The sequence below is a fragment of the Coregonus clupeaformis genome, chromosome 15, assembly GCF_020615455.1.
Source record: "Coregonus clupeaformis isolate EN_2021a chromosome 15, ASM2061545v1, whole genome shotgun sequence".
Lineage (NCBI taxonomy): Eukaryota > Metazoa > Chordata > Actinopteri > Salmoniformes > Salmonidae > Coregonus > Coregonus clupeaformis.
In genome coordinates this window covers 52,889,455-53,033,633 of record NC_059206.1, presented here as the reverse complement: position 1 = coordinate 53,033,633, position 144,179 = coordinate 52,889,455, and the positions used below count along the sequence as shown (strand labels likewise).

Sequence of the window (144,179 nt, the reverse complement as noted above, 5' to 3'; positions counted from 1 at the left end):
GGAGATACTGTATAACCTTCCCTTGGGGTAGACAGCTCCAGGAACCAGGTTGATGGCACAATCATATGGTCGGTGGGGGGGAGTGACAGAGCCTTCTGCTTACTGAAAACTTCCCCCAAATCGTGATATGTCTCGGGAACCAGGGACAAATCTGGAGGTTTAGCCTCAATCACCTGACTGGTAACCGAATGAGGGCAGGCAGTCTTGAGACAGTTAGCATGACAATCCAGGCTCCAACTCGTTACCTTGCCCGTCACCCAATCGAACGTGGGATTGTGTTCCTTCAGCCAGGGGTATCCAAGGACCAGAGGAACATGGGAAGACGGCAGAATGAAAAATGAAATCATCTCAGAATGATTCCTGACAACCGCATCTTAACCGGTTCAGTCCTCATCGTGATACGTGCCAGACTACTGCCGTTCAGAGTGGTCGCTTCAATGGCTTCCGGCAATTGCTCCTTGGAAAGCCCCAGCTGTTCCACCAACTCGGCATCAAGAAAGCTTCCATCGGCACCTGAATCGATAAAAGCGTTAAGCGCTAAGCTCTGATTCCTGTTCACAAGGGTAGCCGGAAGCGGGGGTCTGACAGAGGTACTGAGAGGTTGAAACTGGCTCGCTAAAAGTCCTCCCAACTTTAGCGAGCCGGGCAGTTTGACGACCGCAGGGAGCAAGTGGAGATGTAATGTCCGGAGCGACCACAGTAGAGGCAGCAGTTGGTCCTACGTCTATGTTGACGCTCCTCCTTGGTTAACCCGTGCCGCCCCACTTGCATGGGTTCAGAATCGGAGAGAGGACCTCTCCACTAATCCTTTGTGGAGGAGAATGATCGACGTGTTCTGGACCACCACCCGACCCGACTGGGAACTGAGAAGCTGATCGATTGGATGGACCCCATTGCTTCTCCCTCCTTCGCTCACGGACTCGATTATCCACCCGAATAGACAAGGCTACCAAGCTGTCCAGGTCACTAGGCTCCGGATAGGAGATCAACTCATCCTTGAGCTGCTCCGACAGACCCTGGTAAAAGGCCGCTTGCAGAGACTCCTCGTTCCACCCACTCTCCACAGCCAACGTCTTGAACTCGATCACGAAGTCGGCCACGCTGCGAGTACCTTGGTGAAGCGAAAACAGGCGCCTAGCTGCGTCCCTCCCTCGGACGGAATGGTCGAAGAGCTTCCTCAACTCGGCCGTGAACCCCTGGTATGAAGCCATGCAGGGGTCTTGTCGTTCCCAAACGGCTGAAGCCCACTCCAGCGCTCGACCACGCAGCAACGCAATCACAAAGGCTATCCTAGCCTTGTCTGTGGCATAAGAGTAGGGCTGTAGATCGAACACTAATCCACACTGCATAAGGAAGGAACGGCATCTTCCCAGCTCCCCCTCATATCTATCCGGCGTCGGAACCTCGGGCTCACGGAAGGACACAGCTCCAGAAGCGGCAGGGGGGATGGGTGAAACCGGTAGTGGATCCTCCACCGGAAACTTGCGCTGGTCCTGGACCTCCGTCAGACCGGTAGAGAGGTTCCGAACTGCCAACGCGATCTCCTGTAGTACCGTGCTATGATGGCCCAACATCTTCTCCTGCTGGGTGATGGCATGGCGAACGGAGTCCAGGTCCGCTGGGTTCATAATTGGCCGGATCGTTCTGTCACAGTTCCCTCAGCCAGAACCCAAAAGCAGACCAGGACAAGGAGAGTTGAACGAAAGTGAGGGTTTATTCGGATACAAACAAAAGGTGCAGAATATTCCAGGGACAGAGCGGGCGGCGTGGATGAGTAGTTGGGGGTGCAGTGCAAGGTCCAGTGATGGCTCGGCAGCCGCCGACCATCAGGCAGAGGTGGGGTGAAGGTTCCGGACGTGTGACTGCAGGTGAAACAAAAACGGAGGTAAGGACACAAAAACTCAACAAAGTACAAAACAACAAAAACTCACGCTAGATACTCTAACTGATACGCAGATACACCTACTGTTCATGGCTAACGATCCGGCAGGAACTGGATGTTGGGCCAGAGCCTAAGAAAGGTGCTGATTAGGCCCAGGTGTGCAGATTGCTAATGGGAAGCAGGTGCGGAAACCAGAGCGCTCCCCGGAGCGTTCCCGAACCCTCGGGAAACTGGAGATTACGACCAGGACCCGACTCAGACAGCCGGGATCGTTACATATACGCTACATCGGCAGGATAGAACGGCTGACTCCGGTAAGACAAGGGGTGGCGGTCTGTGTATATTTGTAAACAACAGCTGGTGCACAAAATCAAATACTAAGGAAGTCTCGAGGTTTTGCTCGCCTGAGGTAGAGTATCTTATGATAAGCTGTAGATCACACTATTTACCAAGAGAGTTTTCTTCTATAGTTTTTGTAGCTGTCTATATACCACCACAAACCAATGCTGGCACTAAGACTGTACTCAATGATCTGTATAAGGCCATAAGTAAACAGGAAAACGCTCATCCAGATGCAGCGCTCCTAGTGGCCGGGGACTTTAATGCAGGGAAACTTAAATCCGTTCTACCTCATTTCTACCAGCATGTTAAATGTGCAAACAGAGGAAAAACAACTCTAGACCACCTTTACTCCACACACAGAGACGCATACAAAGCTCTCTCTCGCCCTCCATTTGGCAAATCTGACCATAACTCTATCCTCCTGATTCCTGTTTATAAGCAAAAACTAAAGCAGGAAGCACCAGTGACTCGGTTAATAAAAAAGTGGTCAGATGACGCAGATGCTAAGCTACAGGACTGTTTTGCTAGCACAGACTGGAACATGTTCCGGGATTCTTCAGATAGCATTGAGGAGTACACCACATCAGTCACTGGCTTCATCAATAAGTGCATCGATGATGTCGTCCCCACAGTGACCGTACGTACATACCCCAACTAGAAGCCATGGATTACAGGAAACATCCGCACTGAGCTAAAGGGTAGAGCTGCCGCTTTCAAGGAGCGGGACTCTAACCCGGACGCTTATAAGAAATCCCGCTATGCCCTCCGACGAACCATCAAACAGGCAAAGAGTCAATACAGGACTAAGATTGAATCGTACTACACTGGCTCTGACACTCGTCGGATGTGGCAGGGCTTGAAAACTATTACAGACCACAAAGGGAAGCACAGCCGCGAGCTGCCCAGTGACACAAGACTTCCAGACGAGCTAAACCACTTCTAAGCTTGCTTCGAGGCAAGCAACACTGAAGCATGCATGAGAGCACCAGCTGTTCCGGATGACTATGTGATCACGCTCTCCATAGCCGATGTGAGTAAGACTTTTAAGCAGGTCAACATTCACAAGGCCGCAGGGTCAGACGGATTACCAGGACATGTACTCCGAGCATGTGCTGACCAACTGGCAAGTGTCTTCACTGACATTTTCAACATGTCCCTGACTGAGTCTGTAATACCAACATGTTTCAAGCAGACCACCATAGTCCCCGTGCCAAAGGACTCTAAGATAACCTGCCTAAATGACTACCGACCCGTAGCACTGACGTCTGTAGCCATGAAGTGCTTTGAAAGGCTGGTCATGGCTCACATCAACACCATTATCCCAGAAACCCTAGACCCACTCCAATTTGCATACCGCCCCAACAGATCCACAGATGATGCAAACTCTATTGCACTCCACATTGCCCATTCCCACCTGGACAAGAGGAACACCTACGTGAGAATGCTATTCATTGACTACAGCTCAGCATTCAACACCATAGTGCCCTCAACGCTCATCACTAAGCTAAGGATCCTGGGACTAAACACCTCCCTCTGCAACTGGATCCTGGACTTCCTGACGGGCCGCCCCCAGGTGGTAAGGGTAGGTAACAACACATCTGCCACACTGATCCTCAACACGGGGGCCCCTCAGGGGTGCGTGCTCAGTCCCCTCCTGTACTCCCTGTTCACCCATGACTGCATGGCCAGGCACGACTCCAACACCATCATTAAGTTTGCAGACGACACAACAGTGGTAGGCCTGATCACCGACAACGATGAGACAGCCTATAGGGAGGAGGTCAGAGACCTGGCCGTGTGGTGCCAGGATAACAACCTCTCCCTCAACGTGACCAAGACAAATAAGATTATTGTGGACTACAGGAAAAAAAAGAGGACTGAGCACGCCCCCATTCTCATCGACGGGGCTGTAGTGGAACAGGTTGAGAGCTTCAAGTTCCTTGGTGTCCACATCACCAACGAACTATCATGGTCCAAACACACCAAGACAGTCGTGAAGAGGGCACGACAAAGCCTATTCCCCCTCAGGAGACTGAAAAGATTTGGCATGGGTTCTCAGATCCTCAAAAAATTCTACAGCTGCACCATCGAGAGCATCCTGACTGGTTGCATCACCGCCTGGTATGGCAACTGCTTGGCCTCCGACCGCAAGGCACTACAGAGGGTAGTGCGTACGGCCCAGTACATCACTGGGGCCAAGCTTCCTGCCATCCAGGACCTCTATACCAGGCGGTGTCAGAGGAAGGCCCTCAAAATTGTCAAAGACTCCAGCCACCCTAGTCATAGACTGTTCTCTCTGCTACCGCACGGCAAGCGGTACCGGAGTGCCAAGTCTAGGTCCAAAAGACTTCTCAACAGCTTCTACCCCCAAGCCATAAGACTCCTGAACAGCTAATCATGGTTACCCGGACTATTTGCACTGCCCCCCCCACCCCATCCTTTTACGCTGCTGCTACTCTGTTAATTATTTATGCATAGTCACTTTAACTCTACCCACATGTACATATTACTTCAACTACCTCAACTAGCCGGTGCCCGCACATTGACTCTGCACCGGTACCCCCCTGTATATATAGCCTCTCTACTGTTATTTTATTTTACTTCTGCTCTTTTTTCTCAACACTTTTTTTGTTGTTGTTTCATTTTTACTTTTTTGTTAAAAATAAATGCACTGTTGGTTAAGGGCTGTAAGTCAACATTTCACTGTAATGTCTGCACCTGTTGTATTCGGCGCATGTGGCCAATACATTTTGATTTGATTTGATTTGATATGTGAGCTGGAGATGGAGGTGTACGGCTGTAGAGTTGCCGTGCCTACATTGGTGGTTGAAGGCCAGAGTGATGACCTCATCTTGGGCAGCAATCTCCTAAAGCACTTGATTCGCCACCTGAAGACTAATGGAGATCTCTGGAAGAGGGTTTATACTCCTGTGTGTGATGGGGGTGAGGAGAGCAAGCTAATCAACATGATGGCTAATGTGGAGAGATGGAGAGACAGTGAAGTACCTGACAAAGTTGGAACTGTTAGATTAAAAGGGGCTGTGAATCTAGAGCCTATGCAGGAGCACTTAGTCTGGGGCAGACTACGAAACACTCAGAATCTATCAGCGGGCAGTGCTGTTCTCATTGAGCCCAGCAGTCCAAGGTCAATCCTGGTAGGGAGGACAGTAGCTCTATTGCGGGGGGATGGGTGGCTCCCTGTTAGAGTGATAATCCCTTCTCAGAAGACAGTGACATTGAGACGAAACGCCACTCTATCCGGTGTCTTTCCTTGCATGGCTCTAGAGGACTTTGACTGTTCGTGTGTGAATGATGATTCATCAGCAGCTTTTCAGCAGCAAGTGCAGAGAACGGCTGATATACTCACTGACTGCCAAGATGACTTGACACTGACTGATGACGGTTCCAGCCAACTTCACGATAATGACGGACCTGACAGTTCAAGCAGTCCTGAGGTCTTACGTGACTTAGGTTTGACTGATATTGATGTCGACTCCTGTCAAGTGTCTCCTGGTGGTAAGAAGAAACTCATCCAGCTCATAGCTGAGTACCAGTCAATTTTTTCCAGGCACAAGTTGGATTGTGGAAAAGCTTCTGGATGTCTTCACCGCATTCAACTGAGTGATGAGAAACCCTTTCGGATGCCCTACTGACGCCATTCACCAAAACATTATGAGAAGCTCAAGCAAGCATTGAATGAGATGGAAGAACGTGAAATCATAAGGAAGTCTAGTAGTGAGTTCGCCTCTCCCCTTGTCCTTGTATGGAAGAAATCTGGAGACCTTAGACTCTGTACTGATTTTCGTTTGCTCAATGCTCACACCATCAAGAACGCACACACACTCCCTCACCAGGCTGATGCGCTGGCTGCTTTAGGTGGAAATGCCTTTTTCTCAACAATGGACCTTACCTCTGGCTACTATAATGTGGAAGTGCATGAGGATGACCAGAGATTCACAGCTTTACGTCGCCATTTGGATTGTACGAATACAATCGTATGCCACAGGGGTTATGTAATAGTCCTGCAACCTTTATGAGGATAATGCTAAACATCTTTGGGGATCAGAACTTTCTTAGCCTGCTGTGTTACCTTGACGATGTCTTGGTCTATGCATCCACTGAAGATCTGGCTATACAGCGCCTGGAAATGGTTTTTGAGCGTCTCAAGGCTCACAACCTGAAGTTGGCGCCTAAAAATTGTAACTTTCTGCAGAGGTCTGTGAAGTTTCTGGGGCATATCATTAGTGTGGATGGTGTAGCTACAGCCCTGAGAAGGTGAGGGCCATTACAGGAGTAACAGAAGCTGATCTGATGGAAGATGGCACTGACATTCCATCTCAGAAGAAATTGAGGTCATTCCTTGGGATGGTGGTGTATTATCAACAATTCATTGAAGGTTGCTCGACCATCGCAAAGCCTCTCTTTGGATTGACTACTGGACACAAGGCTCCACGCTGGAAAAAGAAGCGACGCTCATCTGTCAGGAAGTTGACGGCTGCCGACTGGACAAGAGAATGCAGACAGGCCTTATTCCAGCTAAAGCAAGCCTTAATGGACCAGGTTTTGTTGGCCCACCCCAACTTCGACAAACCCTTTCTACTCTCGGTGGATGCGTCCAGCAACGGTTTAGGTGCTGTGCTGTCCCAGGTGCAGGAACAGGGAGCTACAGCGAGACCTATAGCCTTCGCGAGCAAGTCCCTCAGTTATGCGCAGTCGAGGTATCCTGCGCACCGGCTCGAGTTCTTTGCCATGAAATGGGCTATCTGTGACAAGTTCCACCACTGGCTACGGGGACAGCAGTTCACGGTATGGACGAATAATAATCCCTTGACATACATTCTGACCAAAGCAAAGCTTGATGCTTGTGAACAGAGATGGGTCGCCAAGCTGGCACCGTACGAGTTTGACATCAAGTACATCCCTGGAAAAATAAATGTTGTTGCAGATGCTTTGAGCAGAGAGCCCTTCGTATGACCCAGTGCATTCCATCGCCTGACAAGGGTCCCGTACAAGACCTTACTAGCTGAAGCTAACGCTGTGCGCACAGACAGAGTGCAAGATGTGTTTCGCTGGTCCAGCCACCATTTTGACAAAGCCTCTGACTCCAACGAAGTGGTCATTAACTGTCAGGCTACTGTTGACCCCCCATCTGGTGCTTTATCAAGACATGAAGTTGCAGCTGTTCTTCATTCACACAGGTGCTGGGTGGGTGAAGTGGGCTCACATGCACTACTGTTACCACAGCTTCCACAGGCTGTTATGCCATCAGAGCAGACCGATGTCGATGTTCTGCCACACGACCTACTGATGAGTAAGCAGCGTGATGACAACGTGATCAGCAGAGTGATCTTCTTTGTGGAGAGGGGGAGAAGACCATCCCGGAGAGAGCGTGCCCATGAGAGTGTTGAGGTTTTGTGTCTTCTCAGAAGTTGGGACAAGTTGACCATGAAGATGGGTGTACTGTATCGTGTTTCGAAGAATGTGGTTACAAAGAGGAAGATGTATCTGTATGTGGTTCCAGCCTCCATGAAGCAATGGTGTTGAAGGGTGTCCATGATGAAGCTGGCCACCAGGGCCAACAGAGATCAGTCTACCTGACAAGACAGAGGTTCTTCTGGCATGGCCTGAAGAGGGAGGTAAAAGCATATGTGAAGTGCTGCAGGAGATGCGTCGTGAGCAAGACGCCTGATCCGGAAGCAAGAGCTCCTCTTGAGAGCATAATAACAACTGAGCCTCTTGAACTAGTGTGCATAGACTTTTGGTCTGCAGAAGATTCTTCAAACAAGTCCTTGGATGTGCTCGTTGTTACTGACCACTTTACCAAATTGTCTCATGCCTTCTTGTGCCCGAACCAGTCTGCTAAGTCAGTAGCTTATCAGTTGTGGAACAACTATTTATGTGTCTACGGGATGCCTCGCCGTATACACTCAGACCAGGGAGCCAACTTTGAGAGCGCTTTAATAGCCGAACTGTTGAGTGTTGTAGGTGTTCAGAAGTCTCACACGACGCCGTACCATCCGATGGGGAACAGGTCCTGTGAAAGGATGAATAGGACGTTGGGAAACATGATCCGGGCCCTGCCGACGAGAGCAAAGCACAGATGGCCTCAGGCGCTGAAGTCCCTCACGTTTGCGTACAATTGTACCATCCACGAGACCACAGGCTTTGCCCCTTTCCTGCTAATGTTTGGGAGGACGCCAAGACTGCCTGTTGACATAGTCTTTGGCTCTGTCATAGAGAACCCAGAAGTTGTCGACTTTGATCAATTCGTTCAGTCTTTGAGGAGAGATCTGAAAGAAGCCATGAATACAGCACAGGCATCTGCAGTGAAGCAGTTGAAGAGGCACGCTGACCTTTATGACAGAAGAGTCAGAGGAGCACCAGTGGAGATTGGGGATCGAGTGTTGCTGGCTAACAAGGGGGAGCGAGGAAAGCGGAAGCTCGCTGACCGTTGGGAGGATGCTGTCTACCTTGTCACTGGATTGAATGCTGACAGTCACACTTTTAAGATTCAGAACAGCTCCACTGGACAGGAGAAGATGGTACATCGCAACCTGATAATGCCAGTCAACTTTCTTCCTCTTCCCCATGCTGCTGTTGATGAGGGAACAGACATGTCTGGATTAACAGAGTCTGAGGACATGAATGACAGCTTTGTGGTCTCGGCTGCCATGGACACTGCAGTGGATGATGATGCTGAGTACAGAACAACAGTGTGGGTGTCAGAGTTTCCTTCTGAAGGAATAGGTGTCACAAGCCTGGAGGGTGATGTGCGATCCTTGGAAGCTCAGGATATTCCACCTTTGGATTCTGTGGAAGATATACTGCAGCTGGAAGGTCTGCCTCCATCAGAGAGTCTTCAAGAATCTGACCGAGACCGTAACAGTGTAGTGAGTGAGATAATTGACCAGTCTGCTTACGATATCCGTACTAACCTACCAAACTCGGACCATTCCTTACCTGATCAGTTACGCACTGACTGTGTTGACAGACCCACTATTGCAACAGTACACAACACTGTTACCCCTTATGCAGTTGAAGGTACTCAGGGTCGTATTAGGTCAAGGGCAGGAATAATATTTAAACCAGTGTCTAGACTGATTGAGATTATGAATCAGCAGAAAGTTAGCTCTTGAAGGTTAGTATGTGAATGGTATTGACATCTTTTACAGCTGACCGGTGCTGGACCAATAATTTGTTTGTAAATGTTATTCGAACATCACACATAAGATGCAGTGTTTTTTGTTGAATATTTGTTGTGCATTTTGTTGTAGAGAATTCTAGCTAATACTAGCTAGCAACTTACTGTGTCTGGTGGGGGGTTTGTATATTTTGTACAGTGCGTGTATTAATTTGGTAACTACATGCCCAGTGAACAAGCACCAAACCAGCGTGCATGAGTGCAGAGTTGGATGGTGAGCCGTGCATTGCATAACTTTGTGCTGTTCCTATCAGAATAAAGCTCCATGACTGGTGTTACAAGATGGAGTTTGTGTTGATGATTGATTGTACACAACGCAAGAAGAGTACTGTTATACAAACAAAGCGGCCGCTTTTAAAAAAGGTAAGCCAAGTTCTCGGTCTCAGCCGCAGAATACCAAGTAGGTCTCTCCAAATTTAAGAACCAGAAAATTAGAGACTGGGAGCTTTTGGATTTAAGAATACATGTCGATGTCCCTCTGTTGTTCGTCTGAACCGTCTGTTCAATTCATTTGATTCATTTGATTCATCCTGCTGATCGCTTTGTCTGGGTTGCTTTGGCACGGGCGGCTGTCCATCTGTTTGAACGATCAGATAATAAATTGGTCAAAGCCCTACAGATACCGCTCTAAACGTGTCGAGGAAGTGTATCGTTTAGAGGGCTGCTTAGATAGGCAAAAATCCTGTGCAATACCGCTTTTTTCTGTGTCGAGGAAGTGTCTCAGAAAAAAGGGCTGAATTTACAGGTCGCTTAGGAAAGCGTAAGATAGAAGTCCAGTAAGGGTGTGTCGAGGAAGTGAATCACCTAGAGGGCTATATAGGTAGATAGAAATCCTGTATAAAATCGTATTTCTTGTGTCGGGGAAGTGAATCAGAAAGGGTCGATCAGGTAAAAAGATAGGTCATCCGGAGTAGGTGACATAAATTGGAGTTAACACCGCTCATCCTGAGTAGGTGAACGGGTTAAACAGCCACTAAGGCTTCAAAATATAGAGAAAGTGTTAGAGTAGGTCTGATCATCTCATGTGGATGAGTGGTTTGCTTGGGCTACTGTGAGTCATTCAACTGTCTGATTCATTTGGGCACAAGTGGCTGCTCATTTGTGTGAGTGAGAATAATAAGAAATCCTGCAAGTAATAGCCTTTTCTGTAAGGAAAGGAACTGTATTTGAGGTCATTTGAAGCTTCTGCCTGGTGGAGAAAGGGCATGCCCAATCTCGCATTAGGAAAGAGAATAATTAATGTTATGTGGATATACATTTATCAACTGAGTGGAAAATTCACATTACTAGGAGGGGTATGAGAAATCCTGTTGGAGGAACAGGTCACGTGTACCGGTGTGATCATATGACGTCTATGCATTGTATTTTGGTCAATCTTTCAGGGTGTGTTTCTGACATTATATTTGGAAACTTTAGAGGTGATGTAGGATTATGATAAATTGACTACAGTTAAAAATAACTGGAATAGGGTTAAAATTCCAAATTTGGGCCCTTTGATAGAATAAAATATTCCTGTAGGTTATACAAATAGTAATTAAGCGCGTTTGAGAACAACATTGTATGAATGTGGAATGAGAGTGGTATAATGGTGTAAATGAGTCGCACTCTGAAGTTTGAATGATGAGATATAGAGGTGTGTATGATAATTATATATACGTTTGAATAATAAGCTTTTCATGTAAATGATATCTTGGAGTTTCGTACAACAATGCCTGTCATAGAATTTTGTAAGATCAGTGAATAGTGACCAGCCTATACGATTCTGGGAGGATTCTATGACTGAGGGGAAGGATTTGGGTAATTTGTTGTCCGTTCTGCTGAGACTAGATTGTGATTAACTGATTTGTGGCAATAAAGAATCATTAGAAACATGAATGGTTTGGTAGATGTGAATATATTAGAATATAATGAATTTTATGTGAGTGTAATTTCCTACGAGGGATTGGATAAAATAATAGGTGCTGACTTGCACACCCAAAAACGTAGATGTACGTGAGGGGTGGGAGAAAGTACACAGATCATTTGATAGAAATAAGAGTAGGCATTATGATAACTATCTATCATTTTGAAGCAGAGGTGAGATAGTAAAGGAATTTTAGTATAATAGGGGGAAAGAACATAATCCATTTGATTGAATTCATTAGATCTGTTTCCAAATTAATGAATGTAGATTTGACTTGTTGACTGCTAAAGCTTCTAGCTTGTGAAATCTTAGTCCTGTAAAGCAATTTTCTGATAAAGTGTGGTATGTGCTAAATACAAAAACTACTGCCCATTATCATTGGAATAAAGGAGGATTTACTTGTAATTTCAATAAAGCTGTCAAGGCGTGCTGTAGGTGCAGTGGCGGAATCAAACGCAGGACGCAGACGGATAATCCAACAGACTTGTATTAAGCCGAAACACGGCAAACGGACAACACTTGCCCGAAGGCGAAATACGCACAAAGGCGAAAAAGAAACAAAACGGCGCACAAACAGGTGCGTAAACTCCAGCGCAGTGGAGAGAAGCTCAACCGAGCGAAAACACGTCTGACACAATCAATAATACACAACACCTGACAAACACAACGGGAACTAAATAGGACACTAATGACACTAAATGAAAACAGGTGTGACAACACTCAGACAAAAGCAAACGAACATGAAACATACAACGGTGGCAGCTAGTATTCCGGAGACAACGAACGCCGAAGCCTGCCCGAACAAGGGAGAGAGGCAGCCTCGGCCGAAACCGTGACAGTACCCCCCCCTTGACGCGCGGCTCCAGACGTGCGCTGACTCGGCCTCGGGGACGACCCGGAGGACGCGGAGCCGGGCGCGTCGGGTGCCCACGATGGAATTCCGTCAGGAGAGACGGGTCCAAAATGTCTCTCCTCGGCACCCAGCACCGCTCCTCCGGACCGTACCCCTCCCACTCCACTAGATACTGGAGACCCCCATCCGACGTCTCGAATCCAAGATGGACCTCACGGAGTACGCCGGTGCCCCCTCGATGTCCAATGGGGGCGGAGGAGTCTCCCTGATCTCACTGTCTTGGAGTGGGCCAGCTACCACCGGCCTGAGAAGGGACACATGGAACGAGGGGTTAATACTCTTATATTCAACAGGTAGCTGTAATTTATAACACACCTCGTTCAACCTTCCCAGGACTTTAAATGGCCCTACAAACCGCCCGACCCAGTTTCCGACAGGGCAGGCGGAGGGGCAGGTTCCTGGTAGAGAGCCAGACTCGATCACCAGGTGCGTACACCGGTCCCTCACTGCGGTGGAGATCAGCGCTCGCCTTATGACGTCGGAGGGCCCGCTGCAGGTGGACGTGTGCAGCGTTCCATGTCTCCTCCGAGCGCCTCGCCCCACTCATCCACCGCAGGAGCCTCGATCTGGCTCTGCTGCCAGGGTGCCAGAACCGGCTGGTAACCTAACACACATTGGAAAGGGGTTAGGTTAGTGGAGGAATGGCGTAGGGAATTCTGGGCCATTTCGGCCCAGGGAACGTACCTGCCCACTCCTCCGGCCGGTCCTGGCAGTATGTTCTAAGAAACCTGCCCACATCCTGGTTTACACGTTCCACCTGCCCATTACTCTCCGGGTGGTAACCCGAGGTGAGGCTCACCGAGACCCCCAACCGCTCCATAAAGGCCCTCCAGACTCTGGAGGTAAATTGGGGACCCCGATCAGACACAATATCCTCGGGTACCCCGTAGTGCCGGAACACATGGGTGAATAGGGCTTCGGCAGTTTGCAGGGCGGTAGGGAAGGCCCGGCATGGGGAGCAAACGACAGGCCTTAGAAAACCGGTCCACAACGACCAGTATAGTGGTATTCCCCTGTGAAGGAGGAAGGTCAGTAAGGAAATCCACCGAGAGGTGGGACCATGGTCGTTGTGGCACGGGCAGGGGTAGTAACTTACCCCTAGGCAGATGTCTAGGCGCCTTACACTGGGCGCACACCGAGCAGGAGGAAACATAAACCCTCACATCCCTTGCCAACGTGGGCCACCAGTACTTGGCACTAAGACAGTGCACTGTCCGGCCGATACCCGGATGTCCAGAGGAGGGTGACGTGTGAGCCCAATAGATCAATCGATCCCGAACCTCGAGCGGAACGTACTTCCGACCCTCCGGGCACTGTGGTGGACTAGGGTCGGTGCGTGCGCCCGCCTCGAGTTCAGCATCGACCTCCCACACTACCGGTGCCACCAGACACGACTCCGGCAGTATGGGAGTGGGCTCCACGGACCTCTCCTCCGTGTCATACCGCCGAGACAGCGCATCTGCCTTACCATTCTGTGACCCAGGGATGTACGTGATCTTAAAAGTAAACCTGGTCAAGAACATATTCCATCTTGCCTGGCGAGGGTTCAACCTCCTCGCTGCCCGGATGTACTCCAGGTTACGGTGGTCCGTCAAAATGAGGAAAGGGTGTTGAGCCCCCTCAAGCCAGTGCCTCCACACCTTTAGGGCCTGTACCACGGCTAACAGCTCCCCTGTCCCCTACGTCATAGTTCCGCTCCGCCGGACTGAGCTTCTTAGAATAAAAGGCACAGGGGCGGAGTTTAGGTGGCGCGCCAGACCGTTGTGAAAGCACGGCTCCTAGACCGGCCTCTGACGCGTCCACCTCTACCTGGAACGGCAAAGAGGGATCCGGATGCGCCAGCACCGGGCCGAGGTAAACAGGTCCTTCAGCCTCCCAAACGCCCTGTCCGCCTCGGCCGACCACTGCAGACGCACCGGACCCCCTTCAAAAGAGACGTGATGGGAGCTGCCACCTGTCCAAAACCCCGGATAAACCTCCGGTAGTAATTCGCAAACCCCAAAAACTGCTGCACCTCCTTCACAGTGGTTGGTGTTTGCCAATTACGCACGGCCGACACCCGGTCTACCTCCATCTTCACCCCTGACGCAGACAACTGATACCCCAAAAAGGAGACCGACTCCTGGAAAAACAGACACTTCTCTGCCTTCACATACAGGTCGTGCTCCACCAGCCTCCACAACACTCTACGCACCAGGGCCACATGCTCGACACGGGTAGGCGAGTACACGAGAATGTCATCAATGTACACAACCACCCCCTGCCCCTGCATGTCCCTGAAGATCTCATCCACGAATGATTGGAAAACTGACGGAGCGTTCATCAACCCGTATGGCATGACCAGATACTCGTAATGGCCCGAGGTGGTACTAAAGGCTGTCTTCCATTCATCGCCCTCCCTGATGCGCACCAAGTTGTACGCGCTCCTGAGATCTAATTTAGTGAAGAAACGCGCCCCATGCAACGACTCAGTCATGGTCGCAATCAGCGGGAGTGGATAACTGTACTTCACCGTAATCTGATTGAGACCACGGTAATCGATGCACAGGCGCAAACCACCATCCTTTTTCTTCACAAAAAGAAACTCGAGGACGCAGGGGAAGTGGAAGGCCGTATGTATCCTTGTCTCAGAGATTCTTCTATGTAAGTCTCCATAGCTTTCTTCTCCTCTTGAGACAGAGGATACACATGGCTCCGTGGGAGCGCAGCTCCTGCCTGGAGGTCTATCGCACAATCTCCCCTGCCTATGGGGCGGCAACTGCGTCGCCCTCGCCTTACTAAACGCAATAGCCAAATCCCCATACTCAGGGGGAACGTGCAATGCGGGCACCTGGTTTGGACTCTCCACCGAGGTAGCCCCTACGGAAACGCCCAAACATCTACCCACACACTGAGCAGACCACTCCATCAGAGCCCTCTCCTGCCACGAAATGGATGGGTTATGGGTACTCAACCAGGGCATGCCCAGCACCACCGGATACGCAGGAGAGTCAATCAGAAATAGCTGAATCATCTCCTGATGACCCCCCTGCGCACACATCCTAAGTGGCGCCGTGACCTCCCTGATCAAGCCCGTACCCAACGGACGGCTATCTAGGGCATGAACGGGGAAAGGAACATCAACAGGAAGAAGGGGAATCCCTAACGCTAAACAAAACTTTTTATCAATAAAATTCCCAGCCGCGCCTGAATCTACCAGCGCCTTATGCTGGGAATGAGGTGCCACCTGTGGAAAACGCACAGGCATACAAAAATGTGCAACAGAGAGCTCTGGGTGAGTGGGGCGCCTACTCACCTGGAGGGAATCCCCAGTGCGGGACCTGTCGTCCTCTCCCCCTAGGAGGCCATCCCCAGCACCTAGCCGCGGTGTGTCCTCCCCGACCACAGTTGGTGCAAGGGATGGACCCCCTAGTAAGCCGACCCCCTCCTCTCTCTAGCGCCAGCGCCCCGGCTCCATGGGGCACGGCTCGGAAGCGCTGGAGGGTGAAATGGCGGACCCCTCGGAACGCCCGCGGGTAGCTAGCAGGTTATCCAGCCTGATGGACATGTCGACCAACTGGTCGAACGTGAGGCTGGTGTCCCTACAGGCCAGCTCCCGACGGACGTCCTCTCGTAGACTACACCTGTAGTGATCGACGAGGGCCCGATCATTCCACCCTGCATCTGCCGCTAGAGTACGGAATTCGAGGGCGAACTCCTGAGTACTCCTCCTCCCCTGCCGGAGGAAGACCAGATGCTCCCCCGCCGCTTTCCCCTCCGGGGGATGGTCAAACACCGCCTTGAAGCGGCGGGAGAACTCGTTGTACGTTATGGTGTCCGCGTCGATCCTCCTCCACTCCGCGTTGGCCCATTCCAACGCCTTCCCGGACAGGCAGGAGATCAGGCGGACACGCTCTCATGTCCCGAGGGCGCCGGATGCACGGTGGCCAGGTACAGCTCCACCTGGAGAAGGAAACCCTGGCACCCGGCCGCGGTCCCATCGTAAGCCCTCGGGAGCGAGAGTCGGACTCCTCGGGGGTTCTGGTGCGGGAATAGGCTGACTGGCCGATGGTGCTGGCACGGAGGGTGGCGGTGGAGGCGTCCCCCAGCCTCGGATGGTGGTGATCACCTCCTGCAGTGCGGTCCCCATCTGCAGGATCTGGTCCCCTTGCTCCCGGACCCTGTCCTCCAGAGTCGCCTGGGCTGCTGCGGCTCCTGCTGATTCCATTGAGGTGTATTATTCTGTCAAGGCGTGCTGTAGGTGCAGTGGCGGAATCAAACGCAGGACGCAGACGGATAATCCAACAGACTTGTATTAAGCCGAAACACGGCAAACGGACAACACTTGCCCGAAGGCGAAATACGCACAAAGGCGAAAAAGAAACAAAACGGCGCACAAACAGGTGCGTAAACTCCAGCGCAGTGGAGAGAAGCTCAACCGAGCGAAAACACGTCTGACACAATCAATAATACACAACACCTGACAAACACAACGGGAACTAAATAGGACACTAATGACACTAAATGAAAACAGGTGTGACAACACTCAGACAAAAGCAAACGAACATGAAACATACAACGGTGGCAGCTAGTATTCCGGAGACAACGAACGCCGAAGCCTGCCCGAACAAGGGAGAGAGGCAGCCTCGGCCGAAACCGTGACAAAAGCATAGATTCTACATCGCTGATTAGAATCTAGGTTTTCTAAGTATAGTTCAACTATGGTTGTGGGTTGTTTAGATTGACGGAACAGTCAGGATAAGACTGGACGATTTAGCAGCCTGCGTCTTTTCAGACTGAAGGACTCACTTATTCAATGGGAAAGAGGGAGGAGTGACTATAGTCTAATCAGAACGGACAGTTACATACATTTGAATAGCGGACTGGCAATTGCGATAGAGTTGTGGCCATGATTTGAATTGTTTAGGTAGACTGGAATAAAAGTAACGTCTTTTAATAATATGAATACAAATATACTATTAGTTATTGTTGGGTTGTGAATAGACTTTAATAATGCCATGTTTTAGTTCTCGGGTAAAAGAGAGTCGTACTTGCTTGACTGTATCGAGCTGAAAGAGATATTTGAAGCAAGTCTGAATAGTTGGATGGAAAACATTTATTTGACAAATTCTAATTGTTATTACTTTATTCTATAGTTTGCGTGACACCAGTGATGTATGCAAATAGTTAATTAATTCTAAAATGATAATTTGTTTTCGCTACGTGGACCAGTGGAGTGTAGGTAGTTTTAACTATTATGCTGATGGAATAGTACGGACTTAATGTAGGTTCTAGACTTGTTCAACAACAAGTTTGTATTTTAAACTAAATTAATGCAATATGCACAATCTAATACGAAACAGTTATTACATAAGTCATTAATCCAGTAATTATACAAAACTAGAAGGATAACAATAGAGGGAGAGTGACCCAAAAAAGGCTGGCTTAATTACACCACCACCATACACAGAAGGGGGGCAGTATTCTCAGGTTACGGGTCTAGTCTCAATAACAGGGAATGTAGAGATGGAAGCAGAAAAAAGGAAGCAGGAGGTTTTCACACCAGGAAGAGGAGAACAATCACAGTTAGATATAGACTGTTATGGAGGACTGAGGGGTATGGTAACGAAACTGTTAACATATGGGATGGATGAACAAGAGTATGATAGGAAAAAGGATGTGTAGAAGACAAGTAATGAGGAGGATGAAGAACTTGAACAGTATGCTAACTCTGAACAAGTAAAAAAAAAAAAAAAAAAAAAGAGATCCAGAGGGGGATCCACTGATGACAACACTGTTCAGGACATCATTGATGGAAGCAATGACAACGCCTGTCAGAAGCCAACTAGAAGATGTGGTGGGACTAACAGCAGAATCCCGCAAGGAATTCTGCAACCATATTATCCACGCAATGGAGAAATACAGGAGGGATGAACGGAAATTGGCGGAGCAATGGAGAGAGATTCTGAGAAAACTGGGACAATTGCAGCTGGAAGAGGTGACAAGAAAGGACAAAAAGAAAACACAAGCTACACCTGTTGTCCAGGAAGGTCAACAACCACTGCCTCAGCAGCAAGGCCAAAGAGCTCCTACCTTACCAGTAGTGAATGTGTACACACAACAATCCCTTGGACAGTGGCAAAACCAGAATGGTGGACCAAGAAGACCAGGGGGATTGTCTTACCAAGCCGTGGTGGCCTAGGCAACCACAACAGGGTAATTGGCAAGGGAATGGGCCCAGCTTGGCTGAATGGCAGCAGTCTTAGAACTTGTGGGAAGGACCAAATCAGGATAGCTAGAGAAGCATTTATTTTGGACTAGAGGACAGGAGACAGCACTAACTTCTTGTGGGTTCTGGATTGGTTACACAACAATTTATATTTTTACTAAAAACAATGCAACAGGTTGAAATTATTAGATTACTGGAAAGTGGTTATGGGTTTGTTATGTTATAGGTGTATATTCCACTTAATGAAACATGATAAATGTCTGATGTGTCTTGGTTGGGAGTCTTTTCTGGGATTGATGGAAATCCCCTACAGAATGAATGATGAAGGAGATGTAGGAGACCCACGTCTCAAACAACATTTTAATAGATACTTGGGATCAAATATCACTGATTCCTTACATGGAGAAATTGACTGTATTTGTGGTTACGGAAAAGCTTCGGGGTTTAAATCTTATGGGACTTTATGTTGTTTTATGTGCACTGGATTGTGGAATTCATTGGGGAAGGGAGCAGTCACAAGTGATGTTCTTGAGGGTTTTCTGAGTAGGAGAATTAGGAGATGTGGGAATAGAGAGTGAGAATTTCGAATTTAGATTGTTTGGACTGGTTAGGAGGTATCAAAATGTAAAGTAACTAAATGTGTACATTTTCTTCCAGGAAAAAGGGGGGAGTGATTTTCTATTTTCTTTGAAAAACTTTCCGAGACTATAAATAGGGCCTGGCCATTTTTTGTTTGTTTATTGTTTTACTATATGGTGTTTAAATAACCACAAACAACCCACTTAGTATGAAATGTTAGCTGTATAGGATTTTTTTTGTATTTTAGTTTTTTTCACGGGACAGAAGTGAAATATCTTAAAGGGGCAAACACATGTAATTTGGGTTTTTATTTACTGAGGGATAAGTAATTACGTGTGATTTATTTTGAAAAGAGCTGTACTAAGGACTTACTGTACACTCGGGATACAACATTTATGAAATGTTTTGATGGTTGTTAATGAGTAGTATACTATTGGATGGAACAATTCATTGAATGATTTCAATGACCTCTGAAATCTGTCCTGGCTTTATAGTGTGACCTAATCACCCGCACTGTAAATCCTAGAGGCATGCTGAATTGGGGGTTAGATATAATAAGGATAATTGTGAAGAAGTTTATAATATAAAATAAATATAAAAATCCTATATATTAGTCCAAACAGGACAAGGATGAAGTGAGAGAGCTAGTCCTGAAGGAGAGGTATTCCTTGAATATTGTTATGGGATATAGTTAAGTAAAGATATGCTCAAGGGTTGTCATTTTAAGTTTAGTTATTATTTTTTGGTTTGATAGGCAATACTGTTGTTGTTTTGTTTTTTGAACACATAAATCACGATGTGATGCATGTGTCTAAGGGGGGAAGTTGGGCTTACAGAGGTTTTAATGTTTTATAATGGTTTTGTGGGGAAATATGCAAGGTGTATTAAGGATATGAGCAGTAGTAATAATGTGTTATGGGTTAGGTTAAATCTTTTTTGTTTTTGTGATAGGAGGCAGGGTGTAGAGGGGGTCTGTCTATGAAATGAGTGGACTACAACAAGCTGGAAGTAGGTGCGCTTCATAATCTCAAGGCTTCTCTTGACGGATGAGAGCACATAAGTAGCATACTGTGTCTCACCTAACCTAACAATGTTCTTAACATTTTTGTTTCATGGGTGAAGATAACTCTGCCCAATTGAGTAGGAGAATCTGAGTATTTTCTGCGCCCTGGAGACTATGTGATGGCAAAGACTACAGAAGAAAGAGCTGGAAAGACCTTATGTGGAGGGGCCCATACCAGGTGTTGTTGGCTACCTCAATGATGGTAAAAGTGGGAGAGACCGATACTTAGATCCATGTTTCCCACTATAGGAGTGTTCCAACCCCAGGAGAGGAAGACGGCCCCCCATTGGGTAGCATTGTTGTCTTTTGTGTTTGTCTGTGCTTGTGTGTCTTTGCAGCAGTAACTCCGAGCTTTCCTATGGGTAGGATGGTAGAAGGACACTCTTCGCAGACCGATGTCGATAGATTGAGAGGGACTCTGGCTGATCCGGAGACCCTAGTGACGGAAGAAGGTTAACAGCTAAAGTGACCATACATCGTCGTCCAGGTTACACCAACGGCGGTACAGATAGAGGGGAGCGTGACCTGGTATCATCTAAACCATTGTACCAGAGTGAGGGAACCGATGACTGAGAGATGAGAGAGCTGAGGATGCTGGCGAGAATCAGATGGGTCAGGATGGCAATTACTGATGAGCTACGTGTTCTTGCTGATTCCCTCAGTGGAGGGGCAGATCTTCAAGACCTTCTAGATCTTCGAGATATTCCAGACATTCAAGATGCACCAGATATCCCCATCATTGATTTCTCTGAACTTGACTAGTTCCCTGATAATAAGGGGAATGGGGTACTGATAATAGTAAAGAGCAGAAGAACAAGACATAGAAGGGATATAGACAGGATTAAAATGTATATTCTTGCACAGGCAGGAAGGGATCACTAAAATGCAGGAAGGGATCACTATTAAAATACAAGGGTTAAATTATTATTGGTGTGGGAGGAACCAGCACAAAGAGTATGGGGAAGTCACATGGGGTAGTGTGACCTTAAGATAGTGAAAGAAAGAGACAGGTGAATCATAGACATAAGGAGAACAGCCCAAGACTTAGATAAACAATTTGATGTAGTATTTAGTGTTAGATTTCCAGGGTGAAGTGTTATTGGAGTAGTTATTCCTTGGGAAAGTGCACTAAACCCTGTACATGTTAGAGCCATACCAAATAGAGAAGAAAGGGAATTGAAGGTGCCGTTAAACAATGATTGGTATAGATGAGTACAATATATTACATTAAAATTAAATAAAGAAAATAGTCTAATATGCACCACATCTCCGTTTTAGATCATTAACAGTAGTTCAACATCTCCACAGTTACTAGGACTGTGCTATGATTCAACCACAACTTTTGTCATATAAGGAACTCGGAAAGACCATATTGGCCAGCAGAATGTTTGTAATATTTAGGAAATCCTAAATATAAACAATTTTATAATCAACCAGGATGGGGAGAGAAGGGTAAGCAATTAGTGGTTAGAATAGGAACAAGGAAAAGGAAAATGCCAGATTAATGTCAAATAGACTATGAGCAAATATATAGGAGTGGTACAATAAAATAATTGGGTTATAGAATTTAGAAGAATACAAGGGAGAATGTGAAATATGTGGCATTTATACAGATAACCTTTGGAATACAGGGACCTCTCAAGGAAAAATGTATCAGGCAGCATGATCAAGTATTAGAAATTGGTATTAAGAATGATTGGTGAAACATAATAACTTGTCATATAGTCAATGCTTATAGGGATGTTTTGGATTGGAAATTAACTCAACTAAATTGTTTTGATTTGTCCTTTCTCGAGGTTGCGACGGATGGTGTCTTGATGCATAGCAGATATAATTCGGTCCAGAACGGTGTGAACCTCAATAAAATAAATTAAAAAACTCTACCTGGCTGAAGAGGAGGAACAAAGGCGTTGAATATGTTCCTGTTCAGCATCACCTCTACCAGGAGACCTGAATCAGAACCAGCATCCAATCGAAGCAATCAACTGCCTTTTCTTTTCTCTTATGCCTTTTCTCTCAAGAGTGTGACAGGAGTCCATTTGGAGTGGGCATGAATAGAGATGTATTCAAATATAACATCTCTGATGGTGCTGGTATACTGGTTGGCAAATGGACAAAACAGAATGGGGGTAGAGGTGAGGTGGTTCATTTACATTTAGCAGACGCTCTTATCCAGAGCGACTTACAGTTAGTGAATACATTTTTTTATACTGGCCCCCGGTGGGAAACGAACCCACAACCCTGGCGTTGCAAACACCATGCTCTATCAACTGAGCTACATCCCTGCCGGCCATTCCCTCCCCTACCCTGGGCCAATTGTGCGCCGCCCATGAGTCTCCCGGTCACAGCCTGCTGCGACAGAGCCTGGATTCGAACCAGGATCTCTAGTGGCACAGTTAGCACTGCGATGCAGTGCCTTAGACCACTGCGCCACTCAGTTGGTTCAGGTGTGACATTGGAATTGGGATATTGCCATGGGCAATCCAAGATGAACTATGAAGCTATCTGAAGAACATAATGAAGACACCAGAAGATTGAGTGCCGGTAGAGGAAGGGAGTGTTAGTTAAGGTAGTATGTTGATTAAGGAGGTATTATACACTGCTACATTTATAGTAATTTGGACTAGGAATGAATTAAGATACTGATCTGTTGTACTTCTTGTTATGAGGAAGTTAATGCTAGAATTATGATAATATAAATATACATTCTGCCAGTGTCAATATGTGCCAAGGTGAGAGTTTTAACTTTGAATGAAGGAACCAAGGTGACTAACTAAGTATTGTCATTCTAAAGTTGTTTTGGGTAATTAATTTGATTATGATTATAAATTATAAGTGGACTGATTGATCTGAATAAGTTATTAATATTAATGCCTAATGATGTTGACATTGCAATTAATGGATTAGATATTGATATTGATTATTTTGATTGTTATAATACTTGTGATATGGGTGAAAAAAGGTTATATAGGCTAAAGATGTTGACACCATTCTTAACGTGTCCTAGATATTATTGTTAAGACAAAGTTGCATATTTTGATGTGTTAGGATACTAACACATATATGGGAAATGCTATAACTAAACAAAAGTGGGGAGCAATGTTTACAAAGAAATATATCCAGTTCAGGGAGCTCCAGGACAGTATGTTAATAAATATGGGAAACCTTGTAATGTTAAAGGAGGACCAATGGACTGTCCATTCGGGAATCCTGAATGTCTGTATGGGGTTGTTCCTGGGGGTGGATGGGCCTGCCATGGTTACAAAGGTCAACAGAAAAATGTGGAGGTTAATTTAGAGGAAAACCTTTTAGACTTGTATCCAATACCTGACTGGGCTCTGGGTCCTCATCAGGATGGGTCTAACAATGAGGAAGATATATTGGTTTAAAATATACATGTAAAGGTAACCACATGTGGCAAGGCTAAGAATAAGTAAATGCACAGGCTTACATTCATTTTGTACTGTTGGGACTTTGTTGGAAGTCCCAAAGGGGGGAATATATATAAATATTTTATGTATCATTAAGGCAAACTGTTGGGAAATGTCAAAGGTAAAATATAGTAAACATGATTGACATATTATAATCCAGATGCATGCCTAAATAAGGAATATAATCAATGCAGTGTGTAACCGTGCTTTAATGAATGTATGTATATTATTTTTTAAGAAAGTGTCTGAGCCACGCCACCAATATAATGAGATAAGGGAAAGAGGCCTCATATGGAAAAGCGCCCATGGCCTTTTGGAGTAAACCACATGTGACATCTGGACGTTGAAAGATAAGGGTAGAGTGGCACTAAAATAAGTTAATCATTTGCCCTAAGGGGAGTAACTGTATATGCTATGTAAGCATGATTGTGCACTTGTATTTGTATAAAAGGAGATCTTTGAGCCAAGGAGAGCCAGGTGTTCCATGGAGCAGCTCGGCTTTGTTACGCAATAATAAAGTCTAATTTTTGGATTCACAAGCTCCAGTTTCTTGAGAGATATTTTTGAGTTGACTACTTTCGAGTCAAATATTTCTACGACAACACCTTTTGCTAGTGCCCTGCTCAGAAAGTCAAAGCTTTCCACTTCATACTCCCATAATTTCCCCAGCCGCAATGCACTTTCCTTTTGTTTTTATGATACACAATACATCAACACCATACCACTCCAGGTAACTCTGGCCGACTCCACCTTTCCCAATGCGTCATCCACCATCTGCGCAACAGCAATTGGGTCTCCCAAAAATGCATCCTTGTCCATGAATCGAACTCGAACAAGGAATGAGGCAACATACCACCGGGCACAGATGTCATTTCAACATTTAGTTTTGATTTACATTTGGTTGAGTTGTCAGCTAAAGTGAATTCAACGTGAAAAAAAAAATGTACCACGGTACTGGATTTAGGTTAAAAGTTGGGTGAAAATAAGACTAAATTCCCTTACGTTGAGGAATTTTTGCAAATCCAATCAGTTTGAACTTTTTTGTTCAAATGACGTGGAGACAACATTGATGCAACCAGTTCTTTGCCAGTGGGATTGGACCGAGGCTCATCTTAATTTGCAACTTTATCCATTTTTTCTCAATTTTCCAGTCACAGTCTTTAACTCACTTCCATCAACTTTACTGAACGTGCCAAAAGACTCAAACATCAGCTCTGCTTCCGCCATTAGCTCCCATCAGAGGCTGTCTGCCACCATTACACTTTTGATTTGATTAGATTTTTGCCTTTTCAGCTCTAACCATAAACAAACCTGACTTTGCATAAAAAGACGAGTAAGCATACGTCAACTGGTGATGCGAGTGTGACGGTGCACGAGATCTGGGATTTTTTTCTCTCATTATTCCATCCATCCATTCATCCATTCATTTATTGGTAGCAGTGCATCACAGAAGCAGATCATCATCATCGGTGCATCGATCATCATCATCAGTGCATCGATCATCATTTCCGGTTGAGGAACGACTGCTTGTTGTTTGTTCTCTGTTCGTGACTTTGATTTTAAGCTGATTTAAAGGTGCTATTTTCTCTGAAGTTTTAAAGCCATTCTAGTTTTATTATTTCACTATCTTATATCAGTTTATAAACTTTTAAACTTTTAGGCTACGCTACCCTCGTTCCTGTATCCTGATCTACATGTGAACGCCTTACGCACCTCCCAAATAGACCTACCAGTAGGCTACAGGTTATGGCCCTATTTACCCAGCTAACAATTCTAGGGAGAGAGAATGTTTTTGTAATGTTAACCGTAGTGTTCACCAGATGTTTGAGAGTCCAGTTTTCCGTTAGTTAGGGGAACATCCTATGTAAGTTAGCAAAAACCTCCTGAGAACCTATTTAGCATGTTTTATATATAGTTAAGGTTTATTTTGAATTGTACACATTTCCAGCTAAAAGCTAAATTGCAGCATACAAAGGCCTATGTAAGTAAGTAAATAAAGAAATGTCTGAGGTAGACATTTTTTATTTTTGGGGGGTGTTAGATATAGGAGAACATTCCCTGAATTTCAAACAGAACTTACCCAGAACGTGTTTGCCATGTTCTCAGAATATCCAATATTAACGTTCTAGACACATTTCATTGGAACGTTGCAAGAACATTCCTGTGTCCAGTTTTCTGAGTCTTAGGAGAATATTTCATCCACACGATTACATTGTGCATGTTCATAGTAATTATTATTCAGCATGTCCTCACCTGGGATTTGAACTCACAATCTCTCGGTTCACAGCATTCCTATCTTTCTACAATGCTACCATATCTGTGCCAGTTATCAGTTAATCTGACTGTTCTCTCATTCTTGATTTGATTTACTTATTTCAGCAATTTTAGGGCTTTCTGTATAGTGGTCTAATGTTGGTTCAGCATTTTACCCTGTTTTAATTTTACTCCTGAATCACTATGTTCAATAAAATAGTTTTTCTTGAGTGTACTTTTAACAGAGCTGAGACTTACTTCAAAGTGCATTTCAAGAAGACGATGGAAAGATGCTCAGCTTTATAGAATTAATAAATACTGATCATTATTGAGAGGTACTGGAAATGTGGTCATAATTTGTGCTCAAGCGGTAATCCTACAGATTCCCATCTTTCAATGAGAAACATATTAGACCAGTTATATCATTCAACATTCTGTATTCAGTCAGTACCCTGTGTAACCAGGGCCATAGCTACATATGAGGACACTGAGGTCTGGACCTCGGTAATCTTTTTAAATAATAAAAAAATATATACAGTACCAGTCAAAAGTTTGGACTCACCTACTCATTCAAGGGTTTTTCTATATTTTTACTATTTTCTACATTGTAAAATAATAGTGAAGAAATCAAAACTATGAAATAACACATTTGGAATCATTTAGTAACCCAAAAAGTTTTTAAAAGTAGCCACCCTTTGCCTTGATGACAGCTTTACACACTCTTGGCATTCTCTCAACCAGCTTCATGAGGAATGCTTTTCCAACAGTCTTGAAGGAGATCCCACATATGCTGAGCACTTGTTGGCTGCTTTTCCTTCACTCTGTGGTCCAACTCATCCCAAACCATCTCAATTGGGTTGAGGTCGGGTGATTGTGGAATCCAGGTCATCTGATGCAACAATCCATCACTCTTCTTCTTGGTCAAATAGCCTGGAGGTGTGTTTTGGGTCATTGTCCTGTTGAAAAACAAATGATAGTCCCACTAAGCGCAAACCAGATGGGATGGCATATCGCTGCACAATGCTGTGGTAGCCATGCTGGTTAAGTGTGCCTTGAATTCTAAATAAATCACCGACAGTGTCACCAGCAAAGCACCCCCACACCATCACACCTCCTCCTCCATGCTTCATGGTGGGAACCAAACATGTGGAGATCATCCGTTCACCTACTCTGCGTCTCACAAAGACACGGCGGTTGTAACCAAAAATCTCAAATTTGGACTCATCAGACCAAAGGACAGATTTCCACTGGTCTAACCAAAACAAATCAAAACAATGTTTGCCACATGCGCCAAATACAACAGGTGTAGACATTACAGTGAAATGCTTACTTACAAGCCCTTAACAAACAATGCAAAGTAAAACAAATAAAAAAAGTGTTAAGCAAACAAAATTAACGCAGATAACTAAAGAGCAGCAGTAAAATAAAATAACAGTAGGGAGGCTATATACAGGGGGGTACCGGTGCAGAGTCAATGTGCAGGGGCACCGGCTAGTCGAGGTAATTGAAGTAATATGTACATGTGGGGAGAGTTAAAGTGACTATGCATAAATAATAAACAGAGTAAAAAGCAGAGTAAAAAAGGGGGACGGGGTGGAGGTGGGGGGGCAGTGCAAATTGTCCGGTTAGCCATGATTAGCTGTTCAGGAGTCTTATGGCTTGGGGGTAGAAGCTGTTGAGAAGCCTTTTGGACCTAGACTTGGTGCTCTGGTACCGCTTGCCGTGCGGTAGCAGAGAGAACAGTCTATGACTAGGGTGGCTGGAGTCTTTTACAATTTTGAGGGCCTTCCTTTGACACCGCCTGGTATAGAGGTCCTGGATGGCAGGAAGTTTGGCCCCAGTGATGTACTGGGCCGTATGCACTAACCTCTGTAGTGCCTTGCAGTCGGAGGCCGAGCAGTTGCCATACCAGGCGGTGATGCAACAAGTCAGGATGCTCACGATGGTGCAGCTGTATAACTTTTAGAGGATCTGAGGACCCATGCCAAATGTTTTCAGTCTCCTGAGGGGGAATAGGCTTTGTCGTGCCCTCTTCACGACTGTCTTGGTGTGTTTGGACCATGATAGTTCGTTGGTGATGTGGACATCAAGGAACTTGAAGCTCTCAACCTATTCCACTACAGCGCCGTCGATGAGAATGGGGGCGTGCACAGTCCTCTTTTTTTCCTGTAGTCCACAATCATCTCCTTTGTCTTGATCACGTTGAGGGAGAGGTTGTTATCCTGGCACCACACGGCCAGGTCTCTGACCTCCTCCCTATAGGCTGTCTCATCGTTGTCGGTGATCAGGCCTACCACTGTTGTGTCGTCGGCAAACTTAATGAAGGTGTTGGAGTCATGCCTGGCCATGCAGTCATGGGTGAACAGGGAGTACAGGAGGGGACTGAGCACGCACCCCTGAGGTTCCCCCGTGTTGAGGATCAGCGTGGCAGATGTGTTGTTACCTACCCTTACCACCTGGGGGCGGCCCGTCAGGAAGTCCAGGATCCAGTTGCAGAGGGAGGTGTTTAGTCCCAGGATCGTTAGCTTAGTGATGAGCTTTGAGGGCACTATGGTGTTGAATGCTGAGCTGTAGTCAATGAATAGCATTCTCACGTAGGTCTTCCACTTGTCCAGGTGGGAAAGGGCAGTGTGGAGTGCAATAGAGATTGCATCATCTGTGGATCTGTTGGGGCGGTATGCAAATTGGAGTGGGTCTAGGGTTTCTGGGATAATGGTGTTGATGTAAGCCATGACCAGCCTTTCAAAGCACTTTATGGCTACAGACGCGAGTGCTACTGGTCGGTAGTCATTTAGGCAGGTTATCTTAATGTCCTTGGCCACGGGGACTATGGTGGTCTGCTTGAAACATGTTGGTATTACAGACTCAGTCAGGGACATGTTGGTCAGCACATGCTCGGAGTACACGTCCTGGTAATCCGTCTGGCCCTGCGGCCTTGTGAATATTGACCTGCTTAAAAGTCTTACTCACATCGGCTATGGAGAGCGTGATCACATAGTCATCCGGATCAGCTGGTGCTCTCATGCATGCTTCAGTGTTGCTTGCCTCGAAGTGAGCATAGAAGTGATTTAGCTCGTCTGGTAGGCTTATGTCACTGGGCAGCTCGCGGCTGTGCTTCCTTTTGTAGTCTGTAATACTTTTCAAGCCCTGCCACATCCGACGAGAGTCAGAGCTGGTGTAGTACGATTCAATCTTAGTCCTGTATAGACTCTTTGCCTATTTGATGGTTTGTCGGAGGGCATAACGGGATTTCTTATAAGCGTCCGGTTTAGAGTCCCGCTCCTTGAAAGCGGCAGCTCTAGCCTTTAGCTCAGTGTGGATGTTGCCTGTAATCCATGGCTTCTGGTTGGGGTATGTACGTACGGTCACTGTGGGGACCACGTCATCGATGCACTTATTGATGAAGCCAGTGATTGATGTGGCGTACTCCTCAATGCTATCTGAAGAATCCCGGAACATATTCCAGTCTGTGCTAGCAAAACAGTGCTGTAGCTTAGCATCTGCGTCATCTGACCACTTTTTTATTAACCGAGTCACTGGTGCTTCCTGCTTTAGTTTTTGCTTGTAAGCAGGAATCAGGAGGATAGAGTTACAGTCAGATTTGCCAAATGGAGGGCGAGGGAGAGCTTTGTACGCGTCTCTGTGTGTGGAGTAAAGGTGGTCTAGAGTTTTTTTTCCTCTGGTTGCACATTTAACATGCTGGTAGAAATGAGGTAGAACGGATATAAGTTTCCCTGCATTAAAGTCCCCGGCCACTAGGAGCGCTGCCTCTGGATGAGCGTTTTCCTGTTTACTTATGGCCTTATACAGATCATTGAGTACAGTCTTAGTGCCAGCATTGGTTTGTGGTGGTATATAGACAGCTACAAAAACTATAGAAGAAAACTCTCTTGGTAAATAGTGTGGTCTACAGCTTATCATGAGATACTCTACCTCAGGCGAGCAAAACATTAACATTTACATTTACATCATTTAGCAGACGCTCTTATCCAGAGCAACTTACAAATTGGTGCATTCAACTTATGGGACAACCACTTTTTTTCTTCTTTTTTCATGGGGGGGGTGGGGGAGGGGGGGGGTAGAAGGATTACTTTATACTATTCCAGGTATTCCTTAAAGAGGTAGGGTTTCAAGTGTCTCCGGAAGGTGGTCAGTGACTCCGCTGTCCTGGCGTCGTGGGGGAGCTTGTTCCACCATTGGGGTGCCAGAGCAGCAAATAGCTTTGACTGGGCTGAGCGGGAGCTGTGCTTCTGTAGAGGTAAGGGAGCTAGCAGGCCAGAGGTGGATGAACGTAGTGCCCTCGTCTGAGTGTAGGGTCTGATCAGAGCCTGAAGGTAAGGAGGTGCCGTTCCCCTCACAGCTCCGTAGGCAAGCACCATGGTCTTGTAGTAGATGCGAGCCTCAACTGGAAGCCAGTGGAGTGTGCGGAGGAGCGGGGTGACATGAGAGAACTTGGGAAGGTCGAACACCAGACGGGCTGCGGCATTCTGGATAAGTTGTAGGGGTTTAATGGCACAGGCAGGGAGCCCAGCCAACAGCGAGTTGCAGTAATCCAGACGGGAGATGACAAGTTTCTGGATTAGGACCTGTGCCGCTTTCTGTGTAAGGTAGGGTCGTACTCTGCGAATGTTGTAGAGCATGAACCTGCAGGATCGGGTCACCACTTTGATGTTAGCAGAGAACGACAGGGTGTTGTCAAGGGTCACGCCAAGGCTCTTTGCACTCTGGGAGGAGGACACAATGGAGTTGTCAACCGTGATGGCGAGATCATGGAGCGGGCAGTCCTTCCCAGGGAGGAAGAGCAGCTCCTTCAGCTTGAGGTGGTGATCCGACATCCACACTGATATGTCTGCCAGACATGCAGAGATGCGATTCGCCACCTGGTTATCAGAAGGGGGAAAGGAGAAAATTAATTGTGAACCTTGAGACTTCCTTAGTATTAGATTTTTTGCACCAGCTGTTGTTTACAAATATACACAGACCGCCACCCCTTGTCTTACCGGAGTCACCCGTTCTATCCTGACGATGTAGCATATATCCCGCCAGCTGTATGTTATGAATGTCGTCATTCAGACACGACTCGGTGAAACATAAGATATTACAGTTTTTAATGTCCCGTTGGTAGGATAACCATAATGTTAGGTCGTCTACCTTATTGTCAAATGATTGAACATTGGCTAATAGGATTGATGGAAGAGGCAGTTTACTCGATCGCCGTCGGATCCTTACAAGGCACCTCGACCTACGTCCACGATATCTCCGTCTCTTTCTCATATGAATGACGGGGATTTGGGCCTCGTCGGGTGTCTGTTGGATATCCTTCGCGTCCGACTCGTTGAAGAAAAAATCTTCGTCCAATACGAGGTGAGTAATCGCTGTCCTGATATCCAGAAGCTATTTTTGGTCATAACAGACGGTGGCAGAAACATTATGTACAGAATAAATTACAAATAACGCCAAAAAACACACATAATAGCAGAATTGGTTAGAGGGCTGTAAAACGGCAGCCATCTTCTCCGGCACCATTGCTCGTGTTTCTTGGCCCAAACAGGTCTCTTCTTCTTATTGGTGTCCTTTAGTAGCGGATACAGCGTCTCCATGCTCTGTTGAGTCAGTTATGAGTTCTATTTGACATACCGGTAATGTATTTCTTCAATTATGTTCTCACCTGTAACAATGGGTCTATTTCTCTTATTATTGTTAGCTGTGGTCATGTCCAGGGCAAGATACATTACACAAGGCAAAGGAAAGGTCAGATTTTGCTGAAGAAATACACACATCAATATCTCAGCCTGCTTTTATTTCACAATGGAAATGAGGTGTATTTCTTTTAATTTAAGATGCACTCCAGGATCTTTAGCACAACAAATTCGTAACATATAAGAATAGCAAAAAAACTGAATATACAGTACCAGTCAAAAGTTTTGACACACCTACTCATTCAAGGGTTTTTCTATATTTTTACTATTTTTTACATTGTGGAATAATAGTGAAGACATCAAAACTATGAAATAACACATATGTAATCATGTGTTAAACAAATCAAAATATATTTTATATTTGAGATTCTTCAAATAGCCACCCTTTGCCTTGATGACAGCTTTGCACACTGTTGGCATTCTCTCAACCAGCTTCACCTGGAATGCTTTTCCAGCAATCTTGAAGGGGGTTCCCACATTTGCTGAGCACTTGTTGGCTGCTTTTCCTTCACTCTGCCATCCGACTCATCCCAAACCATCTCAATTGTGTTGAAGTCGGGGGATTTTGGAGGCCAGGTCATCTGATGCAGCACTCCATCACTCTAATTCTTGGTCAAATAGCCATTACACAGCCTGGAGGTGTGTTGGGTCATTGTCCTGTTGAAAAACAAATGATAGTCCCACTAAGCGCAAACCAGATGGGATGGCGTATCGCTGCAGAATACTGTGGTAGCCATGCTGGTTAAGTGTGCCTTGAATTCTAAATAAATCACAGACAGTGTCACTAGCAAAGCACCCCCACACCATCTCCTCCATGCTTTACGGTGGGAACTACACATGCAGATATTTTTTACTTTTTTTATATTTAACCTTTTTTTAACCTCAGCAAACCAGTTAAGAACAAATTCTTATTTACAATGACAGCCTACCCCAGCCAAACCCGGACAACGCTGGGCCAATTGTGCGCCGCCTTATGGGACTCCCAATCACGGCCAGATTGTGATACAGCCTGGAATCTAAACAGGGTCTGTAGTGACGCCTCTAGCACTGAGATGCAGTGCCTTAGACCACTGCGCCACTCAGGAGCCCAGATCATGCATTCACCCACACCGCGTCTCACAAAGACACGGCGGTTGGAACCAAAAATCTCAAATTTGGACTCCAGACCAAAGGACAAATTTCCACCTGTGTTTAGATTTGTTTAACACCTTTTTAGTTACTACATGATTCCACATGTGTTATTTCATAGTTTTGATGTGCTCACTATTTTTCTACAATGTAGAAAATAGTAAAAATTAAGAAAAACAATTGAATGAGTAGGTGTGTCCAAACTTTTGACTGGTACTGTATATTTTTAGAACTCAGTTGGGGTCTCAATTTACTGTTGAGAATTACAATAGTAGAATACACAATATGCAATTTCAAAACATGGATGTGCATCAGCAGATTCCTCTTGTTATATGTCAGTTATTAACCAGATTTCTATCCAACCTTTCTATGCTAGTAAAGTACATGTCGAATAGAAAAAATATAATGACAGGCCTGATGGAAACAGCAAATGTGTCGGTAAACGTTCCAAATGTTGACAAAACAAAATATGCTAGACCAGGTGGGATCTTCTTGTTTCGGTAAAATGAATTATGCGAAAAACGGCAGTGGAAACGCCTTTATCCACAAATATTGATATAATAACCATCATATTGAGGTAAACTTGGAGTCACGCGATGAATTTGTGGTCCTCCCACTACTACTTGCGAAAGCAAGGTTTATTAGGCTACAGATGATATACTGTAAATTATGATTAATTTCACAGGGTGGTGAAAGTGCACATGATGAGCTTGATGCTCCCCACTGGGCACAGACGTCAGTTCAACGTATAGTTTATTTAAATTTGGTTGACTTGTCAACTAATGTGAATTAAATGTGAAATCAACAAAAAATGTCATTGGATTTAGATCAAAAGTTGAGTGAAAAAAAATAAGACAATTCCCTTACGTTGATTACTTTTTGCAAATACAATCATTTTCCACGTTGATTCAAAGTCATCACATTGCATTTTTTGGTTGAAATGATGTGGAAACAAGGTTGATTTAACCCGTTTTTGCCTAGTGGGTCTTTTCCAATAAATATTGAGGGTCTTATTCTGGTGACATGATGATCGATGCATGGCTGCCGTTTGACAAATAAAAATAATCTTGCTCTTTTGTCCATAATAATCTCAGCATGTAGGTAGCCTACCTGAACTGTATCTGCAAACTGTTGGCTAGAGCGGACGTGCCAAGACCAGAGTGGGTACATTCGCTATATAACGCAAATTTTTTTTGTGACAAAACGATCAGTAGAGTTGATTATGCGATGGAAACCCATTTTACTTATATTACTTATTTGGTACATGAGAATTTAACTGCAAACGTTATTTTTATGTACACTACCTCATCACGCACAGTATTTAATCCGCAAGTCAATTTGATGGAAACACCTCTCTGGTGGGAAAATTAGCATATTGTTTTTATGCAGATTTGAGAATATTCGCATGAAGATCTGTCGCCAATTGTATGGAAACCTAGCTATTGACAGTCATTCAACATTTTAGACTGGTAAATTAGTCTAGTTAGTCTAGCCAGCTAGGATAACTCAATTTGATAGAACCAACATCTTTGCTTTCATTACCAAAAGAAACATGTGCTTGTGCTCAAAGGTCTTACATTGCTATACTACGTGCCTCACCAACACATCATATGGACAACAGGTAAACTAGTAGTAATCATGACCGAATTACAGACCAGGCACACAGGCCCCATTGATTTTGTTAATCACTCTCACTCAGATATCATAGTAACATGTCATAAGTCAAAATGTGTAGAATTGCAGGAAATGTGCTTTTAAAACTGCAAAAATGTCTCCCCACCCCATGGAAAAATGTGTGGAATTGCAAGAAATTAGCTGTAAAACTGCAGCAAAAACAAGTTCTGTAAAGCAAACGTGATAGGGTGAACGCACCAATTGGTGAGTCGCTCTGGATAAGAGCGTCTGCTAAATGACGTAAATGTGCCCTTGAGCAAGGCACTTAACCCTAATTGCTCCTGTAAGTCGCTCTGGATAAGAGCGTCTGCTAAATGACTAAAATGTAAATGTAAATGTACACTACATGACCAAAAGTATGTGGACACCTGCTCATCGAACATCTAATTCCAAAATCATGGCATTCATATGGAATTGGTCCCCCCTTCGCTGCATCTAGCCTCAACTCTTCTGGGAAGGCTTTCCACTAGATGTTGGAACATTGCTGCGAGGACTTGCTTCCATTCAGCCACAAGAGCATTAGTGAGGTAAGGCACTGATGTTGGGTGATTAGGCCTGGCTTGCAGTTGGCATTCCAATTCATCCCAAAGGTGTTCGATGGGGATGAGGTCAGGGCTCTGTGCAAGCCAGTCAAGTTCTTCCACACCAATCTCAACAAACCATTTCTGTATGGAGCTCGCTTTGTGCACGGGGGCATTGTCATGCTGAAACAGGAAAGGGCCTTCCCCAAACTGTTGCCACAAAGTTGGAAGCACAGAATCGTCTAAAGCGTTAAGATTTCCCTTCACTGGAACTAAGGGGCCTAGCCCGAACCATGAAAAACAGCCCCAGACCATTATTCCTCCTCCACCAAACTTTACAGTTGGCACAATGCATTCGGGCAGGTAGCGTTCACCTAGCATCCACCAAACCCAGATTTGTCCATCAGGCTGCCAGATGGTGAAGCGTGATTCATTACTCCAGAGAACAGTTTCCACTCCAGCCGACGCTTGGCATTGCGCATGGTAATCTTAGGCTTGTGTGCGGCTGCTCAGCCATGGAAACCCATTTCATGAAGCTCCCGATGAACAGTTCTTGTGCTGACGTTGCTTCCAGAGGCAGTTTGGAACTCGGTAATGAGTGTTGCAACCGAGCACAGATTATTTTTACGCGCTACATGCTTCAGCACTCGGCGGTCCCGTTCTGTGAGCTTGTGTGGCCTACCACTTCATGGCTGAGCCGTTGTTGCTCCTAGATGTTTCCACTTCACAATAACAGCACTTACTGTTGACCGGGGCAGCTCTAGCAGGGCAGAAATTTGACGAACTGACTAGTTGGAAAGGTGGCATCCTATGACGGTGCCACGTTGAAAGTCACTGAGCTCTTCAGTAAGGCCATTCTACTTCAAATGTTTGTCTATGGAGATTGCATGTCTGTGTGCTCGATTTTGTACACCTGTCAGCAACAGGTGTGGCTGAAATAGCCAAATCCACTAATTTGAAGTGGTGTCCACATACTACTTTATTTATTATTTGTTATTGTATTTTTTTGTATTTTACCCCCCCCCCCCCTTTTTTTCTCCCCAATTTCATCATATCCAATTATGATCTTGTCTCATTATTGCAACTCCCCAACGGGTTCGGGAGAGGCGAAAGTCGAGTCATGCGTCCTCCGAAAGATGACCCCCCAAACCGCGCTCCTTAACACCCACCCGCTTAACCCGGAAGCCAGCCACACTAATGTGTCGGAGGAAACACCGTTCAACTGACGACCGAAGTCAACCTGCAGGCGCCCGGCCCGCCACAAGGGGTCACTAGAGCGCGATGAGCCAAGTAAAGCCCCCCCGGCCAAACCCTCCCCTAACCCGGACGACGCTGGGCCAATTGTGCGCCACCCTATGGGACTCCCAGTCACGGCCGGTTGTGACACAGCCTTGGATCGAACCCGTGTCTGTAGTCACGCCTCAAGCACTGCGCCACTCAGGAGGCCCTGTCCACATACTTTTGTATATATGGTGTATTTGTTTACCTTTTGTTAATAAAAGAAAATACAGATTTACATTTTTGTCATTTAGCAGACGCTCTTATCCAGAGCGACTTACAGTTGGTGAGTGCATACATTTTCATACTGGCCCCCCGTGGGAAACGAACCCACAACCCTGGTGTTGCAAGTGCCATGCTCTACCAACTGAGCCACAGGGGATCCACAGGAGTAGATCCCCCGCACCCAAATTTTACTAACAGTGATAATATGTTGGAGCTCAATGCCCTTGGCCTGCAGCTGCTGCGCTCTCTCTCTCTCTCTCTCTCTCTCTCTCTCTCTCTCTCTCTCTCTCTCTCTCTCTCACACACACACACACACTCTCTCTCTAAGTCCCTATCTCCACTCCCCTCATTCTCTCTGGTCCAGTCATTGGAGAGCAGTGCCTTCACACATCAGGCATTCCTTCTACTCCTGTGAGAGAGCTCTAGTCTAGCTGCCTGCCATGACTGCTCAGTCTTTCTGTCTCTAGGGGTTGTGAGTCTGCCATTGGCCCCTCAGAAGTGGTGAGCTTCAGAGATTACTACTCCTGATCCCACGTCTTGAATATATTTTTTAAAGATGATGTTAAAACTGTGAAATAAAGCGCTTCCAAAATAGGCATTAGGAAATACTGACCTGAGAGTAAGACTGAGAGTAAGATTTTGACTTGGATGTACTAAGACAAGAGAGACCCAACTCTAAATGAGTAACTCACTGACAGGCTACTGTCTTTTAACACTACAATACAAACATATGATATTATAAAATGTAATATTCTAATATTATTTTTACATAGGCCTACATTACCCCACTGTTTCTGTGTCACAAGTGTGTATCCTGTACATGACTGGCAGTCGAGCATTCCTCTGGGTTTGTGGTTTGGATCAGTTGAACTCAGTTCCCAGTTCCACAGAGTTGATGACCGAGATGTTAGTGGATAAGTGAGAGAAGCCACCTAGCTAACAAGTCTAGGGAGAGGGAACATTTTTGTAATGTTAGCCATAATGTTCCCCTAATGTTTGAATGTCCAGTTTTCCGTTAGTTAGGGGAACATTAATCTATGTTAGCAAAAGCTTTCTCAGAACCTTTTTTGCATGTTTTGGCATTAGAGATAGGAGAACATTCCCTTAATGTCAAACAAAACTTACCCAGAACGTGGTTACCATGTTCTCAGAATATACAATATTAATGTTCTAGACACATTTCATGGAACGTTGCAAGAACATTCATGTGTCCAGTTTTCTGAAGGTTAGGAGAATATTCCATCAACATCCCACCAAACATACACAGAACATGGTTCTATGTTCTCAGAATATAAGATATTAATGTTCTAGACACGTTTCATGGAAACATTGCAAGAACATTCCTGTGTCTAATTTTCTGAGGGTTAGGAGAATATCCCATTAATGTCCCACCAAACATACATAGAACATGTCAGTTATCAGTCAATTTGACTGTTCTCTCATCATTGATATAATTAACTTATTTCAGCAATTTAAGGGCTTTCTGCATAGTTGCCTAATGTTGATGGGGAATATTAACCTGTTTTAATGATACTCCTGAATGACTATAATCAACAAAAGTATTTTTTGTGTGTACTTTTAACAGAGCTGAGATTTACTTTGAAGTGCATTCACCCTATTGCTTACAGCCTTACACCTATCAGATCTACAAAATAAAATTGTATTTGTCACGCTTCGTAAACAACAGGTGTAGACTAACAGTGAAATGCTTACTTCCCAACAATGCAGAGAAAAAAAAACGAGAAAAAAAGGAAAATAATAACACTAGGTATAAATGAGTAACGATAACTTGGCTATATAGACGGGGAACCAGTACTGAGCTGACGTGCAGGGGTACGAGGTAAGTGAGGTAGGTATGTACAAGTTGAAATCGGAAGTTTACATACACTTAGGTTGGAGTCATTAAAACTCGTTTTTCAACCACTCCACAAATTTCTTGTTAACAAACTATAGTTTTGGCAAGTCGGTTAGGACATCTACTTTTTGCATGACACAAGTCATTTTTCCAACAATTGTTTACAGACAGATTATTTCACTTATAATTCACTGTATCACAATTCCAGTGGGTCAGAAGTTTACATACACTAAATTGACTGTGCCTTTAAACAGCTTGGAAAATTCCAGAAAATTATGTCATGGCTTTAGAAGCTTCTGATAGGCTAATTTACATCATTTGAGTCAATTGGAGGTGTACCTGTGGATGTATTTCAAGGCCTACCTTCAAACTCAGTGCCTTAAATTCATATCTTAAATTCTGAGAACATGGTAACCACGTTCTGGGTAAGTTCTATTTGACATTAAGGGAATGGTCTCTTGGAAACATTCCTTGCACATCACGGTAACATTCTTATGAAAACGTCAGTTAATGACCTAATGAGAATCTTATGGGAACGTTTTCTAAAGTTGTGGGAACGTGTTGTTAGCTGGGCAGGTACTGGGTGGAAGGGTGGAACATAGAAGTGCGGACCACTGGGATGTCTCCTCACTCCGTAGCTATTTCCTGTGGACAAGCTGTTGTGACTATTATGGGCTGCTGTGAGGACTCTATCTCTCTGTGGCAACCATCCAACAGGACCACCTGTATAGAGGATGGTAAAATTAATAAGTTGTAGAGCAGAACATACGTTGTCAACTTGGGGTAGGGACTGGCATTGGCATGGTATTTCATCTAAAGGGTTCGTAAAAACTCCTATGATATCTTTATAAAAGATCTTCACTCATATCGAGACTTCACTCTTATATCGACTATCACTGTCAGATTTGATTAGGTCACGTCAGTATAATCTTTGACACTGAAAGTAAACCATAGCTGTTTTAACCAAACAGACATCCTACGAGGTAGTTCTAGAACTACCCTGCCCTAGAACAGCTCATCTGTCACGATTCCCTCCGAAGCTGCCACCTCTCCTTTTTCGGGCAAGCTTCGGCGTTCGTCGTCACCGGCCTTCTAGCCACTGCCGCTCCTAATTTCATCATTCCATTGGTTTTGTCTTGTTCATTACACACACCTGGTTCATATCCCCTCATCAGTACCTGTATAAGTGTTCCCTCTGCCCCCTTGTCTTTGTGTGTGATTGTTTATTGTGAGGATAGTGAAGCTCGGCGGAGCCCCTTGTATTTTGTATCGCCGGGTTATTTTCTGTATACCTGTTGGTTCCAGTGCGCAAAACAGCTGACTGTTTTGACGCATTACTGCATAACTCTGTTTTCCAGAATAAATCCTATTATTCTGTGATTTACCCTCCTGCGCCTGACTCCTTCAACTCACCCATCACAGAATCACACACCCGCCATGGAGTCAGCAGGAGAGGAGCACATGCCTGGAGTCGTGGCACGGGTCCGGGAGCATTCAACGATGCTAACATGCTTGGGAGAAGTGATGGATCGGGTTCTCCAGGTCGTCCAACGCCTGGAGAGGAGAGGAACCGATCTTTCGGGACCAGCTGGCAGACCGGATCCAGCCACCCACACCCCAGCACCCAGAGGGATCCATATATCCCGACCACGGGATTTCGACAGGACAGCTGCTCTCTGCCAGGGATTCCTCCTACAACTGGATTTGTACTATTGGAACATCAGCCCGGCTCCATCGGAGCGGGAGAAGGTGTCCGCCCTCGTCTGTTGCCTCTCAGGGAAAGCCCAGGAGTGGGCCAACTACAGGGATTTCGCTCGCCTCTTTCGGGCTGTCTTCGATCACCCGCCCGAAGGTAGAGAGGCGGGCGAGCGGCTGGTCCACCTGAGGCAGGGGACGAGGACCGCAGGACTTTGCCCTGGAGTTTCGGCCTCTAGCGGCTAGGTCCGGGTGGACCGAGCGGGCCCTCATCGACCACTTCCGGTGCCATCTACAAGAGGACGTCCGAAGGGAGCTAGCCTGCCGGGACACCACGTTGTCCTTCAATCAACCGGTGGACATGGCCATCCATAGTGATTGTCCTGGAGGGGGCCTGCCCGTTCCAGTCCCCCCCCCCCCAACCCGGATCATGAGCTGATGGAGCTGGATGGAGTGGCGATCCGGGAGAGCAGAGGATGACAGCGCCAGTGTCACTCTAGTGGCACGAGAGGATATTCTCCTGCATGCTGTTGACTGCATTCTTTTGGGTCTGGAGGCGGCAGGCAGGGCACTCTCGTGTCACTCCAGGTATCGAACACCCACACTCGTTCAGAGCCCTCTGCTGCGCACTGTACCCTACACATCCACTTTCCTGATTACACAGTAGTTCCCAAGTGTAAGGCGCTGGTTGATTCAGGCGCAGCTGGGAACTTTATGGACAGGTCATTTGCACATAGTCTAGGCATTACATTGGTTCCCCTATCCATTCCACTCCCCATCAGAGCACTTGACAGTCGACCACTAGGGTCCGGGTTCGTTAGGGAAGTTACAGCACCAGTCACTATGGTTACGCACGAGACCCATAGAGCAAGTCACCTTTTTTATTATCTAGTCTCCTGATTTCCCTGTTGTGTTAGGTCTTCCCTGGTTAGCACTACACAACCCCACCTTTTCATGGCCGCAGAGGGTTCTCACGGGGTGGTCGCGAGAGTGTCAGGGTAGGTATCTAGGTGTTTCCGTTGGTGCAACCACGGTGGAAAGTCCAGACAATACCTCCACCGTGCGCATTCTCCCCGATTACCTCGATTTGGCGCACGCGTTTTCCAAAATGCAGGCGACCAAATTACCACCTCATCGGGCGGGGGATTGCGCGATAAATCTCCGGGTAGACGCTGTGCCTCCCAGGAGTCATGTGTATCCCCTGTCGCAGGCTGAAACGGTCTCCGAGTCCCTACGGTCTCCGAGTCCCTGCGTCAGGGGTTCATACGTCCCTCCACTTCGCCCGACTCCTCTAGTTAATTTTTTGTGAAAAAGAAAGACGGAGGTCTGCGCCCTTGCATTGATTACCGAGCACTGAACAAGGGGACAATTCGTTATAGTTATCCTCTATCCCTCATTCCATCTGTGATCGAGTCAATGCATGGGGCACGCTTCTTCACAAAATTAGATCTCCGGAGTGCGTACAACCTGGTGCGTGTCCGAGAGGGGGACGAGTGGAAGACAGCATTCAGCACAACCACGGGGCATTCCGAATACCTGGTGATGCCGTACGGTTTGATGAATGCTCCATCAGTCTTCCAGTCCTTTGTGAATGAGGTGTTTCGGGACATGCTTGGTCGCGGTGTAGTGGTCTACATCGATGACATTCTGGTGTATTCCGCTATGCGCGCCGAGCATGTGTCCCTGGTTCGCAAAGTGCTGGCCCGACTGTTGGAACATGACCTATATGCCAAGGCAGAAAAGTGTCTGTTTTACCAACAGTCCGTCTCCTTCCTCGGATACCACATTACCACCTCAGGTGTGGAGATGGAGGGAGATCGAATTTCAGCCGTGTGTAATTGGCCGACTCCAACCACGGTTAAGGAGGTGCAGCGCTTTATTGGCTTTGCCAAATACTATCGGAGGTTTATCTGGGGCTTTGGCAAGGTTGCAGCTCCCATAAATCTGTTGAAGGGTGGGCTGTCCTGGCTCAGCTGGTCTGCTGAGGCTGACAGGGCCTTCAGTAACCTGAGGGTTCTGTTCACCTTAGCCCCGGTACTGGCCCATCCCGATCCATCACTACCGTTCGTAGTGCAGGTGGATGCGTCCCAGGTAGGGATAGGGATAGGCGCTGTCCTATCTCAACACTCGTGCACGCCACCCAAGCTCTGCCCCTGTGCTTTCTTCTCGAAGAAGCTCAGCCCAGCAGAGCAAATCAAATCAAATCAAATTTTATTTGCCACATGCGCCGAATACAACAGGATTAGACATTACAGTGAAATGCTTACTTATAGAACTACGACGTTGGTGATCGGGAGCTGTTGGCTGTTGTCCGAGCCCTGACCGTGTGGAGGCACTGGCTCGAGGGGGCGAAACACCCTTTCCTCGTCTGGACGGACCACCGTAACCTGGAGTACATCCGGGCAGCGAGGAGGCTGAACCCTCGCCAGGCCAGGTGGGCCCTATTCTTCACCCGGTTTGATTTTACTCTTTCATACATCCCGGGTACGAAGAACATGAAGGCAGACGCATTGTCATGGCTGTACGACACAGAGGAGAGGCCCATAGACAACACCCCCATACTCCCGGCCTCCTGTATTGTGGAGCCGGTAGTATGGGCGATGGACGCGGACATAGAGCGGGCGTTACGCACAGAGCCATCTCCACCTCAGTGTCCAGCTGGACTGCAGTACGTGTCGTCTCTTGTCCGTGACCATCTGATCTATTTGGCACACACGTTCCCCTCCTCTGGTCACCCAGGTATCAGTCGTACAGTGCGCTGCCTGACCGGAAAGTACTGGTGGCCTACCTTGGCTAAGGACGTGAGGGTGCATGTCTCCTCCTGCTCGGTGTGCGCCCAGAGTAAGGCACCTAGGCACCTCCCAGCGGGTAAGTTACAGCCCTTACCAGTTCCACAATGGCCATGGTCCCACCTGTGTATTGACTTTCTCACTGATCTCCTTCCTCTGCCCGGTCTCCCCATGGCCCTGCAGACTGCGGAGGCCCTGTTTACTCACGTCTTCCGGCACTACGGGGTGCCAGAGGACATAGTGTCTGACCGGGGTCGCCAGTTTACATCCAGGGTCTGGAAGGCGTTCATGGAACATTTGGGGGTCTCGGTCAGTCTGACCTCTGGATTTCATCCCGAGAGTAATAGGCAGGTGGAACAGGTGAATCAGGATGTGGGTAGGTCCCTGCGGTCCTACTTCCAGGACCGGCCGGGGGAGTGGTCAGTGTTCTTGCCATGGGCAGAATATGCCCAGAACTCTCTTTGCCACTCCTCCACTAACCTATCGCCCTTTCAATGTGTTTTAGGTTATCAGCCGGTTCTGCCACCGTGGCATCAGAGCCAGACCGAAGCTCCTGCGGTGGATTACTTATTTCGGCGCGCGGAGGAGACGTGGAACTCTGTTCACGTCCACCTCCAGCACGCCGTGCATTGCCAGAAGGCCAACGCTGACCGCCACCGCAGTGAGGCCCCGGTATTGGTACCGGGTGATCGGGTGTGGTTCTCAACACGGAATATGCCCCTCCGCCTGCCCTTCCGGAAGCTGAGCCCGCGGTTTGTGGGGCCGTTCAGAGTCCTGAGGAGGATAAACGAGGTTACATATAGGTTACTACTCCCTCCTGATTACCGTATTAACACCTCGTTCCATGTCTCTCCTCAGGCCGGTGGTGGCTGGTCCGCTTCAGGAGTCTGAGGTGCGGGAGGTTCCTCCGTCCTCTTTGGACATCGAGGGGGCCCCGGCGTACTCTGAGGTGTCGGGTGGGGGGCCTTCAGTACTTTGTAGAGTGGGAGGGGTACGGTCTGGAGGAGCGGTGCTGGGTTCCGGTGAGCAATATCCTCGATCCCTCCCTATTGCGGGATTTCCACCGTCGCCATCCGGCTCACCCTGCTCCACGTCCCCCTGGACGTCCCAGAGGCCGGTGTCGGCGTGCTGCTGGAGCTGCGCGTCAAGGGGGGGGTACTGTCACGACTTTCTCCGAAGCTGCCACCTCTTCTTGTTCGGGCAGGCTTCAGCGTTCGTCGTCACCGGCCTTCTAGCCACTGCCGCTCCTAATTTCATCATTCCATTGGTTTTGTCTTGTTCATTACACACACCTGGTTCATATCCCCTCATCAGTACCTGTATAAGTGTTCCCTCTGCCCCCTTGTCTTTGTGTGTGATTGTTTATTGTGAAGATAGTGAAGCTCTGTGGAGCTCCTTGTATTTTGTATCGCCAGGTTATTTTCCCCGTGCGCCTTGTTGGTTCCAGTGCGCCTGTTTTGATGCATTACTGCGTAACTGTTTTCCGGAATAAATACTGTTATTCTGTGATTTACCCTCCTGCGCCTGACTCCTTCAACTCACCCATCACATCATCTCTCTGGTAGCTACAGTACTGACAGTTGTCTTTGTCCTTTTTCTCTTCTCAGACCTATGGACAGATGAGGAGGGAGTCCAAGCCGTGAATATAGCCTGACTTTGTCCGTTGGTTTCACAGCCTAAACGAATGTCTGTCACATTATTGTATCTGTGACTGACATGAGAGACAAAGGTTATGTAAAAATAGTGCACTACATAGTGTAGGGATGCTACCTCACTATGGCTTCTCCTTTGAAATGTATCTTTGTCCTCTGCCACCAAGGGATGGGTGCATCACTCCACTAACAGACAATTGAAGATGCATAAAGACATTTGATCTAACAGAAGATTGCCACCGTCTATGACAGACACATTCAAACAAGCCGCATTGTAGGACCACAACTGCAGCAAGCAAACATATTTGATATTTACAGTGGGGAAAAAAAGTATTTAGTCAGCCACCAATTGTGCAAGTTCTCCCACTTAAAAAGATGAGAGAGGCCTGTAATTTTCATCATAGGTACACGTCAACTATGACAGACAAAATGAGAAAAAAAATCAAGAAAATCACATTGTAGGATATTTAATGAATTTATTTGCAAATTATGGTGGAAAATAAGTATTTGGTCAATAACAAAAGTTTCTCAATACTTTGTTATATACACTTTGTTGGCAATGACACCCGTCAAACATTTTCTGTAAGTCTTCACAAAGTTTTCACACACTGTTGCTGGTATTTTGGCCCATTCCTCCATGCAGATCTCCTCTAGAGCAGTGATGTTTTGGGGCTGTCGCTGGGCAACACGGACTTTCAACTCCCTCCAAAGATTTTCTATGGGGTTGAGATCTGGAGACTGGCTAGGCCACTCCAGGACCTTGAAATGCTTCTTACGAAGCTACTCCTTCGTTGCCCGGGCGGTGTGTTTGGGATCATTGTCATGCTGAAAGACCCAGCCACGTTTCATCTTCAATGCCCTTGCTGATGGAAGGAGGTTTTCACTCAAAATCTCACGATACATGGCCCCATTCATTCTTTCCTTTACACGGATCAGTTGTCCTGGTCCCTTTGCAGAAAAAACAGCCCCAAAGCATGATGTTTCCACCCCCATGCTTCACAGTAGGTATGGTGTTCTTTGGATGCAACTCAGCATTCTTTGTCCTCCAATCACGACGAGTTGAGTTTTTACCAAAAAAGTTATATTTTGGTTTCATCTGACCATATGACATTCTCCCAATCCTCTTCTGGATCATCCAAATGCACTCTAGCAAACTTCAGACGGGCCTGGACATGTACTGGCTTAAGCAGGGGGACACGTCTGGCACTGCAGGATTTGAGTCCCTGGCGGCGTAGTGTGTTACTGATGGTAGGCTTTGTTACTTTGGTCCCAGCTCTCTGCAGGTCATTCACTAGGTCCCCCCGTGTGGTTCTGGAATTTTACTCACCGTTCTTGTGATCATTTTGACCCCACGGGTGAGATCTTGCGTGGAGCCCCAGATCGAGGGAGATTATCAGTGGTCTTGTATGTCTTCCATTTCCTAATAATTGCTCCCACAGTTGATTTCTTCAAACCAAGCTGCTTACCTATTGCAGATTCAGTCTTCCCAGCCTGGTGCAGGTCTACAATTTTGTTTCTGGTGTCCTTTGACAGCTCTTTGGTCTTGGCCATAGTGGAATTTGGAGTGTGACTGTTTGAGGTTGTGGACAGGTGTCTTTTATACTGATAACAAGTTCAAACAGGTGCCATTAATAAATCAAATCAAATCAAATCAAATTTTAGTGGTCACATGCGCCGAATACAACAGGTGCAGACATTACAGTGAAATGCTTACTTACAGCCCTTAACCAACAGTGCATTTATTTTAAACAAAAAAGTAAGAATAAAACAACAACAAAAAAGTGTTGAGAAAAAAGAGCAGAAGTAAAATAAAGTGACAGTAGGGAGGCTATATATACAGTAAAATAAAGTGACAGTAGGGAGGCTATATATACAGGGGGGTACCGTTGCAGAGTCAATGTGCGGGGAACCCGCTAGTTGAGGTAGTTGAGGTAATATGTACATGTGGGTAGAGTTAAAGTGACTATGCATAAATACTTAACAGAGTAGCAGCAGCGTAAAAAGGATGGGGTGGGGGGCAGTGCAAATAGTCCGGGTAGCCATGATTAGCTGTTCAGGAGTCTTATGGCTTGGGGGTAGAAGCTGTTGAGAAGTCTTTTGGACCTAGACTTGGCACTCGGTACCGCTTGCCGTGCTGGTAGCAGAGAGAACAGTCTATGACTAGGGTGGCTGGAGTCTTTGACAATTTTGAGGGCCTTCCTCTGACACCGCCTGGTATAGAGGTCCTGAATGGCAGGGAGCTTTGCCCCAGTGATGTACTGGGCCGTACGCACTACCCTCTGTAGTGCCTTGCGGTCAGAGGCCAATCAGTTGCCATACCAGGCGGTGATGCAACCAGTCAGGATGCTCTCAATGGTGCAGCTGTAGAATTTTTTTGAGGATCTGAGGACCCATGCCAAATCTTTTTAGTCTCCTGAGGGGGAATAGGCTTTGTCGTGCCCTCTTCACGACTGTCTTGGTGTGTTTGGACCATGATAGTTCGTTGGTGATGTGGACACCAAGGAACTTGAAGCTCTCAACCTGTTCCACTACAGCCCCGTCGATGAGAATGGGGCGTGCTCAGTCCTCTTTTTTTTCCTGTAGTCCACAATCATCTCCTTTGTCTTGGTCACGTTGAGGGGAGAGGTTGTTGTCCTGGCACCACACGGCCAGATCTCTGACCTCCTCCCTATAGGCTGTCTCATCGTTGTCGGTGATCAGGCCTACCACTGTTGTGTCTTCGGCAAACTTAATGATGGTGTTGGAGTCGTGCCTGGCCATGCAGTCATGGGTGAACAGAGAGTACAGGAGGGGACTGAGCACGCACCCCTGAGGGGCCCCCGTGTTGAGGATCAGTGTGGCAGATGTGTTGTTACCTACCCTTACCACCTGGGGGCGGCCCGTCAGGAAGTCCAGGATCCAGTTGCAGAGGGAGGTGTTTAGTCCCAGGATCCTTAGCTTAGTGATGAGCTTAGAGGGCACTATGGTGTTGAATGCTGAGCTGTAGTCAATGAATAGCATTCTCACGTAGGTGTTCCTCTTGTCCAGGTGGGAAAGGGCAGTGTGGAGTGCGATAGAGATTGCATCATCTGTGGATCTGTTGGGGCGGTATGCAAATTGGAGTGGGTCTAGGGTTTCTGGGATTATGCTGTTGATGTGAGCCATGACCAGTCTTTCAAAGCACTTCATGGCTACAGACGTCAGTGCTACGGGTCGGTAGTCATTTAGGCAGGTTATCTTAGAGTTCTTGGGCACGGGGACTATGGTGGTCTGCTTGAAACATGTTGGTATTACAGACTCAGTCAGGGACATGTTGAAAATGTCAGTGAAGACACTTGCCAGTTGGTCAGCACATGCTCGGAGTACACGTCCTGGTAATCCGTCTGGCCCTGCGGCCTTGTGAATGTTGACCTGCTTAAAAGTCTTACTCACATCGGCTACGGAGAGCGTGATCACATAGTCATCCGGAACAGCTGGTGCTCTCATGCATGCTTCAGTTTTGCTTGCCTCGAAGCGAGCATAGAAGTGGTTTAGCTCGTCTGGTAGGCTTGTGTCACTGGGCAGCTCGCGGCTGTGCTTCCCTTTGTAGTCTGTAATAGTTTTCAAGCCCTGCCACATCCGACGAGCGTCAGAGCCAGTGTAGTATGATTCAATCTTAGACCTGTATTGACTCTTTGCCTGTTTGATGGTTCGTCGGAGGTCATAGCGGGGATTTCTTATAGCGTCCGGGTTAGAGTCCCGTTCCTTGAAAGCGGCAGCTCTACCCTTTAGCTCAGTGCGGATGTTTCCTGTAATCCATGGCTTCTGGTTGGGGGTATGTACGTACGGTCACTGTGGGGACGACATCATCGATGCACTTATTGATGAAGCCAGTGACTGATGTGGTGTACTCCTCAATGCTGTCTGAAGAATCCCGGAACATGTTCCAGTCTGTGCTAGCAAAACAGTCCTGTAGCTTAGCATCTGCGTCATCTGACCACTTTTTTATTAACCGAATCACTGGTGCTTCCTGCTTCAGTTTTTGCTTATAAGCAGCAATCAGGAGGATAGAGTTATGGTCAGATTTGCCAAATGGAGGGCGAGGGAGAGCTTTGTATGCGTCTCTGTGTGTGGAGTAAAGGTGGTCTAGAGTTTTTTTCCCTCTGGTTGCACATTTAACATGCTGGTAGAAATTAGGTAGAACGGATTTAAGTTTCCCTGCATTAAAGTCCCCGGCCACTAGGAGCGCTGCATCTGGATGAGCGTTTTCCTGTTGATTAATGGCCTTGTACAACTCATTCAGAGCAATCTTAATGCCAGCATTGGTTTGTGGTGGTAAATAGACAGCTATGAAAAATATAGATGAAAACTCTCTTGGTAAATAGTGTGGTCTACAGCTTATCATAAGATACTCTACCTCAGGCGAGCAAAACCTCGAGACTTCCTTAGTATTTGATTTTGTGCACCAGCTGTTGTTTACAAATATACACAGACCGCCGCTCCTTGTCTTACCAGAGTCAGACGTTCTGTCCTGCCGATGTAGCGTATAGCCTGCTAGCTGAATGTTATCATTGTTGTCGTTCAGCCACGACTCCGTGAAACATAAGATATTACAGTTTTTAATGTCCCGTTGGTAGGATAACCGTAATCTTAACTCGTCCATTTTATTCTCAAAAGATTGAACGTTGGCTAGTAGGATTGATGGGAGAGGCAGTTTACTCAGCTCGCCGTCGGATCGCCACAAGGCACCGGATCTGCGTCCGCGATATCTCCGTCTCTTCCTCACGCGAATGACGGGGATCTGGGCCTTGTCGGGTGTCTGTAGGATATCCTTCGCGACCGCCTCGTTGAAGAAAAAATCTTCGTCCAATGCGAGGTGAGTAATCGCTGTCCTGATATCCAGAAGCTCTTTTTGGTTATAAGAGACGATGGCAGAAACATTATGTACAAAATAAATTACAAATAACGCGGAAAAACACACATAATAATACAGGTAACGAGTGGAGGACAGAGGAGCCTCTTAAAGAAGAAGTTACAGGTCTGTGAGAGCCAGAAATCTTGCTCGTTTGTAGGTGACCAAATACTTATTTTCCACCATAATTTGCAAATAAATTCATTTAAAATCCTACAATGTGATTTTCTAGATTTTTTTCTTCTCAATTTGTCTGTCATAGTACCTATGATGAAAATTACAGGCCTCTCTCATCTTTTTAAGTGGGAGAACTTGCACAATTGGTGGCTGACTAAATACATTTTTTCCCCACTGTATCTATTTCTCATTCTGTGGAATCATCCAAAATAATAATTATTAGCGACCATGAGGAATGGGATGAGTAATAAATAATACATAAATAATTAATGATCCATTTTTTTACTTAATGACTGGCATAGCAGTGATTGTGAAACGCTTTTGTATTATTTTATCTTTGAGAATTTCATCCATTATGTCCTTGAAAGCAAGCATTAATGTTTGTAATCTGCTTTCCTGGGAGCTTGCTTACCTTCGAGCTTTACGATTCATGACATCTATTGGGATAGGCATACTAATAGATATGGCCTGTACAAATAATTGTTTTTTGAGTGTCAGTAACCTGAAACAATGGTTTAGTTTAGTTTATTAGGATCCCCATTAGCTACTGCACATGCAGAAGCTACTCTTCCTGGGGTCCACATAAAACATACAAATACATGACAAAGTACAGAACAGTTATAGACAAGAACAACATAAAATATTACATTAAATTCAAAATAAAAAATATTATGCGGATTGACCTGCGATTTCTGGGAATTTGTGACAATGGAGAATGCACTGATCCTGTGGTATCAGAGACACATAAACAGATATATCTGATTGGAAACAACAGACAAACAAAGCGCAACTATGATCCCTGACAACAACAACTCTAGAGTACCGTTATCTGATAACTTTATTAACAAGTTAAAAAAAGACAATGAATTACAATATTTACAGAATATCCAGAGATAAAATGGAATACAATTGTAAACAATCATTCTAGGTAATATCACAACCCACCATCAGGAATCATTTTCACAGGAGAAAGGCAAGATGGAGAATCTAAAGTAGTCAAACAATAGAGAACAGTCTGAAGAGAAGAGGAGAGAAACATAAAGGAAACAAACTAAATTTATACATACAAGTATCCAGTGTGTTATGACGAGCAGGGGTTAAATTGGGAGGTGGGAGGAAGGGGTGAGACCAACAACCAACAGAGTCCCACCACCTTAGGGTACAGTGGACACTGTATACAGTGAGTATTTAATAGACTTCTATTAAAAATGGACCATGGAAATGCAACCAATTTGGGGGACAGAGAGACAGGACAGTTCCAACCACCTTACAAAATCCCAAATTAACCCCACTTCAAAAGCTTATTTCTTCAAACAAACATTTCTCTAATGGGTTAATGTTTAAAAAGCTAAGCTAGTCCTTTTAAAGGATAGGAGGAGGAGGGGTAAAAGATTCAGCACCAAATCACCCCCACGTTGTTGTTTTTAAAGGTAAAAAGAAAAGAAGACATATTTCTTATCAACCAGACGTTGTACAACAGCTTATTATAACATTTGGATTTGGGAGTCTGAAAAACAGCTCACTCCAAAGGTTTTTATGTTTTTACTTGATATTTTTTTGTTTGTTTGTTTAATATGAGACCAACACCTAAAGGAAAAAGGTAAACATTTCCTTTCTGAAACACCACAGTTTCAAACACTTGACAAGTAGTTTGTTTTTCTATACACAGCTGCATATCACATATGTACATGCATGACTCTCAGAATGCACCCTATAGGGGACTAGGATTCTACCAGAGCCATATATACATGTATTTATGTCTCTGGGTTCCAACCCCCTTTGCAACAATGGTTCGTTACTCAGGAAAGAAGCCGTCTAAATAGCCAGCTAAATATTTTGGTACCAAGAGCACGTTTCCATTTTTTGCGTTTCTCCTTTGATGGCTCAAAGGAGTTATATTACAGATACACTGTCAATCACTTTGTATTGGTTTGTTTGTAATGGTTCCAACCAACCAGTGTTGGAAAGAAAGCATTTCTATTGATGAAGCTTGAAATAATTGCTAATAAGGCTTTGGGGTATTTGAGCAGCAACTTCCAACATATACAATCTCTGCCTTATTTGTCAAAACAGCGTAGTCTAAAAGGAAGCATACAGAAGAACAGACTCTTCAGAATCAGCTCCATACACAATGATAGAATCATAGAATACAGCATTTTATACTGCAGAATGTAAGTTAAACACCCAAGTGTTCTACTTTCACATTGCTGGTCAGTCACATTTATAATCCTTTTCTCTAGCATACTTACAAGTTCTCTTACAAATGCTGTCACAATTATCTGTTGATGAGGTGAATTAGCTGCTTACATCATGCCATTTTCCTCACATTAATGTCAGAAAGAAAACTACAGCTTCTGGATGTACAGTATTCCCTCTATTTTCTTCTGACATTGATGACATGTACTGTATCACAGACTACAGTGTAGGTTTAAAACAACATCCAACTTGTTATCGATAGACAAAAATAGCAAGGAAATCAATGCCACAATAATAAACATAATTGATTCAAGCTGCTGGTTATCATGTTGTGGGGACACTTGTGTCAGTTCACTTTCAAATTTACAACTGTCAGAAGATGGACAATAGACAATAAAAGCAGTATTAAAGAGTGGAAGTGCTGGGAATGCCTAAGGCTGAAGGCATATTTATCATATTCAAGGGTACTACTGTATATAACAATTTGCTATATATAAACTTTGGGGCAAAAGTCAAGTCAATATTCAAAAAATGTAACAAATCAAAGTTTGGAATATACTATAGATAAATAAGGTGCAACTATTCCTCAAGGAATTATTCTACTTGATTAATAACACAAGGCTAAAAATAAAACATAAACTAATGTAAAGTTATCATCCGGGTCAAATCACAGAAACCGTTATACTGTATGTTTTACAGCTAGTATGAATGGGGTGGAGAGTGACAGCTGATCTAGGATCAGGTCCCCCCTGTCCATATAATCTAAAAGGCTAAACTGATCCTAGATCAGCTCTCCTACTCTGAGATGTTTTATGAATATGGGCCCAGGTCATGATGAGTCTCTCAACATTACAACACTAGATGATGGGATTATAAGGATATTAGGATCTAGTTGGTAGCAGTGAGGTTAAAAGCGGTCAGTGAACTAAATGCGGTAGCTCATACAGTAGGTTATCTATCTTTAATGAACCCCTCGTTTGGAACTTCCAAGGGGTCAGTAGGCCTACGTATATCTAAAAAGAATATTCCCCCAATTTCAACATTATTTCCCCAACATTCCTTCCCCCAATTTAGAACATGATTTTGGGAAATGTGACCCACTCTTTCTTTCTCCAAAATATCGTAGTTAGTAGACATGAACTTTAAACTGTAGAAACTGCAGATTTGACCTTAATGTGTGCTTTACAGTACCATTCACTATTGGTTACCAATATATTAACATCTGTCCTACGGGACTAGTGACTCATTTTAAGGTTTAGCCATTTAAAAAATGTAGGATGTAACACAACCTATAGTTTCCAATATGTAACACTTAAAATCTAACAATGCTCCAAAAGGTGACAATGCTTTTTTGTTTCCATAATTTTATTTTATTTCTTTAGCAGCCTATTTTGGATACCCAACCCAATATCAATATCAATCCAACCAAATGTACGGTCTCTAGCAAAGTGACTACAATGTTAGGCCAGAGTACTCTTCTCTTCCATCTTCATTTTTTGGTCTCAAGCATTTCTTTGTTGTCTTCCTCATTCAGATTGTTACTACTCTGTGATAGGTCGGAGGCATATTCTCTCTCCACCTCCATGCCGTTGCTAGATAGGTCCACTCGTCTGTCCGTCATCGTCACAATGGTCGACAAGCCAATAGGAGGCAGAGCTGAGGCTGATGCGTCTATTGCTGGGGTAGTGCTAGTGTCAGTTCTGCTGTTGGTAACAGTCCTGTATTGCGATGAGAGGGAGAAAGGTCAATGTCCATCACCACAGGAACATATTGGGGGAAAACAGGCAGAAGAAAGAGGAAGGGAGGAAGAGGGGTAAGGAGAGAGAGAGAGGGAGAGGTAGGGAGGGAGATCGGGAGGGAGAGAGAAAGTATGTGTGTGAGGCAGAGATCTAGGAAGATATGGAGGGAGAGAGGGAACGGGAGATGGAGAAAGAAGGAGAGATGGAGGTAGGAAGAGAGAGAGAGAAAGAGACTTACATGCCGTGTCGGAGGACGTGTCGTTCCCACTCTATGCTGTTAGTGAAGCAGCGACCACAGAACTCACAGGGGAAGCGCTTCTCAATGGAGGCAGTCACACTGCTGCTGCTGGGGGAAACTACTGGGTTATCTGGGGAACAGACAGAGATCAGCATGATGAGAGGGGCACATGATACGACATCAGCCCAGACAGATACAGCAGAGACCCAGTCATGTCAGATTACAAGGTTGGAGTGAATACCATTTAAATTCAGGAAGTAACTGAATCGGAATTTCAGTTTACTCTCTGAATTGACTGCATTAAAATGGGACTGACCCCAACCCTGTCGGTAACAGCCGACAGAGATTGATTTGGCATTGTTAGTCATATTGTTAGTAGTAAGTAAGTAGCCTTGCACGAGCCTTGGCTTTTGCGAACCGGAATGGCTCATAGGGCAGGAACCTGTCTCCTGTTTCTGTAGCGTGAGGCAGCTTTATGTACAAGTACACCGCCTGGACAGGACGCTAGTCTATCGCAGGGCCTTACCCCCAATCTATCTCCTTAATGCTGAGTTCCAAACGGAGACGCATCAGGTCCCATTTCTACAGTCTTTGGTATGACTCGGCCAGGGATTGAACTCACAACCATCCAATCTCAGGGCGGACACTAACCACAAGGCCACTGAGTTGTTAGTCATATCAATAATGATGATGAAGATCCTTGTTTACCTTTTGGAGCTGGCTTTTCTGCCTCTTCCTCTTCAATCCTTTTCTCCTCCTCCTTCTTCTGCTCTAGCTCTTCATCTCTACTCTCCTCCATCTCCACTTCATCCTCCACAATCTCTTCCTCCATCGCTCCTAATCCATCCTCCTCTCGCTCCTCTTCCTCCTCGGCACTACTGTTCCTCTCCTTTATAGCATCCAGCTGATCCAGGTTGACCCGCCCCATCAACTCAAAGTTACGGATCACCTGATCAACAAAAAAAGAGAGGTATGATTGATTGATTAATTAATTAATTGATTTATCAGTATGAGCAGTGTTGCAGTGGAGGGTAAACGCAGTTTACGTGCCTTTTTTTATTTTGCGCAAGGGTTTTCCCACATTTTGAGTAAAAATGCATTGAAAGTATAGGAAGAGTTACTTTATTCACTGTGAATGGCGATTTCTTTTCCCACTACATCACTGAGTATGATTAAATACACTAAGACCAATTGAAGCCATTGTTTTACAATCAAGGTATCCAAGCCTTTTGGGTTTTCATCTCTGAGGGTAAGGTGTGCCAAAACGGAACTGTATACAAGTTGATACGATCTCATGATTGTCTCAGGATGACATCCTTAGAAAACTGCCTGCTTTAAACAGTAAGTAGGTAATGTTGGATAATTTTATTTTAAAGCCGACCCATCCTACCAAATGTAAGCTCTCCGGGCAATTGTATTAAAACAGCTGACCGTAGGGGGTTATGTATCCCAGAGTAAAAACAGGGTTATGATATATCAACACATGTTTATGGACAGGAAGAGGACAGGGGGAGCATATGTGCCAGACAGGGTGCATGCTAGGACTTGTAGTTCTGAGTCTGACCTACCTTGTGCTCGTCTCGGAGATGTGTTTCCAGCTGGTGGCGCTGCCTGCTGTCATAGTAGCACAGCTGGCACTGGTAGGGTTTCATCTCATTGTGCTTGGTGATATGCAGCTGCAGGCTCTGGTCGCTGGAGCAGGTGAAGGTACACTTGTGGCAGTGGAACACCACGCCGGCCAGGTGGCGAGACAGCTTGTAGCGAGACACTTCCAGGGGCACCACACGCTCCTCTGGGGGAAGGAAGGAGAGGGTAGAGGGAGGGAGGGAGGGGGGGAGAGAGAAAGATATTACTATTGTGTCAACAGCATCACAGCACCTCCAACTGTGAAGTTGTAACTTAGTAAGTATAGCTAATCACTTTGGTGTGCGACAATACGGTGTGATCTCTAGCACTGCAAGACTAGTACAGCTTTGACTTTTAGGAGGACTCAATGAGATCCTCCCGCCTGGCACTAACAGTTATTTCCCTCTGAATTGTCTTAACAAAATTTGAGCACATAAAACAAGTAATCACAGGTTTTGGCTTGGCTTACCCCTGTGCAGGACAATGTGGTCGATCATATTGCTCTTGTATTTGGTGTGGTAGAGACAGAGGGGACAGCGTAGGTCTTTGGGACCCTCCTCAGGAACCACGGTGTGTCCTGCTTCCACGTGCATGGTGAATGTCGACCTGAGAAGAACAGAATAGATGTAGTGAGGCCGAATGGACATAAGAAGAAACAACAACCCAACCGTCATCGAAATAAGAAAAGGAAGATATAGGCTATTTCTCAATTTGTCTTTCCTTGATTTCTCACGTCCACTCTCCTCTCCACTTTCTCAAAATGTTTTGGAGGAGAAGGTCCGAAACGACGAACCTTGGATCCTCTCCTCCAATGCGGTTTGAGAAGGAAGAAAGAGTACGTGATTGAAATTGAAAAAGATGTTGTCACAGTAACATTAATTTCCTTACTTGGAACAGGTGAAGAAGGAGCAGTCTTTGCACTTGAACAGCTTCTTGCCTCCATGTCGGTCTCTGTAGTGGCGTCTCAGGCTCTGCATATATCCCGAGCTGAACTCACAGAACTCACAGGTCAGGATGCCGTCCGGCCGGGTGTCAGAGGTCGCAGCCTGGGGCCGGGCGGTGGGGCTGGAGGATGTCACATGACTACGAGACGCCACCTGGTAGTGACTGAGCTGCTGCCTCACGTCCGCCGTCTCATGCAGGTACCCAGCGTCTGAGAGAGAGAAGTGTGTCACTGTCAATATTGACAGTTCTGTAAGTCGCTTTGGATAAAAGGGTCTGGTAAATACTCATATCATATATTACAGAGAAGGGCTAAATGTAGACACGGTGAATGATAATCATGAGGAAATATTAGCATTAACCAGGATACAGTAACTTCCTAACACACTTCCAGGAACAGAATCTGAGAAGTGTGAGGATCTGAAGTGTGTTGGGTTTTGCTTCTAGAATTCCAGAGGAATGGAATTCAAACCCCACCACAGCTCTACTGTATCATCCCAGAACTGTGCCTGTGATTGTCAATGAGCAACCTCATCTACTTGTCCTACTTCCAGAGTACACCACATCAATAAATAAAACCAAGTGCCGGTAATAGGATGTCTGCATGTGAAAAATACTTCATTCAGCACAGTGGCAAGATGAAGCGAGCACAGAAAGACTGTTGTATGACTTTTTAAAATGCATTTCTTACTTTCTTACTTTGGAAAGAAAATTGGGTCCCGCTTTAAATTACGTTCAGCTTATAAAGGTTTCATAAAGCCTTCGTAAGCACTACGTAAATGTGTTACAAAGCATCTATAACCGTATGTCATGCTTTATAAAGGGTTCATAAATGTATCATTACTGTGTGACATAATCACCAATGTCAAATGTGACATAACCCTCGATGTCGAATATGATATAAACATGTGCTTTATAAAGGGTGACATGTTGTGCTGAAGGATGGCACACTCTCTAAAGTGAAGTCATGTTAGTCACATTACACCTAATCCCGTTTCCAGACCCTTCCGCCCAAATGCGTGGAAGGTCTGGTGGACCAACGCATCAAACTTGGCCTTCATTAGTTAAGGTTAAGTTTTAAATTCCATTTTAAGAAAAGAAATTGTGGCCATAATTATTACTTTGTGGCTGTGTTAAATAAAGACGACCAGCGGAAATTATGACAAATACTTTACTCAGTAAGGTCACTCCCATAGTGGGCGTGACCATAGAATTCTAAGGCCAACATTGACAACAAAGAAACAGCCATATCTCAGACTGGCGAATAAAAAGAAAAGATTAAGATGGGCAAAAGAACACAAACACTGGACTTTTTCTTTGCAACTCTTCCTAGGGCAGGGGGGGAATAGACGCAGCGTTGGTTCACTATGAGGATTTCACTGCCAAATATACATTCAATTCTCTGGCAACAGCTCTGGTGGACATTTCTGCAGTCAGCATGCCAATTGCACGCTCCCTTAAATATTTTGACATCTGTGGCATTGTGCTGTGTGACACAACTGCACATTTTAGAGTGGCCTTTTATTGTCCCCAGCACAAGGTGCACCTGTGTGATGATCATGCTGTTTAATCAGCTCATTGATATGCCACACCTGTCAGGTGGATGGATTATATTGGCAAAGGAGAAATACTCACTAACAGGGATGTAAACACATTTTTGCACCAAATTTGAGAGAAATAAGCTTTTTGTGCGTATGGAAAATTTCTGGGATCTTTTATTTCAGCTCATGAAACATGGGACATACACTTCTTAAGTATATAAAGTCAGACACTTTTTGTCATTCATAACGCATACATAAAGGCTTAATGATGTAAACACAAATGTATTAACACTTAGGGAATTATCACTAACAGCTAAAACAAATAAACATTAAAGACATGTTTAAACCATACATTTCCTTTTATTTTTAAAACAATACACATACATTTCCAAAAGTCCAGCAATGTAATTTCATTGAACATCACACAGGGCTGTGAACAGTGTAGCTTGTTCCTGAGCTGGCGGACGAATGGTTCTTGACACTGCATGCTGGAGGTAGCTACAGCATGTTGGTTCCAATCTTAGAAAGTTAGTAGGTCTGTTAGGAAATGCCTTTGTCACACCATATGGATAAGGACATTTCTGTGCTGCGCCAGAAATACTCTAAAAGGTGAGATGGGAAACTCCATTCGATTCATGTTATTATATTCCTCTTCATTTACAGATTCCATGACATGACTATGAGACATGGCTGAGTCTAGGGGGATTTACAGTAGCTGAGCCTGCTAGATACATTTCGTTAGCTAGCTATTTAGCGATTGTCACGACTTCCGCCGAAGTTGGTGCCTCTCCTTGTTCGGGGGGCGTTCGGCGGTCGTCGTCACCGGCTTTCTAGCTGCCACCGATCTACGTTTCTTTTTCCATTTGTTTTGTCTTGATTGTACACACCTGGTTCCCATTACATTATATAATTTCCCTATTTAACCCTCTGGTTCCCACATGGTTTTGTGCATGTTTAGTCTTTGTTTTGTGTCTGAGACTTATGTGAGCTGGTGTGTTTTCCCTGCGTGGAAATTAGTGTTGTTTATTTGTTCGAGTAAAGTACGTTGTTTACTCAGTTCTGTGTCCTGCGCCTGACTCCGTCCTACCGCTGCACATTGACACTTGATAGAAACACGCACCACATATGGAGTCAGCAGGTGCATCCAGTCCTCCGGTACCAGTGGAGGAGCGCGTCCAGCAGCACGCGACAATGCTCCAGAATCTTGGCACAGCCATGGATCGCATGTTGCAGACCATGGAGCGATGGGAGAGAGGGGGTGTTCCCACAACCCCATCAACTTCAGATCAACCCACACCGATGTCCACCCCTCCGTCACCTGGACCCAGTGGGATTCGGCTCTTGCTCCCGAGGGCATATGATGGGACGGCTGCTGGGTGCCAGGGGTTCCTGCTCCAGGTGGAGCTCTACCTGGCGACCATCCACCCGGCTCCGTCGGGATACGAGAGCGTGTCCGCCCTGGGAGAGCGCTTGAGTGGGCCAACGCCGAATGGGGAGGAATAGACTCAGCGTTGGTTCGCTATGAGGATTTCACCCGCCGCTTCCGGGCAGTCTTCGATCATCCACCTGAGGGGAGAGCAGCGGGAGAATGCTTGTTCCACCTCAGACAGGGGAAGAGGAGCGCACAGGACTTCGCACTGGACTTCAGGACCTTGGCTGCCAGCGCGGATGGAATGAGAGGGCCCTGATCGACCATTACCGGTGTAGTCTACGTGAGGACGTTCGTCGGGAGCTGGCATGCAGGGACACCACCCTTACCCTCGACCAGCTGGTGGATTTATCTATACAGCTGGATAACCTGTTGGCCAACCGCGGACGTCCGGGTCAGGGTCCGTCCATTCCATCCCCCAGCACCTCGGACCCTACCCCTATGGCGCTCTGAGGTGCTGCTCTAAGGGTGACCGGAGGGGGGTCGTTTCCTGCACCAACTGTGGCCGCAGAGGGCACACTGCTGGTCGGTGCTGGGGAGGTTCGCCAGGGAGTCGAGGCAGCAGGCAGGGCACTGGTGGATCATCCCAGGTGAGTAGGCACCCGACTCACCCAGAGCTCCCTGTTGCGCACATGTGTGTATGCATAGAATTTTCCCCGCATTCCCAGCATAAGGCGCTAGTAGATTCAGGCGCAGCTGGGAACTTTATTGACCATTCATTTGCACGTAGATTAGGGATCCCTATTTTTCCTGTTGATGTGCCCTTCCCTGTACATGCCTTAGATAGTCGTCCTTTAGGGTCGGGCCTGATTAGGGAGGTCACAGCTCCACTATGTATGAAAACGCAGGAGGGTCATGAGGAGAGAATTAGTCTCTTCCTGATCGATTCTCCTGCGTTTCGTGTGGTGTTGGGGCTTCCCTGGTTGGCCTCTCATGACCCCACTATTTCGTGGCAACAGAGGGCTCTCAAGGGATAGTCACGTCAGTGCTCAGGGAGGTGTGTAGGTGTTTCCATAGGTGCAACTATGGTGGAGAGTCCAAACCAGGTCTCCACTATGCACATTCCCCCCGAATATGCCGATTTGGCTCTCGCCTTCTGTAAAAAGAAGGCGACTCAACTACCACCCCATCGACAGGAGGATTGTGTGATAAATCTCCAGGTAGGTGCAGCACTTCCCAGGAGTCACGTGTATCCTCTGTCTCAAACATATGTCTCCGAATCTCTGGGACAGGGATACATTCGGCCTTCCACTTCACCTGCCTCCTTGAGTTTCTTTTTTGTGAAGAAGAAGGATGGAGCTTTACGCCTGTGCATTGACTATCAAGGTCTAAATCAGATCACTGTGAAGTACAGTTACCCACTGCCTCTCATAGCCAGTGTGACAGAGTCATTGCACGGGGCGCGCAACTTCACCAAATTGGATCTCAGGTGCGCTTACAACCTGGTGTGTATCCGGGAGGGGGATGAGTGGAAGACGGCATTTAGTACCACCTCTGGGAACTATGAGTACCTCGTCATGCCGTACGGGTTGATGAATGCTCCATCAGTCTTCCAATCCTTCGTAGACGCGATTTTCAGGGACCTGCACGGGCAGGGTGTAGTGGTGTATATGCATGACATTCTAATATACTCCGCTACACACGCCAAGCATGTGTCCCTGGTGTGCAAGGTGCTTGGTCGACTGTTGGAGAAATGTCTGTTCTTCCAACAGTCCGTCTCCTTCCTAGGGTACCGCCTGTCCGCGTCAGGGGTGGCGATGGCGAATGACCGCATTTCAGCCATGCGTAATTGGCCATCTACAACCACGGTAAAGGAGGTGCAGCGGTTCTTAGGGTTTGCCAACTACTACCAGAGGTTTACCCGGGGCTTTGTTCAGGTAGCGGCTCCCATTACCTCCTTGCTGAAGGGGGGACCGGTGCGACTGCAGTGGTCAGCTGGGGTGGACAGGGCTTTTGGTCACCTGAAGGCTCTGTTTACCTCGGCTCCCGTGCTGGCTCATACTGAACCCTCCTTTGCATTCATAGTAGAGGTGGACGCGTCCGAGGCTGGGATAGGAGCTGTGCTGTCTCAGCGCTCGGGTACGCCACCAAAGCTCCGCCCCTGTATTTTCTTTTCGAAGAAGCTCAGCCCGGCGGAGCGAAACTATGATGTGGGGGACCGGGAGCTGTTAGCTGTTGTCAGGGCTCTGAAGGCGTGGAGGCATTGGCTTGAGGGGGCTAAACACCCTTTCCTCATTTGGACTGACCACCGCAATCTGGAGTACATCCGGGCGGCGAGGAGACTGAACCCTTGCCAGGCAAGGTGGGCCATGTTTTTCACCCGTTTTGTTTTCACCCTATCCTACAGACCAAGTTCCCAGAACGCTAAGGCAGACGCACTGTCTCGGATGTATGACACAGAGGAGCGGTCCACGGATCCCACTCCCATACTTCCGGCTTCTTGCCTGGTGGCAACGGTGGTATGGGAGGTTGACGCGGACATCGATTGATCTGTTGGGCCAACACGTCACCCTCCTCTGGTCATCCTGGCATCGGTCGGACAGTGCGCTGTCTTGGTGGGAAGTACTGGTGGCCCACTTTAGCTAAGGACGTGAGGGTTTATGTTTCCTCCTGCTCGGTGTGCGCCCAGTGCAAGGCACCTAGACACCTGCCCAGAGGGAAATTACAACCCCTACCCGTTCCACAACGGCCGTGGTCACACCTAACATGGACTTCGTGACGGATCTTCCTCCGTCACAAGGTAACACCACGATCCTGGTCGTTGTGGATCGGTTTTTGAAGGCCTGCCGTCTCCTTCCTTTGCCCGGAATCCCAACGGCCCTACAGACTGCGGAGGCCCTGTTTATCCACGTCTTCCGGCACTACGGGGTGCCTGAGATTATAGTGTCTGATCGGGGTCCCCAGTTCACATCAAGGGTCTGGAGGGCGTTCATGGAACGTCTGGGGGTCTCGGTCAGCCTGACCTCAGGTTTTCACCCCGAGAGTAATGGGCAGGTGGAGAGAGTTAAACAGGATGTGGGTAGGTTTCTGCGGTCCTATTGCCAGGACCGGCCGGGGGAGTGGGCGGCTTTCATTGCTGTGAAGTCACCAAAATGATTTGAAATAACGATTGAGGTAGCTATGTAATCTAACTCAACACTTAACTACTACAAACTAATTTAAATTACAATAAATAAAGGTACATTTACTAGTTTTTCACAGTCCAGTGGCACCACAAGTGGACATTTGATTTGCAAACTCATCACATGTGTGCTTACTGCACTACAGAAACACCGCTAACCACACAACAGTGCAGGGCATGAGCACTGAATTAAAGGGCAACTAGACTCAAAAATTGAAGTTTCTTAGATTTTTCCCAGACCTCAAAAGTCGTCCCCAATTTGGTTGTTTTTCTATTTAAAAAAGTGTGAAAAGAAAGTGTGGGAAAACCAGAATTTTGGGGGGGAAATCCGAAACCTGGCACGATAGCTCGTCATCTTAAAAATCAATTTACACTAGTATCACTACGATCACATACAGTCAAGCAACAGACAAGATCGTTCATAGCTTAAAACTCTACACCTAATTAAAAGGTTAGCAAGCAATCCACCAGCTTTACCATGTTACCAAGCCACAAAGATTAAGAGAGTGAGAGAGAGAGAGATATTTGATATGCTCTGGTCCTCCTCAATGCTTCATTTGTCTGCTGTAGCCAACGGTGACATGGCGGTTGCATTCCATAATGCTTCTCTGCTCTGCTCTTAATGTGTTCCATGTTCTGTGTTCCACTTCCACCTAGAGGGAAAATTCCATTGTGCCAGCAGCAGATGACAGCTGCCAAGAACATTCTAGAACAGAGCGGACGGTCGGTTGGACACATGGAGAGTCAGGCACCTGACACGCTAGTTTAGCACCTTCTGCGAACCAGTCATGGGTACAATCAGAAAGATAGATGCTGTTTGATCAGGTCTAACAACGTGAATCCTGTGATTTCAGAGGAAGACCATGCTTTTACTCCTATCACAATATTTCCGAAAGCGGTGAAATGGGCTGCCCTGCTGAGTTCTGATGCTCTCCAGCCTTCAAACGAACAAGCCTTGTACTGGTAGTAATTGAAAATGTGTATTTGTGTCAACAGCTCCTAAACTGCATATCAGCGAATAAATGATAAATTAGGGCTCATTTGAAAAATAGATGTCAATCTCAATGTGACTTTCCTGGTAAATAAATAATAAATAAATAATAAATCAATCAAACCAAAAACTCTAAGATCAATAAAAGTCCCCCAATCTGTTAAATGCTACAGATGGAGCTCTTACCGTCAAGGTCAGAGGTCAGGGGTGTCTGGTGAGGATCTGAGCCCAGCCTGAAGGGCCTGATCTGGGGGTCGTGGCCGGCCTGTGGAACCTGGGTGTGGGTGGTAGCGCCAGCACGCAGCTTGGGGAGGGTCAGGGCCTGCCCATGGTCCCTCAGAGAGTGCTCCTTCAGCTGGCTGATAGTCATTGAGGAGAAGGGGCAGGACAAGCACTTATACGTGTTCTCGCCTGTAAAATAATAATAATAGAAGGGTTTTATAAAGCGCTTTTTAAGGACCTAAAGACGCCTGTGTGTGTCAAGAGTAAACAGGAATGAAATCAATATTTCATGAATCTCGCAGTTCTATTATGACCCCCTCGGGCATTAATAATTATCGCCCGATGTCTAAACTGTCTTGCCTGGCAAAATTCTTTGAATCTTTAATCAACACTCAGAACTTTGAATACATTTTGAAGCTAGAAAATATCTAAGTGTCCATCAGTCTGGTTTCAGGCCAGGTCATACCACTATGTATATCTGCTGCTTCTTTGGTAATAAATGACATTGTAAATAGCATTGACAAAAGGCGGCATTGTGCTGCCCTTTTTATAGACCTGTCGAAGGCTTTCGACACTGTTGACCGTCCATTATTCATTCTTAGACTGTCTGAAATTGGCCTGGGTCAGGCAGCCTGCAATTGGTTTGAGAATTACCTGATAGACAGGACACAATGGGTTTCTTCTGATGGTGTTAAGTCAGGTTTCCTTGACATTACGAAAGGTGTTCCGCAGGGGTCGATTTGAGGTCTTGTACTTTTTACTGTCTATGTAAACAATATTTGTCTTTCTGCATTTTTTTTTTACATACACCTGTATGCAGATGACACCAGTCTCAACGTCAACAGTGAAGAGGCGACTCCGGGATGCTGACCTTCTAGGCAGAGTTGCAAAGAAAAAGCCAAATCTCAGACTGCCCATCTAGGCGTCTGTTTCTCAAACTAGACACTCTAATGTATTTGTCCTCTTGCTCAGTTGTGCACCGGGGCCTCCCACTCCTCTTTCTATTTTGGTTAGAGACAGTTTGTGCTGTTCTGTGAAGGGAGTAGTACACAGAATTGTACGAGATCTTCAGTTTCTTGGCAATTTCTTGCATGGAATAGCCTTCATTTCTCAGAACAAGTATAGACTGACGAGTTTTAGAAGAAAGTTATTTGTTTCTGGCCATTTTGAGCCTGTAATCGAACCCACAATTGCTGAGTTTTCAGCTGTGCTAACATAATTGCAAAAGGGTTTTGATCAATTAGCCTTTTAAAATGATAAACTTGGATTAGCAAACACAACGTGCCATTGGAACACAGAACTAACGGTTGCTGATAATGGGCCTCTGTACGCCTACGTAGATATTCCATAAAAAATCAGCCGTTTCCAGCTACAATAGCCATTTACAACATTAACAATGTCTACACTGTATTTCTGATCAATTTGATGTTATTTTAATGGACAAAAAAATTGCTTTTCTTTCAAAAACAAGGACATTTCTAAGTGACCCCAAACTTTTGAACGGTAGCGTACGTGTCACCAGACCCAATCGCAGGGATGGCTAACTCTAGAGGTTCCGTTGATCACTACAGAATTAGGTCAATCTTTCTGCACTTTGATGCTCTGGTGCATCTAGGGCAGTTCAAGTTGTTAATGAATGTTGTACATTTTATGAATTGTGCTCATGCAGGGCTTGGTCTCAATGGGACTCCTTGCTAAAATAAAGGCAAAAAATATATATATATATGTTATGAGCACTTAATATAATTTCATTAAAGCCCAAGTCACAGTTCAAACCAACTAAAAAGAAAAGACTGATAGTGCAAAAGAAAGGACTATCTCTCTTTGGCAAAGGATCAGAAACTGTCACGAGTTACAAAGCCAGAACCCAGAAGCAGACCAGGACAAGGTAAGTTGAAACGAAGGTGAGTGTTTATTTACAAATTCAAGAGTGATGCTGAATAATCCAGGGAACAGAGCGGGCGGCGTTGATTAGTTGTTGGGGGTGCAGTGGTTGATCCAATCATGGCTCGGCAGCCGCCGACCACCAGGCAGAGGTTGGATGAAGGTTCCGGACGAGTGATGTTCATGGCTAACGATCCGGCAGGGAATGGATGTTAGGCCAGAGCCTAAGAAGGGTGATGATCAGGACCAGGTGTGCAGATTGCTGATGGGATGCAGGTGCGGAAATCAAGAGAGCTCCCCGGAGCGTTCCAGAACCCTCGGGAAACTGGAGATCACGAGCAGAAAAACTAGTCCACAGACAGGACCCGACTCAGACTGCCGGGATTGTTACAGTACCCCCCCTCCGACCGAACGCCACCGGGCGGACTCCCGGAGCGCCAGGATGGAGGCGGTAGAAGTCACGGATGAGGTCAGCATCTAGGATCTGTCGCCGCGGAATCCAACTCCTCTCTTCAGGACCATACCCTCCCAGTCCACGAGATACTGGAAACCCCGGCCCCGCCGTCTGGAATCCATGATGCGTCGCACCGTGTAGGCAGGACCACCTCCGATCATCCGAGGAGGAGGAGGAGGAGGCGGAGGAGGCAACAGAGGACTGAGGAAAACAGGCTTGAGGCAGGAGACATGAAAGGTGGGATGGACTCTGAGCGTCCTCGGGAGTTTGAGTCGAACTGCCACCGGATTGATCACCTTCTCCACCACAAACGGACCAATGAACTTCGGTAACAACTTCCTAGACTCAGTCCGTAAAGGAAGATCCCGTGTGGCCAACCAGACCCTATCTCCGATGGTATAGGTGGGAGCGGGGATCCGGCGACGATTCGCCTGGAGCTGATACCGGTCCGAAACTCTAAGGAGTGCCTTTCTGGCCCGATGCCAGGTCCGGTGGCAACGACGAATATGGGCCTGAACAGAAGGCACTGAGAGCTCCTTCTCCTGAGAAGGGAACAAGGGAGGTTGGTAGCCATACAGGCACTGGAAGGGAGACATCCCAGTGGCAGATGTAGGGAGAGTATTGTGGGCATACTCAACCCAAGGCAACTGAGAGACCCAGGAGGTGGGGTTGGAAGAAGCCAGGCAGCGTAGCGTGGATTCCATCTTCTGGTTGGCTCTCTCCGCCTGACCATTAGATTGGGGGTGAAAACCAGATGTGAGACTGACTGTAGCTCCAATGGCCAAACAGAAGGACTTCCAGACAGCAGAGGTAAACTGAGGGCCACGGTCGGAAACGATATCACTGGGCAAACCGTGGACCCTGAAAACCTCCCTAACCAGGATCTCGGACGTCTCCGAGGCAGAGGGAAGCTTGGCAATTGGCACAAAGTGGGCGAACTTGCTGAATCTGTCCACGATAGTCAGAACGACCGTGTTCCCCTCAGAAGCGGGCAACCCAGTGACAAAGTCCAGGGCCAGATGCGACCATGGTCGCCGGGGAATAGGAAGGGGGTGAAGTAGTCCAGAGCTGGGCCGATTGGTACTCTTATTCTGCGCACACACTGGACAGGCAGCAACATAACCCCGAGTATCTCGGCCATGGCAGGCCACCAAAAACGTCTGCGAAGAAACGCCATCGTCCGAGCCACGCCAGGGTGACAAGCCATCTTGCTGGCGTGGGACCATTTGAGGACCGCAGGACGAACCGACTCAGGCACAAACAACCGACCGGGTGGACCGTTACCGGGACCGGGCTGCGTCCGAAGGGCCGCCATCACCTCCTCCTCAATCTTCCACCTAACAGCTCCCACGACGCAGTTCCGGGGGAGAATTGTCTCGGTCTTGGACCCACTCTCCTCCGTCTTGGAGAACATCCGAGACAAGGCGTCCGCCTTGCCGTTCTTAGATCCAGGTCGGAACGTCAGGGAAAAAATTGAATCGTCCGAAAAACAACGACCACCTGGCCTGACGGGAGTTGAGACGTCTAGCCGATTGCACGTAAGCAAGATTCTTGTGGTCAGTCCAGACAATAAACGGTTGCTCCGCCCCCTCCAACCAGTGGCGCCACTCCTCCAAGGCAAGTTTCACCGCGAGAAGCTCCCGGTTACCCACATCGTAATTCCTCTCCGCAGGCGAAAGGCGACGAGAGTAGTAGGCGCAGGGATGGAGTTTACTGTCCGTGGAGCATCGCTGCGACAGGATGGCGCCAACTCCCACATCAGACGCGTCCCACTTCAACGACGAACTGACGGGCCGTGTCCGGTTGAGAGAGAATCGGTGCGTTGGTGAATCGCCTCTTCAAATCCAGAAACGCTCGATCCGCCTCCGGATTCCACTTGAAGCTCCTGATACTGGAAGTCAAGGCAGTTAACGGAGCGGCCACACGGCTGTAATCCCGGATGAATCTGCGGTAGAAATTTGCAAACCCCAAAAATCTCTGGAGCTGCAATCTCGTACCGGGCTGGGCCCATTCCAGAACCGCTCTAACCTTCTCCTGGTCCATCCTAATCTCTCCCCCTGGAGATGATGTACCCGAGAAAGGATGTCGTGTGGGCGTGAAACTCGCACTTCTCGGCCTTCACGAACAGGCGATTCTCCAACAATCGCTGCAGAACCTGCCGGACATGCTGGACGTGGTCGGAAGGTTCCTTCGAGAAGATCAGAATGTCATCCAGATAAACAAACACAAAGAGACCGATCATATCTCTCAGGACGTCGTTCACCATACTCTGGAATACCGCTGGAGCATTGGTCAGTCCAAACGGCATCACCTGATACTCGAAGCGACCCATCGGTGTATTGAAACCCGTCAACCACTCGTCTCCCTCTCTGATCCGGACCATGTGATACGCATTGCGTAGGTCTAGCTTGGTGAACACCGTAGCACCCTGTAAGGAGTCGAAGGCAGAACTCATCAAGGGCAGGGGATACTTGTTCTTGACCGTGATGTCATTCAACCCCCCGATAATCAATACACGGTCGAAGAGAGCCATCCTTCTTACCCACAAAGAAGAATCCTGCCCCCAGGGGTGATGACGAGGGACGAACGAGACCAGCAGCTAGGGACTCCTTGATGTAGGTCTCCAAAGCCTCACGTTCAGGGCGGGAGATACTGTATAACCTTCCCTTGGGGTAGACAGCTCCAGGGAACAGGTTGATGGCACAATCATATGGTCGGTGGGGAGGGAGTGACAGAGCCTTCTGCTTACTGAACACTTCCCCCAAATCGTGATATGTCTCGGGAACCAGGGACAAATCTGGGGTTTAGCCTCAATCACCTGACTGGGAACCGAATGGGGACAGGCAGTCTTGAGACAGTTAGCATGACAATCAAGGCTCCAACTCGTTACCTTGCCCGTCACCCAATCGAACGTGGGATTGTGTTCCTTCAGCCAGGGGTATCCAAGGACCAGAGGAACATGGGAAGACGGCAGAATGAAGAATGAAATCATCTCCGAATGATTCCCGACAACAGCATCTTAACCGGTTCAGTCCTCATCGTGATACGTGCCAGACTACTGCCGTTCAGAGTGGTCGCTTCAATGGCTTCCGGCAATTGCTCCTTGGAAAGCCCCAGCTGTTCCACCAACTCGGCATCAAGAAAGCTTCCATCGGCACCTGAATCGATAAAAGCGTTAATCGCTAAGCTCTGATTCCTGTTCACAAGGGTAGCCGGGAAACGGGGTCTGACAGAGGTATTGAGAGAGTCGAAACTGGCTCGCTAAAAGTCCTCCCAACTTTAGCGAGCCGCGCAGTTTGACGACCGCCGGGAACAGGTGGCGAGGTAATGTCCCGAACCACCACAGTAGAGGCAACAGTTAGTCCTACGTCTGAGTTGGCGTTCCTCCTTGGTTAACCCGTGCCGCCCTACTTGCATTGGTTCCGAATCGGGAGACAGGACCTCTCCACTAATCCTGTGTGGTGGACGATGATCGACGTATTCTGGTCCAATCCCCGACCCGACTGGAACCTGAGAAGCTGATCGATTGGACGGACCCCATTGCTTCTCCCTCCTTCGCTCTCGGACTCGATTATCCACCCGAATAGACAAGGCTACCAAGCTGTCCAGGTCACTAGGCTCCGGATAGGAGATCAACTCATCCTTGAGCTGCTCCGACAGACCCTGGTAAAAGGCCGCTTGCAGAGACTCCTCATTCCACCCACTCTCCACAGCCAACGTCTTGAACTCGATCACGAAGTCGGCCACGCTGCGAGTTCCTTGGTGAAGCGAAAACAGGCGCCTAGCTGCGTCCCTCCCTCGGACGGAATGGTCGAAAAGCTTCCTCATCTCGGCCGTGAACCCCTGGTATGAAGCCATGCAGGGGTCTTGTCGTTCCCAAACGGCTGAAGCCCACTCCAGCGCTCGACCACGCAGCAACTCAATCACAAAGGCTATCCTAGCCTTGTCTGTGGCATAAGAGTAGGGCTGTAGATCGAACACTAACCCACACTGCATAAGGAAAGAACGGCATCTTCCCAGCTCCCCTCATATTTATCCGGCGTCGGAACCTTGGGCTCACGGAAGGACACCGCTCCAGACGCGGCAGGCGAGATGGGTGAAACCGGTAGTGGATCCTCCACCGGAAACTTGCGCTGGTTCTGGACCTCCGTCAGACCGGTAGAAAGGTTCCGAACTGCCAACGCGATCTCCTGTAGCTCCGTGCTATGATGGCCCAACATCTTCTCCTGATGGGTAATGGCATGGCGAACAGAGTCCAGGTCCGCTGGGTTCATTACTGGCCGGATCGTTCTGTCACGAGTTACAAAGCCAGAACCCAGAAGCAGACCAGGACAAGGTAAGTTGAAACGAAGGTGAGTGTTTATTTACAAATTCAAGAGTGATGCTGAATAATCCAGGGAACAGAGCGGGCGGCGTTGATTAGTTGTTGGGGGTGCAGTGGTTGATCCAATCATGGCTCGGCAGCCGCCGACCACCAGGCAGAGGTTGGATGAAGGTTCCGGACGAGTGATGTTCATGGCTAACGATCCGGCAGGGAATGGATGTTAGGCCAGAGCCTAAGAAGGGTGATGATCAGGACCAGGTGTGCAGATTGCTGATGGGATGCAGGTGCGGAAATCAAGAGAGCTCCCCGGAGCGTTCCAGAACCCTCGGGAAACTGGAGATCACGAGCAGAAAAACTAGTCCACAGACAGGACCCGACTCAGACTGCCGGGATTGTTACAGAAACTTTGGTCAGAAAGAAACTCTTTTGAGAGTTGCTTTATCCAACTTAGTATAGAGTTGAGCATGTCAGTCAGTGTTCAGACTTTGAGTAGCACAAGACACAAAAATCTGCCTCTGTCCCCAATTTTCAATTTTTTACACTTTTTATGATGACCACCCCGAGTCCATTCAAGGGCAAATCGATTGGCTTGATACTATATTGTAAGGCCAAAAGCTTTCAGCCAGATAGACAGAGCCAGTGCCTGCCGACAGATCTGAAAAGAGGGGTGTTTACACTAATTTTCTGCTAATCTACCCTTGAATGACTTTTGCACCTTATCGAGAGAACCAATCACATGCCACAAGCTACCCACTGGGCACACCACGTCATTTCAACGTGGACATTTTGGTAATATTTGGTTGAGATGTTGATCAATGAGATTTCAACCTTTATTCACCCACTCAAAAGGACAGCAAGTAGTTTGTTGAATTCCCAATGTGTTATCCCTATGCTTTCAACCATCTAAAAGAACAACCAAATTCCAATAAAAAAAACAATGTTTGATTTTTGGTTTAGTTGTCTTAAACGTGTTATTACTGCGCTTTCAACCATTTAAAAGCACAACAAAGGCCTAGATCAGATTAAGCATAGCTGGTGCTTTGGCGGTGTCTGAGGTAGAGCTGTCATATCAGAGCGGCTGCTCGTGTGGTCATTATCACGAAGCCACACCTGTCCCACTTGTGTTAGAAGTTTAGAACGAGAAAGTGTAGGCTATATAGAAATAATGACATTCAAATTTAAAATCATTAAACAATATAATGAGGATTTCTATCAGCCTAATCGAGGTGTAGATTACATCTCAAATTCCAGTGTTTGAACTTCCAGTGATTTCTCTTAATGCGACTTCGTGCAGCCAATGCCAATGTCCGCTTTAGGTATAATGCCGAAAGCCCTTGTAGATTTGACAGGTCTAACGCAGGTCCACCTCAGACACCGCCAAAATAACCGATATGCGGGTGTCGGCTAGCACGGATCTGATAGATTCTGGCCCAAGGTTCAAATGGGAATACAGTGTCAGATATTCTGTATTTATACATCTTCACTGTACTTCTTTCAATAGCACAACCAAAATGACCTGGATTGTATTTGAGAATGTGAAGATCTCCACAGACCTGCGACTTTAGCATGCTATCTTGAACATGCACGCTTTCTATGATTGCATAAGCAGACATTTATAGTTACTGTAACCTCAAAATGTGGCCATTGATGTGTTACTTGTTTTAAGGTTTAATAAATAAAGAGTTTAATTCCAAAACGCTGTATATCCATTTTTAGAAATGATGGTAAATTACCATTTACTGTTTAAATAAATAATTGGTGTGTTTTTTCACTATCTAATGTATTTCTTTAAAATCTATCACTTGATGGTTTCATTTCAGAGAGACAAATAATCATGGTTTTTTTCAAAATGCTATACATCTGCCTCACTCTCAGAGAACTAAGTAGTACTGCTAGGTTTTACACAGTCAAATGTAACAAATAACTACATTTTTTATAAAAAACTGTACAAATGATACATTTGTTACATAATAATTCTCATGATAGCACATTGGTAGTAGTCAATTAAAAATATCAAAGCTAAGCTGGACTTGGTTTAAACCCTGGATGGGAGACTAAATGAATAGCTGTAGATAGATCAACTCTCCAGTAGGAGGTGCGGCCCAGCTTATTGTCTTTTTCTTTCTGATAGTGGATATAACATTGAAAATCTGACGTTGTTTCAAAGGTACAAATTCAACATATTTTATACAAGGTTCATCTATGTTGAAAATTGGTTACCATGATGACATAATCCTGTGGTTGAAATTTTACACTCAAAACAACAGTTTTTATGATTTTTTGCAAATCCAATGTATTTTCCACATAGATTCCACGTCACAATGAGTTGACAAATTACGTTGAAACAACGTTGATTCAACCAGTTTGTGCCCAGTGTGTATGGATTCCACAGCATATACATGATACATTACCAAGGCAGCAATCAAAACCCACAGGCAAATAAGTGGCTGGCTGATTGTGAGATTGATACAATATACAACAGAAGCAGAAAACATGGTGTTTCGACACCACCACCAACAGACCATGTCAGAACACTTTCGAAATGTAATCAAATTCTAAATGGCTCTGGTTCGGAGTCGATAATCTGAATCAACTGTTGATTGTTGTTGACTCATCTTTCTGTGTTATGTTCCTATCATAACTGAGACAACATTCATGACTAGTCTTTCTACTCTCATTGTCATTTGTGATGATTGACTATCTATTCCTCTACTCTGGCGTTGGTTCACTGGCTGCATCTGTGGAATCAATTTCTGTAGACTATAGAATCCTTTGAGAAAATACAAAATATCTAATGAAAGAAACATAACATCGAACACAGAGCAAATATACAGGCTGCGTCTGCAATGGCACCCTTTACCCTATATAGTGCACTACTTTTGACCATTTTGGACTCAACCAAAGATATTCAATGCACTCAATGACAGACTCAGTTTAAGATATTCCCATAGGGGACATCCTAAGGGAATTATGATATTAGTGTTGATTTAAGATCCTCAAACAGCTGTGGTAAAGCCAGACATTCAGACTAACCCACAGCCCAATACACAGCTGTGGACAATAACCCACTAGTCTGTTTCCAGATCAGTTTGTGCTGTTTAGCCAACTCGTATTTGGTCATGTTTGGCAGCATGAACAGATCTTGGACCAGCAGGCTAATAACCCACCCTGTTAAAGTACAAAGGATGAATCGTAACTTCCCCTTAAATCGATTTTGACTTAGTCTCCCATTGACATCAATGCATGACCAAGTAAAAATTATACTTACAGTGCCTTCAGAAAGTATTCACACCCCTTGACTTTTTCCACATTTTGTTGTGTTACAAGGTGGGATTAAAAGGATTTAATTATACTTTTTTGTCAACGATCTACACAAAATGCTCTGTAATGTCAAAGTGGAAGAACATTTAGAAATTTTTAAAAACATTTATGAAAAATAAATACAGTGCTATGAAAAAGTATTTGCCCCCTTTCTAATTTTCTCTACTTTGCATATTTGTGATACTGAATGTTATCAGATCTTCAACTAAAACCTAATATTAGATAAAGGGAACATCAGTGAACAAATAACACAACAATTACATATTTATTTCATAAACAAAGTTATGCAACACCCAATTCCCCTGTGTGAAAAAGTAATTGCCCCCTTACACTCAATAACTGGTTGTGCCACCTTTAGCTGCAATGACTCCAACCAAATGCTTCCTGTAGTTGTTGATCAGTCTCTCACATCGCTGTGGAGGAATTTTGGCCCACTCTTCCATGCAGAACTGCTTTAACTCAGTGACGTGTGGGTTTTCAAGCATGAACTGCTCGTTTCAAGTCCTGCCACAACATCTCAATTGGGATTATGTCTGGACTTTGACTAGGCCATTCCAAAACTTCCAATTTGTTGCTTTTTAGCAATTTTCATGTAGACTTGATTGTGTGTTTTGGATCATTGTCTTGCTGCATGACCCAGCTGCGCTTCAGCTCACAGACGGATGGTCTGACATTCTCCTGTAGAATTCTCTGATACAGAGCAGGATTCATGCTTCCTTTTATTAAGGCAAGTCGTCCAGGTCCTGAGGCAGCAAAGCATCCCCAAACCATCACACCACCACCACCACCATGCTTGACCTTTGGTATGATGTTCTTACTGTGGAATGCAGTGTTTGGTTTTTGCCAGGCATAATGGGACCCATCTCGTCCAAAAAGTTGACTAAAGTTTGCCAAAAAGCACCTGGATGATCATCAAGAATGTTCTATGGACAGATGATTCAAAAGTATAACTTCTTGGTTCCAATAATGCCTGGCGAAAACCAAACTCTGCATTCCACAGTAAGAACATCATACCAAAGGTCAAGCATGGTGGTGGTGGTGTGATGGTTTCGGGATGCTTTGCTGCCTCAGGACCTGGACGACTTGCCTTAATAAAAGGAACCATGAATTCTGCTCTGTATCAGAGAATTCTACAGGAGAATGTCAGACCATCCGTCTGTGAGCTGAAGCGCAGCTGGGTCATGCAGCAAGACAATGATCCAAAACACACAATCAAGTCTACATGAAAATTGCTAAAAAGCAACAAATTGGAAGTTTTGGAATGGCCTAGTCAAAATCCAGACCTAATCCCAATTGAGATGTTGTGGCAGGACTTGAAACGAGTAGTTAATGCTTGAAAACCCACACGTCACTGAATTAAAGCAGTTCTGCATGGAAGAGTGGGCCAAAATTCTTCCACAGCGATGTGAGAGACTGATCAACAACTACAGGAAGCATTTGGTTGGAGTCATTGCAGCTAAAGGTGGCACAACCAGTTATTGAGTGTAAGGGGGCAATTACTTTTTCACACAGGGGAATTGGGTGTTGCATAACTTTGTTTATGAAATAAATATGTAATTGTTGTGTTATTTGTTCACTTATGTTCCCTTTATCTAATATTAGGTGTTGATTGAAGATCTGATAACATTCATTATCACAAATATGCAAAAGTAGAGAAAATTAGAAAGGGGGCAAATACTTTTTCATAGCACTGTATATATATCTTGATTACATAAGTAGTAAACCCCCTGAGTCAATACATGTTAGAATCACCTTTGGTAGCAATTGATTACAGCTGTGATTATTTCTGGGTAAGTCTCTAAGAGCTTTGCACACCTGGATTATACAATATTTGCACATTATTCTTTAAGAAATTCCTCCCACTCTGTCAAGTTGGTTGTTGATCATTGCTAGACAGCCATTTTCAAGTCTTGCCATAGATTTTCAAGCCGATTTAAGTCAAAACTCAGGAACATTCAACGTTGTATTGGTAAGCAACTCCAATGTATATTTGGCCTTGTGTTTAAGGTTATTATCCTGCTGAAAGGTGAACTTGTCTCCCAGTGTCTGTTGGAAAGCAGACTGAACCAGGATTTCCTCAGTTTCTTTTTATTAAAAAAACTCCCTAGTCCTTGCCGATGACAAGCATACCCATAACATGATGCAGCCACCACCATGCTTGAAAATATGAAGAGTGGTACTAAGTGACGTGTTGGATTTGCCCCAAACATAACACTTTGTATTCAGGACATAAAGTTAATTTCTTTGCAGTTTTACTTTAGCGCCTTATTGCAAACAGGATACATGTTTTGGAATATTTTTATTCTGTACCGCCTTCCTATTTTTCACTCTGTCAATTAGGTTAGTATTGTGGAGTAACTACAATGTTGTTGATCCATCCTCAGTTTTCTCCTATCACAGCCATTAAACTCTGTAACCGTTTTAAAGTCACCATTGGTCTCATGGTGAAATCCCTGAGCGGTTTCCTTCTTCTCCGGCAACTGAGTTAGGAAGGACGCCTGTATCTTTGTAGTGACTGGGTGTATTGATACACCATCCAAAGTGTAATTAATAACTTCACCATGCTCAAAGGGATATTCAATGTCTTCTTTTATATTTTTACCCATCTACCAATAGGTGCCCTTCTTTGTGAGGCATTGGAAAACCTCCCTGGTCTTTATGGTTGAATCTGTGTTTGAAATTCACTGCTTGACTGAGGGACCTTACATATAATTATATGTGTGGGGTACAGAGATGAGGAAGTCATTCAAAAATCATTCTACATACTATTACTGCACACAGAGTGAATCGATGCAACTTATGTGACTTGTTAAGCAAATTTTTACTCCTGAACTTATTAGGCTTCCCATAACCAGTGGAGTAAAGTACTTAGGTAAAAATACTTTCAAGTAATACTTAAGTATTTTTTTGTTGTTGGTATCTGTACTTTACTTTACTATTTTTATTTTTGACAGCTTTTACCTTTACTTCACTACATTCCTAAAGAAAATAATGTACTTTTTACTCCATACATTTTCCCAGACACCTAAAAGTACTCGTTACATTTTGAATGCTTAGCAGGACAGGAAAATGGTCCAATTCACGCACTTATCAAGAGAACATCCCTGGTCATCTACTGCCTCTGATCTGGCGGACTCACTAAACACAAACGCTTTGTTTGTAAATTATGTCTGAGTGTTGGAGTGTGCCCCCGGCTATCCATAAATTAAAAAAAACAACAAGAAAATGGTGCCATCTGGTGTGCTTAATATAAGGAATTTGAAATGATTTATACTTTTACTTTTACTTTTGATACTCAAGTACATTTTATCAATTACATTTACTTTTGATACTTAAGTATATTTAAAACCAAATACTTTTAGACTTTTACTCAAGTAGTATTTTACTGGGTGACTTTCACTTTTACTTGAGTCATTTTCTATTAACTTATCTTTACTTTTACTCAAGTATGACAATTGAGTACTTTTTCCACCACTGCCCATAACAAAGGGGTTGAATACTTATTGACTCAAGACATTTCAGCTTTTAATTTTTTATTAATTTGTAAAAATTTCTAAAAACATAATTCTACTTTGACATTATGGGGTATTGTGTGTAGGCCAGTGACACAAAATCTAAATTGAATCCATTTTAAATTCAGGCTGTAAAACATTAAAATGTGGAAAAAGTCAACGGGTGTGAATATTTGGAAGGCACTGTAAGTAGAAGTTTTGCACCATAACAAACACTGACCACTCGTGAAGTCGTGGTGAGCACAGAGCAGTGAGGTGTGTGGTTTTTACCTGCGTGTGCTTTGTGCAGATGACTCTTCAATCGGCTCAGGTAAGCAGACTTAAAGGGACAGAGCTTGCATCTGAACGGCTTGTTGTGCCTGTGGTGAGACTGCACATGTCTGTCCAGACTGAGGAGAGAGACACAGACAAAGAGGGGAGAGAGTGAATGAGAGGAGGGGTAGACAGGGAGGGAGACAGAGGGAGACAGAGGGGGGGGGTTCAGAGATGGAGAGAAAGAGAGATATAGAGAAAGAAACGTCTACACCAGGGGTGGGCAAACTATGGCCCATTCAATCCAGCCCACGGGAGGTTTGATAAATTTTTTTTAACAAATAACTCTTGAACATCTATAACTAGATAGAAAGTATGTAGAAATTATAACAGACTTTTCAAATAACTGCCCTTTTCCTGAACCGCAAATTGATTTTGACAAACAAACCGATTAAAAAAGATCTGTGTGGTGCTCGAAATCCTGATGTGGCCCTTGAGACAAAATGTTTGCTCAACACATCACAACAGAATACTTCCAAGGGAGCAGATGGAATCTGTTTGCACCTAACTTGATTTTCTGAACCACAACTAGCAGATAATTTCCAATTACTATTGAGAGGCCATAAGGGAAAACCATCTACCATGGTCCCAGTATCCCTAGTGCATCTCTGTGTGTCTGACTGCAAACCACATAGAAGGTATCTGGGGAATATGAATGTGTTTTCATCCCAGCCTCTTGGGTGGCATAGGAACACATTTACTTTCTGGGTCAGCAGTACAGTGGGATTACACAAGGGAGCTGAGATGAGGTCTTTCAGCTTTGGATAAGAAGAAAAAATGACACTACCAAAATGTCTGCCATGTCTGCACTGTCTCACTAGATTGGACTGGAGTGAGTTTTGGAGGAAATGTGCATTCCATCTAGCCTGGTGCCAGATCTCTTTGTGCTCTTTTCTACCCCATTGCTCCGTCATTGTCAATCACAAACAGACTGGCACTTAGGCTACATTCCTTCCAGAGTGTATGTTCGATATAAAGCACAGCTCAGATGACAGATGTAATAGAGTAAACACTACACAGAACAGAGCCACGCACACCAAGACATTAGAGGACACTATAATATATACACAGAGTGTACAAAACATTAGGAACCTAATATTGAGTTGCACCCTTTTTGTCCTGAGAACAGCCTCAATTTGTTGGGGCGTGGACTCTACAAGGTGTCGAAAGCGTTCCAGAGGGATGCTGGGCCATTTTGACTCCAATGCTTCCCACAGTTGTGTCAAGTTGGCTGGTAGTGGATCTCTACTCCAAATAGCTCGTTCCAGGTGACTGGGCAGGCCACCGCAGTAAGATGAATTCACTGTCATGTTTCTGGAACCATTTCTGGACAATCCTAGCCTTGTGGCATGGGGCATTATCCTGCTGAAAAAAAATATATTTGCACTGCTGCCATGAAGGGCTGCACCTGATTGGCAATGATGTTCAGATATCCTGTGACATTCAAATGTTGCTCCACTTGCCTTGAAAACACACCTGACACAATCACACCACCACCACCAGCCTGCAATGTTGACATGCAGCATAATGGATGCATGTACTCATGTGGTTTTCTCCATACCCTAGTCCTCCCATCAGCATGAAACAGCAGGAACCGGGATTCATCAGACCAGGCAATGTTTTCCCAATTCTCCAGTGTCCAGTGTTTTCGTTCCTTAGCCCACTGCAACCACAGTTTCTTGTTTTTTGCTGAAAGAAGTGCAACTGTAAGGTCATCAGCTGCCATACCACATTCGTGTCAAGGTACGACGAGTTGTGCATTCTTTTATGGGTCTTTGGGCACCAATGTTGTACTGGACAGTCAGTTGACTAACTGTAGCCAGTCTGTTGCTCTGCACAATTCGTGTCAGCTTCATTAGTCCTCTTTCATCAATGACCCGTTTTTGACCACTGGCCTGCCGTTGGCTGGATGTCCTTTGGGTGGTGGACCATTCTTGATACACACGGGGAACTGTTGAGAGTGAAAAACCCAGCAGTGTTGCAGTTCTTGACACAATCAAAGCAATGCGCTAGCACCTACTACCATACCCCGTTCAAAGGCACTTAAATATTTTGTCTTGCCTATTTACCCTCTGAATGGCACACATATACAATCCATGTCTCAAGGCTTAAAAATCCTTCTTTAACCTGTCTCCTTGCCTTCATCTACACTGATTGAAGTGGATTTAACAGGTGACATCAATAAGGGATCATAGCTTTCACCTGGATTCACCTGGTCAGTCAATGTCATGGAAAGAGCAGGTGTTCCAAATGTTTTGTACACTCAGTGTAATATAATATATGCCATTTAGCAGAATATGTTATCCAAAGCGACTTACAGTCATGCGTGCATACATTTTATTTTTTTATTTTTATTTTTTTTATTTTAGCAGACGCTCTTATCCAGAGTGACTTACATTATATATTTCAACCCACAACCCTGGCGTTGCAAACGCCATGCTCTACCAACTGAGCTACATCCCTGCCGGCCATTCCCTCCCCTACCCTAGACGACGCTGGGCCAATTGTGCGCCGCCCCATGGGTCTCCCGGTCACGGCCGGCTACGACAGAGCCTGGATTCGAACCAGGATTCGAACCAGGATCTCTAGTGGCACAGGTAGCACTGCGATGCAGTGCCTTAGACCACTGCGCCACTCGGGAGGTTGATATGGGTGGTCCCGGGAATAAAACCCACTAGCCTGGCATTACGAGTTGGAAAGAAAAAGCCATTTCTCAGACTGCCCAGACTTAATCTTTTCTTTTTATTAGCCAGTCTGAGATATGGCTTTTTCTTTGCAACTCTGCCTAGAAGGTCAGCATCCCGGAGTCGCCTCTTCACTGTTGACGTTGAGACTGGTGTTTTGCGGGTACTATTTAATGAAGCTGCCAGTTGAGGACCTGTGAGGCGTCTGTTTCTCAAACTAGACACTCTAATGTATTTGTCCTCTTGCTCAGTTGTGCACCGGGGCCTCCCACTCCTCTTTCTATTCTGGTTAGAAACAGTTTGCGCTGTTCTGTGAAGGGAGTAGTACACAGCATTGTACGACATCTTCAGTTTCTTAGCAATTTCTCGCATGGAATAGCCTTCATTTCTCAGAACAAGAATAGACTGACGAGTTTCAGAAGAAAGTTATTTCTTTCTAGACATTTTGAGCCTGTAATCGACCCACAATTGCTGATGCTCCAGATACTCAACTAGTCTCAAGAAGGCCAGTTTTATTGCTTCTTTAATCAGCACAAAAGTTTTCAGCTGTGCTAACATAATTGCAAAAGGGTTTTCTAATGATCAATTAGCCTTTTGAAATGATATACTTGGATTAGCAAACACAACGTGCCATTGGAACACAGGACTGACGGTTGCTGATAATGGGCCTCTGTACGCCTACGTAGATATTCCATAAAAAATCAGCCGTTTCCAGCTACAATAGCCATTTACAACATTAACAATGTCTACACTGTATTTCTGATCAATTTGATGTTATTTTAATGTACAAAAAAATTGCTTTTCTTCCGAAAACAAGGGCATTTCTAAATGACCCCAAACTTTTGAATGGTAGTGTACACAGTACCAGTCAAAAGTTTGGACACACCTACTAATTCAAGGGTTTTTCTTTATTCTTACTATTTTCTGCATATTTTCTCCATATGAAATAACACATATGGAATCATGTAGTAACCATAAAACTGTTAAACAAATCAAAATATATTTTATATTTGAGATTCTTCAAAGTAGCCACCCTTTGCCTTGATGACCGCTTTGCACACTCTTGGCATTCTCTCAACCAGTTTCATGAGGTAGTCACCTGGAATGCATTTCAATTAACAGGTGTGCCTTGTTGAAAGTTAATTTGTGGAATTTTTGTCCTTCTTAATGCTATCAGTTGTGTTGTGACAAGGTAGGGGTGGTATACAGAAGATAGCCCTATTTGGTAAAAGACCAAGTCCATATTATGGCAAGAACAGCTCAAATAAGCAAAGAGAAACGACAGTCCATCATTACTTTAAGACATGAAGGTCAGTCAATACGGAACATTTCAAGAACTTTGAAAGTTTCTTCAAGTGCAGTCGCAAAAACCATCACATGCTATGATGAAACTGGCTCTCATGACCCAGAGTTACCTCTGTTCAATTAACTGCACCTCAGATTGAAGCCCAAATAAATGCTTCACAGAGTTAAAGTAACAGACACATCTCAACATCAACTGTTCAGAAGAGACTGCATGAATCAGGCCTTCATGGTATAATTGCTGCAAAGAAAACACTACTAAAGGACACCAATAAGAAGAATAGACTTGCTTGGGCCAAGAAACACGAACAATGGACATTAGACCGGTGGAGATTTTTGGTTAAAACCGCTGTGTCTTTGTGAGACGCAGAGTAGGTAATCCCATTGAAGGCGTTGGAGTGAGTAGTCATGCTGTACTTCGCTCCGCAGGTAATATGACACACATTACAATGGAACGATTTGATTAGTGTAATGTTAGCTAGCTACATAGATACTTTGTATCAAAGATAAAGGTGTAGTATAGAGAAACTATTGAGGTTAGCTAGCCAGCTACATTCGTTCGCAGCGACGCCGTTTTTCAAACAAAGTCAACATCGCAGCCATTGCTAGCTAGCCAACACTACCAGCTAGCAGTACTGTGGCAACTAAATACAATATCATTTTAGCCAGCTACATTCGTTCGCAGCTACGCCGTTTTTCAAACAAAGTCAACACCGCAGCCATTGCTAGCTAGCCAACACTACCAGCTAGCAGTACTGTAGCAAGTAAATACAATATCATTTTAGTCAATGAGAATTTTGCAACGTAAAGCTTCACTTTCTGAACATTCGAGATGTGTAGTCCACTTGTGTAGCTAGCATGACTGACTTTGTGCTAGCTAGCCAACGTTTAATTATTTCTGCGTTATGAAAGGAACTAGACACGGACACGAATGATCTGTTTAGTGTGTTAACACACTATTGGTAGTTTGTTGTAACCAATTATTGGTGCTAAACCGTGTGTTATTGGATGCTAGCATGCTAGTTAGCTATGGCGTCATAGGATACGGTGCCCTAGGTGGTTTTCACGGAAGAATACTGCACCAATTTAGCTAGCTGAATAAACTAAGTTAGAGTCTATTCCTAGAAAACATTGAACCGCTGTAGTTTACAACAATTATAATTTCTAAAAGTGGAAGTTGGAAGAGTTATATTTGAGTGTTTCAGTGAAAGGTAAGTGAGGGAGGCCCAGCTCTCTCTTCTCCCCAGATGTTTAGTTAATTTTATTCTGATCTCTTTTGCATTATTGTAGCCTTTTCTGTAGCCTGTCAACTATGTGTCTGTCTATCCCTGTTCTCTCCTCTCTGCACAGGCCATACAAACGCTTCACACCGCGTGGCTGCTGCCACTCTAATCTGGTGGTCCCTGCGCGCACGACCCACGTGGAGTTCCAGGTCTCCGGCAGCCTCTGGAACTGCCGTTCTGCGGCCAAAAAGGCAGAGTTCATCTCAGCCTATGCATACCCTCCAGTCTCTCGACTTCTTGGCGCTGACGGAAACATGGATTACCACAGAAAACACTGCTACTCTTACTGCTTTCCTCGTCTGATCATGTGTTCTCGCATACCCCGAGAGCATCTGGTCAGCGCGGCGGTGGCACAGGAATCCTCATCTCTCCCAAGTGGACATTCTCTCTTTTCCCCCTGATCCATCTGTCTATCTCCTCATTTGAATTCCATTCTGTCACAGTCACTAGCCCATTCAAGCTTAACATCCTTATCATTTATCGCCCTCCAGGTTCCCTTGGAGAGTTCATCAATGAGCTTGACGCCTTGATAAGTTCCTTTCCTGAGGATGGCTCACCCCTCACAGTTCTGGGTGACTTTAACCTCCCTACGTCTGCCTTTGACTAATTTCTCTCTGCCTCCTTCTTTCCACTCCTTTCCCCTTTTGACCTCACCCTCTCACCGTCCCCCCCTACTCACAAGGCAGGCAATACGCTTGACCTCATCTTTACTAGATGCTGTTCTTCTATTAATCTCACTGCAACTCCCCTCCAAGTCTCCGACCACTACTTTGTATCCTTTTCTCTCTCGCTCTCCTCCAACACTACTCACTCTGCCCCTACTCAGATGGTAATGTACCGCCGCAACCTTCGCTCTCTCTCTCCCGCTACTCTCTCCTCTTCCATCCTATCATCTCTTCCCTCTGTTAAATCCTTCTCCCTCCGATCTCCTGATTCTGCCTCCTCAACCCTCCTCTATGTCCCCTATCCTCCCGGCCGGCTCGGTCCTCCCCTCCTGCTCCGTGGCTTGACGACTCATTGCGAGCTCACAGAACAGGGCTCCGGGCAGCCGAGCGGAAATGGAGGAAAACTAGACTCCCTGCGGACCTGTCATCTTTTCACTCCCTCCTCTCTACATTTTCTTCCTCTATTTCTGCTGCTAAAGCCACTTTCTACCACTCTACATTTCAAGCCTCTGCCTCTAACCCTAGGAAGCTCTTTGCCACCTTCTCCTCCCTGCTGAATCCTCCTCCTCCTCCCCCTCCCTCCTCCCTCTCTGTGGATGACTTCGTCAACCATTTTGAAAAGAAGGTTGACGACATCCGATCCTCATTTATTAAGTCAAATGACACCACTGGTCCTGCTCACACTGCCCTACCCTATGCTTTGACTTCTTTCTCCCCTCTCTCTCCAGATAAAATGTTGCGACTTGTGACGGCTGGCCGCCCAACAACCTGCCCGCTTGACCCTATCCTATTGGTGAATTATATTGATCATGCATTGAACTGCATCCATCTATTCTGCCAACAATGCCTTACTGTACATCATGGAATTCTGAGTCAAATAGAACCTATTTGTAAAACCTCTTATAAAGTTAGTTTTGTAGCATAAACTAGGAATTTGATATTTTTGACTGATATTATGATTGTCTGTTTGTTTCACATCTGCAAAGTAGTTAAAACGCAGTCAGTTTCACTTTGAGTCTATATTATGTCCTCTTACTTGTGTCTGAAGGGGGAGACGAACTGACAGTACTGGCAGCTGTACTTGTCCTCTCTGTTGAACATGGCCATGGCTGAGTGGCTCCTCTCGTGGGACCTCAGCCCCTGCATGGACATGAAGACGCGGTCGCACTGGGAGCACGGGTGTCCCCCCACCAGCCTCTCCTTCACCTGGTCGACGGGCACCACAGCCGCCCCGACCACCGGTGACATCCCAACTGCCATCTCCGTCATCTCCATGGCAACAGCAGCCCCGGCGACCACCGGGCACATCGCGGCAGCCACCATCGTCATGTCCTTCGGGACTGATTCCATGACAGAGTCGTCGGTCAACTCTTCCACCTCCCCGTTAGTGAGGCTGCTCTCAGCTGGGATGGTGGACAACGGCACATCTGTGACTTCCTGCTGTTGAAACATTATAAGAGATATATTTATTCCCAATTTCCATTTCACAAATATGCTCTAAAAGGTAACATGACATGTAGTCCAGACTCATGTACTGTACTCAGAAATGTTGCCCTTGTAACAGAGGTGAGTAACCTTGCCTGCGACCTAGGCTTTAGCTCAGTGGGCTAAAAGAGTCTTGATATTCAAAGAGGACCTGGAATCGAACTCAGCCAGTCACACCTTTGTGGCTGTCATTAGATTCCTGAATTATTAGCAATAGAAAACTAACTTTGCCTTCCTGTAACTATAGTTTATTATGTGGACATTAGCCCTGACGAGGCCCCCTACCAGGCGACCAGAACAGCCTGGTTACTGTTCATTAGGGCACGCAAAAGAAAAATGTTTTAAAACGTTTTGCTCTCTCTCTCTCTCTCTCTCTCTCTCTCTCTCTCTCTCTCTCTCTCTCTCTCTCTCTCTCTCGCTCTCTCTCTCTCTCTCTCTCTCTCTCTCTCACACACACACACACACACACACACACACAGACAGGACAGCTAACAGACAGCCAATCTTATTCATGGCCTACAGGAAACTCACTAATTCTGCAAAAGGACCTGACCCTGCACTTCATAGGACCATAAATAAGATGGGCGTCCACAGAGCTGCCCAGCCTTGTATCATCAGCCTATTCTCACCAACTCTCTGGGAGCGCTAGGTGACAGACCAGGGCCAGTCACAATGTAAATGGCAAGAGATCTAGTACAAATTAGTACAGAAACATCTAATAGCCTACATGTTCATATTAAACTAATATAGTATAATTATTCCCTTTTATTTGTTTTAAAAACTACAGACCTCTACATGCTTTGTAAGTAGGAAAACCTGCAAAATCGGCAGTGTATCAAATACTTGTTCTCCCCACTGTATATACATATCCTTTAAAAAAATATATTTCCCTTTATTACTTTCCAACCCCACCACCCCTTCCCTAATTGGAGTAAACTAGTGAACAACAATGCTTAGGCCTCTACTTCCAGCTTATACATACTATATACATTTTATCGACACAGTCAATTTTACAATAATTCAATTTTGTTTGTTTTTACTCCTGAACTTCCTTTACCCTCAACCTCGCCGATCATTTTCATGATGTCCATCCAGTTTGCTTCTATATGCCATATCTTTCTAACTGTGCTCTTTCACAAAAGCTCTCAACCTATAACCTACAGTGAGGGAAAAAGGTATTTGATCCCCTGCTGATTTTGTACGTTTGCCCACTGACAAAGACATGATCAGTCTATAATTTTAATGGTAGGTTTATTTGAACAGTGAGAGACAGAATAACAACAAAACAATCCAGAAAAACACATGTCAAAAATGTTATAAATTGATTTGCATTTTAATGAGGGAAATTGAAAATATTTTTTTTTGCTAAAAGTATTATTATATTATTGATCGATTGACTATGACTTTTCAGATCACCCAGTAGTGCTATCTGCAGGGTTAGCTCCAGGTCTGTTTAACAATTTAATGAAATATGTTTAGTTGTGAATACATGTTACTATCGATGTTCCTGAACAGATTTGGCTAGGTTTCCCTAATTAAGCACTGGGTAAATGCAAGAACAGGGTTGGAGAGCCCATGGCATACAGAGTTTGGACGGAATATAACCTGTCGTGCAGTGGTTGATGAATGGAGTGAAATAACCGGAGTAGCCTGAAAAAGGAACCAGCGGGAAAGTGGCCTCCATTCACTATTCGAGCGCAAATGGATGACTAAATCAAAACTAATTTTACATATTAATAAAGACAAGATTAAATTGAGAATAGTGAAAATATGATCACTTGATGAGAGTGTGCAGCCTGAGGCAAGGAACAGATCGCAAGCTTTTTTTTACTACTTTCTCAAATCATCAAAAGCCTATAGTCGCATCAGCCAGCCCATATATGTTTTGATTTCTAAGACATTATAAGGTTTGTATCATTCACAACTAACGTTGCCCAATAACTCTAAATCTAGCGTATAGGACCTGTTTCAAATTATCACTTTTACGCTCAACATAGCCACTTCATATGCGCACTCGATCCAGAATGGGAAACATATCCTTTCTATTTTATTCAGCTAAGATCAATTATATTCTTCTTACTATCAAATCATGTAATATAAAATAATGGCACGGGACTTATAAGCATATCTTGTTTACTAAATGAACAAGTCTACATATGGCATGGCGCATAGCCAGATAACATACAGTAGGCCAACTCATTATGTTATTCTGAAATACATTTTCTTCGTATCATAATGTTTCTTTAGACCTGACTAAAATAAATAATGGATTTATTGTAATGGTGTATATTAAATTGATTTATTCTACTAATGTAGATGTTTCAAAGGTGCGCATCGGCGGCTTGTATGCATGGAGTCCTGGAGATGCTAAACGTGTTTATGTTAATTAACAGTCAATTACCGTGAGACTGGCAGGCTTTTGCATGACAATAACCGGCTGACAAAATGTTATGACCGCCACAGCTCTAGACAGCATGCCAAATATAGAACTACTTGTTGCTTTGTGGCCATAGACATACAGTGCATTCGGAAAGTATTCAGACCCCTTGACTTTTTCCACATTTTATTACGTTACAGCCTTATTCTAAAATTTCTTCCCTCATCAATCTACACACAATTGTTGAAGCACCTTTGGCAGCGATTACAGCCTCAAGTCTTCTTGAGTATGACTCTAAAAGCTTGGCACACCTGTATTTGGGGAGTTGCTCCTATTCTTCTCTGCAGATCCTTTCAAGCTCTGTCAGGTTGGATGGGGAGCGTCGCTGCACAGCTATTTTCAGGTCTCTCCAGAGATGTTCGATCGGGTTCAAGTCCAGGCTCTGGCTGGGCCACTCAAGGACAGTCAGTTTGGCCGGGTGGCCAGCTCTAGGAAGAGTCTTGGTGGTTCCAAACTTCTTCCATTTAAGAATGATGGAGGCCACTGTGTTCTTGGGGACCTTCAATGCTGCAGACATTTTTTGGTACCCTTCCCCAGATCTGTGCCTTGACACAAATCCTGTCTCGGAGCTCTACTGACAATTCTTTCGACCTCATGGCTTTGTTTTTGCTCTGACATTACATTTACATTTTAGTCATTTAGCAGACGCTCTTATCCAGAGCGACTTACAGTTAGTGAATACATATTTTTTTAAATACTGGCCCCCCTTGGGAATCGAACCCACAACCCTGGCGTTGCAAACGCCATGCTCTATCAACTGAGCTACATCCCTGCCGGCCATTCCCTCCCCTACCCTGGACAACGCTGGGCCAATTGTGCGTCACCCATGAGTCTCCCGGTCGCGGCCGGCTGCGACAGAGCCTGGATTCGAACCAGGATCTCTAGTGACACAGTTAGCACTGCGATGCAGTGCCTTAGACCACTGCGCCACTCAGGAGCCGTGCACTGTCAACTGTGGGACCTTATATAGACAGGTGTGAGCCTTTCCAAATAATGTCCAATCAATTTAATTTACCACAGGTGGACTCCAATCAAGTTGTAGAAACATCTCAAGGATGATCAATGGAAACAGGATGCACCTGAGCTTAATTTCGAGTCTCATAGCAAAGGGTCTGAATACTTATGTAAATAAGATATTTATATTTCTTAGTTTTCATAAATTTGCATAAATAAATACAAAACTGTTTTCGCTTTGTCATTATGGGCTATTGTGTGTAGATTGAAAAAATAACTTAATCAATTTTAGAATAAGGCTGTAACATAACAAAATGTGGAAAAAGTCAAGGGGTCTGAATACTTTCCGAATGCACTGTAAAGCATTGTATTCCGAATGCACTGTAAAGCATAATCCATTGAAGGGTTTTAGAACCTCTTACTCTGGCAATTTGACTGTTAAAATCATGGATAAACTAAAAATGGATGCAAGTCCTGACTTGACTGCGAACTGCCATCTATGGATTATATTTCTATGGTTGGTTGCGACTGTCATTTTGCCTTTAGCAAACTTCAAAATACAATCGTGGTTAAAACGTAATTTGGAAAGCAAATGCCTATTGCTGAAAAGAGAAGACTAATCTGTCTGTAGAATCAAAAAATGGTTTTCTTCTCAACAACTCCCAACTTTGAGCGAACAGCAACACTTTTTTTCAAAGTAGCTTATCTTGAGATAGGCTATTGCCACGACGAGCGCATCGGCCATCACCGGTAAGTCAGTGTGCCACTGGAAAGTTTATTTAGAAGCCTACTGTAGCCTGTAATATATATTTCCTCCTAATATTGTACAATCTGTGTGTCGCTTCATTGGCCTGAGCTATTGTTTGAATTCAAGACCAGATTGTTAATATTAATCTCAGTTCGTCAGTGTCAGAGTAGCCACTCATTTCGATCATTTGTGTGGTATTTAAAAAAGATTCTGCCAATGTCTTCTGTCATGTAATTGACTTAGAATTGCATGAAATGAGAATGGAGCTGCTTTGGAAAGCTCTTAACTTTTTTTGTACATAATGTTTACGCCATAATTTCCAATGACCAAAAAGAGCTTCTTGACATCAGAACAGCTATTACTAACCTCAATTTGGACTTCTACTTCAATGAGTCGGAGGCGAAAGACATATTGATTATCCCGGACCAGGCCCAAATTCCCGACACTTGTAGAAGGAGAAGACGGCACTATAGAGGCCAGCGCGTGGTCACCATGATGAGACTACGGCGGCAAGTGAAAAAAATCGCCTCGACCTTCTGTTCTATTGGCGAATGTGCAATCGCTGTTGAATAGACTGGATGAGGTCCGTTCGAGACTACTCTATCAACGGGACATTAACAACTGTAATATACTATGCTTCTCAGAGTCATGGCTGAACAAGTACATGGATAATATACATCTAGCTGGTTTTTCTATGCATCGGCAGGACAGAACGGCAGAGTCAGGTAAGATCGGGGGGCGGTGTGTGTTTCTTTGTAAACAACAGCTGGTGAACAATAGCTAAAATTAAGGAAGTCTCAAGGTTCTGTTCGTAGCTGTCTATTTACCACCACAAACCGATGCTGGCACTAAGACCCCACTCAACGAGCTGTATAGAGCCATAAGCAAACAAGAAAATGCTCATCCAGAGGCTGCGCTCTTAGTTTCCAGTGATTTTAATGCAGGAAAACGGACATCTGTTTTACCTAATTTCTAATAGCATGTCACCTGTGCAACTAGAGGGGAAAAACTAGAGGGGAAAAACTCTAGATCACCTTTACTCCACACACATAGACGCATCCGAAATGGCGCCGGAGAAGATGGCTGCCGTTTTACAGCCCTCTAACCAATTGTACTATTATGTGTGTTTTTCCGCGTTATTTGTAATTTATTTTGTACATAATGTTTCTGCCATCGTCTCTTATAACCAAAAATTGCTTCTGGATATCAGGACAGCGATTACTCACCTCGTATTGGACGAATAATTTTTCTTCAACAAGGCGGCCGCGAAGGATATCTTACAGACACCCGACAAGGCCCAAATCCCCGTCATTCGCATGAGGAAGAGACGGAGATATCGTGGACGTAGGTCGGGGTGCCTTGTAAGGATCCGACGGCGAGCGAGTAAACTGCCGCTCCCATCAATCCTATTAGCCAATCTTCAATCATTGGAAAATAAATTACGGTTATCCTACCAACGGGACATTAAAAACTGTAATATCTTATGTTTCACCGAGTCGTGGCTGAACGACGACATGGATAACATACAGCTAGCGGGCTATACGCTACATTGGCAAGATAGAACGGCTGACTCCGGTAAGACAAGGGGTGGCGGTCTGTGTATATTTGTAAACAACAGCTGGTGCACAAAATCAAATACTAAGGAAGTCTCGAGGTTTTGCTCGCCTGAGGTAGAGTATCTTATGATAAGCTGTAGACCACACTATTTACCAAGAGAGTTTTCATCTATATTTTTCATAGCTGTCTATTTACCACCACAAACCAATGCTGGCATTAAGATTGCACTGAATGAGCTGTATAAGGCCATAAGTCAACAGGAAAACGCTCATCCAGAGGCAGCGCTTCTAGTGGCCGGGGATCCGTTCTACCTAATTTCTACCAGCATGTTAAATGTGCAACCAGAGGAAAAAAAACTCTAGACCACCTTTACTCCACACACAGAGACGCATACAAAGCTCTCCCTCGCCCTCCATTTGGCAAATCTGACCATAACTCTATCCTCCTGATTCCTGCTTATAAGCAAAAACTAAAGCAGGAAGCACCAGTGACTCGGTTAATAAAAAAGTGGTCAGATGACGCAGATGCTAAGCTACAGGACTGTTTTGCTAGCACAGACTGGAACATGTTCCGGGATTCTTCAGATAGCATTGAGGAGTACACCACATCAGTCACTGGCTTCATCAATAAGTGCATCGATGATGTCGTCCCCCACAGTGACCGTACGTACATACCCCAACCAGAAGCCATGGATTACAGGAAACATCCGCACTGAGCTAAAGGGTAGAGCTGCCGCTTTCAAGGAACGGGACTCTAACCCGGACGCTTATAAGAAATCCCGCTATGCCCTCCGACGAACCATCAAACAAGCAAAGAGTCAATACAGGACTAAGATTGAATCGTACTACACCGGCTCTGACGCTCGTCGGATGTGGCAGGGCTTGAAAACTATTACAGACTACAAAGGGAAGCACAGCCGCAAGCTTCCCAGTGACACAAGCCTACCAGACGAGCTAAACCACTTCTATGCTCGCTTCGAGGCAAGCAACACTGAAGCATGCATGAGAGCACCAGCTGTTCCGGATGACTATGTGATCACGCTCTCCGTAGCCGATGTGAGTAAGACTTTTAAGCAGGTCAACATTCACAAGGCCGCAGGGCCAGACGGATTACCAGGACGTGTACTCCGAGCATGTGCTGACCAACTGGCAAGTGTCTTCACTGACATTTTCAACATGTCCCTGACTGAGTCTGTAATACCAACATGTTTCAAGCAGACCACCATAGTCCTGTGCCCAAGAACGCCAAGGTTACCTGTCTAAATGTCTACCGCCCCATAGCACTCACATCTGTAGCCATGAAACGCTTTGAAAGGCTGGTCATGGCTCACATCAACACCATCGTCCCAGAAACACTCAACCCACTCCAATTCGCATACCGCCCCAACAGATCCACAGATGACGCAATCTCTATTGCACTCCACAATTCCCTTTCCCACCTGGACAAAAGGAATACCTACGTGAAAATGCTGATCATTGACTACAGCTCAGCGTTCAACACCATAGTGCCCTCCAAGCTTATCACTAAACTAAGGATCCTGGGACTGAACACCTCCCTCTGCAAATGGATCTCGTGTACGACTCCAACACCATCATTAAGGTTGCAGTCGCCACAATGGTGCTAGGCCTGATCACAGATGATGATGAGACAGCCTATAGGGAGGAGGTCAGAGACCTGGCAGTGTGGTGCCAGGACAACAACCTCTCCCTCAACGTGGACAAGACAAAGGAGCTTATCGTGCAATACAGGAAACGGAAGGCCGAACGCCCCGATTCACACTGATGGGGCTGTAGTGAAGCAGGTCGAGAGCTTCAAGTTCCTCGGTGTCCACATCATTAAGGACCTATCATGGTCCAAACACACCAACACAATTGTGAAGAGGCCATGACAACGCCTCTTCCACTTAAGGAGGCTGAAAAGATTTGGCATAGACTCTCAAATCCTCAAAAAGCTATACAGCTGCATTATTGAGAGCATCTTGACTGGCTGCATCCCCGCTTAGTATGGCAACTGCTCGGCATCCAACCGCAAGGCGCTACAGAGGGTAGTGCGTACGGCCCAGTACATCACTGGGGCCGAACTCCCTGCCATCCAGGACCTCTATACCAGGCGGTGTACCTAAACAGCTTCTCCCCCCAAGCCATAAGACTGCTGAACAGTTAATCAAATGGCTACCAGGACTATTTGCATTGACCCCCTTTATATATAATTTTTTTAATCGAATTTATTTTGCACTGCCACTCTTGCGCTGGCTCAACACACACTCACACATACTACACTGACACTGACACTCCAACACACAAAATAAGCTCACACACACAAAACACACAGACATGCATATTGATGCCACGCACTCACACATAGACACACTATAACACTCTTCACATATGCTGCTGCTACTCTGTTTATTATATATCCTGATTGCCTAGTTACTTTTAACCCTACCTACTGTACCTCAATTACCTCAACTACCTCGTATTTTTCTTACTTTTAACTATTTTTAACTCAAAGCCGTGGGGCCTATGATTTCTTAATCCGGCCCTGCATACAGTCACTGCTCTGCTTGTCCAGTCCTTTCTATCCGCCTCGCTCTGCTTGCTCCGCCCACCCGCTTCTCGTGAGTTTCTCACTTTAGTTGGGGGCAAATTTCCAGCGGTTTTGTTGTGAAGATGACTTCTCTCGCTCTCTCTCTCTTTCCTATAAAATGTTATTTTTTGTCTATTTTATTTTTTTATTTTTTTACACCAAATACAAACAACAACTTACAGACGTACAAAGAAAACGACTACATGTCTACTGTGCCCAGACCTGCATGCTCACACCCCCATCCCTAGCGCCTGCATTATTGTTTGCCACATGGACTTAAATTGTACCCATTAGTTGTTCTCGGTCGCCCATGCTATTTCAATAATAAATCATTCGATTTTTCCATTGTGTTAATGATGGCGGATTACTTTTTTAATATAGTTTTTTTCAAGATGAGAAGGGAATCATCCAGCCCATTGGGTATCCCACTACACCCCCATATGCCATGTCTTGAAATATGCAGACAGACGGATTAAAAGTAAGTTTGCATTGTAATACTTCTGACAGCCAATTTTCTAGCTCCGCCCATAACTTTTGGACTTTATAGCATTCACAGAAAGCATGTACTGTAGAATTTGTGAATTTGGTCAGTTCTTTTTAAGTCTTGGTTCCAATACTTAATATTTTTTTCTAAGAGATTGTCAGTTGGATATGCTCTCTACAAGGTTTTGTATATCTTACCTATCATATGAACATCCTTTTATGACTCAAATAAGATTCCCTCAAGGTTGCTCTGATGTACAAAATATTTCAAATATAAATTCTGTGATATGTAACTTTTAAGTTGCATGTATTTGAAACTATCTACATTGGTCAGTCCAAAATTACTTTTTAATTCTGTCATGGAAATACATATATTTCATGTTACCAAGTCATTTACGGTTTCTATGCCTTTAGGTATCCATGTGGACCAATTTATCGGTGAATTCTGAAAAGCTTTCCAAGGATTGTTCTATAAGGTTGTGTTTTTAGGGAGTGATAATGGTTCTTGTGGAATATGTTTCATTTTCTTCCATATTGTTATAGTGTTCTTAATTATGAAGTTGTTAAGGTTCTTAGCTTTATCCTTTGAAAATAGACGCGTAAAAATATTCTGGGGATGAGCATGCACCCATTTGCACCCATTTTTACTCTTTAGTGCATTTAACTAACTATATGTCACAAGTAAACGCCTTGGGTATCGAGTTGATACAATTCCAAGTCTGGAAGGACTTCAGCCATGTCATCTTCTGTATACAGTGCACAACTGCCTGGACTGGCCTGGCCCTGGTCTGCAGAACCAACAAGGCCTTAATTTGGCTTCTGTCTTGGGTGAGACGTTAAATCCTCGGGCCTGCCGTCCCTTTGCCAAGTCCCTGGCAACCTCATCGGAATGCTAATGTTGAAATGGTTAACTGCTGCCCTCAATGTTATGGCCTCTTTTCCCCCTGCCTGCCTGCAACGGTCAGGAGGGACTACCTCACTTGTTTTCTCCAGGGGAAGTTGACAGACTGTCTACCCAGGGGCCACCGTTGCAATATTATTTTTTTGAAACAGAACCCTGCCATCTATACAAACATACTTTGGCAGTGTGGGGGTCTCTTTGGGCTAAGAGTTAAAAGTCAAGTCGGACTCTGAACTAAAGAGTTGGGGGACACAGTGTATTTTCGAGAGAAGTTTTAGGGGAATTGTATTATTTGCAAAGCAGCTTCAGAAGTAACCTTTCAGTTTCAGCTGAAATAATTTGTAATTACATTTCTTGTTTTTGAGCGGGTAAGGGCTAAAATGAGTTATGGGATGAAAAAAACATAATAATACATCATAATTCTATTTGTGAGAAAGTATTTAACAATCAGAATGCATGTACATGAATAATATGCATATAAATCATTAACATTTCTATGAGCAAGATTTGTATGCGAGAGGAAATTAAATACACTAAATATGCCAACTTAATTGAGAGGGCCAATTATTATGAGAGGGCCATGAACAGTACCCGGTAATGCTGTATACTGCTAGAAATATCTAATTTTCAGCTTTTTTTGTTCTTCATTATTTATTTATGAGTTGTATTCACTTTTCAAACCACAAGATATAGTAAATAGCAAACAGTATGAATCGTATGAAAATATAATGATTTCATATGCTATGAACAACCTATTCATGAACAATTTGTGAATATGGCCTGACATAGAGTACCAGTCAAAGGTTTGGACACACCCACACATTCAAGGGTTTTCTTTATTTTTACTATTTTCTACATTGTAGAATAATAGTGAAGACATCAAAACTACGAAATAACACATATGGAATCATGTAGTAACCAAACAAGTGTTAAACAAATCAAAATATGTTTTATATTTTAGATTCTTAAAAGTAGCCACCCTTTGCCTTGATGACAGCTTTGCACACTCTTGGCATTCTCTCAACCAGCTTCATGAGGAATCCTTTTCCAACAGTCTTGAAGGAGTTACCACATATGCTGAGCACTTGTTGGCTGCATTCCTTCACTATGCGGTCCAACTCATCCCAAACCATCTCAATTGGGTTGAGGTCGGGTGATTGTGGAGGCTAGGTCATCTGATGCAGCACTCCATCACTCTAATTATTGGTCAAGTAGCCCTTACACAGCCTGGAGGTGTGTTTTGGGTCATTGTCCTGTTGAAAAACAAATGATAGTCCCACTAAGCGCATACCAGATGGAATGGCGTATCGCTGCAGAATGCTGTGGTAGCCATGCTGGTTAATTGTGCCTTGAATTCTAAATAAATCACTAACAGTGTCACCAGCAAAGCACCCCTACACCATCACACCTCCTCCTCCATGCTTCATAGTGGGAGCCACACATGCGGAGATCATCCGTTCACCTACTCTGCGTCTCACAAAGACACAGCGGTTTGAACCCAAAATCTCAAATTTGGACTCATCAGATCAAAGGACAGATTTCCACCGGTCTAATGTCCATTGCTCGTGTTTCTTGGCCCAGGAAAGTCTCTTCTTCTTATTGGTGTCCTTTAGTAGTGGTTTCTTTGCAGCAGTTCGACCATGAAGGCCTGATTCACGCAGTCTCCTCTGAACAGTTGATGTTGAGATGTGTCTGTTACTTGAACTCTGTGAAGCATTTATTTGGGCTGCAATCTGAGGTGCAGTTAACTCTAATTAACTTATCCTCTGCAGCAGAGGTAACTCTGGGTCTTCCTTTCCTGTGGCGGTCCTCATGAGAGCCAGTTTCATCATAGCGCTTGATGGTTTTTGCGACTGCACTTGAAGAAACTTTAAAAGTTCTTGAAATTTTCCGGATTGACTGACCTTCATGTCTTAAAGTACTGATGAGCTGTCGTTTCTCTTTGCTTATTTGAGCTGTTCTTGCCATAATATGGACTTGGTCTTTTACCAAATAGGACTATCTTCTGTATACCACCCCTACTTTGTCACAACACAACTGATTGGCTTAAACGCATTAAGAAGGAAAGAAATTCCACAAATTAACTTTTAACAAGGCACACCTGTTAATTGAAATGCATTCCAGGTGACTACCTCATGAAGCTGGTTGAGAGAATGCCAAGAATGTGCAAAACTGTCATCCAGGCAAAGGATGGCTACTTTGAAGTACCTACGGGGCGGCAGGTAGCTTAGTGGGTAAGAGCGTTGTGCCAGTAACCGAAAGGTCGCTGGTTCTAATCCCCGAGCCGACTAGGTGAAAAATCTGTCGATGTGCCCTTAAGCAAGGCACTTAACCCTAATTGCTCCTGTAAGTCGCTCTGGATAAGAGCGTCTGCTAAATGACGTAAATGTAAATGTAAGAATCTCAAATATAAAATATATTTTGATTTGTTTAACACTTTGGTTACATCATGGTTACTACATGATTCCATATGTGTTATTTCATAGTTTTGATGTCTTCATTATTATTCTACAATGTAGGAAATAGTAAAAATTAAGAAAAACCCTGGAATGAGTATGTGTGTCCAAACCTTTGACTGGTACTGTACGTTTTGGGATAATCTACATATATTTACAATCAACTTTACAAATTACATCCTATAAGATATCAGCTGCCTTATTACTGTAATAAATGAACATATAACTTGTGGTTATGGAAAAGTAGCCTCATTTTTGTGTCATGGCTTTCATTCATTCTTGTGTCCCTCCCCTCCTAAAACTCACAAATTTGTAACGATCTCCACTTTTATCTCCTATAAAAGTTGTCCATCTGTGATGAACACAAAGATTTTGTTTCACATCTACACATTTTTTTATTTTTTTATTAAACTCAATATAAAATCATTTGTGTTTGTTGTAGAACGATCCCACTGGGCACACAACATAATTTCAATGGTGATAATTGGGTCATATTTGGTTGAGATGTTGATCAATGAGATTACAACCTATATTCACCAACTCAAAAAGACAGCCAAAATTGTTTTGAACTTCCAATGTGTTTTCACTATGCTTTTAACCATCTAAAACCACAACCCAATTCCAATGGAAAAACAATGTCTGATTTTTGGTTTAGTTGTCACCCTTATCACTGCGCTTTCAACCATTTAAAAGTTCAAATGAGAATACAATGTCAGATATGTTGTTTATTTATACAACAAATTAATGTGTTATCACTGTGCTTCATCTAATAGCACAACCAAATGACCTGGATTGCAGTTGAGATTACATTAAAAGTATATAGTGGAAGTGATCAATGCGGTTCGAGATTCTGCACAGATTATTATAGCAATTGTGAAGATCTCCACAGACCTATTCTTTAACTTAGGTTTTTGGTTGAGATGTGGACATGAATCCAACATATAAATTATTAGTTTGTAGACAAACTGGAATTAAAGCCAGAATAAGTCAGTGGCACAGATGGAACTATCAAAGCAGAAGATACATCTCCTTCAAATGTTGATATTTGGTTGCATTGAAAACCAAACAAAATTCAATATCCAGTTTGTCTACAACTTAATAATTGATATAGTGGATTCACATCTCCATCTCAACTAAATCTCAAAGTTAAAGACATTTTTTAAATGCACTTCAAATAAAGTTTCATTTGATTTAGTCCTATTATTTGACTGAATCCAACATATTAATGATTAACTTGAAGCCATTTTTTGTTGAAACCTGGGTTGAATTGAAACAGCTGTTGATGACTTTGCAAATGCTATAGGCCTAAATAGTATCATTGATGATATATGACTTATAAAGTATGGTTACATTTCATTTGCTCTGTTAAACCTACTCTTTGGAATAACTTCGATAGCAACATTGAATATATTTAGTTATTAAGAGATCTCTCAATAATTATTCTCACGATAGCACATTGGTAGTAGTCAGTGACAACTACTAAAGCAAAGCAGGGCTTGGATGGGAGACTAAATTAATAGCTGTAGATAGTTCAACCCTCCAGTAGGAGGTGCAGCCCAGCCTATAGTTTCTTTTCTGATAGTGGATTTAACATTGAAGATCTGACGTTGTTTCAAAGGTACAAATTCAACATATGTAATACAAAATTGGTTACAATGATGCCATAATCCTGTGGTTGAAATTTTACCCTCAAAATCCAATGTATTTTCCACATAGATTCCATGTCACAATAAGTTGACAAATTAAGTTGAAACAATGTTGATTCAACCAGTTTGCGCCCAGTGGGATGTGGCTAGTTGCCCATCAATGCAGAAGGTTCCTAGCTTTCCAAAGATATGTGGCATATGAGGGTGCGACGTGTCCTTCTGCCACAAATTGATGGACAGTCTGACCAGCGAATGAAATTGTAATCGGGACTGTACCCTGATACCCCAGGGTCTTCCGAGGCGAACTCAATTCAATTCAATAATAATGAAAGTCCCCGAAATTGGGCAGTTTACACTTAACCAGTTAAATCCTGAAGGTATAATGCATTATGATGTGGTTATAATGCACTGTAAGACTTGTCAAGAGCATGTATTACCCCCGTGTGTTACCAAACTCTTGGCAATGGGATCATCTTACCTTGACATGGCCCTCTTTGACCTCCCCGTACTGGACATGTTTCCTCAGGTGGTTACAGATGGCTCTGAGAGTGGGGTGGACCTCCACACAGAAGTTACACCTGTAGCCGATCGGTGCTTTGTCAGCATTGTTCACCAGCTAAAATAAAAGAAAAACGGAAGAAAAGGTGGTAAATCTAACAGCCTTACACTCATTCCACTGATATTCTTTATAACTGATTTAATTTCTAACGATAAAACTTTCAACATCAATACTATGTGTAACATTACCATGTTAGCCCAATACACTGAAAACGCTCCCTATACTGTTGGTTATTATGCACAGTCTCATTCTACTCTGAGTCCAAAACAATGGCCACATCTAGTATTTTACTGAGATGATAAATCACCATCCTTTTGTAAACTCTTCTACTCACTTTCTCAGGCTTTGTCTCCAGCAGCTCGGACGACTTCTGCTTACTAAGGAGCTGCTTCCTCCTCTCTTGCCGCATCGCCCTCTTCTGGAACTCCTCGTTATGGTTCATCAGGTGAGTGCTGAGGAGAGGAAGGCCCAGGAACTTCAACTCGCAGTGGGAACACTGATAGAGTTCTGTCTCCATCCCATCTTCCGTGAGGCTGGGGTGGATGACAAAGTCCTGTTTGTGGTCCTTGCCACTGTGATGGTCGTTGTAGTGCATGGAGAGAAGTTTGACTGTGCTGAAGGATAGCTGGAAGCATTTTAGACACTTGAAAGGCAGCCACTCGGCAACCTCTCCCTCTGGTTCGGGCTTCGGTTCAACCTCCACCACTTCTGTTACCTCTTCAACAGGTTCGGGTTCTTTGGCATAGAGCACAGTGAAGTAGCGTCCGAGCTTGCTGGTGTGTTGCCGCTTGGGGAAGACTCCTGGATGGCGTTTGATGTAGTGTGAAACTATGCTCTTCCTGCTAAAGGCCTGGAACGCACAGAGCGAACACTTCCTCCTCTCCACGGCCAATCGTAGCTCCTCGCTCAGCTCCGACCCTTCAGCCTCCGATGCCACGGGCACCACCACTTTACTGGGCTTCTCCGTCAAAGTCTTGGAGCCTGCCAGGCAATGTGTGTAATAGGCATCAATGTCATGACGCTTCTGGTAATGCGCCGCCAGGCCTTTGCGAATGGGATTGGTGTATGAACAGAGAGCACACTTGAAGACATTGTTCTTGCCTTCCGGCTGAGCCCTGACGTTGTTGTGCTTGATGCGGTAGTGTCGAGCTATGCCTTTTCTGGTTGAGCAGAAGTACTTGCAGAGCTGACACCTAAACACAGCATGGGTCTCTCCTTTGTTGATAGGGAACTGGGTAAGAGCAAGTTTGAATTCGCTAACCTCTTGTACCTCTGATGGTACACTTGTGGCACTGCATTCAGCGACCGCCTCATCTTTCAAGGTGGAATATTGCATGAGGGAAGGCTTGAACATATCTGAAGCTGGTTGATTGTGATATTTCTCATAGTGAATTTTCAGTTTCTCCAATGTCCCATGAGTGTACGGACACATTTTGCATCTGTACGCACCGTAACCCTGTCTTTGGGTCTTGCACTTGTCATCCACTTCAGTTATATCTTTAACCTGCTCGATGTCATCCGCAAAATCCTCAGCGGTGACTTTCACCAATGGATGCCTCTTCTGGTAATGAGTAAGAACTCCATGGATGCGTGAGTTCACATATGGACAGTGTCGGCACTTGTAAACCGAACTTGGATTTATGTCAGCTTCCTGTGCGAAGTCAGCCGCCTTGACTTTCATGCCTGGGTGTTTCTTGCCATAGTGTGTCAGAAGTCCATGTAGGCTGTTATACTCAGACAGACATACAGTGCACTGGTAGGGGTTGTTGGCGATTGAGGTGCTTGTGTGGGAGAGCCTGGGATGGTATTGGTGGTGTTGGTGCTCTTGAGGTGGCGTAGGGATATCCAGTGGTCCTTCATCATGAGCAGTCGGAAGAAAAGTGAAAGGTGGTCCTTTAGCCATTGAGGGGTGGAGTTTCTCTTGGGACCTTGGACCTTTGATTATGTCCAATAGCACAGACTCATCCCCTTTGACGGCCCAGGGGTGGACAGCTTGGTAGTGGTTGGTAATATCCCAGATGGAGCACGCCTCGAAGGCACAATCTCTGCATTGGTAGTGCTTACTGTCCCCAGGGTTCCCCCCTGGTTGGGAGGCGGTAGTATCAGGCCCCGCCCACAGCTTGCTGGCCATGTACGTGTAGTCAACATTGTGCTCTGGGTGGCGTCTTTGGTAATGCATTAGCAGCCCGTTGGGTTCCGCATGGGAGTAGATGCACCACTCACAGTGATAACCAGCCTCCAGGATGCCGTCTTGGTAAGCCCAGTGTAAAATGGTCATGGCTGTAGCCTTCACAGTAGGATGATCCTTCTTCAGGTGCTTCTTCAATGCGTACACATATGGAGATGTATAAGAGCAGTTCCTGCACTTCAGTGAGCGAAGAGCTCCGGAGGATGTCTCAGTCTCGGTGGGAGCAGCAGGGGCTATGGCAGAGGCGGCAGTGCCTGACTGGCCCATCTGCACTCGCTCTCGTTGACTGCGGACCACTGCAGTGTGTCGGCGTACAAGGTCAGCATTGGACTTTGCATCCCTGTGCTTCTTCTGGTAGTGAATAAGCACTCCTTTTACAGTGCGGTTCCCGTAGTCACAATGCTGACAGAAGAAAAGCATCTCTGCTTCTCCTTTCTCTGTGCCAACTCTAGCGTGAGAATTGCTGGACCCATCAAATCCGTTGTTGTTGAACTGTTTGAGAAACTGCTTTGGGGGTGCAATCTGAAGCTCATCCATTAGTTTCATCAACCCAGGGGTGGGAGCGGCGTGCTTGATGTATTTCGCTGTCACCTTTATTTCTGGATGTCTCTTTTGATAATGGACAAGAACTCCCACTACAGAGCGGTTGCTGTACACACAATGTTTACAGTAGTATATCTCCTCATCTGTACCAAATGGCATGGCGGCGCTTGGCGACTTAGCAGGGGTTGGTATATTGACATTGTAAGAAGAGTTGCCTGCTGACTGTGGCCTATCGACTGTGATAACTCTCATGGTTTTCTGAATGCGGAAATATGAGGCCTTTTGCTCTGGGTGCTTTTTCTGATAGTGAACCAATACAGAGTGCATGTTAGGGCTAGCAAAGGAGCACATGTCACAGTCATAGACCACAACATTACCAACCTCTTTCAGGGCCTCCGTCTCGGAGCTTGAATCTTGTGTCTTTGCAACACTTTTGAGCACAGGACTGGACGAGGACTTGGGTGTGGAAGTGGAGGAGCTACATGTGAAACTCTTGGGACCGGAATTTAAAATTTCTCTCAGCGTTTGAGATTCTGCTCCCTTGTGCTGCTGTTCCACCACGTAACTCGAGAAGATCATAGCATTGTTTATTTTCACCTCAGGGTGCATTCTTTGGTAATGGGGCATCAAGCTTCTGACGTTTGGACTTGTGTACGAACAAAAGCGGCACATGTACACCAAATCCGGCTGGTTGAAGTTCAGCACGTTGCTGGCTTCTGGGTGGTGATCCATGTAGTGCTCATGAAGGTTGTTGAAGTTGGTGTATTCAATGAAGCACTCCAGACAACGGAAGACGGCACTTTGATCCTCAGGGTCGAGGATGTATCTAAAGCTAAACTTAATGTAGGGGTGCATTCTCTGGTAGTGGGTGCTCACACTGCGGGCTGACTTGTTATGGTAGTCACAGTGCTTGCAATAGAAGCGTGCCATCCCAGAGTCCTCTGTATAGTCCAGGTTCTCCTGGAAAGAAGTGTCCCGGCTGTCTTGGCTGCTCTGGTCTTGGAGATCCACTTTAGGATCAGCAGACTCATTGTCCTCATCGTCAGAGAGTGTCATCGCGATGGGAATGTTTCTTAGCTTTGACGTGAGGGTTCTTTTTCTTTTCCCCACCCGGCCTTCGTAAATCTTGTTGTAAACATAGCCATGATTTTTACTCTCGCTGTTGTTCTCCTCCTTGTCTCTGCCTGCATCTTCATGAATGTTGAGCTCTCCTTCCTCTTCATCATCCATTTCTTCCAGATTAATCACCAGATCCTCCTGTTGCTGACTGATCTTGCTCTGAAGATTGTTGGCGATTTCATCAATCCTAGTTCTCTTCTTGACTGGAGACAGATCCAAAGGTAGATCATTGATGGACTTTCTTGCAGTTTTTCCAGTTAAGTGCTTTCTGGATCCAAGTCCTAGAATTGAAGTTTGGGTTTTTTGTACCTGGCTCGGAGAACTGGAGAATGTTTCCATTTCTGAGTCCTGTTGCTCGTTTGTAGAGCCCTCCAAGTTGGCAGCTTGCATGTCGTCACAGTAGGAGTGCTTGTGTTGCTGGTGAACTCGCAGCCCTTTCAGCGTGGTGGTCGAGAAGCTACAGAGTGTACAGCGGTGAGGATTTTGCTGGTTTAGATCATTGCCCACATTACTTAGCTTTTTCCCATTGACTTTGGAAGCAGCAACGTGTCCTCCGTTCACTGATTCTGTTGTAACGTTATTCTGAGGACCTGGGCTTTCACTGGTCAGGTCCATGGTGTCCCAGTCTAAGGAGTGACTTTGCTTGTGCGTGCCTAACTTGAGAGGGCTGGTGCAGATAAAGGGGCACTCATCACACTTGTATACCGTCGTCTTCCCAGATAGATGTATGTTCTCAATGTGACGGGAGATGCTTCTGCGATGCATGGTGAGGAAAGAGCAGAAGGGACACTGGAACCTATTCATGTACCTTCTGAATGGTATCCCTTTAGTCTCCAGCATCTTGTTATCCTCTTCGGACAGAAGCTGCTTAGCAGAATCTCCAGCTGACAAGGGGTCGGTGTAATTGGAATCATCCTCATCACCCAGTTCCTCGTCGTCTTCCTCAGAGCTGCTCCTGGAGTCGTCAAGCATGCTTGAATCCATCTCCATGGCAGAGTTGGAAACATCGGACATGAAGAAGGTGGACCTGTCAGACAAAATGGAGGATCCCGTGCTGTTGGGCGCTACCGATTGGATCTGGGAATACTGATAGGGTGATATCCCAGAGGCGGGCTTGTTGAGCTTGAAAACCGAGGAGTTGATTACCGAGGAGGCTTCATTGCCACTCAGGTCATTGAAAACCATTTTGGAGTTAGAAGGGCTTCTGGGGGAGGAGGGGGAATCAGATTTAGAAGAGCCTGTGCTTCCTTCTCCTTCTCCACCCGGCTGGATGGTTGAAATCATTTTCACCATGTTGCGGTGCTTTTTCATCATGTTGTTACACCACTCTCTTCGAAGCGTTTGGTTTCCCCTTGACTTCCCGAGAGGTTTAACCATGGACTCTAGGATACCACACTCTACCACATCCTCTGCTAGTTCCTCACTGGGTTCCTCGGACGATAATGCCTCAGAGTCATCAACAGCCTCAGACAGAGATTCTGGGGGGTCCAGATTTCCTTTATGATACATCTTCTGGTGCTTCAGGATCCTGGCTTTGCGTGGAGACTTGTATGTACAATACTGGCAGGAGAACACTTTCCCAATACTGTCATGGATAAGGATGTTATAGTTGGACTGTTTGGACGTCTGGGAGGCTGGTGAGTTCCCGCCACTTAGTGAGGTTCCATGTACCTTCTTGGTGTGTTCAGACAACAAAGATTTTGATCTGAAGTAACGGACACAGATCTTGCACTGGAATAACTGGTTTGCAGTTTTGTTGGGATGGTTTGCTGACTTGTTGTATGGCATTTGGTTCGAACTTGAAAAGTCTGTTTCAAAGGAGTGGCCAATGAAAAAAATAGGAAAAAATAGATGTTAAAACAGTCTTTCCTTAAATATTAATATCAATGTTAATTAAAATATCTAAAAGTATTCATACCCCTTGACTTATTCCACATTTTGTTGTGTTACGGCCTTAATTCAAAATTGATTGTTTTCCTCATCCATCTACACACAATACTGCATAATGACAAAGTAAAAACATGTTTGTAGAAATATCTAATTTACATAAGAAATCACACCCCTGAGTCAATAATTTGTAGAAGGACCTTTGGCAGCGATTACAGCTGTCTTTCTGGGTAAGTCTCTAAGAGCTTTCCACAACTGGATTGTGCAACATTTGCTCATTATTTTTAAGGTCTGTCAAATTGGTTGTTGATCATTGCTAGACATTTTCCGGTCTTGCCATAGATGTTTTTATATAGATGTTTTACTTTTTACCCCTTTTTCTCCTCAATTGGTAGTTACGGTCTTGTTCCATCGCTGCAACTCCTGTACGGACTCGGGAGAGGCAAAGGTCGAGAGCCATGTGTCCTCCAAAACATGACCCTCCCCTAACCCGGCCAATTGAGCGCCGCCTCATGGTCGCAGCCGGCTGCGACACAGTCTGGGATCGAACCCGGGTCTGTAGTGACGCCTCAAGCACTGCGATGCAGTGCCTTAGACCGCTGCGCCACTCGGGAGCCCCCAGATTTTGAGGTAGTTTTAAGTCAAAACTGTAACTTTGCCACTCAGGAACATTCACTGTCTTCTTGGTAAGCAACTCCAGTGTAGATTTGGCCTTGTGCTTTAGGTTATTTTCTGCTGAAAGGTGAATTTATCTCCCAGTGTCTGGTGGAAAGCAGACTGAACCAGGTTTTCCTCTAGGATTTGCCTGTGCTTAGCTCCATTCCGTTTCTTTTTTATCTAGAAAAACTACTAAGTATTGATTGGGATGTGAATACTTATGTAAATTACATATTTCTGTATTTCATTTTCAATACATTTGCTAAAAGGTCTAAAAACATATTTTCACTTTGTCATTATGGGGTATTGTGTGTAGATGGGTGAGAAAATACATCTAATTGAACCATTTTGAAGTCAGGCTGTAACACAAACAAATTGGCAATAAGTCAAGGGGTATGAATACTTTCTGAAGGCACTGTATGCAAAGTATAAGACATATGTCTATACATATTATATCAATATCATTAATAATAATAACAATCATTATCTTTAGCATAATAATCATAACCTTAATCATAATAATTTATCCATAAACATCACAGTTGATGCAGTGCTCTTACCCGTTTCAGTTTGTGGAGATTTATTCTGCTCTTCCTCATCCCCCTCTGTCTGGTTGAGGGAGTTCAGAGAGTCTGACCTGGACTGGCAGGGACTCCCGTCCCCCTCTCCGTCTCCGACATCCGTGGGCTGCAGGAAGGCTGTGTGTACATCCTGGATGTGGGTCTTGAGGTCGTCGTACGACTCAGCACGGAAGTCACAGCCATCGCACTGTAGCACCTCCATCGCTGAGGATTCCCTGGAAAATCAGGGAAACCTGGTGAGAAAAAGACAAGCGAGAATGGGTGAGGCCTCAGTCTCAGTCTCACACAATAACATGTCACATTTAGGCCTCAGGAGTGGAAACCCAAAGGTCTGAGTCTTTAGGCCTAGCACCAGTGTAGGCTAAAACCCTGTGATAGAAATGTGACATTAGAGACATTGAGAGAAGGCTGGATTCTTCAGCTCTAACATTACTGCATTGCATACTAAGAAGAAGATCTGTTTTTTGTTGTTGTTGCATGGTTCCAAGAACAATGGCGAGCTGAGGAAGGATTACTGAGTTGATTTGTTCCATTTTTATTACCTTGGGATAAGCCACAGCTGGAGTGCAGCACCATCAGACTGCATCCCAAAAGGCACCCTATTCCCTATTTATTGCACTACTTTTGACCAGGGCCCATAGGGCTCTGGTCAAAAGAAGTGCACTTTATAGGGACTAGGGTGCAATTTGATACGCAGAACCGTCAGACTGCATCCCAGTATCTACATCACACATACAAACAATTCCCTCAGATTGCATCAAGCCCTAGCTCCCTCTCAAATAAGATTGAATGAATCCACTGACAGAGAGAGGAAGCTTTGTGACTACAGTGCTATTCTGTTCCTTGATGAAACACACAACTGATGATAATGTCACCATCACTTTCGAGCTAGTATGACCTGTCACCTCTGACCTTGACATTCTAACTAACCAATGGCATTGCTTGTTAGTCAAACTAACTTCCAGTACTTACTCATAGCCACCAGATATATAGCCACCTCATTCATATTTCTGTTTCAAATGGATAGGTTTTCATGTAGACCAATGCCACATATGTATTGTTGTTGTGAAACAAACATAAATCCAGAACTTGTGTGGAACCACAAACAATCCAAATGGTAACCTTTCCATTCTAAAATATGTTTCCACAAATACAGTATGTACAGTATGCTAAACAAATACATTGGTAAAATAAAACAGGCCAGTTTTCAGAGCATAAAAAAAAGATCTTAATTACCCATCTCAGTTTCTATTCAGTGTCAGTTAAAAAGGAAAAATATATTTCAACGCATTAATAAAACTGACAGAGTGAAAAATGACTGGGGCATAAAATGGCTGTTTATGTGGCAGTTATGACAGTTTTTTCATCAAATGGTTTTCTCTTCTTGTCCACCCTTCTTTGTGCGATGACACAGAGCGACACACGGCATTACCTTGAAACGTAACTCATTAGCATTTAAACTGTTCACGATGCAATGTGCACTCTTTTTTATATTATTTTATTGGATTTAACATTTCTTTAAGCTTATCTAAAACACTAGGTCTAATTCTGCAGAAAGCAGAAGCAGAGGCAATATTTAATACATTTGCCATACATTTGCCAGAGGTCATCTGTGCTGTGCATTTGTCTAGGCCAAGGACATTAATATTTGCAGGTTTTCAAAGAGGATTAATGCTTCACACTACTAGCACAGTGTAGCCCAATGAAAAATCACAACATAACATTCTGGGGTCATTTATTGGTAAGATGTCTATAGGATTTGACCAGCCCTTATGGCAATGGCCTATAAAATCAGCACCAGACAGCTCCAATTAAAATATAGGCTACACTGTTCAGAAAAATAGAAAGTAGAGAGCTTACAAACTGTTGCATTTTAGAAACCCTGTTATTTCACTCGTGTTCCTATCTTACATAGCCATCCACCAGCATTCCCTTCCTAGGAGAAGCATTTGCGCTATCACCATAAGGTCTAGTATTTCCTGATTATCTGAACGTCACACCCTGATCTGTTTCACCTGTCTTTGTGATTGTCTCCACCCCCCTCCAGGTGTCGCCCATCTTCCCCATTATCCCCAGTGTATTTTTATCTGTGTTCTCTGTTTGTCTGTTGCCAGTTTGTTTTGTTTCGTCAAGCTGACCTGTGATTTTCCCCCTTGCGTCTGGCTTTCGCAAGTTCCTGGTTTCCCGGGTTTTGACCATTCTGCCTGCCCTGAGCCTGCCTGCCGTTCTGTACCTTGTCACACCACCCTGGATTATTGACCTTTGCCTGCCCTGACCCTGAGACTGCCTGCCGTTCTGTACCTGTTGGACTCTGATCTGGATTACTGACCTCTGCCTGCCCTTGACCTGTCGTTTGCCTGCACCCTGTTTTTGTAATAAACTTTTGTTACTTCGACACTGTCTGCATCTGGGTCTCCTCCTGAAATACTGAAGCTCCTGCACCTGTGGCAAAATGGTGTCCTCTAAATGTAGCCTACCAGTTTCACTATACAGAAGGTAAAATTAGCTTAACAACAACATGTTGCAGAGCTCGAAAGCCACATGACATGAGCCTTCCTCACCTATAGCTAACCAACAGACCTCTGGACAAAATGGTGTCCTCTAAATGGAAATTTTAGTTGAGCACATTATCTCCCTTTGCCTGGTCCTGTACATGTTCACCATACAAAGGTAAAACATTGTTAAACATGGTATACAACCTGTTGCAGAGCTCAAAAATACAAACCAACAGAGCTCTGGTAGAAAGGGAAGAAACTGAGTTATATGTCCATTTGTTTTGGTATTACTCCTATCATAGATAGTTATTTTTGGGCTGCAGACCTCTGGACTTAAACCATTACAGTTGACGTTCAGCAACCAGTCAACCTCCACTGGAACAGCACTTGCTGCCTGCCAAGTGTGTCCCTGAGAAGCTAGCCCTGCTCCCCATTGTTGTCCAGGGTCAGGTTACTGCTCCATGAAAGGCCCATCCCTGATCTGTTGGCAGCTCTCTCATCAGAACAAAGTTGCATTCTAAAGCTAGGTTCTTTGACATGGATATCAAGAAGAATCCTTGAGGTAAAAAAAGAAAGGAGAAAACAGCCTCAACCTGAACTTACTACTACTATTTCCCTTGGTGTCAGTTTAGTGACTACATGTCAGCCTAACCAAGTTAATGCACGGTATTTGTAATGCTTTCATCTGCTCTATCTGGGCTTTGACAGTCAGGCAATGAGCTGTGCAGCAGATCCTTTGAGCTTCAAGGGCAGCCATTTTAGGAGCCAGCCAGCTATGTGTGCTTAGGTGTTCAGCCAGTGCTCTCACTGCACAACATGGACCCATGGATCAGATCCTCCTCACAGTGAGGCTGTGTCCCAAATGGCACCTTATCCCCTATGGGCCCTGGTCAAAAGTAGTGCACTACAATAGGGGCCTGACACAGCCCAGACAGTGACTGGAGAGCTGCTGACAGAAATCTATCTGCCCGATGTCCTGTACCCAAGTCCTTCAGCCTGCCTGCCTCGGCATGGCCTGCATAGCTCAGCAAAACCACCTCGCACTTTGCCAGCCTTCCTGACAGCAATTTCATTTATTGGGGACAATATATTTTATACTTTGGGATTTATAAAATTACTGTACCCAAAAAATCGAGAGGGTCAGACGTTTGGAGTGACACAACCCCAGCTTCTTTAACAATCAGGAAGATAAAAAAAAGTAATTTTAGGAATTGCCTTCTAAGCTCCACAAGGGGTCTAATAATGCAAAGCATGCCTGAACTTCCTTTTTCAAAAATCTGCAGCCTTGGGCTTGAATATCAGAGAGGAGGGGTGAGGAAAGGCATGCCAGCATGACCCGGCCACCTGGGAGACCTTCCTCTGAGCACAGAGGACAATGCCATCTGACTCGGCTCCCCAGATTCCAAAGTCTACTGACATTTGTTAATCACCAACCGGTCTCTCTGCATCGGCGAGGCCTGCCAGCAGTCACACCCTCTACTCAAACTGGGCCCGGCCCGGCGGCAGCAGCTGCTCTGTCTGAAAGAGGGCCTTTGAATAAGCCAGCAATAAGCTGATTAAGAGTACAGAGGTTTTGTCCTTAACCGTTAGTCGGGCTGGTCGCTCCAGTCCACCATCTCATGTAGTATACAGGAGAGGGAGGCCACAGATTATATTATGTGACCACGGTGGGGACACAGATTCATCTGATAACATGGATTGGGAGTATTGGACACATGTTGTGAACGTGTAGAGATCCTCAATTATTCATGCTTGATTGATTGAGAACATCAACCTTTTATAAACAAGTAATAATAGCGGCCTACAATCCACCGGAAATCTATTGTTGTCCATGAGAGATTACACACAACACACCACCAGAGAGAAATCAATAAAGTTGCCTGTTATTCCATATTTGAAAAGGTTTAGGCTAGAAATTACAAACATAAAACCAGATTTTGACTGTACCCACAGGGACTATAGCCTACCTCTAGTCTTGTACCAGTGGAAGTCATAGTAGAAAGCTTCTATTGTCCCAACAGCAGAGGGGAGGTTGCGTCACCAAGCAGTGAGCCTGTTCTGTTGGCCTCTTGCACAAACAGAAGATAAAAGAGAGGGAGATCAAGATGGAAACTCCAACAGCTCTCTGTCACTTCGTCTATGTCAACGGTGGACAGATCTAGATTCTTCAGACCTGTTGTCCCTTTCATATATAAAATATGCCTTTCATAATGAATATGGAAGAAATTAGACTACCACTGGACAGCTCCATCTCAGGCACTTCAGACTTCAGACTTAATGAGTCAACATGTTGCCCATTCATATTTCTTAAATCATGGTTTTTGAAAAGTAAAAGGCGCAGCGCTCGCTAACAAATAAAAACAATATATTATTTAAGCAGCTATTAAAAGCTTGACCTTTCGGCCTTAATCAATGGCCTTCATCATGGCTTTTAGAATGAATATGGAACAAACAAAACGAGACTACAACCTAAAAGCCAGTGCCGAATCATCAATGGAATGAAGTGGAATTATTTCCACCACTGTTACGAACCCCGTGGCTCTAAACATCTAGGGTGGATGGACATGAGACCCGTAACATAAATTCATGTAAATTATAAGTGTGGCAGGGAACAGTGAGAACCAAAAATGACACAACAACCATTGACTACCGTCAAACACAAAGTGTTTATTGCTGAACACACGGTAAGGGTTTGGGAAAAAGGGCTGAGCAGGACCCAAGAAATGAAACAATAGTGTAAAACCCCCTAAACTGATCTTGCCTGCCTCAAGAACCGCTAGGCTACTGCTACCATACAAAAATACAGTGGGTGGTCCGCTCAGGTCTCACTAGTGTTTATAGACAGAGTTCTTCCTACGGGTAATGTACGCCCAAGGGCAACTAGCTTAAACTCCCCTTTTCCCAGAAACACACAAAGCTACCAAACAGGGTAATCAGCAATTATATACGTACACACCACACAGGATACAACAGTATCCACACTCAGGTAAAGAAATATATTCTAATAAAGTTACCAATAGGGTAACCAACAACTTAGTGAGTACACAACACACAGGACACCACCGTGTCCATACTCACATATGGAAAAAGTCTCTCTCTTTCTCAACAAACACAAGACTGGTTTTTATACAATGGGCTGTGTGATTCAACAAACGAGTAACAGGTGGTGCTATTCACAGGAATGTTCACTGATTGGTCCAATCAGCAGACACCTCAACGACCACCAATCAGGAACATACAGGACACCTGTGATTAGGGCAGAAGGAGAGAAACACACAAAAACACAGGATACCTGTATCCGTAACAACCACGCTCTTACAATTAGCCGAGGTTGTCACTCAAATCTACTGGTATACAGTGAGGGAAAAAAGTATTTGATCCCCTGCTGATTTTGTACGTTTGCCCACTGACAAAGACATGATCAGTCTATAATTTTAATGGTAGGTTTATTTGAACAGTGAGAGACAGAATAACAACAACAAAATCCAGAAAAACGTATGTCAAAAATTGTATACATTGATTTGCATTTTAATGAGGGAAATAAGTATTTGACCCCTCTGCAAAACATGACTTAGTACTTGGTGGCAAAACCCTTGTTGGCAATCACAGAGGTCAGACGTTTCTTGTAGTTGGCCATCAGGTTTGCACACATCTCAGGAGGGATTTTGTCCCACTCCTCTTTGCAGATCTTCTCCAAGTCATTAAGGTTTCGAGGCTGACGTTTGGCAACTCGAACCTTCAGCTCCCTCCACAGATTTTCTATGGGATTAAGGTCTGGAGACTGGCTAGGCCACTCCAGGACCTTAATGTGCTTCTTCTTGAGCCACTCTTTTGTTGCCTTGGCCGTGTGTTTTGGGTCATTGTCATGCTGGAATACCCATCCACGACCCATTTTCAATGCCCTGGCTGAGGGAAGGAGGTTCTCACCCAAGATTTGACGGTACATGGCCCCGTCCATCGTCCCTTTGATGCGGTGAAGTTGTCCTGTCCCCTTAGCAGAAAAACACCCCCAAAGCATAATGTTTCCACCTCCATGTTTGACGGTAGGGATGGTGTTCTTGGGGTCATAGGCAGCATTCCTCCTCATCCAAACACGGCGAGTTGAGTTGATGCCAAAGAGCTCCATTTTGGTCTCATCTGACCACAACACTTTCACCCAGTTCTCCTCTGAATCATTCAGATGTTCATCGGCAAACTTCAGACGGGCCTGTATATGTGCTTTCTTGAGCAGGGGGACCTTGCAGGCGCTGCAGGATTTCAGTCCTTCACGGCGTAGTGAGGTGTGGTGACTATGGTCCCAGCTGCCTTGAGATCATTGACAAGCTCCTCCCGTGTAGTTCTGGGCTGATTCCTCAACGTTCTCATGATCATTGCAACTCCACGAGGTGAGATCTTGTATGGAGCCCCAGGACGAGGGAGATTGACAGTTATTTTGTGTTTCATCCATTTGCGAATAATCGCACCAACTGTTGTCACCTTCTCACCAAGCTGCTTGGCGATGGTCTTGTAGCCCATTCTAGCCTTGTGTAGGTCTACAATCTTGTCCCTGACATCCTTGGAGAGGTCTTTGGTCTTGGCCATGGTGGAGAGTTTGGAATCTGATTGATTGATTGCTTCTGTGGACAGGTGTCTTTTATACAGGTAACAAGCTGAGATTAGGAGCACTCCCTTTAAGAGTGTGCTCCTAATCTCAGCTCGTTACCTGTATAAAAGACACCTGGGAGCCAGAAATCTTTCTGATTGAGAGGGGGTAAAATACTTATTTCCCTCATTAAAATGCAAATCAATTTATAACATTTTTGACATGCGTTTTTCTGGATTTTTTTGTTGTTATTCTGTCTCTCACTGTTCAAATAAACTTACCATTAAAATTATAGACTGATCATTTCTTTGTCAGTGGGCAAACGTACAAAATCAGCAGGGGATCAAATACTTTTTTCCCTCACTGTATATATATTATATATACAGTGGAGAGAACAAGTATTTGATACACTGCCGATTTTGCAGGTTTTCCTACTTACAAAGCATGTAGAGGTCTGTAATTTTTATCATAGGTACACTTCAACTGTGAGAGACTGAATCTAAAACAAAAATCCAGAAAATCACATTGTATGATTTTTAAGTGATTCATTAGCATTTTATTGCATGACATAAGTATTTGATACATCAGAAAAGCAGAACTTAATATTTGGTACAGAAACCTTTGTTTGCAATTACAGAGATCATACGTTTCCTGTAGGTCTTGACCAGGTTTGCACACACTGCAGCAGGGATTTGGCCCACTCCTCCATACAGACCTTCTCCAGATCCTTCAGGTTTCGGGGCTGTCGCTGGGCAATACGGACTTTCAGCTCCCTTCAAAGATTTTCTATTGGGTTCAGGTCTGGAGACTGGCTAGGCCACTCCAGGACCTTGAGATGCTTCTTAAGGAACCACTCCTTAGTTGCCCTGGCTGTGTGTTTCGGGTCGTTGTCATGCTGGAAGACCCAGCCACGACCCATCTTCAATGCTCTTACTGAGGGAAGGAGGTTGTTGGCCAAGATCTCGCGATACATGGCCCCATCCATCCTCCCCTCAATACGGTCGTCCTGTCCCCTTTGCAGAAAAGCATCCCCAAAGAATGATGTTTCCACCTCCATGCTTCACGGTTGGGATGGTGTTCTTGGGGTTGTACTCATCCTTCTTCTTCCTCCAAACACGGCGAGTGGAGTTTAGACCAAAAAGCTCTATTTTTGTCTCATCAGACCACATGACCTTCTCCCATTCCTCCTCTGGATCATCCAGATGGTCATTGGCAAACGTCAGACGGGCCTGGACATGCACTGGCTTGAGCAGGGGGACCTTGCGTGCGCTGCAGGATTTTAATCCATGACGGCGTAGTGTGTTTCTAATGGTTTCTTTGAGACTGTGGTCCCAGCTCTCTTCAGGTCATTGACCAGGTCCTACCGTGTAGTTCTGGGCTGATCCCTCATCTTCCTCATGATCATTGATGCCCCACGAGGTGAGATCTTGCATGGAGCCCCAGACCGAGGGTGATTGACCGTCATCTTGAACTTCTTCAATTTTCTAATAATTGCGCCAACAGCTGTTGCCTTCTCACCAAGCTGCTTGCCTACTGTCCTGTAGCCCATCCTAGCCTTGTGCAGGTCTACAATTTTATCCCTAATGTCCTTACACAGCTCTCTGGTCTTGGCCATTGTGGAGAGGTTGGAGTCTGTTTGATTGAGTGTGTGGACAGGTGTCTTTTATACAGGTAACGAGTTCAAACAGGTGCAGTTAATACAGGTAATGAGTGGAGAACAGGAGGGCTTCTTAAAGAAAAACTAACAGGTCTGTGAGAGCCGGAATTCTTACTGGTTGGTAGGTGATCAAATACTTATGTCATGCAATAAAATGCAAATTAATTACTTAAAAATCATACAATGTAATTTTCTGGATTTTTGTTTTAGATTCCGTCTCTCACAGTTGAAGTGTACCTATGATAAAAATTACAGACCTCTACATGCTCTGTAAGTAGGAAAACCTGCAAAATCGGCAGTGTATCAAATACTTGTTCTCCCCACTGTATATACATACATACACATACATATACACATACATACAGTTGAAGTTGGAAGTTTACATACACTTAGGTTGGAGTCATTAAAACTCGTTTTTCAACCACTCCACAAATATCTTGTTAACAAACTATAATTTTGGCAAGTCGGTTAGGATATCTATTTTGTGCATGACACAAGTACTTTTTCCAACAATTATTTCACTTATAATTCACTGTATCACAATTCCAGGGGGTCAGAAGTTTACATACACTAAGTCGACTGTGCATTTAAACAGCTTGGAATATTCCAGAAAATGATGTCATGGCTTTAGAAGCTTCTGATAGGCTAATTGACATCATTTGAGTCAATTGGAGGTGTACCTGTGGATGCATTTCAAGGCCTACCTTCAAACACAGTGCCTCTTTGCTTGATATCATGGGAAAATCAAAAGAAATCAGCGAAGACCTCAGAAAAAATGTTGTAAACCTCCACAAGTCTGGTTCTTCCTTGGGAGCAATTTCCAAACGCCTGAAAGTACCACGTTCATCTGTACAAACAATAGTACGCAAGTATAAACACCATGGGACCACGCAGCCGTCATACCGCTCAGGAAGGAGACGCGTTCTGTCTCCTAGAGATGAACGTACTTTGGTGCGAAAAGTGCAAATCAATCACAGAACAATAGCAAAGGACCTTGTGAAGATGCTGGAGGAAACAGGTACAAAATTATCTATATCCACAGTAAAACGAGGCCTATATCGACATAACCTGAAAAGCCGCTCAGCCAGACTACGGTTTGCAACTGCACATGGGGACAAAGATCGTACTTTTTGGAGAAATGTCCTCTAGTCTGATGAAACAAAAATAGAACGGTTTGGCCATAATGACCATCGTTATGTTTGGAGTTAAAAGGGGAATGCTTGCAAGCCGAAGAACACCCTCCCCAACGTTAAGCACGGGGGTGGCAGCATCATGCTGTGGGGGTGCTTTGCTGCAGGAGGGACTGGTGCACTTCACAAAATAGATGGCATCATGAGGAAGGAAAATTATGTGGATATATTGAAGCAACATCTCAAGACATCAGTCAGGAAGTTAAAGCTTGGTCACAAATGAGTCTTCCAAATGGACAATGACCCCAAGGATACTTCCAAAGTTGTGGCAAAATGGCTTAAGGACAACAAAGTCAAGGTATTGGAGTGGCCATCACAAAGCCCTGACCTCAATCCTATAGAAAAATGTGTGGGCAGAACTGAAAAAGCGTGTGCGAGCAAGGAGCCCTACAAACCTGACTCAGTTACACAAGCTCTGTCAGGAGGAATGGGCCAAACTTCACCCAACTTATTGTGGGAAGCTTGTGGAAGGCTACCCAAAATGTTTTACCCTGTCACGCCCTGGCTCTGGGGACACTTGTATGTTGAGCCAGGGTGTGCATTTCATTTGTTTATCTAGTATGTGTATTTCTATGTTGGCCTGAGTGGCTCCCAATCAGAGGCAACGAGTGTCAGCTGTCGTTGGTTGTCTCTGATTGGGAGCCATATTTAAACTGTCTGTTTCCCATTTGTGTTTGTGGGATCTTGTTTCTAGTCTGTTTATGTTAGACCGTGAACTGTCACGTATCGTTTGTTGTTTTGATCGTGTCTCTAATTAAAGAGTATGTTTGCCTGCAACGCTGCGCCTTGGTCCTCATCATCTGTTCTAGACGATCGTGACATACCCAAGTTAAACAATTTAAAGGCAATGCTACCAAATAATAATTGATTGTATGTAAACTTCTGACCCACTGGGATTGTGATGAAATAAATAAAAGCTGAAATAAATAATTATCTCTACTATTATTCTGACATTTCACATTCTTAAAATAAAGTGGTGATCCTAACTGAACTAATACAAGGACGTTTTACTAGGATTAAATGTCAGGAATTGTGAAAAACTGAGTTTACATGTATTTGACTAAGGTGTATGTAAACTTCCCACTTCAACTGTACATATAAATACACATACATACATATATATATATATACACAAAATATATTTCCCTTTATTACTTTCCAACCCCACCACCCCTTCCCTAATTGGAGTAAACTAGTGAACAACAATGCTTAGGCCTCTACTTCCAGCGTATACATACTATATACATTTTATGGACACAGTCAATTTTACAATAATTCTATTTTGTTTGTTTTTACTCATGAACTTCCTCTACCCTCAACCTCTCCGATCATTTTCATGATGTCCATCCGGTTTGCTTCTATATGCCATATCTTTCTAAATGTGCTCTTTCACAAAAGCTCTCAACCTATAACCTATATACTTATTATGGACACAGTATGCTTTACATTAGTTATCTTGTTGTTGTTAGTTGTTATTAGTCCCATCCTTCAACTCCATTCAACACCACCCATCTATATCGTAACACCATCCACATTGGATTTCTATTTACCATATATTTTTCAACTGTACTGTGATGTTTTACAAAAGTTCTGAACCCTTCTATTCTCATTGTTTCTACAAATTGTAAATTGAAAATAAACATTTTTGCTAAAAGTATTATTATATTATTGATCGATTGACTATGACTTTTCAGATCACCCAGTAGTGCTATCTGCAGGGTTAGCTCCAGGTAAATATTGCAATCCTTTAGCCATTCCTGGACCTGTGTCCAAAAACAAGCTACAAATGGACAGTACCCAAAAAAAATTATCTAATGATTCTGTCTCTTCGCAGCAAAATCTGCAGAGCTGGGAAGACTGTATCCCCCATATAAATACCATTCTATTAGTAGCAAGAATTTTATATAATAATTTAAATTGAAATCCGGCGTCGTTTTGCGCATCAGTTCATAAACACTATGCCATGGAATCGGTACGTCAAAAATCTCTTCCCAACTATTTTGCAATCTATATGGAACGGCTGTCAATCCTTTGGTCCTTAAATGAAACTGGTATACTTTATTATTTTCTTTAACCAATTATGTTCTTTAATGAAGGGCCGACAGACAAGTTCCTTACTTTTTTCCCCCTTCCACTTTCCTCTTCCATTTTTGCGGTAATCCTGCACTTATTTGGTTGTAATTTTGGGTAGAGCAGACATTTCCATATGTTTTTTGTTAGCTGCATGTGCGACATACAGTGGAGAAAAAAAGTATTTAGTCAGCCACCAATTGTGCAAGTTCTCCCACTTAAAAAGATGAGAGAGGCCTGTAATTTTCATCATAGGTACACGTCAACTATGACAGACAAAATGAGAAAAAAAAATCCAGAAAATCACATTGTAGATGCCCATGCGCAATGCCAAGTGTCGGCTCGAGTGGTGTAAAGCTTGCCGCCATTGGACTCTGGAGCAGTGGAAACGCGTTCTCTGGAGTGATTAATCACTCTTCACCATCTGGCAGTCCGACGGACGAATCTGGGTTTGGCAGATGCCAGGAGAATGCTACCTGCCCCAATGCATAGTGCCAACTGTAAAGTTTAGTGGAGAAGGAATAATGGTCTGGGGCTGTTTTTCATGGTTCGGGCTAGGCCCCTTAGTTCCAGTGAAGGGAAATCTTAACGCTACAGCATACAATGACATTCTAGATGATTCTGTACTTCCAACTTTGTGGCAACAGTTTGGGGAAGGCCCTTTCCTTTTCAGCATGACAATGTCCCTGTGCACAAAGCAAGGTCCATACAGAAATTGTTTGTTGAGATCAGTTTGGAAGAACTTGACTGGCCTGCACAGAGGCCTGAACTCAACTTCATCGAACACCTTTGGGATGAATTGGAACGCAGACTGAGAGCCAGGCCTAATTTCCCGAGGACAGATGATTTTTACGCACTACACGCTTCAGCACTCTGCGGTCCCGTTCAGTTAGCTTTTGTGGCCTACCACTTCCTATGACAGTGCCACGTTGAAAATCGTTGAGCTCTTCAGTAAGGCCATTCTACTGCAAATGTTTGTCTATGGAGATTGCATGGCTGTGTGTTTGATTGTATACACCTGTCAGCAACGGGTGTGGCTGAAATAGCCGAATGAACTAATTTTAAGAGGTGTCCACATATTTTTGTGTATATATACAGTACCAGTCAAAAGTTTGGACACCTACTCATTCAAAGGTTTATCTTTATTTTTACTATTTTCTACATTGTAGAATAATAGTGAAGACATCAAAACTATGAAATAACACATATGGAATCATGTAGTAACCAAAAAAGTGTTAAACAAATCAAACTATATTTAATATCTGAGATTCTTCAAATAGCCACCCTTTGCCTTGATGACAGCTTTGCACACTCTTGGCATTCTCTCAACCAGCTTCACCTGGAATGCTTTTCCAACAGTCTTGAAGGAGTTCCCACATATGCTGAGCACTTGTTGGCTGCTTTTCCTTCACTCTGCGGTCCGACTCATCCCAAACCATATAGCATTTAGACAGCCAGGAGTTGTGTTGGGTCATTGTCCTGTTGAAAAACAAATGATAGTGCCTCTAAGCCCAAACCAGATGGGAGGGTGTATCGCTGCAGAATGCTGTGGTAGCCATGCTGGTTAAGTGTGCCTTGAATTCTAAATAAATCACAGACAGCTTCACCAGCAAAGCACCCCCACATCATAACACCTCCTCCTCCATGCTTTACAGTGGGAACTACACATGCGGAGATCATCCGTTCAACCACACCGCGTCTCACAAAGACATGGCGGTTGGAACCATAAATCTCCAATTTGGACTCCCAGATCAAAGGACAAATTTCCACCGGTCTAATGTACATTGCTCGTGTTTCTTGGCCCAAGCAGGTCTCTTCATATTATTGGTGTCCTTTAGTAGTGGTTTCTTTGCAGCAATTCGACCATGAAGGCCTGATTCACACAGTCCCCTCTGAACAGTTGATGTTGAGATATGTCTGTTACTTGAACTCTGTGAAGCATTTCTTTGGGCTGCAATTTCTGAGGCTGATAACTCTAATGAACTTATCCTCTGCAGCAGAAGTAAATCTGGGTCTTCCTTTCCTGTGGCAGTCCTCATGAGAACCAGTTTCATCATAGCGCTTGATGGTTTTTGCGACTGCACTTGAAGAAACTTTCAAAGTTCTTGAAATGTTCCGTATTGACTGACCTTCATGTCTTAAAGTAATGATGGACTGTCGTTTCTCTTTGCTTATTTGAGCTGTTCTTGCCATAATATGGACTTGGTCTTTTACCAAATAGGGCTATCTTCTGTATACCACCCCTACCTTGTCACAACACAACTGATTGGCTCAAACACATTAAGAAGGAAAGGAATTCCACAAATTAACTTTTAAGAAGGCACACCTGTTAATTGAAATGCATTCCAGGCGACTACCTCATGAAACTGGTTGAGAGAATGCCAAGACTGTTCAAAGCTGTCATCAAGTCAAAAGGTGGCTATTTGAAGAATCTCAAATATAAAATATGTTTAGATTTGTTTAACACTTTTTTGGTTACTACATGATTCCATATGTGTTATTTCATAGTTTTGATGTCTTCACTATTATTCTACAATGTAAAAAATAAAACAAATAAATAAAAACCCTTGAATGAGTAGGTGTGTCCAAACGTTTGACTGGTAGTGTATATATAGTGTACATATAAAACTGTAAGAACGTAAGCCTAAATGCATATAAAACTGCACAGCTTTTATGACAACTGCCCAAACGCCCATTAGATAGACCTAGCCTATAGTGTCAGAGATGTCCCTGGTGTCATACGGAGATAAGAGAGGTAAGAGGGGAGGGCATAGATTATGCATCACAGTGAATCATCTCCAATGTGTTGTGTTGGCTGGTGGTTGTGGCATGGGATGACATGTTTCATACTTGACCACTTACATTCTTGATATAATTAGAATCACATTCCCATGTATTATTTATGTTGAACAGACCAGACTATCAGACATAGGGCTGCTCCTGCTGGTGCTGCTGTTCCAGCCTTAACCTCCAACCCAAGGCCCCAGTGAGGTAAAATAAGACAGTATAGATGGCTAAGCTATCACAACTGGGTCAAATACAGTACGTGTGAAATGCTTTCAAATACTTGAGTTGTGCTTGATTTAGTCCCATTGAGGTCTGAACACCTCTTTCCCAAGGGAGACCTGGCCAAAAAGGGCAGCTAATGCATCTTGGGCATGCAGGGTGAGTGGAGTTTACATTACATTATTCTATTGGTTCCATTATAGCGGGCAAGTAAAATCAAGCGCACCTCAAATATTTGTTAGTATTTGACCCAGGTCTAGTAGCTATACAGGTTCCACACAAAGTTCATAGGAAGGCCCATTACCTAAAAAGGATCTCCAAAGAATTTCCTAATGCATGCTTTGGGAGTTATTTTGGTTTAAATTGGGACTGGTACCCCCACTGTGCACACAAAGGTTATGCAAGCAACCAAAATAACTATCTCTAGTTCAAAGTGATCGTTTCAGCTACATGCACTGTATATAACACAGTTGTCTAATTCGCCAACAGTTGGAGTTGGTTGTGTAGATTAGAACCTTTCTGGAGTCTAGTTGATCTTTTCGATCTGCTCGTAGTGGATGACATCAGTAGTTAAAGATGCAGTCTGGGATCTTAAGCACAACAAATTTGTAACATATTGTACGAATGGGATTTATAACATATCATCAAAATTACAAATAAATATATATACAGTGCCTTCAGAAAGTATTCATACCCCTTGATTTATTCCACATTTTGTTGTGGTAGAGCCTGAATTCAAAATGGATTAAATTGAAAAATGTTGAACATTTATTGAAAATGAAATACAGACATATCTCATTTACATAAGTATTCACAACCCTGAGTCAATCCAGGCAGCGATTATAGCTGCGGACTTGCCATAGATATTCAAGTAGATTTAAGTCAAGACTGTAACTCGGCCATTCAGGAACATTCCATGTCTTCTTCGTAAGCTCCTTCAGTGTAGATTTGGCCTTGTGTTTTAGGTTATTGTCCTGCTGAAAGGTGAATACATCTCCCAGTGTATGGTGGAAAGCAGACTGAACTAGGTTTTCTTCTAGGAATTTGCCTGTGTTTAGCTCCATTTCTTTTTTATCCTGAAAAACTCCCCAGTCCTTAACGATTACAAGCATACCCATAACATGATGCAGCCACCACTATGCTTGAATATATGGAGAGTGGTATTCAGTAATGTGTTGTATTGGATTTTCCCAAACATAACACTTTGTATTTAGGACAAAAAGTTAATTGCTTTGCCACATTTTTTGCAGTATTACTTTAGTGCTTTGTTACAAACAGGATGCATGTTTTGGAATATTTTTATTCTGAACCGGCTTCCTTCTTTTCACTCTGTCAATGAGGTTAGTATTGTGGAGTAAGTACAATGTTGATCCATCCTCAGTTTTCTCCTATCACAGCCAGTAAACTCTGTAACTGTGTTAATGTCATTGGCCTCATGGTGAATTCCCTGAGCGGTTCCCTTCCTCTCCAGCAACTGAGTTAGGAAGGACGCCTGTATCTTTGTCGTGACTGGGTGTATTGCTACACCATCCAAAGTGTAATTAATAACTTCACCATGCTCAAAGGGATATTCAATGTCTCCTTTTTTTTACCCATCTACCAATTGGTACCCTTCTTTGCGAGACATTGGAAAAGCTCCTTGGTCTTTGTGGTTGAATCTGTGGTTGAAATTCACTGCTTCACTTACGAACCTTACAGATAATTGTATGTGTGGGGTATCAAGATGAGGTAGTCATTCAAAAATCACTATTATTGCACACAGACTGAGTTCGTGCAACTATTATGTGACTTGTTAAGCAAATGTTTACTTTTGAACTTATTTAGGCTTGCCATAACAAAGGGGTAGAATACTTATTGACTCAAGACATTTCAGCTTTCATTTTTTATTCATTTGTAAAAATGTCTAAAAACATAATTCCACTTTGACATTATGGGGTATTGTGTGTAGGCCAGTTACAAAAAAATAAAAATGTAATCCATTTTAAATTCAGGATGTAACACAACAAAATGTGGAAAAAGTCAAGGGGTGTGAATACTTTTTGAAGGCACTGTATATATAAAACATTTTGGCAGGATGTAACATATCATACGAAATGGATGGGCCTCCCGAGTGGCGCAGTGGTCTAAGGCACTGCATCGCAGTGCTAGCTGTGCCACTAGAGATCCTGGTTCGAATCCAGGCTCTGTCGTAGCCGGCCGCGACCGGGAGATCAGTTGGTAGAGCATGGCGTTTGCAACGCCAGGGTTGTGGGTTCAATTCCCACGGGGGGCCAGTATGTAAAATAATGTATGCACTCACTAACTGTAAGTCGCTCTGGATAAGAGCGTCTGCTAAATGACTCAAATGTAAATGTCATAATCATTAGCTAGATCCCAAATGTGATATTTTAACTAGTTAGCATCCTATTGATACATTTTATGTCCCCCAAAACATGCATAAATACAGTGAATATAATGTAGGCCTACCTGTAGGGTACAGTACTGTGGTGAAATTCACCACCCAGGGTAAAACGCCTGTACTTCTCACAGAAACTACTTTGTGTCAACATTCTTTCCCCAAACACATTCCCTGGTTGCCACTAGTCTTGCTCAACTAAAAATGTAATCTCTCATGTTCTAGCATCTTCAAAGTGCGCCTCGGCAGAAATATTTTTTCATGTTCCATATTCAAATAACACATATGGAATCATGTAGTAACCAAAAAAGTATTAAACAAATCAAAATATATTTTAGATTCTTCAAAGTAGCCACCCTTTGCCTTGATGACAGCTTTGCACACACATATATTTTGATTTGTTTAACACTTTTTTGGTTACTACATGATTCCATATGTAGTATTTCATCGTTTTGAAGTCTTCACTATTATTCAACAATGTAGAAAATAATAAAAATAAACAAAAACCCATGAATGAGTTGGGTACTTGTCAACAGTAGAGCATAAAGATTCAGAACCAGAGATTCTCATCTGGGTCCATGCAATGAGTAAATTAGACACAAGACAGAGGAATTAAATAGATAATAGTTTCCAAATTCAACTGTTACTCACAATGTACAGTGAGGGAAAAAATTATTTGATCCCCTGCTGATTTTGTACGTTTGCCCACTGACAAAGAAATGATCAGTCTATAATTTTAATGGTAGGTTTATTTGAACACTGAGAGACAGAATAACAACAAAATAATCCAGAAAAATGCATGTCAAAAATGTTATAAATTGATTTGCATTTTAATGAGGGAAATAAGTATTTGACCCCCTCTCAATCAGAAAGATTTCTGGTTCCCAGGTGTCTTTTATACAGGTAACGAGCTGAGATTAGGAGCACACTCTTAAAGGGAGTGCTCCTAATCTCATCTTGTTACCTGTATAAAAGACACCCGTCCACAGAAGCAATCAATCAATCAGATTCCAAACTCTCCACCATGGCCAAGACCAAAGAGCTCTCCAAGGATGTCAGGGACAAGATTGTAGACCTACACAAGGCTGGAATGGGCTACAAGACCATCGCCAAGCAGCTTGGTGAGAAGGTGACAACAGTTGGTGCGATTATTCGCAAATGGAAGAAACACAAAATAACTGTCAATCTCCCTCGGCCTGGGGCTCCATGCAAGATCTCACCTTGTGGAGTTGCAATGATCATGAGAACGGTGAGGAATCAGCCCAGAACTACACGGGAGGATCTTGTCAATGATCTCAAGGCAGCTGGGACCATAGTCACCAAGAAAACAATTGGTAACACACTATGCCGTGAAGGACTGAAATCCTGCAGCGCCCGCAAGGTCCCCCTGCTCAAGAAAGCACATATACAGGCCCGTCTGAAGTTTGCCAATGAACATCTGAATGATTCAGAGGAGAACTGGGTGAAAGTGTTTGGAGGAGGATGAATGCTGCCAATGACCCCAAGAAACACCATCCCCACCGTTAAACATGGAGGTGGAAACATTATGCTTTGGGGGTGTTTTTCTGCTAAGGGGACAGGACAACTTCACCGCATCAAAGGGACGATGGACGGGGCCATATACCGTCAAGTCTTGAGTGAGAACCTCCTTCCCTCAGCCAGGGCATTGAAAATCGGTTGTGGATGGGTATTCCAGCATGACAATGACCCGAAACACACGGCCAAGGCAACAAAGGAGTGGCTCAAGAAGAAGCACATTAAGGTCCTGGAGTGGCCTAGCCAGTCTCCAGACCTTAATCCCATAGAAAATCTGTGGAGGGAGCTGAAGGTTCGAGTTGCCAAACGTCAGCCTCGAAACCTTAATGACTTGGAGAAGATCTGCAAAGAGGAGTGGAACAAAATCCCTCCTGAGCTGTGTGCAAACCTGGTGGCCAACTACAAGAAATGTCTGACCTCTGTGATTGCCAACAAGGGTTTTGCCACCAAGTACTAAGTCCTGTTTTGCAGAGGGGTCAAATACTTATTTCCCTCATTAAAATGCAAATCAATTTATAACATTTTTGACGTGTTTTACTGGATTCTTTTGTTGTTATTCTGTCTCTCACTGTTCAAATAAACCTACCATTAAAATTATAGACTGATCATGTCTTTGTCAGTGGGCAAACGTACAAAATCAGCAGGGGATCAAATACTTTTTTCCCTCACTGTATAAATCATGTATATCTGTGCATACTGAATCCTTCCTGGAATTGTTGAGAAGGTAGACTGTTTTGACACAAAAACGTACGTAACTGCAAAATAAACAAACATGATATACACATTGTTCTCCTATATTCATTTATCAATATTCCACATTTCCCGAGATGAGCCTCTAAACACTTTTTACCCCAGACAAATGTGAGGAAAACAATGACCATCTATTCCAGGGTTCCCAACTTGCGGCCTGCGGGTGATTTTATTTGGCCGCCCAAGTTTTCAGAGCAAAAACAAAAGTGTACATTTTTATTTAAAGAAAATGGGAACATAAAACACTGCAAAAACACCAACAAATCAGCTCCAAGTTATTTTAATTCTGGAAATCTGTTCCAAAGTATTCCCACGCATAATAGAAATGTATGTGATTATTTACAAATGTAAGCAATGTTTGAAATGATCATGTTTTAGTCAAATATCATATCTGTTTGGGCTTCTTAGGGTTAATTTGCAGTCCACAAATTATTTGTAATTATGTTCCGGCCCGCAGCTGAATCTATTTTATGATCCATCATCTATTCTCTTCTATTACCTCTATTCACTCATTGTGATAAGAGGAGAAAACTTAAATTATTTGATCGTGTGGCTCTACTCATTTGAGGAAGTGTCTAAAAAACAGAGATGAAGCATTGATTCCACCTGGCTGATCGATGAGTCAAATTCAAAACAGAGGACATAAATCAATAGTCTGCAGTTAGAATAGGTACCATATCATAAGATTAATCAGATATCAACTGGTGTGTGTCTGAAATGGCACCCTATTCCCTATGTAGTTTACTAAAAGCCAATTTATGCTTGATCCGAAAATGTGGTCGGAGGGTCGATATACATTGCATTGGAAAAGTATTCAGACCCCTTGACTTTTTACACATTTTGTTACGTTACAGCCTTATTCAAAAATGGCTAAAATGTTATTTTCCCCTCATCAATCTACACACAATACCCCATCATGACAAAGTGAAAACAGGTTTTTAGAAATGTTTGCAAATGTATTAAAAATAGAAAACAGAAATATCTTTTTACACAAGTATTCAGACCCTTTGCTATGAGACTCGAAATTGAGCTCAGGTACATCCTGTTTCCATTGATCATCCTTGAGATGTTTCTACAACTTGATTGGAGTCCACCTGTGGTAAATTCAATTGATTGGACATTATTTGGAAAGGCACACACCTGTCTATATAAGGTCCCACAGTTGACAGTGCATGTCAGAGTAAAAACCAAGCCATGAGCTCTAAGGAATTGTCCGTAGAGCTCCGAGACAGTGTAGAGGCACAGATCCAGGAAAAGGGTACCAAAACATTTCTGCAGCATTGAAGGTCCCCAAGAACACAGTGGCCTCCATCATTCTTAAATGGAAGAAGTTTGGAACAACCAAGACTCTTCCTAGAGCTGGCCGCCCGGCCAAACTGAGCAATCGGGGAGAAGGGCCTTCGTCAGGGAGGTGACCAAGAACCCGATGGTCACTCTTCCTCTGTGAAGATGGGAGAACCTTGGCGTGACAGCCCGCTTGGAGTTTGCCAAAAGGCACCTAAAGGACTCAGACCATGAGAAACAAGATTCTCTGGTCTGATGAAAACAAGATTGAACTCTTTGGCCTGAATGCCAAGTGTCACGTCTGGAAAAAACCTGGCACCATCCCTACGGTGAAGCATGGTGGTGGCAGCATCATGCTGTGGGGATGTTTTTCAGTGGCAGGGACTGGGAGACTAGTCAGGATCGAGGGAAAGATGAATGGAGCAAAGTACAGAGAGATCCTTGATGAAAACTTGCGAAGGTTCAAGTTCCAACAGGACAACGACCCTAAGTACACAGCCAAGACAACGCAGGAGTGGCTTCGGGACAAGTCTCTGAATGTCCTTTAGTGGCCCAGCCAGAGCCTGGACTTGAACCCAATCGAACATCTCTGGAGAGACCTGAAAATAGCTGTGCAGTAACGCTCCCCATCCAACCCGACAGAGCTTGAGAGGATCTGCAGAGAAGAATGGGAGAAACTCCCCAAATACAGGTGTGCCAAGCTTGTCGCATCATACCCAAGAAGACTCAAGGCTGTAATCGCTGCCAAAGGTGCTTCAACAAAGTACTGAGTAAAGGGTCTGAATACTTATGTAAATGTGATATTTCTGTTTCTTTTTTTTTATACATTTGCAAACATTTCAAAAAACCTGTTTTGGATTTGCCATTATTGAGTATTGTGTGTAGATTTATAAGGAAAAACAACAACAATTTAATCAATTTTAGAATAAGGCTGTAACGTAACAAGCCTTATTCTTTCCGAATTAACTGTAGAGGGTGTGACGCAATTGCAGAGATTCTGGAGCCATACAGAGGCCAAATTGCGCACCGTACCGCATCGCCGTGCGCCTCCCAAATGTTGTAACAATGCAGAGGGCTCCATATAGCTCCGCATCGACATGATTGGTTGACGGTAGGTGGGGGGCGGAAGGTCTTGTATAAACACAAACTCACTTCCTTCACAACAGCTCTGCTCAACAGCTCTGTGCTGCTCCGCGAAGCGCAAGAAGTATGAATGCCCTCTGTATCATCGTAAATGCTGCACGGCCAATGCAGACGTCAGATTGACCATGCAGCGCCTTTAAGGCTGCGTTTAGACCAATGACTGTATATTTGAATGGACAAAGCCATCGATCACATGACACCATGAAGCCAAATGAAGTCGGTTAAGATGGCGTCTCATGGAGACATAACATGCGCAGTTTGAGCTACTCTAGGAAGTGACGTTGCAGGCTAGCTCAGTGCTGCCCCCTCTCATTGAGTAGGAACTCAAATTGAAGGCAGACCGGGGTACTGCAGGCTGCCATGAGCAACCAAATTATCCTTATAACTTCTTCCGTCTGCGATTTTAAAATAGTCGGCTCTGCTAACAATGCCTGCAGTGACGCGGTCTGCCTTGAACCTCCGTGGCTTCAATGAGAGGGGGATCATTCTCCCCTGGTTTAGACAGGCAGCCCAATTCTGATCTTGTTTTCACTAAGGTCTTTTGACCAATCAGATCAGATCTGAAAATGATCTGATGTGAAAAGATCTGATGTGACCAATCAGTGAGAAAAAAATCTGAATTGGGCTGCTTGTCTAAACGCAGCCTAATTTGACCAGAGCTCTGTGGCCAAAGAAGTGCACTACATAGGGAATAGGGTGCCATATGGCTCTGGACAAAAGTAGTGCGCTTTAGGGAACAGGGTGTCATTTCAGACACAGCCCTGGTATATTGGGTAGCGACCTGGTCAAAAGCAGTGCACTGCATAGGGAATAGGGTGCCATTTCAGAGTCACCCTGCTGGTATCATGGGCCATTTGAGGTTACATCAGCCAGTCATCTTCCAGTGAGTCCCTGCCTAGTGGGGCAGCTGCTAGGCATGGTGAGTGGTGACATCAACACAGGCTGGGAGTATGAGATGTCTCCTCAGTAGTCCAAAATGTGGTGACATACACTACATATACAAAAGTATGTGGACACCCTTTCAAATTAGTGGATTCAGCTATTTCAGCCACACCCGTTGCTGACAGGCGTATAAAATCGAGCACACAGCTATGCAATCTCCATAGGTAAACATTGGCAGTAGAATGGCCTTACTAAAGAGTTCAGTGACTTTCAACGTGGCACCGTCATAGGATGCCACCTTTCCAACAAGTCAGTTCATCAAATTTCTGCCCTGCTAGAGCTGCCCCTGTCAACTGTAACTGCTGTTATTGTGAAGTGGAAACGACTAGGAGCAACAACGGCTCAACCGCGAAGTGGTAGGCCACAAAAGCTCACAGAAAGGGACCGCCAAAAAATAGCACGTAAAAATTGTCTGTCCTCGGTTGCAACACTCACTGCCGAGTTCCAAACTGAGCAGCCGCACACAAGCCTACGATCCCCATGCGCAATGCCAAGCGTCGGCTAGAGTGGTGTAAAGCTTGCTCGGTGTGTAAGGCCTGCACAGAGCCCTGACCTCAACCCCATCAAACAACTTTGTGATGAAATGGAACGCTGACAGCGAGCCAGGCCTAATCGCCCAACATCAGTGCCCGACCTCACTAATACTCTTGTGGCTGAATGGAAGCATGTCCCCGCAGCAATGTTCCAACATCTAGTGGAAAGCCTTCCCAGAAGAGTGGAGGCTGTTATAGCAGCAAAGGGGGGACCAACTCCATATTAATGCCCATGATTTTGGAATGAGATGATCGACGAGTAGGTGTCCACATACTTTTGGTCATGTAGTGTAAGTAGTTAACCACTTGAGTAAAAAAGGTATTTATAAAAGGTCTTAATCTGGCTGATTGTAGCCCTTTCCTGCAGTCAAATGACCAAATCTCCCTCTAGTGGCCTCATGGGTGGATTGTTATTAATATTTTTAATTAATAATCATTCTTTTTAATTTTTTTACGCCAAAGATCAGGCGTTTCTATTGCTGAAAATCCGGTGTTTCTAAGTCAAACGGTTTTGTTATATTTCAGTCTTCTGTGATCTATATAAAGTGTAATATTGGGATGCAAACTCAAAATTGATATGGTACAGGTGTCTTCTTTTTTTAAAACCCATAACCATGTGTGTGAGGCGTATACTTTTATTTCAAAGTAGATTTGTTTAAGACTACCAATAAACATTATGTGTGACACTGATTTAGCCCACTGCAGACCACTGTGACGATAATTAATCAATCAACCAGCATGGATGGATCAGGATCCTAATAATCCAATATTTTACAATGTTTTCTAAATTAGTTGCAACATCTTTTAATATTATGACACCTTGGCTTGAAACACTACTAAATGAGATGATTGTACATTACAGTAATCTTCTTCAATCTACACCACAGTCCACCACAAAACATTTTTTTCTTTTAGATGAAATGTGTTCCAGGAAGCATATGGCAGCCGAGTTGAACTAGGTCAACCATTAACCAACTAACACGAATCTTCTCAGACAGAGAACACCTAACACCCAACTTAAGCCCTGCATCTACACAGGCAGATGTTTCACTGTGTGACTGACCTTCGTTAATACCACAACCTGACTGAGGGAGTGGAGATGCAGACTGGTCACAGCAGGGTATTCACAGAAAATTACCGTGTTTACTATGGAGATGTAAACATGGTAGCAACAGCTTCTTCTCTAAAATAATTATCTTGATCTTCTCCATTTTAACAGCTCTCAGAGTAATAATAAGCTTATTAATTCATAAAAAATGTAAATGCTTGTACTAGACCTGTATGGCTTCAGTATTAATGCAGGACAATAAATAGAGCAAGAGGATTTTGATCTTTGGACCTCAAAGACTTGTTCTGCTGACTGAGAGCTTGAAGCAAGACTTCACTTCAAAAAACACCATTAGGATAGCTAGGCACAATGTTATGCTAATCCACTGTGAGAAATTATAATTTGCTATTTGATGTTTGGGAATCCATAGTCCTGCAAGTTCAGAAAGGAGCCTTGTCCGACAGTCATCCTCAGATGACAGATGGTTACCTGACATCAACCGAGCTAACTACCGCTCACTAGCGTTTAGTACTTAACATCGCCACATCGCTTTTTTCTTCTTTATGGGGTCTGAGCTGCCTGCCTGCCTGCCTGCCAACCAAACCATTTCCCATTTCCACTTTCCATCAAAGCCACTCCATGGTTCAGAGGGTTGAATCAAAAGAGCACGTCATGGCACAGTACAACCTTGCTCCGAGGGTAGCATTTGTCTCTTACAGAAAGCTTATAGTGTTGCTGCACTGCTTCTAAAAAGGGTGGTTGTGACACAGAGCACTCAAGAGCAATGGCCCCTCTTGCACAAGCAGAAGATAATGGAACTGCAGCTCAAGAAAGAAGAGTGCTCCTCCATAGCTGTCCCTCTCATGTCATTTAGCTAGCAATGTATTTCATCATGGTATAAAGCCTTAAAGACAAGGCTGCTACGATCTACTCATAGATCAATGTGCTAGTTTAATATTCTCCTAACATTAACATTTCCTGCTGAAGCAAACATAGACAACATTCAATATTAATAACAAACATTTCTGGATTAATCCAAAGGGAAGCCATTATCATTTCACCAACTGACTGTGTGACCTTCAAACTGCAAAAAGCAATCAACAAAAGCAACAAAACATGGCTTAGTAAATCCTTAAAACCCTGTAGGTTTGGTTTGATGGCAGCTAGGCTAGATAAGAGTCTCAGTACTCAGGATCCTTCCTGCCATGCATGGCTAGGGTTCAGTGGTGTCTCATCAGACTATTGCTCAACCTGTTTTAAGCAGAGTCACCTCACTTGGCTTGCTGTTCCCTCTGGCCTGACAGAATTATCTTCTGCATCACAGAGGGCAGCAGAGCAGAGGCTTGGTGAACAGAGCTAGCTACACATAGACAGAACAGAGCTAGCTACACAGAGACAGAGAGAGGACTCCATTTCACAGCCGAGTCCCAGCCCACTGCAGAGCAGAAGAGAGAGAACAGGGAAGTATCAGTGGCTCAGTGGCATTGGACGGTCATCCACCATTTTATGATCCTCAAGGTCTGCATTGGCAACCCATTCCCCCTCCCTACCTTGCTGCCTGGCTGCCTTTACCCTACTATCTTGTTACACAGATAGGACTGTTTAGCTAAGAGCAAAGACCTGGACCAGTTTCCTTTCTCGTTTTCTGCTGTCATAGCTGCCAGTGAATGGAGAAGTTGTTTTTTGGTCGGTGGACGCATGATCACCACAAGGTCTTCTTCAGACAGACAGATCTCAAGAGATTTGAGGATCATAGTGCACACTGCCACCACATATGGAACTTGAGAAGGGCCATGAAAGGCCATGAGAAAGGCCATGAGAAGGCCATGAGAAGGGCCATGAGAAGCCATGAGAAGGGCCATGAGAGGCCATGAGAAAGGCCATGAGAAGGTTTACTGATAACACAATGTAACACACATATAGACCAATCTACCTAGGTGACTCCACGTTTTGTGTTTAATGGACCACATTTGCAGTGCTTCACATTTAGGTAATTTGTTTCTATTTCTGATAGAAACTGACAAAACTCATGCTTTTAGGCTCACAGAAACAAGGTTAATTAAATATGGCATCCCAAAAAATTATTAAGTGCAAAGACTAATTGCAAGCCTTGAACATGATTATTTTTATAATTTTATTATGAACAAAATAGGTAGAGGTATTTCTCACTAGGTTTCTCCACCCTTTGGGTTGGTGGCAGGTAGTTTAGTGGGTAAGAGCGTTGTGCCAGTAACCAAAAGGTTGCTGGTTCTAATCCCCGAGCTGACTAGGTGATGTGCCCTTAAGCAAGGCACTTAACCCTAATTGCTCTGGATAAGAGCGTCTGCTAAATGACTAAAATGAGTATTCTCCATGGTCTGAGCTGAGACATGCACCTAAGCAACTTCTCAGATGATGCAAACCTCGCTTTACTTTGATGTTGCTCCTGCTCAAAACACCTGCTCTTGAGTGTTAAATTGCAACGGAAAGGGATCCACAGGTGTACAGGTAGGCTAAGCACCATCAAGATGTCACAGTGTTAAATAATATTTTGTTAAAATGTCATTAATTGAATATAATCCTTGAGGCCATATCCTGCCAATGCTTTGCTTGGCATAGTGTCAGAATTTCATAATTTGTATCCAATTTCTCAACGCTCTCACTAGCTACAGTAATTGCTTGAAATTCAGTAATACATAATAAAGGGAAAACGGTCTGCACTAGAGTTGCAAAAAACATCCAACACACCAACTGTCTCAAGAAACAACCATTCTGCAATCACTCAGACCAGCCGTATGCAAGGCCAATATGAAACAATATCTGCCTCCCACATCTAAAACCATTACCATAAAACCATCACTTTAGTACTCAATTAAATGGTCATCTCACATTGTGGAATTTCCATTATCTTACCCAACTGACAGCTGCTCAGCACCACAAGGCTGTGGAAATTACCATTATAAAGTCATAAGAAATCTCACAAAATCCAGAAATCTCAATCAAAAGGTCTGATTTTCGAAAGGCCTCAAGGTCAAGGACCCAGGCCAAAAGGTTTGTATAAAAACAAACAAGCGGAGCAAATGGCAACACTTATGTGCCCATTAACAAACGTATGAGTACTTTAAATGATTACTAGTAATCACAGACCTTAAAACAAGATTCTAGATTTAGTGACCAATTGAGAGAAGACTCAAACCCTTGGTCTGGTTAAAGCAAAGCCCAAACTCAAGCAAATTCAAGCACAACTCAAGTTAGGGCTCTACTTTCAAAATGGCTCATTTTGTATTTACCAAAGGAATGTGCTGGGTCAAGGATTAATAAGTGGAGTTAAAGAAACAGAAAACTGAAGAAGGATGTCCAAGGACAGTCTTGGAGCGTAACCAGGAAGTGTTTTTCCACAAAGACAATTACTTCAGGAAAGGAAACTATGTCTGTGTCTCAAATAGTACCCTATTCCCTATATAGTGCACTACTTTTGACCAGGGCCCATAGCTCATGATGCATTCAGCATTCCACAATGCAACCATGCAGCCAGTCCATAAACCATCTCTGGTTGGCACCATTTTCCAATGTTACAAAGCCATTCTGAATCTACAAAGCCAATCTGAATCTACCAATGTGTCCGATTCAAAATAGATTTGAGGCACATGGATTTCATTTCTCCCTTGAGAGATCACACATAGTACACAAAGCGTGACTATCATTGGTCTCTGATGACAGACTCCCACATAGGTGTGAAACAAAGGTTGTGAATAGGTTGTAACAAGATTAGCCCACTACAAGATTACTACAAGATTACATCAGCTCACTCTCTCTCTCCACGTGTTGTGGTATGCCCACTACGTTCAGAGCTGTCATCTCAAGAATCAAACCATTCAATAAGTGCATGGTTCTTCTACCTTCCTTCAGTGATGGTCATCACCAGAAGTATTTTGAGACCAGGGTCTGTTAATTATCTCTCCTTCTCTTTTTCTTTAATCCTTTAATATAGCTGCTAAATTTAAAGATAAACAAGAGCATGACTAATCTTAAAACATTATTGCTTTTTACATTTACGTCATTTAGCAGACGCTCTTATCCAGAGCGACTTACAGTTAGTGAGTGCATACATTTTCATACTGGCCCCCCGTGGGAAACAAACCCACAACCCTGGCATTGCAAGCACCATGCTCTACCAACTGAGCTCCAGGGGACTATGAGGTGTAGGCCAAATGTCTCTGTGTATGTCTGCCAAAACATTCACCATTACCGTCGTCTTCCTTGTAACCTTGCCATAGCAGATACTACAGTTACAATGTGTGGGTGAGGTTACAAGCTGATCCAGAGGTCTTGATGTGACCAGAGAGGGACATAGACACAGATGACATAGACACAGATCCTACTGGTGGAAACTGGAAAGCCTAAAAGAAGTATGACTTTCTAGACTGGAACTTTTGGAACGTCTTTTAAACATTTTCTGCTTTTTGTGTCTCTCTTACTTGTAGAGACGTAGCCTAAAGTTCCCTCTTCAGGTGAGCCAAACCACCCTCTTGAAGAGCAACACAAGTTGTGATGGTAAGATGAGAGACCCATTAATATTAACTTACCAGTGGGACCTCCTTTCTAACTCCTTAAATATTTAATATGCATTGGACAGCTTCATTGCTCCGTACGCTGGGGCCAGTGGATCCCCTCTACAAGACCACTCCTGTTCCCTCTCAAAGAGGGCCTTGTCCCCTGCCACCAGACTGCCTCAGGAACAGGCGTCTCCAGGCGTCTCTCTCTTTCCACCACAGGCAGCTTGGAAGTAGCTCAGAGTTAGCTGACAGAGTTAGTAATACTGTGTCTTGTTTGAGAAGCTTATGAAGCGTTGTGGATGAGACTAACCAGACTAGCTAACCTATGGGCTAAAGCTAAAGCTGGTGGCTAGCATATGTCAGTCTGATTAAATATGGTAACTTGTTAGACGACTTAGCATCGACACACACAATGGGTCTTCTTCCATTTGGGTCAAAATAGACCTAGATGTCCATAGGGAGTAGCATAGATGTGCCATGATGGGCCCTGGACATTGTGTCTTGTTTCCGTGCCTCATCATTTCAAAATATAAGTGTAAGTAAGTGCAGTCGTCACATACTGTAAAGCCAAATGCTTAAAACATTTCACACAAAAGGATATAGTGTCCAGAGGTTTCTACAGATAGAACACAGAAGCTCCTTCCACAAGCTGGTGTAACCAGGGAAACCTCCCTGGCCCTAATGTATTTTATAATTTTACATTTTCGTCATTTAGCAGACGCTCTTATGCAAAGCGACTTACAGTTAGGGCATACATTTTTTTTTTTTTTTCATACTGGTCCCCCGTGGGAAACTAACCCACAACCCTCTACCAACTGAGCTACACGGGACTACTATAATGCAAAGTAAATATTATCAAATATAAAAAAAACTGTTTAGCAAAGTTATTTCATAACCCCTTCCAAAGTTAGCATACAGAGTGAGAAGACGCCATTGGCACTGAAGCGAAACATGGCAACAGTAACCAGAATGTCATTTCCACAAGAAAACCACTTCATTATCCAGTTTAATTTCTTCTACCATTATCTGTGCCCATTCATCTAAAGACAAAATTAAGTTAAAAATAGGTATAGCTGTAATGTGAGCTAGTGTTTGATTAAAATGAAAGTTAATCAGCAAGCAGGAAGCTGTGTTTTGAGAAGTCAAAACGCACCCAATGTCCAATATTGACACATAGGGGCCCTTCTGAAATAGGGTCATGTAGCCAACTATATAAAAATGTGAGCCAATGCATCATGTCAAGAAAGCACTCACTGGACCATTTTAGATGGCTTTCTACTTCTGCCCCAGGTACCTACAGTATAGAGTGCATCATTCTACCACTTGTGTGAGCTCCATTTCCTACCTCCTCCATTTCAAAACAATCACTGAACTAAGAGGTCACATTCATTATGTTGTCTAATTCTTCCCCTTTAAAAAAGAATACACTGAACAAAAATAGAAATGCAACAATTTCAAAGATTTTACTGAGTTACAGTTAATATAAGGAAATCAGTCAATTGAAATTAATGAATTAGGCCCTAATCTATGGATTTCACATGACTGGGAATACAGATATGCATCTGTTGGTCACAGATATGGAGAAAAAAAAAGGTAGGGGCGTGGATCAGAAAACCAGACAGTATCTGCTGTGACCACCATTTGCCTTATGTAGCGCGACACATCTCCTTTGCATATAGTTGATCAGGCTGTTGATTGTGGCCTTTGGAATGTTGTCCCACTCCTCTTCAATGGCTGTGCGAAGTTTCTGGATATTGGCGGGAACTGGAACATGCTGTCGTAGATGTCGATCCAGAGCATCCCAAACATGCTCAGTGGGTAACATGTCTGGTGAGTATGCAAGCCATGGAAGAACTGGGACATTTTCAGCTTCCAGGATTTGAATACAGATCCTTGCGACATAGGGCATTGCATTATCATGCTGAAACATGAGATGATGGCGGCGGATGAATGGCACGACAATGGGCATCAGGATGTCGTCACGGTGTCACTGTGCATCCAAATTGCCATCAATAAAATGCGATTGTGTTCGTTGTCCATAGCTTATGCCTGCCCATACCATAACCCCACCGTCACCATGGGGCACTCTGTTCACAACGTTGACATCAGCAAACCGCTCGCCCACACAACGCAATACACGCTGTCTGCCAACTGTCCGGTACAGTGGTCCTCTGTAGCTGGTAGAGCATGGCGCTTGTAACGCCAGGGTAGTGGGTTCGATCCCCGGGACCACCCATACGTAAAAATTTATGCGCACATGACTGTAAGTCGCTTTGGATAAAAGCGTCTGCTAAATGGCATATTATTATATTATTATTATTACAGCTGAAACCAGAATTAATCTGTGAAGTGCACACTTCTCCAGCGTGCCAGTGGCCACCGAAGGTGAGCATTTGCCCACTGAAGTCGGTTACGATGCTAAACTGCAGTCAGGTCAATACCCTGGTGAGGATGACGAGCACTCAGATGAGCTTCCCTGAGACGGTTTCTGACAGTTTGTGCAGAAAGTCTTCGGTTGTGCAAACCCACAGTTCCATCAGCTGTCCGGGTTGCTGGTATCAGACGATCCCGCAGGTGAAGAAGCCGGATGTGGAGGTCCTGGGCTGGTGTGGTTACACGTGGTCTGCAGTTGTGAGGCCATTTGTACGTACTGCCAAATTCTCTAAAACAACATTGGTAGAGAAATGGTAGAGAAATGAACATTCAATTCTCTGGCAACAGCTCTGGTGGACATTCCTACAGTCAGCATGCCAATTGCACGCTCGCTCAAAACTTGACACATCTGTGGCATTGTGTTGTGTGACCAAACTGTACATTTTAGAGTGGCCTTTTATTGTCCCCAGCACATGGTGCACCTGTGTAATGATCATGCTGTTTAATCAGCTTATTGATATGCCACACCTGTCAGGTGGATGGATTATCTTGACAAATTTGTGCACACAATTTCTGAGAACTAAGCTTTTTGTGAGTATGGAACATTTCTGGAATAATTTATTTCAGCTCATGTTGCGTTTATATTTTTGTTCAGTATAAATGGAGACTTTTTGACGTAATCCTTAAATACCTAACCTTAAAATCCTGTTGTGCAATTTTAAAAAGTATCTGAGCTGTTCTCTAACATCCTTCTTTATGTTGCATATCTTATTGTTATAAGAACTGGACTAATGTTCACAACAGTAGATCCCTTACAACCAGAGCCATATGTTTAGAGAGTTGGGACATTGAGGTTTCTGCATTATGATGTCTTTACATGACACTACATTCCATGGCAGCCATGTTAGCTCCCCATGGGCAATATTGACCAATAGCAGTTCACAGAATGTCAACAATGCTATGCACAAGATTCCAATAAAGCAATTGTACACGATTGCTTTTCTACAACGGGTTACCAATTAAATCAAAAATGTTATTTTGATAAATGTATTCATAGGCTACTATTTCATCCCTCAATTAAAATATAGGCCTAGTCCCGACACATCTCTGGTTGCTAGCCAAGCCAGCTGGCCGTTCATTCTATCAGTTTGGTTGCCAGAGACGCGACCCAGTAGTGAAGTGTTTTTGTTCTATATCTATGGACGTGACCCAGTCGTTCGTTCTAAATGTTCCGTTGCCATGCTGGCTGGCAATGCACTTATCCCTTGCTTGCTAGCTAGCCAACTACGGCTAACATGGTCAGGCCAAACAGTGCAACTAGAATAACAGCAAAGTAGCTGCATTTCATTTCGTTTGACCTGTTTTTGTATTTACATTTCTTTGTATATATCCATAAAAATGATGCTGATTCATGATTTCGACTGGCTGAGAAAAGATGCCTGTCTCGTCCTGACACGTTAATTGTCAATAGGACACTGGAGATCAAATGTTTATATTGAAACAATGTTGCAAATGTCGAGAGACAGACAGCAACGTTTGTACAAACCCCCTTTGTTGCAAATCAAATGTTAGGCTAGAAGCAAGGGGATACTGGATGCGCAGGGATTTCTCAGATGTAACAGAAAACAAGATTCCCATTTTTGCGTCATAGGCTTACCCGTGCTAAACAGGTTTTTTAGTATGGCTTAGAACACGTCTCAGTAAAGAACAGGAAGGCCCGCACACTCTTTAAGCTCCCAATTCACCGCTTTATTGACAACGTTTCCATCCAAAACGGATCTTCGTCAGGTCAAACAAACGCGTCTCAACCAATCAATGCTTGTTTTGACCAACCCGTTGTAGAAATACTGATAATGCATGGATGAATGGAATGTTCAAAGGTGCGAACATGGCGGTTGTTCTAAAAGTTGGCCTAACTCTCTAAATAAATGGCTCTGCTTACAACTAAATGGGGATAAAACACTAGGTAATATCAATATTTGTATAAGAACTAAAAGTTGACTTGTTTAATTTGGAGAGACTTTGTAGCGCTTTCTGTGGCTTAATCCTTATCCTTGCTACAGCAGTCCACAAATATTTGAACTAAACATTGTACTATTAGTAATGAGTACAATGAGGAACAAAATATATCAGTATTAACGCTGAAGAAAAACCAAAATATCCTATCCACTTCAATAATGGCATGCCCTCTGACCTCTATAGTTGTAGACTAAACACACAACCTGTGAAGGTCTTGAACAAACCACCAGTTGGGCTAGTAGTAGTACTGTGAAATAAAGTGAGAGTTGTGAGTAAAAAATGGACATGAAGTTTACTTCAAAGATATGTTTTATCAGTTAGCCTTTGAATTATAGACCAGGAAGAAGATGTTATTTAAAGAAAGGTGGAAAATACAGTTTTTTTATCTATTATATTTTAGTTCTTGTGGAAATCCAAGAAGAATCTAGCGGGAGTAATACTAAGAAAACATGTTGTTAGTGGACTGAAATTACAAGTTGTTTAGCGCAGTGATGAATTGTGATCATAGTGTATTATAACGCAGGTAACTTGGGCTGTAACAGTATCCTTCAGGGAGGAAGTGATTATGCATTGCACAAGATGTATCTGTAAAAGATCACACAGGAACTACAGTATGAAGTCTAACAAGATATCTAGCAAGAACATAATTTCCCAGCAAACACCAAAACCTGCTCTGAAGCTATCTGAGAAACACATTTCTCAACCACTAGCCTACATATTTTCAGTCCAAACATCCAGCTAGCTCCTCCTTGAGAACCTGGTTCCCTTGACATGACATGAGAGACTGAGACTAGCGCCACCATTTTGATTGCCTCCTAGCTCACAGTTGTCGCAGAGTGTGTCTAGCTCAGTCTCCTTGTCAGCGAGATTTCACCGTGGCCAGAGTGAGTGAGTCTGCAGGAGAGCAGGAGCACGCAGGCAGGCACACAAGGCAGGCAGGTGCACAAGGAGGAACACACCTTGCTTTATTCTGACTGAGTGACAAGGAATGCCATTCCTTCAGTGATAGGTTAGAGTATACATCACAGTTAAACTGGAGTTGAAGAGAAGTACATTTACTTTACATGCTGAGAACAAGTACATAAATAACAAATCGATTAACAAACTACTAATAGCCCAACTATCACTTTGTATTCAAACTCTAAATCTCAAAACGTGTAATACATTTGAAATCAACTCTAAATCTCAAAACAATATGTGTAATAAAGCATGTAAATTGTTACCTTTTGGAGAGCTCTGTCTATGTAATTTACTGTAGCCTAAATTGTGAGATGGTTGAGATGTAGCAAACTGCTTTTCAAAGTTGTCTACTTTACTCTCAAGAACTTTCCTGAGCTAGCCCAACTTCATACTCCTCATCGGGGGCATTAAAATCCCCATATCATCCATGTGTGTCTGACTGTCCTCTCACCATCTCATTGTCAGCTCCAAGCCATCACACTGTCCTACCACTGGGACCCCAATAATAACACTCCTATAACACCCTCCATTTCTCCCTAACATCAATGGCAATAATGTAACAGGTGGAAAGGAAAATAAATAAAATTACTGAAGATTGAACAAATAAAATAAACTTCACCTTGACTAGTTCTCATAAATCACTATATATAAAACAAACCATTTTGGAAGTATCCATAAAGACTTTCAAACTACTGAATATAACAACCCAAAACTGGCTGCTGTACAGGGGGAAAAAGTCAACCTTTGTTCTTCCGTGAGGGCTCCTGTCTGACTCCAGGCTCTTCTCTGAGAGTCATCTGCCTTCCTCCATTTTATGGTGAAGCCCCACAATGACATACCTGACTTCAGAGCCCTGGCTGACAGCATACGCATCCAAAACAGCTCTGCTCACAGCGCCAGAGCAAGAGCCCGGGTGATCAGACTCAGAGAATAAATAAAAAGTCTAAACTGAAAACTGAAAATAAAAAGGTGCCAATTCATCCATGAAGCTGCCTGGTAGCTAGATAGATCAAATCATAAGGAGAACCATATGAAATCCCCAGCAGATTACATTTTAATTGAGGGAACAAGCTATGGCTTTTTAGTGAATGTCTGGAAGTGTACCAGGGCTATGCCAGCCAGACTGTCGCTAATGGAGGCTGGACTCTCTCTCTCCGCTCTGGCTGGCTGGTTTGCTGGCTGGGCTAGAAGAGGAGGTAGCGCAATCCGTGCAATGGCTTCTCCTTGAAGCAATCGCACAACACTGCCCGGGGACCGACGCTAAATCCCCTGACCAGACATGCCAAAATAAAACTCTCCCGACCTAGTGCTGAAACACGCAGCTCACAACCTCGGCTCTCTTATTTCCTCCTTGTCCAGTTTGACTAGTTCAACAAAACGCTAAACGAAAGACGGATAGATAGAAAGCTAAACGAATGGAAGGTTGGTAGAATTTTATGAGTAGGTAGAAGAACCTTGATGACTTTGAATACCATGGGTGCCAGCGCCAGCGCCAGCTCAATCTTTATTCGTTCGTTCACCCGTTTATTCTCGCTCGCACCGGCTGGCTATCTCAAATTACCACGTCTGGTCCTACACTAAGAAAATGAGATGAGCTCTTTGCAGGTCATTCACGAGGCGCTCACTCTCTCTGTCTCCAAATGTATTCCATCTACCAAACAACGACGTGCTCCTGAACCACGAAGCCAAGCGAGCCGTGATCTTGAACAAACTGGTAAATTGCGTTATAAACTCACAGGTATGTCTTCTTCTGGTGGAGAAGCGATCTTCTTCCTAAAAGTTGTCCTGTATTTCATGCGTGCGTCCGGTCTAATGGATGATCGCCATCTTTCCTGCTTCTCCGTTGCTGCAGCTGCAGATGACCTGAGATCCGCCTGTCTCTGAATAATGAGCAACCACAGAGACAAGGAAGACAATCTGCAAAGCAGGCAACACAAATAAGTTTTGGAGACTAGCAAGCACCAGAGGGTGCACAAGAGTTTGCTATGAGACGACAGGAAAGAAGCAGGAGCAGGAACAGCAAGATGATGATCAACGTGTGTATCCCCAGAGGAACTCATCCTCCATTGAGTCCAATTAAACCCCAGTAGGCTACAGTCAGACTGAATGGACGTCGTTAACATCTCGACTGCGTGGATATAGAAGTATTATATCCATATGCACACGTCATTAGGGTTATCTGCAGTTCACAGACTGAACCTTAGTAATGATGCTGTGTACAATATCCCCACATCCAACCTGACAAACATACATACTAGATAGACAGACCAGACAAAGCGACAGACAGAAAGACATGAAAATCGATTAGACAGGCAGAATATAATAGAATACTGGCTTATCCATCACCCTTTCTTTATCTCATTGTGTTATAATTGTGTAATAAAGTATATACTGGTTTAATATACAGATTCAAGAGAAAATAAAAAAGTAACAGCAGATAGATTATGACTAATGAGGTCCATAATGATACCCATAGCCTAGTAGTCTACTCCCTTCTAGTCAATGCTGCTCCATCAAGATGGTAACAAAGGGAAAGCCCAGGGGAGAATCTCAATTGGTTGCTCGACTCCTAGCATCCTCTTCTCTGTCCTCTCCTCGCCTGCTTTTGAAAAAGGTCAAACGTAATCGAGGAGCAGAGACGAGGAGAAGAAACGTGGAAACATGCGCTTGTATGAAAGGAGACTCTCTCCACTCGCGCGTCATCAGGCAAATTACATTTACAGGGGTGGAATCCCAAAATAAATGTGTAAAGTGATCAAAACAAATTTAGCTAGGTTGCGCAATACATTTTACAGATAAAAGGATGAGTAGCATATCATTTTAAACACTTCCACGCTAGCCACCTTGAGGATACTCTTGTGCATCCTCTGCCGAAGTAGGTAATCAAAGAGGGGAGCACACTCCTCTGTTCGCCTGCAAACAAATTGACACGCTCCTCAACCACTTCTCAGTTTCTGGGTCACGGAGAAGAGGAGGACGGAGGAGTCGAGGAGAGGACAGCCTTTTATCCGAATTGAGAATCTCCCCAGGACAAAAGGATTGGGACATCCTGTTTTGATTCTATATTGGGAGAGAGAGAGAGAGAGAGAGAGAGAAAGAGAGAGAGAGAGAGAGAGAGAGAGAGAGAGAGAGAGAGAGAGAGAGAGAGAGAGAGATAACGAGGGGGAACTATGTCCCCAGTTGAAGGGAACGCAAAGAAAAGTGAAGCTCATCTAAGTAAATCTGTCCTGCTTTTTTATTGCTTCAGTTACAATATCGTGTTCCAAGTTGTGTCAGAGCCCCCAGCTACTAATATAAATGTACAGTAATAGTGTAGCAAGCAGTTAAATATCAATATAATAAACAACAAAAGCCTAAAACAATTATGTGTTCTCATTACTGTGTAATTAATAATTTTTTCTCATTATGTAATAAAGTATTTTATTTACTTGTTACTGTGCATAAAGCATGTGCATAAAGTTATGTTGTTTAATGCCAGGGTTCAAGCTGTGGGCCCACTGTGCCACAATCAAGACAAATTGGACACATCCACCTAGGATGAGCGACTTCTGTACTCCTTACCACGCTTGCCAAATATCAGAACTCAAGACTCTAGTTCTAACAATAATAAGCCAATGAGCTTGCATGAATGTTTTTTTCCTCTCCAACAGCACCACCATGAGGCCAAACTGAACCATACTATACAGGTTAGCTAGACTCACATTGCTGAGCATGTGTGCCAAATTCCATGACTCTGAGTCAAACAGATCA

The 144,179-nt window shown here is 44.3% G+C and overlaps 1 protein-coding gene across 3 annotated transcripts; it reads right to left on the bottom strand.

The window, feature by feature from the left end:
• Positions 1-50,158: 50,158 nt before the first annotated feature.
• Positions 50,159-143,121, bottom strand: LOC121582889 (zinc finger protein 462). Of its 3 annotated transcripts, none has more exons than XM_041899043.2 (13): positions 142,166-143,121; positions 105,891-106,144; positions 99,271-104,594; positions 98,856-98,993; positions 84,161-84,564; positions 77,149-77,267; positions 63,348-63,572; positions 56,026-56,290; positions 55,607-55,743; positions 55,080-55,303; positions 54,220-54,460; positions 53,512-53,641; positions 50,159-53,252 (listed from the first exon to the last, which is right to left on the bottom strand). In XM_041899043.2, the coding sequence occupies exons 2-13, from the start codon at positions 106,111-106,113 to the stop codon at positions 53,024-53,026; spliced, it is 7,659 nt and encodes a 2,552-aa protein (XP_041754977.2). In that variant the 5' UTR covers positions 106,114-106,144; positions 142,166-143,121; the 3' UTR covers positions 50,159-53,023. The 3 variants fall into 3 exon arrangements, with proteins under 3 accessions (XP_041754977.2, XP_041754978.2, XP_041754979.2); XM_041899044.2 differs by having other exon boundaries at positions 84,161-84,561; XM_041899045.2 differs by lacking the exon at positions 63,348-63,572.
• Between the last annotated feature and the right edge of the window lie 1,058 nt (positions 143,122-144,179).

What these genes read in the sequence shown, in the direction of transcription:
- LOC121582889 (XM_041899043.2), bottom strand. Translation starts at nt 106,113, where the DNA reads ATGGAGGTGCTACAGTGCGATGGCTGTGACTTCCGTGCTGAGTCGTAC. An exon ending in GTCTCCCCCTTCAGACACAA is followed by an intron (nt 77,268 to 84,160) that starts GTAAGAGGACAT and finishes CTCTCTCCTCAG; the next exon opens with TCTGGACAGACATGTGCAGT. An exon ending in CCTGACCTCTGACCTTGACG is followed by an intron (nt 56,291 to 63,347) that starts GTAAGAGCTCCA and finishes TCTCTCTCTCAG; the next exon opens with ACGCTGGGTACCTGCATGAG.